Genomic DNA, 144,179 nt, shown 5'->3' with positions numbered 1-144,179 from the left:
AAATATTTAATTTTCAGTATAATGCAAGTTCCAAAATAAATTTTAAAAGTAATATTTTTCTCTTTTTATTTTAACGCAATAACTATAATGAACTAAAGCGATATAATTTGAGATAAAACTCTTCTAAAACGTACATAGGTATGATAAGAACAACAAAATTGTATGCAAAATATATTATTTTTTTGAAAAATAAAATTTACTCACGTTATTTTTGAACTGAACAAGAGTTCTGAATGAAATTGCAACAACAGATAATTTCTTCGCTCGACCAGTTACGAAATAAGAGTGAATAAAGAAGACAATAAAAATAAAATAAGCTAAATTTATTTATCGATATACAAAGTTTATAATGCAAATAACATTTGGTTCTAAATATAACATCTATAAGCGGTACACCCGAAGAACTGACTGTATTGTGAACATGGTTAATCTCAGAAAAAACAATTCTGATTGAAAAGAAATTTAAGTTTTAAGTAGCATGAATTGTGTCAGTTTCATACAGCTATTAATATTATACTTTTTCTATCTGTTTTATTTTTATGATAGTGGGTTAAATCATCATACTGTAAATTATTACCGAAATTAAAACTAGAAAACAATTTTATAGATTTTTTTTTACAAAATTCTAATTACGAGATTACATTTTTCTTCTAAAAGTAGTCTTCTTCTGTTAATTTTAAAATAAATACTTATAGGTTTGATTACGATTAGTCATTTCTAAGTTAATAGAATAATATGCGTTTTCTTTTTAATATTTTAAAAGTTAATACAGCGACAAGTAATCATTGAAGTAAACTCAAATAATGAGAATCTACTACTGGTTTACTGATCTCCTTAACAAGGAGGCAACGTGTCTACCATTCATACGAAAATTTCGATAGCCATTTTTCACCCATTACAAAATAATTTCATTTTCATCGCTTTCGTAACAAACTACAGTGTTTTTATTTTGGCATGAACCTGTAACAAATAAAAGAATAAATTGCAAAATTGTAACTGTTTTTTCATTTCCTTTTTTAACGTATAAAATCAAAAATAAACAAAATTTTCAAATTAATATATATATATTATTAAAAACGAGACTATTATTTCATTTAAAGTTATACAGTAATTTATATTACTATTACATTTAATTTGACGTTTTTGTGTGATAAATTCAATTATGATTAATTATTAAAAAAATCTGATCTGGACACTACATGACTTCCTTGTACGTCTATTAAATTTCATATACACATTTTTTGCTGCACTATATTCGTACGTATATTAATAATTATTAATCTCTATAAAAATTTGTGAATTAAAATGGAACATATATAAAATTTTATTTTACTAATAACTTCCGATTTTTTTTTCATATTTTTTTGTTATTGTTATTAAATTATTAATTATTTACTGTTTTTTACAATCACAGGTTAATCAATCAATATATTTTAAAACAACAAAAAAAATTAAAAAAAGGGAATTGTATATGAAGTCGGATTTGAACCGATGTGCCTTCCCCTTGTATGATCCAAATATTTCATTAATTAAAATTTTATTTGGCTATGACTATGGAACCAATGAAAATAAGACCAAATATGATATGTAGTTGAAAAGTTCTCAATGAGGCTTATTACTGGATTTAAGGAAAAGCCCAAAATCAAACTTTTTTTGAATTTTGGGCTTTTTTGAACACTTTTGTTTTAGCCGATTGTAATAATAAAAGGAGGTGCCCAACTAGATGTTACAGCAGTCCTAAATCCAACATTTCAACATCCTATGGCTAATCGTTTTTGAGTTATGCGAGATTCATACATACGTACGTACAGACGTCACGCCGAGACTAGTCAAAATGGATTCAGAGATGGTCAGAATGGATATTTACGTTGAAATCTGGAAACCTAAATTTTTCGCGATCACAATACTTCCTTTACTTCGTACAAGGAAGTAAAAAGAATTGAAATATATTTTTATATGATTTCTAAACACTGCAGGGATATTATATGCCTTTAATAATAAAGGCATATAAAAATTCTATGTTTTTGTGATGTCATATTTATTTACAAAAATCAAAAAAGATCATGACGTGCACATATTAAATAAAGAAGCTATAAAAAATACGGAATATTATAAACTGATGAATGTTATCAATAGAAATAAGATTTACACTTATTAAAATATAAAATATTTAAAAATACATATAATTTAATAAAGACTTATTTTAAAATTACGTAATTTCATTCATTGTATATTTTTAACGCATAATTTTCTTTAAGAATACATATTTCGCTATTACCGTTTATATTTTTGAACGTTTTACAGAATCATTAGCACAATATTTATAAAAAAAACCGTTTGTTTGATATTTTATGATTATGTTCACGTTATAATTTTTCTGCTATGTCTAGTAAATGATGTATTGTTTTTCATATTTTAAAATATAAATTTACACACATACAGCCAACACACAGAGACATAAACACTCGAGCAATTTCATTTATTTTTATTTAATTAGTCTGCTGATGCAATTCGGAAATTGCGAAACGCGTAAATTAAAGAACTATGAATAACGTTTTATTATTTTTTAAATTGTTTATTATTATAATAGTTTAATGTGTATTTCAGACTTATAAACAAATTTTAAAATTAACAACAAAAAAAAATTGACCGGGGAAAACCCACAGATTTCAGTCGATACTGAATAAAGTAGGCTATATCAATTCACCTACTGAAAAAAATAAGTAAAATATTTATTATGAAAGAAGAACAAGAAGAAGAGAAGAAACATGATTTCAGATGGCAAGATTTTCTAGACTGGGAAAGGCTATGAACGCACTAGGAATATTAAATAATTTTTTTGAAGTCGTTCAAACTTTATTTTCATACCGTCATGTACCTAATATTATTCGCTGGATTGAGAAGCATTTGATACCTGATTCTTCAAAATTTAGTTTATATATATATATATATATATATATATATATATAAACTATATATATATATATATATATATATATATATATATATATATATATATATATATATATATATATATATAAATTTTATGTATTCCTTTTTTAAATCATACTCCTTTTCAAAAATTTCAATTTTTATTTAAATTTTAAATTAGGTTTATCATAAAGCATAACTAAATTTATTACTTTTTAAATGATCTTTAAGTTTAGTTTATTTGTAGTGTCATAAATTCACTCAAATAAAATTGTTTATTTTATAAGAGTTTTGCATGCTTAGAATTATTTTAGAAACCTTACAACATAGTTTACACGACCACCAAAAAAAAAAAAAACTTCATTGTAAAAGTGTTAGTAAATCTTCTTATCACAAAAACAGAATGATATTAAAAAAAAGTGGTGCTTAATACAAACCTACGAAAAAAATTTCATTTGAAGCTGTTCTATAAAATACTTTACTTCAAACTTAGAGGAAAAACATTTAATAAATTAAGTTGTGTGCAAAAATTTCAAAAAATATTTTAAAAATTCATTCACCACGGGGCTGTTTCGTAGAACAACAAATACCTGGTTTAGAAAAATCACGAAAAAACAAAGAAGCAACTCAATCGTCAAGAGCTAAATTTATTTAGAGTAACATTATTTTATAATTGAAAAAGCCCTGTGGCGAGTGCATTCTTGTAATATTTTTCAAGTTTATGCTCGACTTAATTTATTAATATTTTTTCTATGCGTTTGAAGCAAAGAATTGTGTTTTAGAGAAGTTTGAGAGTAGTAAATGGTATTAATTTTTTTTTGTATATCAATCGTTTTAGGATTTAGGAGGAAAAATTGTTTTTTAAGGAAAACTTCACACTGTAAGTGTTTTTCGGGAGAAATATATTCACCATTTTCTTTTTACATCATTCTGTTTTTGTGATAAGGGGATTCACTAACTCTTTTACAATGAAATTGTTTTTTTTTTTTTTGGTGGTTGTGACATCAATTTCTTTTGTTATATCATGTTATTCATGTTGTAAGTTGATTTTCTTTTTTTCTTTAAGAAAAATATTTAGGTATCTCTTGAATTTTTTGGACTTTTTTTTTATGAATGCTTAAATCGTCTACCCGAATCTAATTAATATTAAATTCAGTTCATATTCTATTATATTTGTATGTATAATCTATTAAACAGTTATTTCATAATAACCTTTTGATTCATATCCAAGTATTTCTGAACCTTGATAGCTATCATCATCTGACAAAGTATAGACGAATCGTATGCCTACTTGCCGTCTGAGAAGAATAAAAATGGCGGTTTCATTTAAATTATTATTTTTTTTTTTTTTTTTTTTTGTCTTCAGTCATTTGACTGGTTTGATGCAGCTCTCCAAGATTCCCTATCTAGTGCTAGTCGTTTCATTTCAGTATACCTTCTACATCCTACATCCCCAACAATTTGTTTTACATACTCCAAACGTGGCCTGCCTACACAATTTTTCCCTTCTACCTGTCCTTCCAATATTAAAGCGACTATTCCAGGATGCCTTAGTATGTGGCCTATAAGTCTGTCTCTTCTTTTAACTATATTTTTCCAAATGCTTCTTTCTTCATCTATTTGCCGCAATACCTCTTCATTTGTCACTTTATCCACCCATCTGATTTTTAACATTCTCCTATAGCACCACATTTCAAAAGCTTCTAATCTTTTCTTCTCAGATACTCCGATTGTCCAAGTTTCACTTCCATATAAAGCGACACTCCAAACATACACTTTCAAAAATCTTTTCCTGACATTTAAATTAATTTTTGATGTAAACAAATTATATTTCTTACTGAAGGCTCGTTTAGCTTGTGCTATTCGGAATTTTATATCGCTCCTGCTTCGTCCATCTTTAGTAATTTTACTTCCCAAATAACAAAATTCTTCTACCTCCATAATCGTTTCTCCTCCTATTTTCACATTCAGCGGTCCATCTTTGTTATTTCTACTACATTTCATTACTTTTGTTTTGTTCTTGTTTATTTTCATGCGATAGTTCTTGCGTAGGACTTCATCTATGCCGTTCATTGTTTCTTCTAAATCCTTTTTACTCTCGGCTAGAATTACTATATCATCAGCAAATCGTAGCATCTTTATCTTTTCACCTTGTACTGTTACTCCGAATCTAAATTGTTCTTTAACATCATTAACTGCTAGTTCCATGTAAAGATTAATTAAATTATTTAACATTATTATTATTATTATATTATTATTTAACATTTAAATTATTTAAAAGAAATTTTAAAAACTGTTTATCAACACTGTACAGTGTAAATAGTGTTTACAGTGTTTATTAGTAATATTTGTATTCTAATGTTATTTATTTAATTTTGTATTTTTTTTTAGAGTAACTTTTATCTTTATTATTACTAGTTGTGCAATAGGTTTTCGCAAATTACAGAATTCATTCTCGTAAATCCATTATTATTAATTTTGAAAAATATTTGTTATTTGTCTGCTCTGCTGTAAATTATTAATTACTAGTTTTAATTTTTTTAACTCTTGTTTTATTTTAATAACTTTAGTTTTAATTTTCCATTAACTTAATTACTAATTTTTAAGTGTCATGGTAACCTTGACACAGGCAATGCCTAAATAAGGTACCTAGTTCTTTTAAACTATTTAAAGTTAATTTTAATTTTTTTAATGTACATATTTAATTTTAATTTTTGCTGTTTTACTGTTTTTATTTTTTTATATATTAAGTGCCTAATAAAGTTTACTGTTTGTTTAAAAATGTTATGTACTGTACATTGTAACGGGTGAAAGAATAAAAATGATTTGATTTAATTTTGCATTATGAAAAAAGAGTAAAAATGTGAAAAAGTGTGTCAATTAATGAATATTTAATGATAAAAATAGCTTTTATATAAAGAACAGTGCATAACAAAGCAGTATTACCGGTTATCATGTTAGAGTATGTTTCTTTAATGAACAAAAATTCGCGACCTTTCAAATGAAGCTTAACCATTTCTGTAAATACTTCCCGTTTGTCGTTTTCTTGTGTTTTTTCTCACTTGTGTTTGAATTTTTTAACGGAGGTTCACTAGATTCCCAAACGGACAGGAGTCTTGATAATATTAAATTTTTGTTTATCGCAATTTATATATTTGAATTTTATTTGTAATGTATTTATTTGTGTGCGGTAATATTTTATTATTGAAATCTATCACTTTCGGAAATACATATAGTTCTAAAAGCAGAATTTGTCAGCAACGTAATAATAATAATATTTAGTAAATAATACTTTATTAATTATTGTATAGTTTAAAAAAAAGAAAAACAAATTTTATTTAGATCTTCTAATAACAAGAGAAACATAAGCGGTAGCATATATTAAGAACTACATACATTAACGAGTAACAAGAGTAATGACGCATGTACTATTTATTATTTTAGAGATTAATCTAGTAATTACGTGCGGATATAAGGTATTGAAATGAATTTTGTTAATAAATATAATAGACTCAAAATGAAGGTTTATAACGAATTTATTATATATATATATACACACGAGTATATATGAAGTATTACAATTTAAATAAGCTTGCGTTAGCTGTTAAGGTGGAGGTCTATGTGATGAAGACACTTTATCGTTGTTAGGGAGACGTTATTACAACACTCTAGCCTCAGACAAATCCCATTTTGATGTAACCCTTTATTAATTGCATATTACTTGAGTTCCCTGCTTCAGAATTCCTTTGAGAATTCATCTGAAAAAGATTCCATAATGGTCGTTAAAATTTCTAAAGAATTTTCATCTATTTTCTTTTATGAATATTAACTTTATTGTATGTTAGAGATTAATTTCTTATCGTTTAAAAGTGCGTTATTGAACAATATTTTTTTAATATATGTATATATATATATATATATATATATATATATATATGTGTGTGTGTGTGTGTCTATGTAAATAATTTAATTTAATTTTTTTATATAAAATTCTATTTTATATATATATATATATATATATATATATATATATATATATATATATATATATATATATGACTATGATGTTACTACTTTATATATTTGAAAATTATTATTTAAATAATAATCTATATAATAAAATACAATACTAACTTTGTCTTAAAATTATAATTCATAATCTGATTTTGTCAATAATTAGTTTAAAAGATCAATGATTTTTATTTATGTTAAACATTTTTATCAAACAGTTTTTTTTTAATCAAAGATTTTAGCTATTTAGACTTATAACTTTGATTTTATAAAACGTCATTTGAATCAGTGAGATGAAGCTAAAAGATAAAATTAAATGTGATCTGTAATTATTATTAAAGGAATTCCCATTCTATAATAATAAAAACAGCAATGCAGTTGAAAAGTGGGTAGTAATACAGTAATTATAAATTGAAACATTTTTTTCCTATTTTGTAAGTTTATTTCTCCTTTTTCTTTATTTTTAAATTTAGAAGAACCTATACGAAGAAAATTTATATTAGATTTATATAATAAGCTAAATCCTAAAAAATTGGGAAGAGCATGACATATAGTCGTATATAGAAAAAAATAAAAATAAAAATAGTTTTACGTACACATTTGTTTACCGGTTCTTATTTAAAGAATACATTTAATATACTATTATTAAAATTATTTAAGAAAGATTAATTAAGAAAAAACAGATAAATTAATAAAACATTTAAGTTATTATATTACTTGCATCTTCCTAGGAAAAGCTGGTACCACTTAAAATTGTATTCTAGGATTAAATCAAATTTTAATCAGGTATCCATAATAAATGTAACAAATAAAATAATTATTATTTATTTATTAATTTGAGCTTTTTTTATTTAATAGTTTATGTTTTTAGTTATAAAATTTGCTAACCTACACAGTTAATAGTTTTCAATTATCCATGTTTCGTTGAATTACTTAGCAGATGTAAACTTTCTAGCAGAAAACAATTTATTTAATCTACTATAGAAGTATTGATGTGAACTCTTTCTATTCCTTGGATGAAAATTTTTTAAAACTAATCTAGCTATAATCTATCTTAAAATAAAGTTTTTGATCGAGTTATGAAAGAGTTTTAATGTTAAAAATATAATTTAATAAAAATGTATGATTCATTTCTTATTACTTATTGATAGGATGCGGAAAGCACTGAATAACTGCAATTTTTATAAGTGAAATTTGGTTGTTTATATACGAATGGGAAATATAGAATAGATTTCTATAAAAATGTAAAGTTATTATAGTAGAATGAAAGCAGTCGAAGTGCAGTTACCAATCGATACATGATAATATCCTCTACTCTTTTTTTATAGTTTACATGCGTAATCCTATTCTCTAACAATACATTCAGGAAATTTAAAGAAAATGATGGGGTTAGGATTTAATACACTTCTAGTTTAAATAACTGACGTGAATTAAAAACGTTTGAACTGGATGAAAATGATACAGTACAATGAAGAGTATAATGAAAGATATTTATGAGCATTACAATTACGAAGGATTAATAATATTAATGCATTAATGAGATTTTTTTGACGTAAACAAATTAGTTTTAATGTAATTACAGTAACTTTTAAGAGGTTGTATCTTTAGCATCGGTTAATTAATTTTTTGGCTGCAAATTACCTTTTTGTTGAGAATGAAGCTACGTTCTATGGTAATATGACACCTTTGAGGTATAATATATAGAATACGTATCCAACAGACAACTAAAAGGGATAGGACTGAGCTAACTTTTACGATTAGGGGTGAACAGAGTTTAAGGGTTCTGCTGGATCAACGCCAGATAAGAGAGGAAATAAAGAGCATACTGACTGAACAGTAAGATGGCCATCGAACTTTCCAAATAATGCAATGCATCGAATTTTCCATTATTATGGACACACTTCAGCGAGGTCTCATATTCAGTCCTTCGTTGATAGGAAAAAAAAGAAAGTAAAATATTTATGTGTGTAAACAAATTTGCATTACATAGATTTTTTTCTTTTTTAGACGAATAAACAAGTTTTTGCATTAATAATGAAAATAAATATGTTTGTTCAAATGAATTATTATGTTTGCAATCAACTTTGAAAATCATTAATTATAAATAACTTCAAGTAATTTCTCAAAATGTATACTGTAATGTAGTTACACAATGTGATTCCTCATATTTTAATTTATTTTATTTACTAGTATTCATTTATTTTTTTCTTGGACTTATCAGATAATAACAGACTGACTGGTTTGATGCTATTCTCTATTTCTTTTTGTTCTGTGCTAGTTTTTTAAACTCAACATATGTACAATAATTATCTTACTGCCTCCAATAATCTGTTTCATACACTCCATCAAATTATTAAACTTTAATGTCATTAGATGAAACTAATTTGTCTCTTTACAAGATTACCAGAAATTTCTCTCTTCTCATATTCGTCTTAAGACATCATTTCATATTTCAAATTTAACCCCATAATTGATATTGAAATATTATATGTTTGAACGTCATCTGGTCTACTTTCAGTGACATACGAGAAAGCTTCTTTTTTACAGTTTTTTTTCTGCAGGTTTTATCTTTGTGATACAATTTGTAATCTTTCGATAAACTAGACGACGTTTCCGTCTAATTTATAGGAGATAACGTTTTCATATTATAATAAAAAATAAATAAAAAAACCTACAGAGACATTTTGTAAGATGTGATGTATAAATAAACCATTATCCGTCAACCAATTAGACTTTGTAAGTAACATAGCGGATTATAATCTCAAAAAAAAAAAAAATATTGTCTTGAGGATAGGGATTAATTAGTCTGGGTTGCCTCCTGTACTAAAAGGAAGTAGGTTCCATCCCAGTTAGGGTCTGGAAAATCTAAAACTAGTAATTCCTAAGAACTCCTAAATATTTTCTAATCTAATCATATTAGCAGTTAGACTTAAAAATAACAAATAAAAAATTTATATATGTATATATTAAATGAAGGAACAAATGTCTAAAAAAAAAACACGAATAATTCAATAAGGGTTTTAATTTATATTTAAAAATAATAATAAAAAATACGCTTCTAATAAAAATTTATTAAAGTTTTAATTTTATTACATAAATTTTTAAGAACTTTTCGCATACTTTCATTTGTAATATTTTAAGTATTTTAAAGTCTAATTATCAGTTTTTGTTTGTTGGTTCTAAACTTAAATATTTTTTCCAGTAAGGTGATATACATTGGAGAATAATTATTAACATGTTTCTGGGTGAGGTTAGAATTGTATTTGACGATACAGTTTACATTGGCTGAAAACTGAATATATAAAGCTGAAGAATTAAAATAATACAACACTAAAGAAATAAAAAAACCTTCATATTCTTTTTGTGACAATAATTGATTTAAACTACAAATTATAAATGAATTTCATTTAGATTTTTACAAAAAAAAAAATTCCAGTGTAAATTTATTGCTTTTAAAAACTTAAAATAGATTATTTTGAGTAGATTATATTTTCATTTTCACTAAATATAAGTAAGTAAATATTATTAGATAATACATTAAAACATGTCGATTGTTATTTCTAAAGGTTTATTTTTTTGTGATAACGAAAACAATTGTCACGAGAAGCAATCAAAATCACTACAGAAACATATATGATAGATTATTAACAGTTTCTTGTCATAATGCCTGTTTTAATCTTCATTGCATTTCATTGTCAGCTTTGTTATAACTTGCCTGAAATTCTGAGATAAGAGTAAAGCAAACTGTCGCAGTTCCTCTGTTAACAGCTAATGAAACTTACGTTTGCAAACTAACTATGTTGTTGCACTCTGTTAATTTTTTTTCTTTCTCTCATTAGAATTATTATAATAGACTAAGGTGACACTTAACCAAAATTTCACAAACATAAACTAGTTTATATATAATTATGTTTATGTAATGAATTAATCATCTGCTTTAACTTACAGATACGCTAGCACATTTCATTTTGAATATATTCATATTTTTTTCATATTTCTAGGAATATAGTATATAATAATATTATATAATTTCATAATTTATAAAATGTAATCCGTAATTACTAAGTATTTATGGAATAAAATACTCGTAATGGTTTATGTACTATTACAGATTTATTTTTTTCGGCGACTACCGCCTGATACCTAATCAAACCGTTTTTTTTCTGTATAAAGATTAATAAATATATGCAAATTAAGGTTTCCTTTTAAATATTATTTTGTTTATGAACGTTTTCTTAAAATAAATTTTTTAGCAAGAAATTTTTTAAACTTATAATCAAACTTAAAGAAAAATCTTAAATAAGTTTTGTAGGTTGTAGTAATTTTCTAATTACAAAAATAACTTATTTAAATAAAACTGAACAGAATACACCAATAGATTTTCTTAAGGAAAAGTAGAAAAAATTTGAAATAAAACTTATGAGAGTAAAAGTAGTGAAAATTTTGTAAGTGAATTTTAATAAAACAGAAAAATATTATGGCTACCAGTATCGAATTTTTGGTATGCTTATATTTTAACAAATACGTAAGTTAAAAGTCGTTAAATTATAAGCCACATCTGCCATATTTCATCTTTATTTTAGAAAATAATGACAAAAAGATGATTTTTTTATTTACCTAAAAAATAAGCCGCTGAAAGTATAGGATGTTAACTTTTTATTCCTAAACACGTTTTTCTTTTACTTTTTAAAATAATATTGAAAAAAAACAAAAAAAGGGTTATCAAAATTGTATACCCTTTACTTATTAAGATGCTTTTATTTTTTCTATCTAATTCTAGTAAATATAAAGTCTACATTGAATTTACTGACTTCGCAAATTGTAAGTTCTATTCTTTGGATAAGGGCCTAAAACTTACCAAAGCTGACAATGAAATTTTTTTGTACGTGAAGTTTTTTGATATCACCAATCATTGGCCCAGGGATTGGAAAAAATGGTTTTGAAAGACAAAAAAATTATACCTCTCTTAATAGGCAAGTATCGAATCGATTTGAAGAGGTCGTTAGTCTTCTAAACATTACCTAAAAATTTGGCTGAAACAATTTTTGATTCGACATACTCTGCGGCAAGAGATGACTAAAATGTTGCTGGAATTGTAAGAAGATGAAGCTTCTATGCTAAACATGTGAAACGTTTTTCGCATGCAACCATTGTCGTATTGAGTAAATTTGAGGTTTTTCTTAACTTTAAGGTGAAAATCTCTTTTGTCCCCTACTTGGCACCGGTGAAATCTACCACTGCCTTCCGGCGTGCGGAAAGGGATTTTTTAATTATTCTTTAGAAACAAAAAAAAAAAAAACAAATAAAAAAGGTTATTTTATGATTTAAAAATGGTGGTTTTGTACTTGATATTATGACAACGATTTCTTGTTAGAAACAAGAAATATCTGGATTAAATTTCCTTTTTTCTCCCAACATTTTACATTTTTAAAAAAAGATCAGAAAAGAAGTATTTATCTTTCTATAAGTAGAGCTTAAGTAGTAAACGTAGTACACAGAAGCTGCTTATTTTAGATTAGGTTAATCTAAGATCAGGATGGCTTCTTGTTTCAAGACATTTTATTGTTAATGAAAAGGCTTTGGAAAAATTTGCGTAAAACATTTATATAATAATAGAAAAATAGTTATACTATGAGTTGGTAATGGAAGCGCTAGTCTGACTTAATTTATTTCCCAAATGTAAACTGTTAAGTTATAAAGGTTTAATATTCATACAGTAACTATAGGATCCCGCCGTATTATAGGCTATTGTTTACTATTCTTTTAAATATTTCATTATTAATGAGAAATAAGTAATAAAGGGTATGAAAAATTCCCAGCCTGACTGGGATTTGATCCCAGAACTTTTCGAATAAAAGACGAAACTATTACTATCATCACGGAGTTCCACTTTTTAATAAAAGTTAAATAGAATATTAGTCTATTAACTATTAATATCCTGTTCAGCATAAGTCTACCGGAATAATTAACTGCTTGACTGAGAACACTGATAATTATATATTATATATTTTAAAATATTATATAGATAAAAATATATATATAAATATAATATATATATATATATATATATATATATATATATATATATATATATATATATAAATATATAGATAAAAATATTACATATTTTTTATATAATATGTAATATATAAAAATATATATGTTACCGTGAAAGACCGATATCTGGCAAATATCGATATTCTCCGGTGAATGTCGATACATACCAAATACGTCGGTGAAAGACCGAAATATTTGCTTATTCGGACCTTTGCCGGTATATGTCAGCAAACACAGATAAGCTCTGGTGGGTGTCGAAACGATAACTAGAAATTAAAAAACAAATCATCCAATACCAATCTCTACGGTAAATAAATTATGAGAAACCGTCATAAAAAAAAAAAGGAAGTTTAAATTTAATTCAATCATAACCTACGCTTGCTTCTCTCGCTAACCTCATCTAATTAACGTTAAATAAATATAGGCCCAATAGGATATACATAATATGTTAACTGCATGGATGAACGGTAACAACATAAATAAATTGTCAGATGGTTTGCCTTTTATTCAATTTTTTATAAAAATATTTTTATTCATCTTTCACCATCAGTGTATGCTTAATGCGGAGAAATTGATCAATCATCTCCAACGTTGGAAAATATAATATATAATTTATATATTTAACGTTAATTAGACGAGGTTAGCGATCATAGGTTATGTTTGGCTTAAATTTAAACTTTCTTTTTTTTACGAGAAACTCTCCTAATCTTTTATCCTAGAGATTGGTGTCGGGTGAATTTTTAAATTTCTAGTTATTGTTTCAACCCCCCACCAGAGCTTATCTACGTTTGTCGACACATACCGGCGAAGGTCCGAATAAGCAAATATTTCAGGTTTCACCGACGTATTTGGTATGTGTGTATGTGTTATTCACCGGATAATATTGACATTGTCTAATTTTGGTCTTTTGTGGTAACAAATACATTTAATGGATTAAAAAACTAAATATATCAGTAAATTAAATTTTTAAAATTCTGTTTTATAAATGAGATAGATTTGTAAATGACATAGTTTTTTTACTGTAATTAATTAAAGTTAAAGTTATTACTATAAGTTATTAGTTTACTGTAACGTAATTTCTTATAAAACTTCTTTATATTAAATTTAAATATAACTCCAACAACGATATCGCTATACTAAACATCTTTTGATAATGTTACTCGACTACTTAACGTAATGAGATGGCTATAAATAGACATTGTTGAGCTTTAGTCGAAGTGGATGAAAATTACACATCACATCAAAGACTTCTGGTCTTTCAGAAACACTGATTAAACATTGTCTGTGCTGAAATACTATTAATCTGCTTTGGCTTGAATTGTTTTGATCTTTATTGTGATATTTGAACTTGATACTACTTTATTCTTACATTCAATTTATTTTTTCGCAAGTATTAAAATAAAATTCAATACAGCATTTCAGCATCTGTAGGTGACGAAGTAAGAATAACAAATTTTATTAGTTTAGTTCAATCAGAATTATTATTTATTAAATTTAAAAAGAACTATCTAACATTTGAATGGTCTCTTTTAACTCCCTTAGAAGGCTGTTTTCAAGCTACTTGAAAACATTTGATAAGTTTAAATTTTAAATGGCACGCTTCTGTACTGTTTTTTTTTTTTTTTTTTTTTTTTTTGCTCTTTTGAGTTCTTCTGGGCTGTCCTTAAGTTGCTCAGTCACATCCATAATGCGGACTATTAATTCCTCACGAGAAAGTAGTTTTTGTTTTGTATACAATATTTTTCATCCATCTTCAGACGGAAAAATCTAAAGGTGTTAGATCAGGCGATCTTGGTGACCATCGCGGACCTCCACGACTCACCCATTTCTCAGGGAAATGATGATATAAATGAGTGGAAACGGCACAAGAGAAGTGGGGAGCGCGCCATCGCGGTAGAAGTATACTTTGTGTCTCAGCGCTAGATGAACATTTTCAAGCAGCTGCGGCAATTTTCTTGAAGAAAGTGCAAGTAAACCGAACAATTAAGCGGCCTGGTAATATGAACAGTCTAAATAGTTGACTTTGAAGAAGGACGCATCATACATTGACGCTAAATCGGTGTGGAAAATTACGTTCCACCGTTTAATGAGGATTTACTTCTGTTCATGTAATTGCGTAAGTAAGTGACACCAACTCGAGTGAAATTTGCCTTGTCGATAAACAAAACATACTTGTAAACTTGTCGATTTGTATTCCACCAGTAGCAGAACTCCAAGCGAAGCGGACCGTCTTCTAGTTGCAGATGTTGAACTGTCTATGATAAGGATAAAACTTGTTTTGTTTAACTGTCCTCCAAACCATAAAATGCGAAACTCCGATCCGCTTAGAAAGACGTCGTGTATTGACGCCTGAACTATGCTTAACGCATCGTTAGTAATTTCATCAATAACAGCGTCGTGTTGGACAGACCGTTAGTAGCAAGTGCGAATACTAGGTAGTGAACCTGTTTCCCAAAAGTTACGAAAATTCTGCCCCTTAATTAACTTCCTAAAAATTTCAATACGACATCATTTCACCAGGATAGCTGAAATCCGATCGAAATCTTTTACTAGCCGAAACTCGCAATGAAGTATTTTACTACATGTATTTGTATTACATTTTTCCATTATTTTCACGAGTAGAATAGTTTATGAAAGTTACGAGAGAACTTCGCGATACACTCTGCACACACACACACACACGCGCGCTCACACACATACATATATATATATATATATATATATACATATTAAGATACGTTTTACTTCACCATATTAAATAAAAATAGACTATTAGTAATTATCAAAGTTCAAAAAGGTTTGGTTTTATTACTTACTTATTTGCTTCAGTGGTATATGTTATTAAATAGAAACAAGAGTGCGAATCTTTGTCACCATTATTTTTGTGAACCATTGGACGTATTATTTTTTCCTATTATTTTTACTAAAAATTATGTTTATCTTTATTTAATTCTGCAGTAATATTATTGTTATATAGAAAAATATCTATGTATCATATATAATTTACTTCATCTGTGTATTAGATTATGTCTTTTTCGGCATAATTTAACACATATATATATATATATATATAATTTATTATTAAATAAATAAACTGCAATCTGCATTCATAATCCTTAAATATGTAGGAAAAATAATTTTAACAAAATTGATTAATAAATTACAAAATAATTTCTTTTTATCATAATGCTGATTATTTTTGACTAGAAAATAGTGGTATGTTATAAGAAGTTTTTATATACTAGAATATACCAATAAAACTATGGAAATAGTAAAATTCTGTTGAAAAATTAATTAACTAGAAGTTATCTCTCAAAAAAATAACAATTCCAGATAATATAATTTCATTAGAATCCTGAACATTTTGCAATAATGATTCAACCCAAATAACGATATACATATATTTTTTTCGCGCTTGAGCTATATTTACAATCGTTTCCTACACATTTAGAAACCATAAGTAAATCGACAAATTATAACACGCATGAAGATTATTCAATAATACTTCTTGTCGAATACAAACATTAATAATATAGTTACTTCGCTAGAACAAAACACAGTGATAGATATCAGAACAAACAAAATAACAAATAAAAATAATAAATTACTAAAATTAAAAAAGTAAGAAAAGATTTAAACAAGTGAGACAATAAGTAAGATAAGAATAGCAGAAATAAGTGAGATAATAGAATAAAACTTAACAACTGACATCAAAATGATCAATAGTTAAACAATGTTAATAATTAGTACGACTGTACACAGGTAATACTCCTTAATATAAACATTCGAATTGAATAATTTCAAATGATAATTGAATTCTCACCTTATTTAGCGTAACATAAATGTAATATAATCAAGTGAAACATAAAAATCTGAGACAGTAGATATATTACATAGAAACCAGTCCATCAAGAATAATTAACGTCATAGTTGTCATCCCAGTCTAAGGATTTGACATTCTGCCGTCATATTTCATCTTTGTACAACATATGGAGCTTATTTAGTCGTCTAACGTCCCCATTCGTTATCCTCTAGTTGGTTCGCAAGTGTATTTTATCTAGATATGTAATTTGTGCTACCCTCTGGATTTCCTTATGAATATATGGAATCCTTAGATAGTTGTGGTCCTCATTGCCCCTTACAAACCAAGGCGCCTCTGTTAAGATCCTAAGTAATTTTTTTGGGACCGCTGGATGACCTCAATGTTGCTGTTACAAGTTTTTCCGCGTAATTGTTTACCCTAGTTTCGTTTCAGTTTCAGAAATACCTTTTATATGAATAATTTATTCGAAAGAGATAAATGAGATTTCCTATCCAGCAAACAGTACATCTGCATAACAAACGCATCTTAGCGTTTAATTGCTTCCTCTTTTTTTACATGATCTTTCTTGGTCATTCGGTGAACTAGATGCAAACTCTGAGACTATATAATGTTCATATCAGGGTTACAAATATTATCCATGTGTAATCAAAGGCAATCAACTCACCTCATCGTAAATGTCACGTGATTTGACTTAGCAGAATTGACTCTTATCTTCTATTTTCGTAGCAAAGCGTTGATAAGATCCAATAACGATTGCAGTTTACCTAAGGCTAGAGCCGTTTTGTCATCAATCGCCAATAATTGTTGTGTTATCTACAAAGAATGCAACTGTGTCATAGTCTGGACTGGGAAAATCTGCAGTGAAGATAAAATATAAAATTTGACCCAAAACTGACCCTTGCGGAACCCCTGACTGTGTCGATATAGTTAGATAATTCCTGATTATACCCAGCTTTTAAAAAACGACCATTTAGGTCGTTTTAAAATGACCATTTAGGTCACTAAATAAAAAGGTTGAAAGTGGTCTGATTTTAACTTTAAAAGAAGACTAGGTAGCCAAACTTTGTTAAAGGGTTGCTGCATTTCTTAGAAAGCCGCCGAACAATATTCCTTTCTTTCCAGACATCCGAAGATAACACTAACAATTCTATGAGTTTGCTCAATGGTTGAATGACCGCTTCTAAAGTAAAACTAATGATTTGAGTTAATGTTATTGTTTATTAAAATTGGCCATAGCCTCCTCAGTCTGTGGGCAACTGTTAAGAGCCGCTCTTTCATCGGGACTCCTGAAGTATTGCCACCTCCTCCGAATTCTTCTTTTAGTTTCAATAAATTCCATCACCTTCCAAGAGTAATCTCTGCCTTCTTTCCCCTCATATATCTCCGCAGGCGTTGAGCGCCATGCTGCCTCCCACACGGCTGAGGTCAAACGTTGGGTTGTGTCATCAATATCATGTGCATACTTCAAAGTTACTACTCCAGGTAGCCTTTCTTCATTCAGATCCGGTAGGAGTCCCACTCAATCCTACTGTTGTGAATAATCGTGGGATTCTTATTTTTTTATGGCCATTGTGCTAACAGTCAAGATCACAGGAGAGTGATCATTCGTAGAATCAAGATTATTCCTCACCTTAATGTAAAAAGAGCCAACTCCCAAAGTAACGAAGAAGTCTAATAGATCAGAACCTTTAGACACGTCCGTAGGCCAATAAGCTGGGCTTAAACTAGAGATAGCACTGAATCACAGCCTGTAATATACATTTTTATGGATTTCCACAGTTATTAATCTAGAACGCCAGAACATTTTTGGCATTCCAGTTACCCCTTGTATTAAAGCGGCAACCTAGAGAGAGTTGAAGTACTCAGAATACATGTCATCCGCGATCAGGTAAAGAGGAGGACAGTAAGATCGTTAAAATTCTTTGAAAGCTGATTATGCCTCATTCAATTTTTGATCAGAAGCGTAGCATCCCCACGAGCCCTATCGTTTGGATGGTTAATTGCGTACACGAATAGCCTCGAATACTCAGTTAGTTGCGGTCAGTAAAATGCATTTTGGAAATAAGGACAACAATAAGTAGTTCGGTTAGGATCAATGACTCCAGTTCTTCTAGTCGGTTCATTATTCCATTTATGATCCACGTCATGATTCTCAAATTCTTCGCCATCAGCAGAGGTTAGCGATCATTTTTATCAGTAGACCAATTAAGTTCCCGATCTGTTTTATTAAACTCAATGTTCAATCCCAACTACTGCAATTTATCCTCAGAAGAAGACTTATCAACGTCAGAAAAAGCCTCAGAAAATGATCGAGAAAAATCAAATGATCGGGCATGAACATTTAAATAGTTACCAGGATGAGCATTCACATTCCCAGCTGATCCATGATTCAGCGAGTTGAGGTTGTTATTATTCAGGTCAAAGAACTTTTCTGTATACTTTGAGAGGTTCTAGGAGAAGTGATTTGGTTCATAATGCGTTCTCATTCTCTCCTTCCTTTCTAGAATATCCTTATGTACTCTACATTCTTTGTAGTTTGCGAGATGGCCTAAATACCACAATGCACAGGTAGCAGGAATATTTCTGTCTTTCTTCTGACAATCTGCTGTTCTGTGCGTGCCCGCGCATTTCACGCAGTGGTAGGATATCATACAATTATTTTTACTATGTCTATATTGTTGGCATTGCATACATTGGACAATCCCAGGGGACCTCACTTTCTTTCTTTTCCTGTTTAGCCTCCGGTAACTACCGTTCAGATAATACTTCAGAGGATGAATGAGGATGATATGTATATATGTATGAGTGTAAATGAAGTGTAGTCTTGTACATTCTCAGTTCGACCATTTCTGAGATGTGTGGTTAATTGAAACCCAACCACCAAAGAACACCGGTATCCACGATCTAGTATTCAAGTCTGTGTAAAAATAACTGGCTTTACTAGGACTTGAACGCTGGAACTCTCGACTTCCAAATCAGCTGATTTGAGAAGACGCGTTCACCACTAGACCAATCCGGTGGGTTGACAGGAGACCTCTTAGTAGGTTCCTCAAACTTAACAATGTCTTGTGGCTTTATGTCAATAAACAAAATCGGTATTGGTTCCTTTGTAATCCAATAATGGATGAAATCCGATGACAATGCTTCGAACCCTCTGTCTTTGACGATACTAAATAACGATATTAAAAAAAAATATGTCAATAAAATCTCGTTTAAAAAATGTTTCATTTAGAGTACTAGAGTTATGCAAAAAGGAGTCCAACCAGATATTAATCATTGTGTTTTTGAAAACCTCGTCTGTTTTGTTTTACAGAAATGATTCGCCTGCCTGACTGCTTTTAACAAAAGAGTAATAGTGTAGATTGTATATTTAAAAAAGAAAAACAAGCAATAAATTGAATGAGAATATTGTGTCTATTATTAATATTATTTTCTTTATAATTTGTGTATTTTTTTTCTTGTTTTTTAACCTCCGGGATCACCGTTAGGTATTGCTTCAGAGGATGTAATGAATTATTTGTAGAGTGTGAAAATGCCATGCCTGACCGGCTTCGAACTCGGGACTTCCAGATGAAAGACCGTGACGCTACCACACGCGTCACGAAGGCCGGCTTCTTTACAATTTAAAAAAAAAATCTTTATAATTTAAAAAAAAAAGATAATTTTAGGAGTAATTTTTAAAAATATTGTTTTTTATGTTTTTACAAAAAAAATATTTTCCAAAAATATTTTGTTTTTCGCTAATGATTTGTACCTATGAATTTTTTTAATTCAATTTTTTCAATTTTACGATGATAATATTAATTTATGAAAATGTTTAACTCTTGATTTATTCTTAATTTCCATTAACATACGAGTAGGAAAAGTAGTTATAAACAGTAATGGCTATTTTCTCGTAAAGTATTCCTACATAAAGCATTCCTACACTGATGATGGTTAACTTGTTATTACATACCTAGAACCATTTAAATCACATCAAATTCCTTTAACTTCACTCCGGATTTCAAACACAGTTCTGGACACTTTCAATAGTCATGCAATCGGACAAACATATTTGGTTTTTAACATGTTTAGGGATTATAAGTTTTCGGACATATTGATAACTTTATCCTAAAAAGGAGTTTATGCTTCACGTTTCCACCTTATCTTTTTTACTTATTTACCATACAAGAGATGGATAACTAAACTACAAGCTTACATTTCCCTATTCCCGATTCTTTGTGGTAAAGTAGTACTCCTATCTAAATTTGATAAATTTTACATTAACATTAAATTTAACATTTCTCAAATAATAAAATATTCTGGATTGTTTTTTTCTTTTCACGCACTTTTAATCACTTCTTTTGTGCTTCTAAAATCGAATTGTATATTCTATTTATCGCTAATTATTGTATCGAGATATTAGAATTTTCTTATTACTGGTTTATAGACACGACAATTAAAATAGTTATTTTCACAATATAAAAAAACCGACATTACCCCAAGATAATGTTTATTTAAGTTCTAAGTTCAATAAAAGAAATATAAAGTGAAAAATTATATCTACATTTTAAAAGACAAAATCTGTAACAGTGTACTCGTATAGTTTTTATAACCAGCAGAGTTAAAAACTAGTTAAAACTAATAAAAAATTAACAAATTTATTGTGAGATTTGCTATCTTTAATTTAAAAAAACTTCTCAATCAATAAAAAAAAAAATACAGCCAACGTAAAGAACTAAATCTTTCACTAATTCTTTAACTAGGAACAGTTAAACTAGAAATTTAACAAAATATATTCATTATAAAACTATATCATAATTTTTTTAACCAAAAGCAACTTTTATTCTCGTTGATTCTGTTCACTTTTTTTTTTATTCAAAAATGCTAATGCAGAAAGAACTAGCGAGATGGCACGTAACTTACCTTCTTCCCTTGAGCGCTACCACTGAAGTTATAAAGGTTGAGTCAATCCCCTTAAGCCAAAAGGCAAATTACGAAAACTTTCAAACTGCCCTCTTTTAAAATCCCTCACTGATCTTACAAACTTTAACTTCATTGAGCAACCAATTCATACATAAACCAGAATATAACAACGTGTTTAAGTAGTTCATAAATACATGAGTTTTTATTTTAAATCTATTTATCTCTCTTACATAGCAGTCAACAATTTAAAAAAGAAGGAAATTATAAATTTTTCCGTACTAAGAAGTTGATTGAAATTTAGGTCTATCTGACAATCAAAATGGAAATTACTTTTCTTACGACTTCACATGAGGAATAAAATCGAAAGTCAATTTAGAATCAACGAGGAGAAGAGATTGCCTAATGCTTTGTGTTTGAACCTAACCTAAGTAGGCTATTTTCAATAGAAATAAAGCGTAAAAACATTAAAGGCGTCCCATTTTTCTTTTTTAACTAAACCTGCTTTTTTATATTCGAGAATAAACCCTTTTTCTCTACCCATAAAAACAATTATCTGGTGAAATAACTACGAGAAGGTTTATGGTTACATTGATAAAGGAGTACGTTAATGATAAACAATTCGGGCTGGAAATACCTTGGCTGGAAATACCTTCTTGCATAAAATGGATTATCAAGAGATCTAAAAAAAATATATTTAAAATTTAGAATAAAAAGACTGGATAGTTATAGAAATATTCCAGATATCTAATGAAATATTCAGATATTTTAATATTTAATTAAATATCTAATATTTTATTATTTAATTTTAGTGGCATAAACTACACACTGTTTTTTACTCATAATGAAAGCCCACAGCATGAGGAAAAATTAAATCTAAAGATATTTCGATAACTTCGGCGGTCTACGGGAGCATTGGCTTCGGTTATTTACATTTTGTCCTAGCTTTATAATCTTCATTTTACAGGATAATTTTTCATAAAGCTTTCTGATTAAGACAATACGTATTTATGTGTTGATCACTATTATATAAAGAATAATCTTTTGTTGCCGACAAAAGCGAAAACTATGAACCAATCATTACGAAATTTTTAACTGTAGCTTATTTATGACCCCCGAAATGTTTATCACTGTTCAAAACTCACCAGTCTCACTACTATGTAAATAAAAAATAAAGAAAACGTACAGATAAATAACCTAGAACTTTTTTTACTAAATCTAATGTCACTGTCTACGTCAATATCGACTTCTTCAGACAGTTAATTTCCTTTACGAAATTTAATGTCATTGTCTAGTTTGGCGACTACCCGCGAAAACTGATCCTTACGCGAGATAAATAGCAAATGAAGATTTTTATATTCTGAACTAAGAAATTCCTTCAGGGTAAATCGTACACATAATCGGCATAGATTCGACTTTCGATTTGGTACTGATATTTTCGTAATGCCTAGATCAGTGAGGTCACAGTTAGGAAGAAGAACTTCTAGGGTTATCAGAATTTTATGTATATAAGAATCGAATTTAACTTTTAAGAAATATGTTATAACCTGTTTAAGTTGTGAACTTTAAATTTTAAATAACTACAACTGAGAGCATGAGCCCACACTTATTACAAAAAAATTTTAGAATTTTTAAGTTGTACGCATATGAGCGTGCTAGAATATATATACAATATATATATATATATATATACAATATCGTGCAAATTATTCCAAACATAGTTGTTATTTAAGAAAAAGAGTAGTATCTTTATTTAGAAAAACATATCATACCTCTCTAATTTATGAATATATAGTATTTAATATGCCTTCCTTTAGTCTTAATCACTTCATGTACATGATTGCATTGTTTCAACAAGTGAACTACACATTTTTTGATTTCTTAATCATGAAACCATATCATTACTATTTCTTTAACAAGGTCATTTTTTGTGGTTTAACTCACTTTTGAGAAATTTTTTTTAACTAGTGCCCAAAGATTTTCAATTCGGTTTAAGTCTGACGAGTTGCCTAGCCACGAGAGCACTTTAATATTCGTTCTTAGAAAAAATATTTATACTTTTTTGGTTGTACGGCACGTGCCAATTCTTGTTGGAACATTCCGTTGCCTTGTGGAAATTTGTTTTGAAATTGTGTCACAACACTTTCCTTGAGAATCTTGATGTATCCATCATTTTTCAACATACTATCTATTGGAATTAATGAACCTTCAAATGTGAAACAACACCAAATACGTTTTTCTAGGATTGTTTAACTGATTGTTAGAAATGAACCAGTGATGTATTTTTATCTGATGCTTTTCTGACGTATGGAACCCTTTCCCCCTGAACATAAAATTGTGACTCGTCGGAAAACATAAGATTTATTCACTCATTTTTGATCCAGTTACATGTGTTTTGGCCCACAAGAGACTTTTTTTGCACATTGCTGGTGTTAAAATTTGCTTTTTAGCTGCCTGACGAGCTTTCCATCCAGCTGCAAGAAGTCGGCGTCTAACAGTAGGCACATGCAGATTTGTTCTACTGGCTGCTAATTCCCTATATAAGTCCACAGAATATAATTTTGGGTCAAGTTTACTTTTTTCATTAATAACGGATCCTGTGTTGGAGTAGTTTTTCTTTTACGGCCGTATTTTCTTTTCCTTTGAGGTGAAAAGGAACCAGTTTCTTTTAATTATTTTAAAATAGCATTCATTGTCTCTAGTGCAATATCACACTCAGAAGCTCTTTGTCATTGTGTCATACTGCTATGTTCAGAAAGAAAAACAATTTTCGAACGTTTTTTCGGAGTTATGTCCATTATTACACATTAACGACAAAAAAAAAAACGAAAATATGCACGCTGTACTGTATTATATATTTTATATATATATATAATCAATTAAAATTTTCAATTCGATTGTAAGAATGTTCGATTTCAGAAGTCAACTTTAAAAAAATTAATTTAGGTGAGGAACATTTTTATTCACAGAATTTAATACTCGTTTCTTTAATAAATTTTCTGTCTAACGTTATGATTATTTTTTATATCATTTTATCTTAGTCCATTTATTTTAAACTTTTATTGCAGTCACTCATGTTATAAAACTGATCTGTAATTATTTTATTATCTGAATGCTAAACATAATAACAACAGTATCGTAGTTGGTATTTTTCACATTAAATAAAAATAAAATAAATAGTTACAAGTATAACTCAAATTTTAGCACAATATATAACCCGCATCAAAGATTGTTTTCATCTATTTTTAATAAATCTATCTATCCATTTTTAATTTGGAAATGTAAACAAAGGAAAACCAATCAGATCAATGCAAGATGGCCACTGTCAAACACAACGACCAAATTTCTTTGAATTATATTTAACAGCTAAAACATCTGTATTTTATTTTTAAAAAAACACGATAAAAAAAATTTTAACACGATATATAACCCGCATCAAAGATTGTTTTCATCTATTTTTAATAAATCTATCTATCTATTTTTAATTTGTACAGTTTATTAATAAATAAGAGGCTAATAAATCAGATGGAAATGTAAACAAAGGAAAACCAATCACATCAATGCAAGATGGCCGCTGTCAAACACAACGACCAATCACAAAGAGCCCGTATGGCCGTTGCCAATGTAAACAAAATCACAACTGATTAAGTAACAAATTTCTTTGAATTATATTTAACAGCTAAAATATCTGTATTTTATTAAAAAAAAAAAAAAAAAACACCAAAACAAAAAGAAAAGCCACCAAGAAGGTGGATTTACAGTAAATAAATTAAAACAACCAACTTTCTTATAGCCCAGATAGACTTAAGACTATGCAAACAAAAAAAGTCGAAATAACCAAATACACAGAAAATAATATCCCTACATAATGACCAAAAAATCCATTGTTAGGTTAAATATTCACTTTTGTCTGAATTTACAGAAGGCATTTATAACGAAGCATTGATAAGTATTGAATACAAGTGCTTAGCTAATGCAAATAAAGTTCTTAGTCAATCGGGAATGCCAGCACCCACCCGAGCTGCGATTGCTTCATTTGATGTGGATTTACGCCGTAAACAGAGTTACAACATTGGTGATCTTCAGTCATATGTCCTATCAAACATTCCCAAATTAACGCGTGAACAGAAAGGCATTTGTGATCGCATAATGCAAATGATAAATGACGGAGTTGGGGGACCTTCTTCTTGGATGCGCCAGGAGGAACTGGGAAAACATTCCTCATTAGATTGATTCTAGCAACGGTTCGATCAAAAAATGACATAGCCTTAGCTCTTGCTTCGTCTGGAATAGCTGCGACATTGTTACCAGGTGTAAGGACTGCGCATTCAGCTCTGAAGTTGCCATTAAACATGCAAATCATCGAGACTCCCACGTGCAATATTTCCAAAGCATCCTGTATGGGAAAAGTATTACAAAAATGTAAACTCATTGTTTGGGATGAATGCACGATGGCACATAAAAAATCGCATAAAGTTCTTGATCGATCGTTACGAGATTTGCGTGGAAACGTTCAACCATTTGGGAATGCTTTGATATTGTTCGTAGGAGATTTTAGGCAAATATTGCCTGTAATTTCTCGATCGACACCAGCAGACGAAATAAATGCTTGCCTGAAATATTCAACACTGTGGCGACACGTACGTACATTGCAGTTGACTACGAATATGCGTGTCCAGTTGCAGAATGATCCATCAGCTGAGGTATTCTCACGACAGTTATTGGACATTGGAAACGGACAGCTGCCAGTCGATGAGACGTGCAGACAAATATAATTTCCTGATAATTTTTGTAATTTAGTAACATCGAAAGAAGAACTGATCATTGAATTTCATTGAATATCAGCAAAAGTATTTCCTGATATTCAAATTCATCATAGAAATCACGATTGGCTCAGTGAACGAGCTATCCTTGCCGCAAAGAATAAAGAATCAACTTAATAATGTTATTCAATCCAGCATTCAAAGTGAGGAAATTACATATAAGTCGATAGACACCGTTGTGGAAGTAGATGAAGTAGTTAATTATCCAACGGAATTTTTAAACTCACTTGATCTGCCAGGGATGCCACCACACATATTAAAATTGAAAATAGGTGCGCCAATTATCCTGTTGCGGAATATTAATCAGCCAAAACTCTGCAACGGCACGCGACTTGCAGTTAAGAAATTGATGATTAACGTAGTGGAAGCAACGATTTTAACGGGGCCTTTCAAAGGTGAAGATGTCCTCATTCCTCGAATACCCATGATCCTGACCGATACACCATTTCAATTAAAAAGATTGCAATTCCCAATTCGATTGACATTTGCAATCACAATCAATAAAGCTCAAGGTCAATCTTTATAATTGTGTGGTTTAGATTTAGATGCGGATTACTTCTCACATGGACAACTGTATGTGCGTGTTCCCGAGTCGGCAAACCAGATAGCCTTTATACGCAGACAGTGGAAAAACAAAAAAAATATTGTATATCCACAAGTATTGCAAAATCAAACTTCTATGAAACGTATGCTTTGTTTTGTTTCCCATTTCTCATCCATGCAACCACAATGTGCCACAGCGAAGCGTGGCGGGTACAGCTAGTATATTTATATATATATATATATATATATATATATATATCGGGTGATATTTAAGTATGGAAACAGCTTTATACTGCATATATGAGAGTTATCTGGAGGCAAGAAGAAATGAGGTTTTACGTAGTTAAAAAAAATCTGCATTATGGTGGGTTTTTAATTTTTGTCCGCCATCTTGGATCCACCATATTGAATGAAACTTAATTATTTAAATAGGAAAGTATAATATAATACATAAGTCATATAATACATGATATGGATTTAAAATTTTACTTGAAAAATATTGGTGAAACCCATTTTTTTGTTAATGCCTTTCTTATCGAGTTATTCAAATTTGCGATGACGGAAAAAACGTGTTAACAATAAAACGAGGTAAAATGCGCGGCATGAACAATTTTATTGCATGTTACATTCATAATGTGTAGAATAATGAACTCTAGACGATGCTTAACTATTTATAATAATAAAAAATAACTAATAATTAACAATACAAAAACAAAAACAGGTTTTATTGTTATTTTAAATAGTTATTTTATTTAAAATCTAATAAAGTGTATTTTCCGACAAAACGTTTTCGTATTTTACCCAATTTCTCTTAAAACCTAAGTAAGATAGAGGTTTGAAACTACTTTTCAATTTCTATTATTCTACCCCAAGAATTTTAGTACGGTTTGGTTAACTTCACACAGGGAGGCGAAAGCAGAGCAAAATGTTTCGCGAGTGGAAACTCACTAACGTACCGTTTTCTGACCTATGTTTATGTGAACATTTTTTTCTTATTTTTGGTTACAGAATCAATTCCCGAGAGATTGTCGTGAAATTTGGAATCGCTTTGTATATATTTTTTTTTAATTTTACTAAAACCAAATATGTAATTTTAATTATCGTCTTAGCATACATTTTTCATACGAACTTCCGGTGATAGAATTTACCCTAAAAAGGTAAATTTTAAATATACATAAATAATATAATATATATTTGAATGGAAAGATATTTTATTATATTGTAGTTGGTAGTAGGAAAGTGGGGCTCTTGCATCAGAAGCCAACAGGGGCCAGCATTTTTTCATGTGACCTAAGCCTCGCCCGCTGGCCCTGAACAAAGTTATCTGCTTGGACCTTGATATTTTCGTTGCTGTCCACTGCATAGTAGTGCGAGTTCGTATATTGAACTCCCACTTCAAATACAGAGAAAAAAGTAATCATCAATATTAAAAATCCTCATGATAAAAAATGTTTTCTATGGTCGTTTTTGGCCTATCTATATGACCAAGCAGGAAGAAATTACCCCGTGCTTCCGCTTATTAAGGAATGTGATTACGAAACATCGAATAATAAATTTTGTATCCAAGGAGAGTCTGTAATGTGGTTCTGAATAATGATAAAACTTTTATGATAGATTGCTTAACGTGGATGAACTGCAATTTTAGAATAAAAATATATAAAAAATTGATATGCCTAATCACAAGTCCAAGGGGTAAATAAAGAAATTGGAAATCATATTATAGACTTTATCAAATGTTCAGTTACACGTCTAAGAGAAAATTTTGTCTTCTTTGGCTAAAGAAAATGGAATTACAAGACTGGTAGCGACAATACGCAATTACATAATGGACAGTGCGTTTGACCGTATAGATAGATCGTATAGACCGAGACCCGCTCTCCGGGGAGGGGCTCGGGAACGACATAATCGGGTCCGGTACACCTTTTCCGAGATTAGAGGCAGGCGATAAAAAAGATCCACTGGTGGGAGGGGGCTGAACTGCCATGTCGGACGTACCTCCGGTAGGTGGGGAGGCCCTCTTAGGGTTGAAGAACGCTCTTCTGGACTGAGCTTTACTTGATTTTATGTCCGGTTCAGGGGAGTAAGGGATAATTAAAAAAAAAAATTTACTTAGTTCTCCCACTGACATGTGACGTCACATCATAGCAGACGTACACATAAGCTGTACGTCAGTGCTACCAACTTCTGAAATATTATATAAATTGAATAATTAATACTTAAATTGTGCAAAATATTCACGTTGGCAAATCTGTAGTTATGACCGTTACTTTGTGATTAAGATAGCTTTCAAATAAGCAAGAACCGACGCAATCTTTTGATCGTTTGGCAAGGGGGTGGGACTTAGGTCACGCGACAAAATCCTGGCCTCTGATTCTCTCCTGACGCAGAAGCCTCACTTTCCTACTACATTAGTTAATAATTGTTTCAATTTTATTATTGTTATTATTATTTTTTTCTAAATACCGGAGGAAATATTTTGCTGTGATTATTTTACTTTTATTATTTAAATAAATAGCTATTACTTACTATTACTTATTACTGTTACTAGTAATAATATACTATATAATATTACTAATATTACTTATATGCTTTATAATAGTAATAAATACTATATATTATTACTATTACCTATTTGAATTATTTTACTTTTCAATAAAAAAATACTTGCTTTCTTTGTAATTGTTTATTTATTTTTTATATCGTTGATTTTTTTTTTCTTTATATGTGTATTCTTATTCTGAATACATACATTTTTCTCTTTGGAAGAATTTATAAAATAGTTTTTACGATAGCGAGAAAATTTTATTCAAATTAATGTACAAATAAATGTAAATTAAGTAAGAAGTGCAAAATGAATGGCGAAAGAATATTGTTGAGTAATCTAATTTTAAATTCGTTGATTTAATCCTTTAATTCCATTACACTTGCACGAATTATTGAGACGACCACTCTTTTAACTAATGTCATTACTTTTTTTGGTCAGATAAAAATTGATAAAATTTGTTGAATATTTTTTCAGTTTTAATATAAAAATGTTAGATCAGCATTGAGAATATTGATGGTTTCGTTCTCTCTTTGGTATTTTTATTTGCACTAGTATTTTAGATGTCATTTGACTTTGATATGAATACTCACTCGTACATATATATTGGATACGAATACATACGCAAGCACAGACATAAATATATGTATGTAAAATATAATTTTCCATAATATTAATTATAATTATAAATTGTTTATTATAATATGAATGTATTGTAATTTATAATATAAATAATTATTATATTACTTATATATATATATAACGAACACACACGCCCGCTTGTGATATATGCAGTGTCCCACGAAGAGGTATATGCTTTTGATTTAGTATCACTCGCCCATTCTTAGGACCCATTCTATTGAAACGTTACAGACCTTTTAATAAAGGTTCTAAAAATGTTTTGTGTAGATTTCAACCTTTTAGGATTTATACAAATAAAACTGTCTGCTTTCAAATAAAAAAACATCAATTTCGGATAAACCACATTTTTATTCATTACAGAATAGAGCTGGTTAAGATGATTAAAAATCGATATTATTAAACAGCTGTTAAGTAATTGATAAAACAAGTTAATACGCTGATAGACAAAAAATCTTTTTTTAATGTTTCTCTAAGTGTGATACCATTTTTTGAATTGCTTCTTTGAGTACATTACAGATCTGTAAATACAATTTTTCTATCACCCTTAATTTTAAATAAATTACGCTTCAAAAAAATTAAAGGAAAATTATAGTTAAAATCTGCAAAATTTATAATATTGCTTTATACCTGTGATAGAATGATTTCGCTGTTGTTTTTCTTTTATAAATAGCCTCAGGCACACCCGAATTAATGTCCACCAGTAATCGGCTAGCATGTTAGTATTCCATTTCCCTTTATCCATCACCGAAACGTCTTGGTGGAAACGTTCACCGTGTTCATCACTTACGTCTCCAAGGTTGTCCGGGAAAAAATCCAGATGTGAGTGGAGGAAATGTATTTTCAAAAACATATTATATTCCATAGCTCTGTCTGAAGTAAGAAGATGATTAACAATGTTAAATCTTTGCCAAGAAAATTTTTGCAAACGTCTTTAAATGAAGCCCAAGCTGCACTATCTACAATATTAAAAGTTGAGTTAAATTCATCATCTTTGACCAACTCTTATTTGAAGACCAACAAATATTCCTTCTTTAATTTTTCCTTCACTTTCGTTCGGAAAATTCTGCCTGATGTACAAAAATCCGGAACTATCCTTCTTCATTGCTTTTTTTACAAACATTTTTCATTAGTCCTAGCTTGAAATGAAGGGGGGAGGGTAAAAATATTTTTTTGGGTTCAACTAAGGGCTCATGAATAATATTTTTCCCATTTGGAGTTAAGTTGTCTCGTTTCTTTCACTCTTTGGTAAATAATGCTTATCCGTAGTTGGGATGTCCCATTCGCAAAGAAAAAAAATGTACTTAGCATAGCCTAACTGCATGCCTAACAAAAGAACTATAACTTTCAAATCACCACATATGTTCCAGCTATGTGTTTTATAATTTATTTTTTCAAGAAAATCTTTCATCACATCGTACGTCTCTTTCAAATTAATACCATAAGCGATTGGTATCAAAGGATATTTGTTACTGTTGTGCAGTAGAACCACTTTTAAAAGATACTTGGACGAATCTATGAAAAGGCGCCAGTCCTTAGGTTTATGAACTTGTCTTAAGTGCAACATAAACAATATTTGTGCAATAAACCAAATTATTTTCATCAATAAAGTACTGAGAAAGTTCATTTTGTCGGCTTCAAAAGCTCGAAATTTTTGTATTTGTTGAAGTAAATTCCAACCTTACAGTCTTGATCCTAACAGTTCAGCTTGATTTTTTGATAAATTTAAATCCCTAAGCAAGTCATTTAATTCACTTTTTGATATAATATGTGGCTAATTGGAAGATAATTCAAAATAAAAATCATTGCTTTCTTCTTCAGTACTGCCTGATTCTTCATCGCTGCTTTCGAAACATACATTCACAGGTAGCTCAGGAACTGGAATAATTTCACTGTGAGGTACAGGCCTATTACAGATTGCAATGAAGGATATTTTACAGTATGTTTAGATTTTTTATAAATCAGACATGTTAAACAAAAGTAACAATCAATTATACGATCCTTTGGTTCACGCCAAACCATAGATACACCAAATGGCAAAGCTTTCCGTGTACCTTTGAGCCATGCTCTTAAATATACAGAAAAATTAGTGCCTACTATATGGGGAGCCCACGTCTTATCCTGATCACTAATTTTACACTGAAAGTACAAATGATATACTTTTTTAATTAAAGGATAATGTTTTTCCCATTTGATTTTACGGTAAACTCACCACATACATAACAAAAGGCATCCACATCATTTACACAATTTTGACGCGTTATGACACTGCACTGTTAACAAACTTAAGACAGCAAATAGAATGAACAAAATTAATTTATTCCTAAATTCAGTGCTTAATAGAAACAACACAGCTGTATTTTCAGCTACACTTTTGACCTGCACAGCATGATTAATTAATCTTGTCCAAGAAGGCTCACTCTTCATTATAAGATATGATGTTATAATATGTAAATATGATATAATTTAATTCATTGTCAAGTATTGTTTATTTATAGCTTACAAATTATGTTAACAAAGTTAAACATTAAAAAATGAGCTAAAAAAATACAATACAGGAGCTTAAAATGCTAACATTTTTACCAGCTATTTTGTAATGAATAAAAATGCGGTTTATCTGAAATTTATGTTTTTGTTTGAAAGCCGCCAGTTTGTTTCTATAGATCCTAGAAAGTTGAAATTTTCACAGAATATTTTTAAAACCTTTGTTAAAAGGTCTGTAAAGTTTCAATAGAATCGGTGCCGGAATGGGCGAGTGATACTAAATCAAAACGTATATCTATTCGTGGGACACAATATATATATATATATATATATATATATATATATATATATATATATGTTGATATATTGGTATGAATATATATCAGTGTATTTATTCCTATTCTGTAAGTATATTTTCATTTCAATATATCAGTATGTTCCTTATACTTATGGTATTATTTGTTTTATATAAAATTTTTTTTATATTTTTGTTTATATTTTTGTGCTACTCATTTTTCTTCGATAAAATTAATAAATTTTGCCTTAGTACTTTAATCATTAGGGTCATTTTAACAAGATTACTCAAAAAGGGGTTTCTCCCTTACTCATCTTATTAAAGTTTATTAACTAAACTTTAATAAATTAAGTATTAACTAAACAAATCACTGTAAGTTTAAAAACGTACAGTTTTTAATATTATTTTGTTATAACATATTTCAAAACTCTTTATTCTTTTTTATTTTATTTTGTTAAAGGTAATAGCTTTTTTATTTTCCTAATTTTTTTTTTAGATACTAATCATGTCTAATAATATTGCTGTAACACTGGTATCGAGTTTAGAGGAAGTTATCCCGGAAATAGAACATTAAACTGGTAAAAGTTATTAATCTGATCGTTCATAAAAGAAAAATTTCTGACTGCTCATAAAAAAGTAATGATCATTTGGAAATTTAATTAAGAAGAAAGATATATTTATAGGAAATATAGATTTATTACTCTATTCGCAAAAGTTAAAGACGGAATCCGCTTAAGTGTTCAAAATATTTATTTCAACAGAATAAAAGGGTCATTCAAAAGTAACTATACGGTAGATTAGTTGCAATTAGGGCGCTGAATAGAAGGGATCAAATTGATAGATACGTGTAGAGTAGAACAAAAAGAGCACACTAACCATAATTAACTAAAGCGTACCTATTGGCAGATATACTTTAACCTACCTTCTTTAAAACCTTTATTGGTTCTTTATTAAGTTTCTTTTTTCTTCTTTCTTTTTCATCACATTTTTGCTGCATCTGCTGTCCTAAATCTAATCATTAATGGCGATAGTAATAATTACGTGGTTTTTATATTTTTATCTTTAATTTAGGCGAGCTGGTGTTTTCAATTTTTTTATACGCTCGCCTTATTTGAATGAAAATTACACGCGAATTTATAACTATCTTTTTTATACAAGTAACTTCCTAGACTATATTCAATTGTAATGGATCTATAAGTATAATATTCATTTATTATTTATAAAACACTAAACAACTTAAAAAGTAACTAAGTTTAGAAAACGGTAAATAGATATTTTTTCATTCAGCATTAAATTCTATTGATACAGAATGTTTGTAATTCTACTGATATAGAATTCATTGTTGTAGAAGATCAAGTAAATGATTTATCAAATAATTTTGGGTAAAAGGGTACAGAATTGAAAATTGAAAATTAAATATTCAACTTAGAAATTAATATGTAACTTTGTTATTTATTAACAGAAAAAGCCGTAACATTTTGTTTTATATCTTCCCGAACATTCGAAAAACTTATATTACGTTGGATTCTTACAGTAAAAAATTCAGTTTCGGAGAAAGAATTCTTAATACAGACTATACAACTATTATAGTTCGTTATAAAGTATGGATCATATAAATTAGTTTCCTTACCTAATTGTATTTTTTATAGTTTATCAAATACTGATCAGTAAATTTAAATCTATTTATTTAAGAAAATACTTGGACAATATTTACAACTTTTTTTTAAAAATTACCTCAGCTCAACTAAAGTTAGGTATAGTTTTAATTTCAGGCAGTAAAAAAAAGGTTAAGTGATTCTCTTGTCAATTTTTAATGTTGTTGAGAACTGTAGATAAACTAAAGGGTAACTAACGTATGTACTTAATAAAATTTCTAGAAATATTACGTAAAATTCTCTACCGTCACAAAATAAATTAATCCTTTCTTTAAGGGCTACTTTGATATACTTAAAGCAAGTTCTCACGGGAGAAGCTCGTACTTATCTGGAATTTTTACCACCAGAATAATGAATTAGCCACGCCTACCACCCGTCATGGTTTTCTAATGATTTTTGGGCTCTAATTTTCTAATAATATCAGTTTTTGATACTAGGATGTCATAAACATTAATGAAACTATAGGTTCACTCTCAGAAATAAAAATAAAATTTATAACTTTCCAATATTTTACCAGACTTTTCTCAGAAAAGTTTTACCTCATTTATCATTACTCTGTAGCTATCTTTGCTTTTCAGTTTATTGCCAGTACTTTTTCTTAGGCCTGCAAATTGTTTCAATATTGATAAATTTAATGTAGACCAAATAGAGTTTAATTACACTTATTATACATCCCCCAATCTTCTGAAACTAAACAATTGTTTTACTAGGCATATTTTTTTTACCACTCAAATGCTAAATTAAATTCTTCCTTTATGATTTATATTTTCAGTCCAACACTATTTATTTATAAGGAAAACATATTCTACGAGAAGTAAGATTTCCTTGTGATCAGTGTCTCACCATACGTATTTAGTGAATAACTGTTTTTTTCTTTTTATGTGATTGTGTTGATTTAGGAGGAGAAAAAATTATGCAGTTTTTATTACAATAAACATTATCTATTCAAATAAACAAGAGTTATAAGTAATTATAATGAAATATAATAACTAAAGAATAATACGTTTAATGCCTTACATCTCACTTCATAAAATACGGTACGTTGTATTTTTCTCAGAAGAATTTTCCTTAAATCGATTAAATTTTAACACAATATATGTATAAAATTTTGATAAAACAATATCAGTATTATCTTGAGAATTACAGTTAAATAACTAGGTTGTTAATCAGCTTTTTTTTTTTTTTTAGTTATATTCGCTTAATTTTGCGATTTTATCTTATTTATTTTGTCTTTGCAAATTTTTCATAATGATAAATTAAACTTTTACTAATATACCAAATTATATTCAGGAAACCAACGAATATATTTATTTAACGAATTATATTTGATTAAAAGCTTTCCGGAATTTTAATATTTTTTCGGAATAATCCATATCAGAATACGTTACGATAAAAAAAAGGACAGAGAAAAAGATTTCTTGTAATATTGAAATACGTTTGAACAGTGAATTATGAAACAGATAAATTTTTTATTTAGTAATTCAATATTTTTCCAAATATGGAATAATTTTTTTCATAAATAACTCTAAATGATTAAGAGAACTTAAAATATTTATCTTTCTGAACCATAAAAATTATTAAAAAATATAAGACGAAATTAAATAAACAGTCTTTTAAATCACATTAATATATATATATATATATATAAAGACGTTATTAAATCACATTAATATATATATATATATATATATATATATATATATAAAGACGTTATAAATACATATAAAATTACTCAACCACAACTATTAAAAAATTGCCACTTATACTTCTGACAGTTCACTGCTAAAATTACATAGAGAGAAGGTAACAGTACTAGGAGTTTTGTTACAGTTACCGCTTGAAATTTCTCTTGGGAGTCTGAGACAATGTTTCGCTTCAAAGGGTTAAAGAAAAAATGTGACAAGAGGGCTAACACATTTTCTTCAAAGTTTTATTAAGATCTCATTGTTTTACAACTTCTAAATTTTTAGATTTTTTTTGTTGATCATATCTATTTTAATTCAGCGTCCAAAATAATTTCGTATTATTGAATTTAGAAATTTTTTGTTTAATTTTTTGTTTGCGTGTGAGAAAATTAATGTATTAAAAACTTTTCTACGTTGATTATTGAGATAAATATGATTAAACATAAATTTATTAATTTTTATGAATAGACTATAATAATAAGTTTAAGTTAAAATACTTTACTTTTCCTGTATAATTTTTATGGTATTTTTTATGTATATAATTCAACATGTAAAAAAAAATTAAATCCATTATTATAATAAAGTGGTAGAATTGTTTGTTTAATTCTATAAACAATATATTTTTTGCTCCAATATTATATATCTTTAACTATTTTCTAAGACTTTCAATTTAATTTATTCAAAGAAATTTATTTAAGGTATATTATTTAAGGCTAAAATATGATAGTATATTATTATAATAAAAAGGAGAAATAAGGATGACCTTAATTTTATTACCCCAATAGTAATCATTTAATAATTCATAATAGAATATGTACATAATTTACTTAGCAGAAAATAATTTTATGAAAGAATTAATTTATTTTTATTTCCTCAACAATTATATCGTTTTAAATATCACTGCTTTAGCGGGTCAAATGTTATACTTTATTTGCATACTTTTAATTACTATTTTCCATCAGTTTCAAGGTAGTATTCCACTATGTTAACAACATATTAATTGAGTTTTATCATCCGGCTGAACATCTTTCGTTTTCAATTATTACTTTATAATGAATATTCATGTATTTTTTTATAATGCGTGTACATTTTTTAATTTAATCATTATTTTAGCAGTTTTTTATTCTACATGCAAGAATTGCTCATATTTTTATACAACTAAATTTTAGTATGGATTAGCATGCTCTGTATATATCTAGCTTAGAAATATTTATTTGATAAAATGATGCATCATTAAATAAGATAAAAAAAAAAATGTTATAGTCATTCCTAGAACACATAAAAATATTTTTTTCTTTTTATTGATGTGAGTTGTGGAATAAGTAGTATAATTTCCAAGAATTCTTAAAAGTCTTTCCAATGAAAAAGATAAATTATTATTTACGTAAAACTCTTCACTCTTTTATTTTACGAGTATATTTATGAAACTTAAGATTTGTAGATCTTCAGCTATATTTGACATAGCTTAATAATAAAACATCTATAGAAATCGAAAAACCATAAAAAATTCCATTTAATGGAAAAATGCAAGAATTAAATCGGTAAATTAAAAGAATGAATTTATTAGAATTCGTAATCTGATTAAATTTGCAATGTGGTTTTAATTCACTGTTGGAATAGATGTTTATTTTCAGAAATTTTGTTTTGTTAAATGAAATACAGTACTAAATATTCACCTCTTTTTGCCGGTTACCTTGAATCCTCTTAGAATAATTTATAAAAATTAAATAATCTGACAATTAATTAAAATAACAAACATTGTAGAAAATAAATTGGGATGTTCCTTTACCCAATGTGGAAGCAGTATAGGTGATAAGTGGTAGTATGTGCATAACCCTTTTTGTAGTGATAACCCTTTTTTGTGTACTGTGTCAAACTAAAAGAATAGGGTGGCATTTCATTCCACAGTTATAATTTAAAAATTGGAAAAAAAGATAAATTGAAAATTTAATCCGGACAATTTTTTTTATAACAAAGCTTTTAACAGAAACAGCTCATATTTGTTAAAATGAAAACTTAAGCTTAAATTCAATGAAACTTATTTTCTTCTATAGTTGTGGTAAAATTGTGTTGGTTAAAATTTTTTTAGATGTTATTTAAAATAAACCACTTTCTTTTAATGAAAAAAATTTATTTCGCAATACAATTTTTAAAAAAAACTTCTTATAAAAAATCGAATAAAATTTAAAACTGCTTCTCTTAGTATTACAGTAACTGAAATGCAGTATACTGTATAAGATTTTCAACTAAAGTCATTTATGTGGAGGGGGAAGGTGTAGGAGCCGTCATGTCGCCAGCAGCCCGCTCTTTATGTCTCATGGATCGATCGGGCGACTAACAAAATCTCAGTCGCATTGCATTCATATCATCTCTGCCACAACCAACTGAACCGCAGCAGGAGTGTAATTAGTACCTCTTTAGTCACTTTCAGACAAACAGAAATTCATCTTCTCACAAATTAATACTGAAGAAACTGAGATTTATATCTTTAATTTAAAATTGTTTTGGTTAATGTTTGTCTACTCAACTTAATACAGTTTGACATAAAATTTATCAGCTAATAAACTTAAGAAATAAAAAAACTAATAATTTGAAAGGAAACCACCATCAATAACATAATCGTCTTAAATTTAACAAACCAAAAAAAAAGTTATTCTATATCATTATATTTAAAATTCGATTTTTTCTTTTTAATAAAATATTTTCATTCTACTATGCTACACATGAATTTCTCCCAACATTTCTAAATTTTTCATTAAACATCAATCAGTTTATAAACTTTCATTAAATTATCCATTTTTTGGTTTACTATTTGGAAATATTTCAAATTTTAACAGAATGTCTTAATAAGAACTACTCATATGACTTACTTCAAGAACATGTGTATTCGTGTATTTGATAATCGATTATAAAACTAGTTTGACTTAACCGTTCCAATTACCAGCTAAAATACAAAATCTTAGATAGAACTAAAGAGATATCTTGACCTGCACTGAGCAATAACAAATTATTTTAATAAGCCTCCGTTCTGATCCAGTGTATTTCCTGCACATATAAAGAAACTATAATTTTAAATATACTGTTATAGACCATTAGAGGTCGATTAAAAACAAGTATCGTGAGTTATTTATATATTATCTCAATAATCATTAGCTATTCCCCAAACTTGTAACTTGTGATGTACTATTATAATCATATTGTTTTAATGTGATTTCTAAGGACACGGCTATTTTTCACTGAAACCTATATAAATTTGAGAGTTAACTTCTTAATTTAGAGTATTCAAGAAGGAAGATAAGAATTACCAATATCATTGGTAATTATATCATTCTATTATCATCTATTATCATCTATTAATTGGTAATTATATCATTCTATTGGCAATATCATTCTATTATAAAATTTAGAAATTAAAATTACTGCGGTTTTTTTATGCATTAAACGTAATTTATTCTCCAATAAAAACTTAGGAATTGCGACTGCGCTATCTTTGCCGACAAAGCTGAAATTATAAACTCGTTTCATAACAACTATGTAGTAAAAAGGAAATTTTATCTTATAACTAAAAGTTGTCCTAAAGAAGCAAATGAAATTATCCGTTTTTAATATTTTTCTATTAATTAGACTCTCTCATCATTCTTTTCTATAGTAGAAGATGTTAGAATAACCTTTTTCCAATTATCGACCACTTGTTAAGTAGTAGAAGTTTAGTATGGAATGATTATATTTTATTAAATCGTGGGTGTAAGGAAAAAATAATAATCTTGAGTAAGAAAATATATGTAAAATTAATAGAAATCATTATTACTTCCTTAATAAGGTGAATAAAATTGCGAAAGTATAATTTTCAAAAAAATGAGCTCTTGTCTTATGGACGGCAGTCTAAGATAGTATACGAGTATATATATTTAATATTAGTCGATACCCTACTCTTTTCTCCGTTGGTTAATTCAAAAGTTATTTTTATCAAATATTACCCTGCGGGCTGGTTTATTGGTTAAATCGTCGCAAATCATTTTTTAACAGCAGATTTTTGATACCGAAATTTCTGGGGGTAAAATCCTAGTAAAATGTAGTTGATTTTATACGGATTTGAATAATTGACAATGGATACCGGTGTACTTTGATAGTCGGGGTTCAATTAACTACACGTCTCAGGAAATTCGGCCTGAGGTTGTTCAAGACTATATCTCATTTACGTGCCATATATTTCATCCTCATCTTATTTTGCCATGGTAAGTGAGGTTGCTTATTGTTCCCTAGTTGAACAGATTCCATACACATTCGGAAAAAAATTATTTCATTCTTTAATAAAGATTAATTTTAATTATTACTCGTAATCACAATCCTATAGTGTGGTTTTAAATTCTGTTCAGATTATTAAAACGAGCACATAAATATTTTTTAAACAAAACCATTACGAAATGAAAAATTTCACAGACATGATAAGTTGAGTTACGTTAAAACGTAATATAAAATTCAGTAATGTCTTTAAATTACATAGCAGGGAAATAAAATATGATGACCTTGGAGTTTTACCCTAACAAGAAGTAAGGTATTACGCTTCGAATTCATCAGCCAACTTGTAATTTAACTAGTATAAGTTATCAATTACTTTTGCTTTTAGGAGAATCTATACTGATATAATGATGAACTGAAAAGCTATATAAATGAAAACAGTTGAGTAATTATTGTAAGAAAGTATGGCGTTATAGGTTTAGTTTGATAAATTACATTTTATTAGTAATTTTTTATTAAGTTATTGTTATTTTTGTCTTACTTTTTGATAATTGCCTTTCTTTATTTTCTTTTTAAGAACTAATTATTATTTCTGTATTTATTATTATATGTATAACTACTACGAATTTACTTTTTGTATCTAATATTATTTTTGTGAAATGCGAACATATTTTATTTTTTTATTTATTATATTTTACCAGTTAGTATATTTTGATAACTATTGCTTTTGTGTTTACTATTTCTAACCAGTTAGATGTTATTGTTTTATAGAATTTGTTATTTTTTTGCTTGATATTTATGAACGACCTGTTAGTTTTATAATTATTATTACATTTTTTACTAAGTATGAACTTATACATCTCATTATTTGTTGTTAATTACGAAATGTTTCAGTTCTACAACTCTGATAATCATGAATCGAGTAGTTTGTCTTCATGTATATATATATTTTTTTGTGAGTTATCTGAAAATATTACGTAAATAAAGACAATTATTATAATTTTTTCTTGAATTTTTACGCTCATCGACTACTAAGGTCATTAGCCCTCGTCAAGTTCTTAGAAAGAAATTAGTATCACCATCAGGATCGTCATATGTAAGGGTGTAAAGGGCCCTTACATTTTATTTAAATGCACAAATTACACGAAACATTAAGACACAAAAGACAAGGACAAACACAATACTTACGGTCCAGGTTATTGTGACCGATATCCGGTTATTGTGACCGATATTAAAATTTGAGATAAGGTTCTCAAAAGACCATGAAATTAAAAATACAAGATATCAATACCATTTCCGTTTTTCTACGTGTCTCGTTTATAGTTTGTTTAAGCACCCTCGGGGCGACCAGAACCGCCGTTGAACAGTATATCAGTCGCGCCAGGGTGCCGTGGCAGTTGACTCCTCCTTATAAACAGGCTACAGGCATCCATTGCACTTACCCATAGCCTCGCGCCCTCAGTTTACCCTTGAGGGTCTCCCATGCCATCATTGGACACACCCCGACTCACTGCTCTTGAATGCAGAGGAGCCCCAGGATGGCCTAGGCAAGAGGGCTACCTCCCGTTACTATACGTGCCACGCTTCGAGACTCTCTTATATATAAATCTATATAAAACTACCGCTTAGAGATTCTTTTATCACAGCCTTATTTTCATTTTTATAGACTTTTAAGGAGTCCACTGGCGTGTAAAAATGCAACTATCTTTTCTTCATTTCCATTATCCAGATCAGTAGTAATATCTTTTCTAAGACGGAACCTCTTTCTGAGGTCCTCGTATATGGTACACTCTTCTATTAGATGCTTGACTGTCAGTGTTTTATTACAAACACCGTACATTGGTCTCTCTTCGCCGGTTAACAAATATGCATTTGTTAATCGCGTGTGACCGATTCTAAGTCTGGTCACAGCTACTTGTTCTCGGCGAGTCAACTTAAAGTCGCTTTTCCATTTATATGGAGAAGTTTTAACAGAGTTTAATTTTGTATTTAAACTCCTCCATTCAGTATTCCACTTGTTTTTAACTACGTTAGTTAGACAGTTTTTAAGATCTGCCACTCTTACAGGAAATGCATCCAAATCATCGCAGACTGTTGCCTTTCTGGCAGCTTCGTCTGCGCTCTTATTACCTGTAATACCAGCATGCCCTGGAGTCCATACAAATACGCATCGCTGTCCTCGTTGATTTAAAACGTATAAAATAGACAGGATGTTTGAAATTAGGACATCCTTAATGTTTTTGTTCCGAATTGCAACAAGTGCACTTAGGGAATCGGAACAAATTAGCACTCTCTCTTCGCAATAATGTTCTGTGAAGCGAAGAGCTTGCTGAATGGCAGTAAGTTCTGCCGTATAAACACTGGCCATATCTGGCAGTTTCCAAGAATGGGCTTCTCCATTTACATATATGGAGCATCCAACACCATGTTCGGTTTTAGAACCGTCAGTATAAATTCTAATATGTTCTTCGTAACTACTGACGGTTGCCAAAAATTCCTGTTGGATGATCACTTCTGGCTTCTTTTTTATTTCTTCCTGAGAGAGGTACGTCGTGGTAAACTCGAGTCTTCCATCTGTCGCATATATAACGTACATACCACACAAGTAGTAAACAGCATACTACAGGTTTTTTTGGGATTAGTATAGTCTAAAACGCTTAAATTATCACTTAAATTTATAATTAACATCAGTAAAGTTAATCTCTTGACTCTTTTCATGAGTGCGCAAATAAGTAAGTACCAAATCTGTATGATTTATTTACTCGGTAAGCCTCCCGAGGAATGTTAGCTAGACTCAATGAACTACTCGTATTAGGCTAAGCATCGATAGTGAGCATTGAGCTTGTTTACTGGTTATAGAATATAAACTTATACTCTAAAACATTTCAAAGTACTCTCGAATGCATCGCGTGATCAACGCTGCAGTGACGCTGGTACCTTGTTTACTTCTTTATATCTAATGATTGAAATTAGCTGTTCAGTTGAAGCAGTTTGTTGCGTTAAGTTGTGGTGATGGAGAATTTCTCAAAATTAAAGAAGAAAATTAATACGAATCTGTTAATACGCATGACTGAAAAGAAATCCGTGGTTTGGGAGATGACTTGCAGAACTTAATCAAATAAATTTATAAAAAGAAGTGTTATATTTTACTGCATTTGCATCACCTGTAATTTTCTCCTTGATGAGCTCCGAAAGACATCAAACGATTTAATTGACATCCTGAAGTAATTAAATCATCTAGGTTCATAATGTCATTAAATTTTAATAAAAAGTGACGTAATGATTATTTAAAATTTATTTCTTAAGGCTTGATGAACCCAGTACTTATTGCGTCTCTCCCAATAGCCGCTTCATTTTTCGATTAAAATCATCTCCATACCTATCTTCGTTGAGTGATAGGGGTTGAATGGATTTCAGTAACCCGTGCTTTCATATAAGGAAATCAGTAATCGTAATTAGTATAGCAAGAATATGAACGTTCGTCATCTCTATTAAGCTGAATACAATCGTACTAGGCGTAATTTCATCACCCTACTACTGTCACTAGCGAAGTAAAATTCTCACAACTCTCAGTTGTAAAACAACAAACAGCTGTGAAACGAACAGTAAGCAGTACAGCAGTTATAAAACAAACAGTTCTAACATCATCCAGTCAACCTGTAATATATGCTTGATCTCTTAATTATGATACATTACAAATCCTAAAATAATAATAATAATAATAAAGCAATTAATATTTTAAAAAATGATGATTTCGACATTTAGTGAGGTTAGTGAAATTTTGTCGTTTTACAATTTTTTATAGTATGAATATGTTAAAAATAAAATTATTTTAATTTATGGGAAATAAATAATTGTACAGTACGAATGATTTAGATCGCCCAGTGGATGAAAATGGGCAAAAAACATGCTTTTTAGATTGGAAGACAATTCTCTGCATTGATGTTAATTAAAAAAAAAAAACAAAAAGAAATCGGCCATCAAATAAGACAAAATAACATCGATTAAACAGCAAGTGAGATATAAACGATTGTATTTAATTCGGTCTGATTGTGGTGAGAACCAAAGTTACGGCTGAACTTGTCGGCAGTTTATAACAGTGTCACTGCTGTACGATTTAAATTATTTCAACTATGTTTGTAAATATCTTGCCTAACTTGCGGCAATTTTCGATTGCTTTCTAATCATTACCGATATATTGAAGACATTATTTACAAAAATATTTAAGACATTTAATGTTTTTGTATTCAGTTGCTTTTTTTTGTTAAGAATTCATTTTAACATTTTGTTCAATCATTTCATTGGTAATCTAATCGCAAAGTAATTATAAAATACTTTCTCCTCTTTTCTGGATTTGGTATGAAACCTCTTCATTATAATGTACATATCAGCACGTTTTTAAGCATCTGTAGTCTTTTTTAGTCTAAATACTTTATTACATGTTTTGTAATTATAAATTTTCATTAACTATAAAAATAACACTTAATAAAATTATTTTTATGGAAGTTTCTTTTTACTTCCTAAATAAATATTTATAAACAATAACTTTAAATTGTTAATTCTCAGTGATTGTGTAAACAAACAATTATGTAAGTAATCAATAGTATCTTGGCTGATATTTAATACTGGTTGTTATTTTTTATGTTTATATTATTGATCAGGGTTATTTGTTCTTATATTAACGTGAAAAAGCATTTATTACTCAAAGCTCTTAGCTTAACAAAATAAATATTATTAAAATATATGCTTAGAGTGAAAAACGGATGTGTACTGAGTTTTTTGTGTTGCAAAATATTATGATATTTATAATTACTGTTCACATCAAATCACATTTTCATGGATAAATATATATATATGATCTTTGAATCAAAATTAAATCACTATAAACAAAATAGTAACAACGATATTTAATTATTTTTTAAATTATTAAATTGAGTATATTTACTTCTGCAACTTCGACGATGAAAATAGAAAACTAGTCATGCATTATTATGAAACAATTTTAATTAAAATTCTAACTTATTGAAAAGTATATTTTCTTTAATTTAAATAAATCATAAAAGGAAATTTTAGTAATGTAAAAAAAGTATGTAATTTTATTTAGTTAGGTACATTTTACGTGAAGAAAACACGAAAAACAAAGTACAGTTCTAATGGAAATATATGAAATAATATTACTAAATTTTTTGTGATACTCGATTGCAATAAAAATAACATTTTTATAGCTGAAAAGAACAATGATTTATATTTTTATTTTTTATATTTCGCTTTTTGACAGTTAATGAATTAAAATTTATTTTTAATGTAGTAAAATAAATGCAGAACAATTCATCATAAAACAGTAGTTAAAGTCAGTTTAGTCAACTTTTATGTGCATTAAAAAATGAACTCCTGCTTTAACAATGTTTTATTATTTTTTTTTTATCAAAATAAAACAGTATTATTTTAATATAATAAAAATGATTAATGTTGGAAACATTTTTTATATTTTTTAATTTATTTTATTTCAAGAAAAAAGTTTATTATTATATTGGCGTGTAAGTGACAGGTTGCAGATAAGCTAGCAAGCTGAATCTAGGTTCACTCAACAAGTGAGAATCACTGTTAGGGGATCCCTTCTCTCACATTAATTGCTCATTAGGCTTTGCAACCCGGATTAGTGTTCAACAATTCACAGCTCCCAGCCAATTTAATGAATATTACAAGAAATAATAAAAAAAATTGAATACATTTTTTTAAATTGATTTTATGTATTTCAAATAATTTTATTGTTATTGCTATTACATGTAATATTAATTAACATAACTTTGGAGAATTAAAACCAAACATATTTTATTAATAGAATTAGATTTAAACAACTATAGTTTCTAATGACATGGTAATCAAAATTAAATGTTAAATAATACAATTTTTTTGTCTCACAAATCGTGTATATTTACAATCGGTTCCGATTGAGACCACAAGTATATTACATTAAAAAAAGCTCTTGAAGAGGGATTTCCAGCGAACCCTCAGTAAAGCGTACATATATAAATAAACTTTATATACATAAAATTCTATATAAACAAATACATTTACATTATTTGGGATCACAATGATTCATGACATCCTGTCAGTAATTCAAGACATTGCCATCGTGTCAGTAATTCTTCTGGAAATCAGGTCTATTTTTAAATTAAACAGCACAATAATGTTCCATATTAAAATTGAATTTGAATTTTAATTTTCCATATCTTATTTTAAAATTTGCTATTCTTCCAGAAATTAAAGAGGCAAACTTCTTTTTCTTCTTTAAGAAAATAGAATCTGTCTACCTTCTTAAAGGGATAGCGTTCCATTAAAGTAATTGTGTGTGTGTGTGTGTGTGTGTGTGTGTGTGTGTATGTGTGTGTGTGTGTGTGTGTGTGTGTGTGTGTGTGTGTGTGTTTGTGTGTGTGTGTGTGTGTGTGAGTTCAAATAAATTACATATCGTCCAAACACTGGAATGAATGATTATTTTTGTTTAGTTTTCAATATAGTTGTATAAATTAATAGCAGAGATTAAATAAATTACTTTCTCCAATCTCTCCAGCAATTAATATCCGACTCAAATTACAATTACTAGTGTTTTTCCTTTTTACTTCCTTGTAGGAAGTAAAGGAAGTATTGTGATCCCGAAAATTTTTTATTTTCAGATTTAAACGGAAATATCCATTTTATTAAATATCCAACCCTAAATTCATTTTGACTAGTTTCGGCGGACGTCTGTATGTACGTTCGTATGTATCTTGCCTTACTCAAAAACGATTAGCCGTAGGATGTTGAAATATTGGATTTTGGACTTCTGTAACATCTAGTTGTGAACCTCCTCTTTTGATTGCGATCGACTGGATCAAAAAAGTCCAAAATACAAAACATTTGGATATTTGACTTCATCTTAACTGCAGTAATAAGCCCTCATTGAGAGCTTTTAAAAGATATATCATTAGTGGTACTTATTTTCATTGGATTCAGAGTTATAGCCAAATAAAAATTTAATTAATGAAATATTTGGATCTTACAAGGAAAGGGACATCGGTTCGAATCAGACTTCATCCCCTTTTTTTTTAAAATTATTTTTTAACTTTTTTTAAAAATTTAAATATATTAATTTAATAATAATAAAAAATAATTGAAAAAATCAGAAGTTGTTAGTGAATAAAGTTTTATGTACTTTTAAAAATTTGAATATTTAATTTAATAGGCATTATTACATACGTGTATAAGTAATAGATTTGGTGAAACGTTTGATTTTATTTAATATTAATTGAAAACTATAATTTAAAATCGTATTATTTTCCGGTTTTCTTGTTTACTTTCTGTTTAATTATTCTGGAATTTCTGTTTAATTTTATCAACATTAAGTTAACAACAGAGTAACTTAAAAAAAGACCCTTACAAGAACAACGTATACACTGAGAAATATATGCCTGATCTTTAATAAATTGCAAAAAAATCTTATCTTTACATTATTCCTCTGATATTGTCGGGCAATATTCTCCCTAAGTCAGAGTTGATCATCATTTTGTTTATTTTATTTTATTTTTTTTGTAGCCAATCATTTAAACGCTCTTTGGTTTGATACAATTCTTCCGATCTTAATTTGTGTGCATGTTCTCTAGTTTTAAAATTTTCTCTCTTTATATTCATCATCCTCTCTTAATCTTTTTATTCTTTCCTTAGTCTTAACATTTTCTTCCTCTTTATATTTATCATCTTCTTTTAATCTTAAATTATTTCTGTGGTTTTAACATATTCTTCTTCTTTATATTTATCTGTCATCTCTTAATTTTTTTATTCTTCCCTTGTTCTTAACATTTTCTTCCTATTCATATTCATCTTCTAGTCGATTTTTTGAGATATATTTCTTCATGTTATCTTTCTTTTTCCTGTATGATTGTTTCTGTTTCATTTTTGAATATTTACCAAATAATCCAGTAATAAAAACTCAACATTTTACACCGTAAGGTCGAAATTAACATATGTAATCAGTGTACAGGAGTTCATCAAACGGAATAGTTTAATTATTAACTTTTATTTATACGACACATCAGAAATCTAAAACTTTTATTAATCAGCAACTCACGAAGATATTAATAATACCGATTTAGTAATACGAGTAATAATGGGACTTTTACTCTACCCTAATATTTCATATAAGATTATTGAATTAATAGTTGTATAAATATTTGATGTCAATAAAACTAATATTTTAGCAATTGTGTAATTGTCCACTTTATTAAAGAATTGGAGGATCGTATCTCACTTTCAAATGAAATAAGTTTAAATAAAGTGCAGCAAAAAATGTGTATATGTAATTTAGTAGGCGTACAGGAACTCAAATCAGCTGATTTGGAAGTCGAGACTTTTAGCGTTTAAGTCCTAGTAAAGTCAACTGACTTTACTAACTTTTAGTTTTAACAAGGATTTGAGTACTAGATCGGGGATACCGATGTTCTTTGGTGGTTGGGTTTCAATTAACCACACATATCAGGAATGTTTGAACTGAGACTGAACAAGACTACATTTCATTTACACTCATACATATCATCCTTATTCATCCTCTGAAGAATTATCTAAACGGTAGTTACCGGGGTCTAAACAGGAAAAAGAAAGAAAGAAAGGCGTACAAGGCCTCTGTGCAAGGTCATGTGATGTCTACATCAGGTTTTTTTTATAGGAATATTTAGAATGTCAGTATTTAAAAAAAAAAATGTTTTATTCTATAACTCTCACAATTTAATTTAATTTTCTTCAATAAAAAGAATGTGCTTTTAAACATATATATTTGCATTAAATATGTACGTCTAGAAGTATTATTAGTAGTACTTGAATTCTTTTAATATTTTGGACGAAAAATCTTTATTTAATTCAGTTAGATTCCATCATTACTTATAACAGATAAAAGAAAGCCGTTGAAAGTGTAACAAATTTCCTAGTTTGATAAATTTAAATACTTTTAAAAGTTTATAAACTAAAACTTGAACAGTAAAAAGGTCCAGTTAGATCCGATAATGGTAAAAGTTTTTGTATGAAAATATTTTAGATAAAATCAAAGATTTACAAGCAACCTTCCAGAAATTTGAAGTAAAAGTTCCTTGACTTTGAAATAACATAAATAATTTTTTTCAGCTCTAAATTTTCAGGGTTTAAAGACGATTTGAGATAAAGAAAGAAGTACGGAAAAAAGTTTTAGTTATTTTAATTAATTTTTCCTTTGTTTTTCAGATTTTTATCATATCTATGACTATTATATAACTTTTTAAATATATTGAGATTATAAACCAATATCAGTTTTTGCAAAGTATGGAACAATGTTCTATAAAATAAATAAATTCTAATAATTAAAAAAAAAAAAAAATTAAATGAATTGATCAATAAAATTAGTTATATGAAAAGTATAGACCGTTGCACATCAAAATAAAAACACGAATACATACATACCTTATGTTGTGTAGTAGCTCTTCAAGTATAATACTGAAAAATTACATGCATACAATAAAGATAAAATAAGTATAAACTCTTCCCAAAAATATGAGGAATATTTGACCTGTAAGATCTAAATTTTGCCTTGGAAATCTACGCGATAGAGAAATTAATCGAATTCACTATTTAATTTGTAAGTTATGACGATATAAATAAAATTATTTGCAAAACCCGTAAATATAATCGGTTCACAAAATCTTTTTGATAATTAAAGTTAGAAATAAAAAGGAATTTATGCATCATTTACTGGGAATAATACTGCTTAATAAAATGTTGCCTGCGTTTTGTAGTTTTAACAACGACAGATTTTAAATTTCGTTATTAGTTGTATAAGATATAAGTATGTGTGTATGAGACTTGCTCGCTTGCATGCGTGTGTGAGTTTGATATTAACAGTTGTATAGTTGAGCAAGAGAAACAGAAGTAACATAACATGACATTGGCAACGCAATTTAAATAAAGCATTCATCATTTTAATGGATAATAAATGAGACAAAATTGATAAATGCATAATGAAATAAAATTGTTGAAGTTTAACATGCAATAATATATTAAAAAGTCGGTATTTTATTGGCTTTTTCTGTTATTATTGTAGTTAATTTTAAAAACAGTATTATTGTTTGAAACACATTGTTATGTAAAAATACTATTTAAATTGTATAATACCAAACAATAAATCAAGCAGTTGTCCTCTCTTTAAAAATGAAATGTGTTGTTGCATAAAATGTAGGAGAAATAAATTTTGGAATAATGCCCATTGTTCCAAAGTAGTATTAAAAATTTCAAAGCAGAAAAGCATACACTGCAAGACATACGATTACATGCATTTATGGAAAAGATCTATGTCGTTCTAGAACACTGACTTCGTACATATTCATGTAGGTTTTACGGCATAATTTTTTTTCTGGAGAACTACCAATATTGTTTCTAAATTTTTCTATAAAATGTGTTTTATGTTCTTTAATAAGTTATTTTTTAACAAAATATGTTCTATTGTTTCTTAAAAGTTAACTATTATTTTAAATCTGATGCAATCATTTATAAATTATGTTAAATAACAACTATACGTTAATAAAAAAGTGAGACGGTATCGCTCTAATAAGAGTTTTCTTCAACTTTAAAATGAAACAGGAAGTTATAACTTATCGCAAAGATTGTTGTGGAATATATTCCCTAAAAATTTTCACAACTGAAATTCTCGTTTATCGAATGGTACGACGAAAACTAAATTACTTTCTGTACAAAAATATTTTGTTCCGTAAAAAGTGAACTTTTGAGTTGTATAATATTTCCTCCCAAAATTCTAATAATAAAATTTATATGAAGGATAAACGGAATTCTTTTGACCACTAAAAAAAATTACTCTGATCCCTCCTTTCTTCACAAGAAATAACGTCACACCGATTTTAAGTGTTAAATCTTGTCATTCACACTTTACCGTTTCTGGTAAGGAGTAAATAGATTATGAATTAATAAAAAAAGCCTTTTATATACTCAAAGATACTCAAAAGAAAATTTAAAGATTTAATGTACGGTTTGATTTTTCTTTATTCAATCCTAGGAAGTTCGAGGTATTGGAAGGTTTAAGATAAGCCTTAAAATAGGAACGGTCCTCTTTATTCACATAAAAGTAAACCTAAAATGGTATTTTTCAGGGGGAAAATTAGTACAATGGGGCAATATAAAACAAAAGATATAAAAATTATTTATAAAGAAACAAAAAAATGTAAGAAATATCAAAATAAATGTTAGTAAAACATTATTAATGTTAGTAACTCATATGATATAGCTGAATTATTTATTATAAAAATACACTCATTTATTCTGATTCATTACTTTGTTTTTCATTGGAATCAAATCATATATTTATCTTAACACTGCGCTTGCCACAAACGTACTTAAGATATTTTTAAAAGTGTTGGTTATTTTAGTAAGTTTTGACAGAATTTCCCTTTCATTAAAATTTTTATGCATGATATATTCTGCTGCCTGCTTTTCTTGCATGTTGTCGACTAGGAAATTCCAAAATTTCTCTTACGAGAACAGTTTCGATTGCATTCATTGCTTATTTTTTAAATATAAATACAGTTCTTCTTGAAGGCTCAGTTTAAGATGAAAAAAGAACAGGAAGGAAGAGGATGAAGTTAATAAATGACATAAAAGATAGCGGTGGTTATGATGAGACGAAAAGAACGGCATGGGGCAGAAACATATGGAGACAACAGTGATGCCAGGGACCTGCCAACAAGCAGAACACTATATGATGATGATATGATGAATTACTCTTTTTATCGTTTAACCACAGGTGTAACAAATTTATTACTCAACTTTGACAGAAATAATCACTTCTTTTTCGATTGGTTTTATTATTGCTTAATAATTTTGAATCGGTTCAAAAGTTCAATAAAATTGCTTTACATATGAGCTTAACATTAGATTTTTTAATTATATACTATGTCCTAAATAAGCCCAAGTTTATTTTATATCCACGACAATCGTGAATATTTGTTATGAATTTAATGGTTAATTTAACAGAAACTAATATTTTTGTTTATATACATTAGACAGAATTACTTTCTGACACCAAACCATATTTTTATGAACATTGGCAGTTTATAAAAAAAACTGAATTTTTAAAATCTTATGGATGTTTTTTTATCATTACGTTGGTTTTCTAGGATATCACTTCAAGATATTTTTGTTGTTTGGATTAACTTTGTTTAAATTTGTCCCAATAATGAAAACCGTACTTCAATTCCTTTATCAACAACACTACTATCTGATTTTTAGTGCTGTTTTATCTCCGGCTTTCTCTCATATTTTAATTTAATAATAGTTTTTATTATTAAACTTTTTTAACGACCTAGATTTGTATTGCCTTTACAGTCTATACGCAGCAGAAAGAGAGAGTTACGGTAGTAGGGTAAGATATATATTAAATTTGCTAAAAATAAAAATATAACTAAACATTTAATTCTCTTGCTCTAATTGTGAATAATATTAATTTTTCATTATAATCACAGTAAATTAAATTTATTTAAATAAATTTTAAATAGACATTAGTAATGACTGCTATATTAATTTTGTTTTGTTAAATGTTTATTGTAGTTGTGGTCGCATTAAAACTAATCGCAGGACTCTGTTATTCATTTAATTGTTTTATTTTATTTAAGAAATACGTTTAATGAAAGCTTTTGTTTTAATAAACGGAAAGAGTGAGGGTAATTATTTTTAACAATAACAAATGATGGCAAAATAAAAAGGAATTTTACCTTTACTACTATTGTTATGAAAAGTTTATTAAAAAGGATTTTACACGAACTGGTATAAATATGGTAATTTTAAAATCAAAATTAGATTATTTATAATATCTGCGTATTAAACTTGTCAGTTTATGTAAGTATTAATAAATATTATTCGACGAATATTATTTTCATTGATTTTATTGCAATTAAATTTTATTTATTTTTCATAGAAATTTACATTTCTCAGTTATACGTACAATTATTATTTCAGTCGACTATTAGTTTCACCTTATCTTGATAACCTCGTTTAAATTTGTAACTGTTATGCGTTATGGTTAGTATTATTATTACATTAATTATTCATCATGATAATTCATATTTACATTTGCCATAAATTCAATATTTCCTTTGCAGATGAAAATGATATTTAGTTAATAATTTGATATCCTTCGTGTTGTTTATAATTGGGTATTCTAAATTAGTTTTATATTGATGCGTTGCAGGATCAACTACTAGTAGGCTATGTTGTAGAACAGATTTTACAGCTGAATGTTTTTTTTTTTTTTGAATTCGAGCTATTTGATTATTCAAGCTGAATCAGCTTCCACACTGAAGCTATAAATAAGTTGCATGACAGACTATCACTTGAAATATAATCATCTAGTGATAATCCTCAACGAATGTAAAAACAATTAATATGAATAAATATAAGATAAATTCTATGAAAAAATACTAGCAACTATGAAATAACGTGATATTTGATAGTGTCTGAGAATATTGTTAAATAACTTCACACCATTAATCAAGTCGGGTTCGTGAGGAGAACACCAATAAATGAAATATTAACTTTAAGATAACCATAAATAAATAATAAATATAAGCATCCATAAATTTAATAACGGAAAATAAAACAAAAATAATTATAAGAAGTGTTATCTCCAACAAACCGGATGATTACAACGGTCCGTCAAGGCAGATCAAGCACATAGAGTCTTTTCAGCCTCCTAACGCCCTCACTGTTGTCTACTAAATTCAAAGCTGGGTGATTAACATGCTTCTCCAACCTGGACACATATCTCATACGTTCAACTTCTCGAACGTATGGAATGCCTCTATAATCGTGGATCACGATATTCCTCGCGAACCACGGCGTTGGGTTTTGTTCCGTAGTATTTTATTCTGGAACCGTTGAATGATCTCCACACTGCTGTTACTGGTTGTGTCCTAGAATTCAATACCGTAAGTCCATACCGGCTTCAAGAAGGTCTTGTAAACCAAAATCTTGTTGATATAGAAAGTTGAGATTTCTTACCCAGTATCCAGTACATCCTTTTAAACTTAATGTTCAGCGACCTCCTTTTCTACCTTATATGATCTCTCTAAGTTAAACGGCGATCAAGGTAAATGATACCTTACCTTATTGGCACGAGGTATTCTGACACCGTTTAAATGAACACCAGAGCAATCTTTTCTTCTCGCCGTGAAAGTTATGTGGCTGGACGTTGTCGGATTTACCTTTATTTTCCATTTACGTAGACAAACGCTGATGGTATCCAGTGCAGATTGTAATCTCTCCAAGGCTATACTCCGGCTTCTGCTAACCAAGATTGCCGTGTCATCTGCATATGACGCAACTGTAACACTGTCTAAATTTGGTAGGTCAGCAGTTTAGACCAGGAATACAACCGGTCCCGCTCTGTACCTCTAATGGATGATGAGTTTGTCCTAAGGATTGCATTAAAATTGTAAGTCGAAAAAAGGTAAATAATCTACCGGAATTTTATAAAACTGAAGAGCTGCAAAAAGTCAAGTTGTTACTATTTTACCATTTACCCGTACGCATTAGATAGTGTGACTGTTGCGCACGCACACAAACACACACATACATCCACACAGATATATACATATAAACATGTGTAAGTAAAACTTGACGAAAATACACACTAATAATTAATAAAGGGCATTTCAAACAAAAAAAATTAATGTAATTAAAAGTCACCATTTTACATCTAAAGAAATTATATTTTTACCTATACTGTATATAATTATATAATTTTTTTTTTGCATAACCCATTTAAAACCATATTACACAGAAAAATTGAATTCTAGTCAACTGTAGATAATCTCAATTTTAATCTTGTAATCTTATTTAATTTTACCTCAGTCGTTATTTTTATCTAACAGTATCGTGGCCCTCTCCTACAGTACAAAATTCTGCAACCCTAAAAGAAATATATGTCTTCTTGGATTTTGTACAACAAATGACTGTATCACATTAAATTGTTTTGGGTATGTTTAACTTTTCATTAAATCGTCCGCGACTTCCTCGGCAATCAAAAACAAGTTTTGGTGCTTAATTTATTTTTTATATCTTTTATAAAGATATTAATATTTAGAATCCATAATTGTTTTATTTCATCACAATTATTGATTTAATTATTTATTCTATATATTTATATAAATAACTTTATTTTCAACGATCTATCCAGTCGCAAAATATTTAGTTTATATTTTTTAACTTAGGAGAGTTACTAATGTTCAAAAAAAAAATATTGCTTGCTATGGTATTTACGGAAAGAAAAGAGCAGATCTCAGCAGTCTGTAGTAGCATTCAAATAGTACTACAGTAAAATTTTCAATGGGGTATTATTTAAAGATTCCCTTTGCTTGAAAAAATTCCGTACAGAATTTTGATATCCTTTTATAATGTGGAATCTTTACTTATTTTCAACATTATTATCTACAACAAAATTTCACGGAAAAATATTTAATACAGATGTACAAAACTCATAAAATCGTTCTAATTTTATATCTAAGGATCTTTCCTTAACTAAGATTCTTTAAATAATGTTTTGAAAATAAGCGTAATAAAATTTACACACAAAATCTTAAATTCAGTAATAAAATTTAGCTGCTTTTATTCTGATAACAAATCATTAAACATGATATTTATTGTCATAACAAAAATTCCCTGAATTATTTTAAACAGGTACATAGTAAAGAAATAATGAATTAAGTTCCGGAGATGCGGTGTTCGTAACAGTAAATAATCATAGCCACATTTAAGCAGTTTTTATTATTATTTACTATTATTATAGTTTTTATTAATTGATGTTACTTCATAAGAGTCATCATAAATAGTATAATATAAATTGTAATATAGTTTCTCTTTATAATGTAGTTTCTTGATCATTAAAAATATTATTCATTGAACCTTCATTATTATTACCCGTTTTTACATTACCGCCTAACTTTACATAGCTCCGAATCATAATTCAAATCAATATCCAGTTCCAAATTTAAATTTCATGAAAATAGAAGTGCAAAACTTGTAACCAGAAATTTTCGTTAGTATTAATTATCATTTATACTGAGAACGAAGTTGTACGATATATTAATTTGACGGGATCAAAATAGATGAGATTAAATATTAAATATTATTTAGTTTTATGATTACCACCGTACGACCTTGAACTGAATCTGATTCGAAATATCAGGTCGCTAGTAAAACATCATCTCCATGCATTACGCAAAATAGATTTTAAAACCTGTGCAAAAATTTCTATTATAGAAGTTCAATTGCATGATTTCTTTAAACTGAATCCCATATGTTAACATATAAGAAAAAAAAAAGTGTAAACATTTTGCAGCATGAGGAATATGTAATCAATAATACTATTATAAATATTAATTACGATGAATCACATGTTGATGAACCGATTGATAAAACTTAACAGAAATTATTTCTATTGAATAAGAATTTAAAACGATTATCAAAACTGTATTTTCAACGGTTTTCTTCTGAATATTATGTAAGTAAAAAATATCGCTGTTACAAAAATAATACAGTTTAATATATAATTTAAATTATTAGTAATTTCATTAATCGTAATATAAATTAATTGAATTTTTGAACACATAAAACGGATTGCAGAATATATTCAATGCTCGAATGAATTCCCCGTATTGACAATCCTGACTGAGTCACCAAGCCCAGTAAATACTATTGTGCTACTAGTATTTGAATAGTGTTTTATGAACATTGATAATATCTGCTACAACTTAACCTAATGCTATTAATTCATATTACGGTAATGTGATAAATTAAATGCAATTTAATTCTTTTTTTAAAAAAACGAATTTTATTTACTTTAATAAAATTACAATTTCATAAATGTTTTATTGCAATAAAATGAGCGCTTTCAATTGAGAATTTACTAATAGAAACGGATCAATGCAATAATTTTAAAAAAATCTTTAAAATAAGCAGATTTTTTTTATAGACAATTTTTTTCATGCTTACTTTTTCATACTTAATTTAGACTTTTTCTGACCGGTTAAAAAACAATAAATTTATATTTTGACTGCAAAAAGTTTATATCTTTTAATGGAATATTTATTGAGTCATCTATATCAACTAGATGAGTTCAAATCTAACTTTATCATGATTACGGTAGTAAAAAATAAAAAAATAATTTAAAAAAATATAAATGCATGAACTATCAACACTGCAGCATAAAAAAAGGTAAATGATTTATATTATGTTAGATAGTGATAATCTGGAGCGTCTGGGATATGTGATAACGTAGGAAACTTCATTTATTATCTGTGAATGTTAAAGCGTTGTGTTCCATTACTGATTAATCTGGTAAGCAAGAATTGTTGATTAGAAGTCAGTAACAAATGGCGGCCGGGAGACAACACAACTAGACAATTCTAAAATAAATCCATAGATTTTCATATCTTGTAATAGCGGTTGTTATTCGATGTTTTCAATCGACCAATCAGGCTATCTGTATTGTTTGCATCCACCGATATGTCTTGATAAATTCGTAAAATATGTTAAAAATATGACGTAATTCTTTTAATTATAATTCGTGATTTTTGTACTCAAACAGTTCCGTCATCCAGGAAATCACACAAATTTTTCGGGAGTATGGAATGATTTTAATGACCAGAAATCCTCTACAGAATATTTTTATTGAAAACAACTAGTTTATAATTTTACGTATTCTAATTTAGGAATTTATGGATGTTGTTCTAAAATTTACGAGTTACTTACCGACGTTATGAGTTAGCGTACAGAGATGTCTTAATGATGGATAAAATCTAATGGAAGTATTTCCTTTAGTAGTAAAGAAAAGTGTTCACTTTCATGAATTGATTAATTCGTAAAAAAAAATCGGTTTAAAGTAATAAAGCCCTAACTTAATACTTTAAACAAATTTTTTGTTTATACGTTTATTTGCTATTTTCTGAAGAAAAGATAACTATATAATAAACTGAAATCAAAAATAGGTGTTAGAATTTCCAATGTTAAATTATTATGAAAGTAAAACCTGAAAGAAACCTCAATGAAATACACTTGTCGTTACTCGCTAAAAAAGAAGAATTAAACCTGGTTTCTGAGAATTACTCCCTTAGCAATATATCTTAACATTTTTCATTACATTTTTTCTGAAACATTGGGAAAATGGCTAGTTTGAGGTTATTCTTCGATCCTTTCTGCTCGAAGCTAATCTGTTTACTTCACCATATTTATAACATCTTAAATCTGAATTATCTGGTTTGTATACTCCAACATATTTTCTTCTACAGTTTTTACGTTTTACACGTTCCTTCATCTCCAAATTATTGTTATATTCTGGATATCTTAATACGTGACCCAAGAAACTAGTTCTTCTCTTTAGAAGATCTATCAGAAATATCCCTTCTTTGCTATTTGTATTAAGATATCTTCATTTCGAATATTGTAAACACATGTAGTTTTAAAAATTTTCCTGAACCACATTTCAAATGCTTCCTTTCTGTTTTATTCCTCTCCAAGTTTCTTTATCGTAAAACATTACACGCCACGTAAATGTTTTCAAACATCTGTTTTTTAATTCTTAAATCTACGTGTAACATTAACAGATTTCTTTTTTACATATAAGCTCTCCCTGGACCTGCTTATGTCATGTCTACATTATTTCAACCATCCTTGAAATTTTATTCACTGAATTAAAAAATTCTGTAAATTTTGGTGAATTATGTTTACCTATCGTAATATTTAATTGTTCACTGTCTTCCTTTCTATCACATTTTAATAACCTTCTATGTTAGTTTAAAACTGGATTTCTCTCTATAGACAATAAATCTATGCTTCACAGCATTTCTTCTTATTTATCTTTGGTTATTTACCATACTAACAACGTCAGCAACAGATCGGAACACGGTAATTTTTTCTACTTGAATAGTTATCTACTCTCAATATATTTTAGATTCTGCTTAACTTCTTCTATATATACGTTGAAAAATATGTAGACAGGATAAATTCTCGTCACTTCTTTTTAAAACAGAGCCATTTTTTAATTTTCTACTCATACCACTGATACTTGATTTTTATACAGATTTTAGATAAATCTGCATTTCTTGTATTTTAGTCGAAGCTTTTTTAAAATTTAAACACTTTGTTCAAATTTATCGGAGATACAATGTTGATTTAAGTCAAATCAATAAGCAAAAGGACCGTTTTAGTTGCGGGCCGAAGATGGATTTACTGTTTTTCCTCTTGACAGTGTCACAGGCAAAAATGGCGACTCCTGAACAGAAAGCCTTCTGCGTTTTGCAGTTTTTTAAATGTGAATCTTTAGTTACAGTTCAACATGTGTTTCATAGAAAATTTATTAGTGATTCTCCAGATGACACTAATATTTGTCGATGCCATAATCGGTTTGAAACGACGGATATGTGTAAAGGGAAGATTGGTTATATGACCTGTAGAGACAAGGGTCTCTGAAGAAAATTTTGATCGTGTCAAGGAGTCTTTTCATGGATAGTTCTAAAAAATTTATTAAGGAGGCCGACTGCAAACTAGCAACACCGATGATGATAGCGTGGAATGTTTTAAGAAAAGCTACATATACGTCCATAAGAGTTTTACCAGTTACAGGCTTTGTAGGCTGTCGACTACGCTGTGCGTGCTGATTTCGGAATCAAAATGTTGCAGGACGAAAATGATGATTCTCCTGATCGTATTGTGTTTAGTGAGTCAAAATTTCATATTACTGAAAAAGTTTACTCACATAATTTTCGTACCTTAGGGTCAGAAAATCCCTTTGAACTCAAAACCAAACTTACATGTTTAATGTGCAATACCCTGAATGAAAATTTACGGGCCGTTCTTTTTCGCTTAAACAAGCGTAACGGGAGAGTTGCTTATTCAGATATGCTGCGTACATGGCTCTTTCCCCAACTGCAAGGTGGACCAGAGGATTCTATTTGGCAACAAAATGGTTCGTCTCCTCATTGGCATAACTCTGTTTAGGATCAGTTGAATGACGTTTTCCACAACCAGTAGCTCGGTAGGCAATCAACTCTATGACAGAGCTTGTTTCCAAGTTCACCTAATCTGACCCCATGTGATTTTTTCCTTTAGGTTTTTAAATGATCTTGTGCATGTGCCTCCAGTATCTACTCTCTAACGTATTTGATGCAGCTTTGGCTTCCATTTCTCCAGGCATGGTTGTTAAAGTATGGGAGGAACTCTCATATTAGTTGAATGTGTGCTGCATGACGAAAGGTGCTAACATTGAACACTTGTAGGGAAAGGCTATATCTTTAATTTTATTCGCAATTCATTACTATTGGTGAAATTTAAGAGATATTAAATTAACTTTAAAACCTTGATTTTGTTTTACGCCTGTACATTAACAAATGCCTTCTTAAATTTTCAAATGTCATGTATAGATAGGTTTTTTCTCTTTAATCCTATCTTAATCTAAAAAGAAAGAGTGAATCTTATACCCATGCTTTTTCTGAAACTGGTCTTCATCTTACACTACTTTTACCATACTATTCTCTTCGGATGTAAATTACTCTAGTAAGTATTTTATGGGACTTTAAACTGATGAGGCTTTAGTTCTTGCTTTCTTTGGCATGGTAACAGTTACATTATTTTAAAAATCTGAGAGTATCTCTTCAATCTCATGAATTTTGCAATCAAATGTATAAACTTATTTAGTCTTACTTCTTCTGTAGAGCATAAAAACTCAGTTGATGTATCATAAATATTCTGGTTCATTCATGTTTAAATCTTAATCTGTAATTCATCTTATCAATTATAGATCAAAGTAGAGTCTTCTTCGAATTCAGCATAACGTTTTTGATTTTCCTCTGATACCTTATCCTGTAATCTTTCATCTCTCTATAGTCTTTTTATGTATTTCTGTCCCCTGATAGCTCTTTTTAATCTCTCTATAAGAAAGGTTTTCCACTCGCACATCTGAAAAATAATAGTTTTTTTGTTATAAGTAAAGTTTATTTAATATATTTATCTGTTGAACGCCTGTGTAAATTGATATTTTGTTTATTTTATGGTATAAAATATTCTTTAAAAATTATTCTCATGTTATATTTTAACATATTATTTAACATGTTATATTTTAAACATATAAGGTTTAAACACATAAGTTTCGTCAGGAGAAACCGATTATAAATCTTTGTGCTACAGCAAAAAACAAATAAAGATATTTTAGGAATAATGAGTTGATACTACATTTTATTCTTATTGAGGTGAATTTTTATGTAAAATAAGATTAACTGTATAGATAATCATTGTAAATACTTTGTTACTTTATTTGATTATATCTAAGAATACACATGAAAATCCTTTTTAAATAAAATAAATGTTCAGAAAAGTACAAAAGCTTCGTATCTCTTATTGTTGTAATAAATGCATATGTTGTATATGAACAAAGAAATGATATGAGTGTATGTGTGTGCGTGTGCGCTTGCACGAGTATATATATATACACATATATTTATATATTAAAGGAAAAATAAAGAAAGCTTTTTATGTTAAAAATACGCTTATTATTTTAAACAAAACATCTTTCTTACATTTCGTGAAATTTATTTAAACTAATTGTCTAAATCACTTCTATCTGGATAAAGTAAACAGTTTTCGTAGCAAATAATAACTAAAATATACTGTCAATATGAATTGAAAAAGAGATACCGTTCGTACTTTCTTATTATACCACAATTCTTCAACCAAAATTCCTTTGCGCAAGCTTTTATGCTTCTTTGATGAATCAGTTTATGAAAAAAGATAAATAAATAATAAATAAACGTAATACTCAAGAATTTATAATTATTGTTTTATTAATTAAAGGAAAAAATTGATTACCTATATAAAAGGACGACCTTATAATTAACGCTTGCCTTTCCATGCGGAACACAATACTAGTCATGACCGGATCAGTCTCTAAAGCTGCTTGACGATATTGCCTTTCGATTACAATTTTTGATTTTAATTACAAACACATTTTTGGTTTGGTGATGTTGGATTATAAGAAGCTGCACGAAAAAGGGACTTAGCAGCCAACAGGCTCCGATGTAACAAAGCTACATTACATAGATTTCCAGATATCAATCAACGTGCGTCAGTACTGATAATCCTAAAATTAACGTCTTATTTTAAATACTCTCATTTTTTGAATTCCCGTATATGTTTTCATCTGATATAACTCCGTATTAGCTAAGTAGAAAAGTTCCTTTTTACCTTTGGTTCTTTAGGCAGTTAATTGCCCGTTAGACAAAGTTCGTTCTACAGTAGGGGAATCGGCTAATAACATAAAGTTACATACTAGGCACCTAAGGTTTTCATCAATTTTTACTTCCTTGAACGAAGTAAAGGAAGTACTGTGATCGCGAAAAATTTCAGTTTTCGGATTTCAATGGAAATATCCATTTTGACCAATCTTGAATTCATTTTGACTAGTTTCGGTGTGACGTCTGTACGTATGTATCTCTAGCGTAACTCAAAAACGATTAGCCGTAGGATATTGAAATTTTGGATTTAGGACTGTTGTTACATCTAGTTGTTCACCTGCTCTTTTGATTGCAATTGATTGAACCAAAAGTGTCCAAAAAAGCACAGAAACCAAAAACATTTGCTTTTGAATTTTTTCTTAACTAAAGTTAAACTTGTTCGTACAAAATTTCCAACACATAGTGTGATTGTTACCTCTTTTTCTGCCGCGATATTTTTTATTGTCTCCCCTAACCTGGATTTGATAGTTAAAACCGTCCAATAGCTTCATTTATTATTTCATGTTGTGTATTATTATTTTTGATGACCTTCAGACCACTTGTTTCTTAATTCATCCATAGCATTATGAAAGGAAGGATGGATACAGTTGAATGATAAATTTCAAATTGACTGTCCACTATCACCCGCACGCAGAAAAGTTCGCCGAGAGGAAGTGGTCCTCTGCCGATTGCGGATGGGACATACCAAAGCTATTCACGGATACCTGAAGTCAGAAAAAATCACACCAATATGCGTACGATGCGACTTCCGCTTAACTGTGCGCCACATCCTTGTGGGTTGCATATGTTATGCAGCCTTACGTGACAAATTTAAACTTCTGAGATACATTCGCCGTATCCTAGGCAAAGATAAGAAATTTTTAGATCAGGCGCTGTTATTTCTACGGAGTATAATGTGTTTCATAAAATGTAATATTTACCATGTTCTTGTATTTGTGTTGTATTTTTTTATTCTTGAGCAAAAGTTTCTTATTATTTTATTTTAATCATTATAGTTTAAACCGTAGAATTTTTATTTTTATTATTCGCGAAGGGGTCCTTTACAAAGTCCTCTCGGACTTTGTTAAATTTTATTTATCTTTATTTAAATTATATATATATATAATTTCTGTGTTTCTTTTTAAATTAATAAATTATCTTATTGTTAAGATTCAGACTGTGATATTAATTGTAAGTTTTTAGTGATATTTTATCTGTGTTATTAGTTTTAAATTTTAGTTTTTTGAATATTTTAGTTTTAATCTAGTTTTAGTTTCTTCTTTTTTGTTATATATAATCTGTTTGTTCCGGGCGATAATAACACAAAATCGTTTTTCGCCCTCAAAAAAAAAAAAAATCACTCGCCATGCAAAGGAAATATAATTTGCGATGGCTTAACGAGTTAGAAAAGGCATTTGATGATACACCTTATTAAAAGTGTAATTTTTGTTTTTATAATAAATAATAAAATAAGTTAGTTAAAGTTACCTTTGAAAAATTGGAAAGAGACATCTAATTTTCCTAAGGTTAGTGCTAAACGAGACAATGACTAAATAAAGTAATGTTCGTATAAAAATTACTACGCAATGAACAGAATCTCACTGAATGGGTAAATTGTTCTTTATGTAAAAACTGAATAACAGTTACTTTTTAATGTTTTTTTCTAATGTTACAAACTAGTAGTTACCTCTATCCGATATTAGTCGGTGAAAGATGCTAGCTAAAATTTCTTCACAGTTACGTTTTTTTATTGCCATTCTGAATCCTTTTACTCACACTCGGCAGCCAGCTTATTTTTGGTTGAATTCTATTACCCACGAGTACCATTCATTTCTGTTTTAACAACTTAAATATTTTGCATTCGCTCTGAAATTAAATCGTTTTAGAATTATATTTGTAATGATTAGATCTAAATCAGTCACAGTACCATCGTTCTTATATGTATTTAAATGTGTACCTCAACTTTTTCAAATAGCTATTTATTTTAGACATACATACAATAAGTCTCAATATTCTTTATTACATTAATTATTCTGTTTTCAAAAATGAGTAATTGTGTATGCATGTGTGAGTGAGTGCGTGAGAGATAGATAGATAGATAGAGAGAGAGAGAAAGTGTGTGTGTGTGTGTGTGTGTGTGTGTGTGTGTGTGTGTGTGTGTGTGTGTGTGTGTGTGTGTGTTGACATTTGCTATATGTAGGATTTGAGGAATGTGTTTTAGAGCAATAATATTGTGTAAGATTACCATAAGAAGCGCTCTAATTTACATACGATTTCAAACGCACACAAAGCCTCTTAGAAAACTCCCTTTGTTACTAATCCAGAATTATACCGTGAGAACTAATTTAAACATCGAACTCCAGTTGCAACGTATCGTTACATTAACATTTGATACGTTAGTTATAGAAACAACGAGTATCGAATATTATTTAAGATAAATCAATTAATAAAATAATCAATTTTTAAAATATATTACAAATTTTAATTAATATTTTTTTTTAAGCTTTTTTAAAATATTTAATTAAACATATGAAATTTATTAGCGTAAACACCATTTTTTATTATATGAATGTCATATACTTTATATTACTTTTTTTAAATAAAGTTCTTAATTCAAATTAAATTAAATGTTAATTACCGTAAAACGTTTTATTTTAATAAATAATATTTTTTTAAAGAATTAATGGAATAAATATTTCCTGAAGGAAATTACAGCTTATTAATAGCCAGTACAAGAACAGATAAAATAAAATAGTGCCGTAATGGAGAAATTAAGTACATTATTTTATAACAGTGTATTTTAATTGTTAGCAAGTGAGATTAATTAAAAAAGTTGTTTTTTATTCGTATTATTGTTACATTTTTTATTTACAACGCAATCGCATAGTTGATGCTAAAAATATTTCTGAAAAATAGAAATATTTCATTCTGCAATTTATTACAGTTATTATTGAAAACGATTAATTTTTAAGTTTCACAAAGGATTTTCATCGATTATCGGATATGTCAATACTTACTGCTAATAGAAAATGAAAGATATTAAATTAATACGTCACACATGGACCAGGAAATCGGAAAAAGTTTTTTCAGTCATTTTATGAATCATGATAAACGTCGCAAAACTTAACCAAGCTGAAACTAATCTTGACATGTTTAAGGTTAACCAAATTACTTTATTTTCCGTTCAAGAAGTCAATATTTAGAGACGGCTGTCAAAAAAAGAGACCACAGTAGGATAGAGTACTATATGGGGTTTTTCTTGTGTATGACGAATTGTGCCACTTTCAACCGAATAAAGAAGAAAAACATTTTGCAAATTCCGTAATTTTCCCAAAAAATTAGTCTATAAATATAAATAGGCAAAAATGTAAAAACATCAAAGATAATAAGAATAGAAGTACAGTTTGATAATAAATAAAAGACATGACATAATAATAAACAATAACACAGTTAATATTAGGTCAATCTGTTGGAATATCGAATAGAAAAAGCTCTTTGTTCATAATAAAATTATCTATCTATTGTTTATGATTTTATACAATATCAGCTTAAAAGTTGAACTGATTCTCAACAGCGCTAATATCAGCAATTACATAAAATTTAGATACCACTGAATAGTTTGCTTAGTAGTTGTAGTAAATCGTGGTAGACGATCAGCCCTTTAATACCTAAACCTATTATTTGATGCATGACAAAATTGAACAAAACAAAAAGTTATCTATCATGTGGGAGTAGAGGTTCTAAATTATCTAACAAAGATAACGGAATTTAGATTATGATTAATACTGAAATTTACAGATTTATTTTTGGTCTAAGCTTATAAAAAAATTATCTCTATGTATTAGGAAAAACAGGATCAAGAATTATTAATATACACAAAGTTGTGAAATTATCTTCTTACGCGATTAAAACCGATTAATATCAGTTTTTGATAAGTTGCTGAAGTTTAAATCAACTTTAGATTTAAACTACTTTAGCTTTAAGCACCGCTGCTCTGACACTACAAATAAAAATTAAATTTGAAAATAGTAATTTAATTTTTCAGCTAATCAAAGAATTTTAAAAATATTCATATGCGTAATTTTAAATATAAAGACATTAATTTCGTAAAATTTGTTATTTAAGATAAATAAACAATTTTTTTACATGTGTGTCAAATCTTAAGATAAAAGTCGTTTTAAGTTGATATAAAATTGCAAAGATGATATTATAAGGAAGATTTTCTTTTAAATTTCATTGATAACCTCACTCAATTTGATTTGACGGTCATTGTGTCTATTTTATAGAAAATGCTGTTAAGATCCGTAACATAACATAAATTTCTTAGAACGCATGTAAATGTATTTTAACTAAAGAATAATGTATGCAAATGAAATGGATATCAAGAGAAATACCAATTTTAAATCAAACGCCCAATTCCTTTTAGTATTATATTACATTACTATATTACTTTAAAAAAAGAATCAAAATATTTCTTAATGAAACGATTGCATGTTTTTACGCCAGTTATTTTCGGTGACGTTATTATTCAAATTTTGATATAAAAACGACCAAGTAGAAATAATTTTTTGTTGCTTGACTTCCTTATTCTTCAATATTAGTAGATTATGATTCAATATACATTGTAGGTTAGGCAATCTTTTTATTACAACTGTACTATGAAATTAATAGTCGTTCCTTCAGTTAAATTTTAACTTGTAAGTACACTACTTAAAATACTGTATACTAATTAAATACTAAGAAATAAAAACACAAAACCATTATTTTATTTTTAAAACACTTTTTTTAATTATCTAAATTACCTACCATTTTTACTTCCTTGTACGAAGTAAAGGAAGTATTGTGATCGCGAAAAATGTCAGTTTGCAGATTTCAACGGAAATATCCATTTTGACTAGTTTCGGACTGACGTCTATACGTACGTACGTGTGTATCTCACATAACTCAAAATCGATTAGCCGTAGGATGTTGAAATTTTGGATTTAGGACTGCTATAACATCTAGTTGTGCACCTTCACTTTTTATTGCAATCGACTAGACCAAAAGTGTCCAATAAAGCCCAAATTCAAAAAATTTTGATTTTGTACTTTTTCTTAACTGCAGTAATAAGCTCTGATTAAGAGCTTTTCAACGATATGTCATAAGTGGTTCTTAATTTCATTCATTCCAAAGTTATAGCCAAATAAAATTTTAATTAATGAAATATTTGAATTTTACAAGGGGAAAGCACATCGGTTCGAATTCGACTTCATTTACTTTTTTTAATTTAAATATATTGATTTATTAATAATTAAAAAAGTTATACAATAAATAATAATTCAATAACAATAAAAAAATATATATATAAAAAAATTCAGAAGTTATTAGTGAAATAAAATTTTATGTACTTTAAAAAATGTGTATATGTAATTTAATAGGCGTACAAGGTAGTCATGTGGTGTCCACATCAGATTTTTTAAATGTGTTTTTCAAGTTTTATATGCTTTAATATTGTCTCTCATTTTTTAACCCCCCCCGCAGAAAAATTGTATTTGTTTTATTTTGTAGGATTTTCTTTATCAGTAAAACATTTAAGTTATTTTTGTACTCATACGTTCCTTAACAAGTTTTTCAACATTACCACTTTTATATTATTTTAGATTACATATTTGTATAAATGTTATCATTAACTATTGAACTCTGATTGACTATTCAATTTTTCCTCTTTCTATACATAGAAAAACTGACATTTTTTTTCAGTTCACTTATTTGTTCAAAAAATCAAAACACTACCAATGAATGTTTATTATAGAGAGCGTTATTCATTTTAATCCCCCCAGGCGATTTTCTCGAAAAACTACGCACAGTACAAAAATATGACATAAATAAAAGTTACTCAGATTGTAGTGGGGACACCTCATGATGACATTTGATTTGACTTTGAACTTGATCTGACCTTATTTAAGGTTAACACGATTTTTTCAAATGGAATGAATGACCTATTTTTGACCCCACCAGTGAAAAGAGTAGAAAATATTTTATTGGAATATGGGGTCACATATATATGACCTCAGAACTTTATTGAAGGTCATAGGCTAACCTTCAGAAATAGTTATATGATTCATAGTGTTACACGGAGATTGTGTTTGTTATACGAGTTACACGGTTTTGAAGGTCATTCAATATTCCTGAAATATTTATATTCCAGGCCATTTATCTCTTAAAATATGGCAATGAAAATAAAAATGACTTCACAGGAGTTATATGGCTAGGAGGGTGATATCAGACGGAGATCTTGACCATGACCTTGAGGTCCCCTTTGAAGGTCGTCCCAAGGTCATTGAATTTTTTTCAAATGGAATTACTTTTTTCGATAGTACCAATGTAAAGGGTGAAAAATATCACTGAATGAGTCATAACGTTTTGTGATTGTTTCATTTTTTCAGCTTCTTGAAGTTCATGGTTTCGGAGTTAATTACGTACGGTATCCGATTAACACAATTTGTTGATTCAAATCAGTATCAGATAGCAATCCTCTTCTCAAAACTTAGAAACCAGTGACTGTAAATATCTGCGAAAAAATCCAGCACCTTTATGGCACTATCTCTGATGGTTAGCTGTATGACCTTCAAAAAATGTCCAAGGTCATATGTGTGACCACATATTCAAATGTAAAATTTTCTACTCTTTTCATTGTCGGGGTAAAAATAGGTCATTCCATTTGAAAAAATCATGTTAACTTTGAGATAAGATCAAGATCAAATTCAAGGTCACCACGTGGTGTCCCTCTCCAAGGCGTATGACATTTGTCAGAAGGTCCGTTGAGTAACACGTGCTGGTCTGGATAGATCGATTACGGTACAATCATTATAGGGTTATTTTGGACAGAATGCAGAGGTTGATTTTGATTGAGGTGGATTATTGGTTGTACGCACGGTTTCTAGCGGTGCGTTGCAGGTGATATCGACTGTGAAGCCGATAGATTTGGTGGTAAAAGAGAGATATGAGAAGTATCAATTACGGAAGGCCGGTGACTATACTCGGTTCGTGCATTAGCCATTGTCAAGGAAGGATACGGTGAGTTACAAAGGCGCTGGGATGCGTCGACTTCCGGCAGGTACACGTATCGCATTTTCTCAGACGTGTACCATCGTTGTAAGATTGAGAACCTCAAGGCGGATTTCAAGCATTATCTGGTCACGGTGATTTTCGGGCTAAGTTGCATGGTTTTGGCCTTGTGGATGATCGGTGTGAGATTTACATAGTGCCGGAGACGGCTCAGCATGTAGTATATGATTGTGCCGCTTATTAACTGGAGCTAGGTAGGCTAGTTCAGGACCTTGGGCAGTACGGGATGCAGTTGGATATTGGAAGTTTTTTGACTACTGACCGTGGCTATCGTTTGTTGGTTGCCTTTGTAAAGCAGATTTTTCGATGAAAGGTTTAGTCACTGACAGCGCAGCCGGCCAGAGGTGTGGGGTTCTTCGGGGTCGTGCTTCTTGATATAACGTCGGTCGGAACTCTATGTAGGGTCGAACAGCCCGTAATTGAAGATGTGAGAATGTTATATTGTGTACGGAGCATACAGTTGGTGGTTTTGTAGGATGGGGTAGGACACGCAGGATGGCAATAGCGCTGAGAGAAGCGACCGAGTCTGCATTTGCGTGTCGGCTTGAGGGGCGCCCTTGAAGAGGCCGGAGGCTTCGGTCGAGGATGAGACATCTGAGCCTGGTGAGTGCCTCTGGCACGTTAGCGACCGAGGGTATTTTGAGGACTGCAGGTAAAGGCTTTGGTCTGGGTACTGCGAGGGTGATGGGCTACCTGAATAGCCCTTGGTGGGTACCTCTTAAACAAAATAAAGATTATTTTTTGTATTGTTTAGATTATTTTTTTGTATTGTGCATAGTTTACGATAAAATTGCCTGGGGAGATTAAAATGAAACACCCATTTATATATATATATTAGATGTAGTGACCAAAAAGATTTGTAAGTGACCTGACAAGAAACACAAGTCACTCCCAAAATCCCATTATTGAGAAAATAAGTATATCATACCAGGATTATTGACTTATAAATATGATCAAGAAAATCTTCAACTCATACTGCGGTCAAAAACATCCTAAAAGTCCTTGTTCTTGAATTTTGAAATAAAAACTTTTATTAGATGCGATATCGTAATCAAATACTGTCTGATGAATGTGATGAAACTGATAAATCTGAATATTGTTTTATAAAATGAAAAGCAAGGAAGTCAATTTCATCACACAAAACCATTATAATTATGAATTTTTTGGAAGCCAGTGTTACAGTTCAGACAGGAAAATTATTTACATCTACGAATTGAAAGAGATCGATTAATTTTCACTTATATAAATAATTGGTCATGATCGATTAAAAAAAAAGTTAATTAGAAAAATTGATTGTTAGGAAGAAAGTTAAGGAAAGAAAACGTTTATTTTCAGTAGTTTTTCCTTAACATATTAACTAAATTGTTAAATGTTAAACTTAAGGATCCTTGAGCTTATTAAAAAAATATTAATTTTTTTTGAAACACAAAATTCAATTTATATTCTGCTTTGATGAAAATTCTATTAAAACATTGATCATATATTTTGTTTACCTTATATAAGATAGAATAATAAGAGTGAAATTTATTTCTTAATTTATTGAATTAATTTATTTCTTATTTTCATGAAAAAAAAAAGAATTATTATATCAGAGATTACTCAGTAAGACTATTACAAACAATAAGTAATCTTTATAGATTAAATAAAGGCGAACCGTTCTTTTTCCAAACTCACAGTAATTGGAGGAATTTATCTCGACATGTTAAGTGAATGGCTATTTCCCCAACTTGAGGAAAATACTGATAATTTCATTCTCCTACAAAATGGAGTTTCCTCTCACTGGTATATAGAAATAAAACTTCCAATAGGTTCGATTGACCGCGCAATTGACGAAAAATGAAGTTGATACGTTGGTCATCATAAAGTTCAGACTTATGACTATTTTTGGACGATTTTTAGTTTTTATAAAAGTTTCTGTCCCTTTCCTTCCTGTTGATAAAGATAACTTAAAACAAGATAACATAAACGATGTTGCTAGTGTTGATGATGCTTTAATGTTTTTTGGGATGAATTGGACAAAAGGTAGATACAAGTTTTAAAACATTTACATTAAAACCTTCCTTCAAATATGTAATATTTTAATACTTTCTTTAAATATTTAGATTACAATATTCATATTTGAAAAATACAGATTTACAAACCATCTTAATTTATACAAATTAAATGCATAAAAAATTTAATTGATTTGAGCACCATTCTTGATTTGGAATTGAATATTCTAATAATTTGGGTTTAATTAATGATACGTTCAAAGAGTTTATTAATCTGAAATTAGACTAGATATACCACCTAATTTTAGTCGGGATGAACAATGTTGTGATTTTACAAAACATTTGTAGTATGTTAATTGAAAGAAAAAAAAATACCCATCTAGTGTTAACCCTCGTCTAGTGTTAAACTCGTCGTCGTAAATCAGCTGATTTCGAAGTCGAAGTTCTAAGGTTCAAACCCAAATAAAGGAAGTTTCTTTTATTCGGATTTGAATATTAAATCGTGGATACCGGTGTTCTTTGGTGGTTCGGTTTCAACTAATCACACGTCTCAGGAGTAGTCGACCTAAGTTTATTCAAGACTACAAATTTACCGGTACAGTTACATTACACTAAGTCGCTAACGACTTTAATTGTCGTTGCGACTATAAATAAAAGTATTAAAAAAAAAGAAAGTTTAATAATAAAATTCATTGAACGATCACAAATGAAAAAAAAAACACTTTCTCTACTCAGATAAAATAGATTTATTCTATTTATTCTAATCGCCTACAAGTGATCACAATTAATTTTAATTTATTTACCTTTTATTATTATTATATTTTTTTAATAGTAAAGTAGTGAGTGAATACTGGTCGGATTTGTTTCTGACTCTATGTTAGTTAAAAAATATTAACATTCTTGTCTATTAATTTTATGATTAATAAATACAATTTTTATTCTTTTTTTTTTCGATTTATTGAAATTTTAATTAACTAATTGCATGTAACATGAATGAGAAAAATAATTACGTGAGGTTATCTTCCGATTCTTTAAGTCAATAAAAAATTCAATATTTTATGTCGGGTTACATAAAAACAATATAAAGAACATAATTTTTATTTCATTAATAAAATTTCAAAATCTCTCAGGAGTGAAATTGTACGTTATGATTTCTTTTAGTATAGCCTACTGTTAATAGTTTATGGTAATTTTATTTGGAATTTTACGTTTTTGTTTAAAATTTTAAATAAGAAAAGTATACGAGAAAATTAGGGGAAAATAAAGGTAATGGTCTTATTTCAAGACTATGAGTTCCCCTCTCATCGTTTAGCTTTTAGAATAAAATTACGTATATAATGGTAGCCCCTTAAGGCTGAAATCTAAATGCATAAGTAGTAGACCAAGAATGTGCTACTTCCACTCAGTAACTGACGTTCAGTTCTGCAAACAAAGGTTCGAGGAGTGCTGCTCTGAATTTTAACATGATTGTTTTTTACATAATGAAAACTTCGTGTACCATGAACTTCGTTTCTTATTATTTTTTATTTTATGAAAAAGAAATTCGAATTATCCTAATTCGTCTTATAAAAATACTTCCTATTTTATTACGGCTTATATTCCATTATATCATTTCGTTTTCCCCCTGAAACATACACACACACACACACACACACACACACACACACACATACACATACACACGCACACGCACACACGCACACACACGCACACGCACACACACACACACACACACACACACACACACACACACACACACACACACACACACTCATTCATATATATATATATATATATGTGTATTCTCATACACATACATACACAAAAAAACCTTCAGACGTATTAATAAAATAATATTATGACTTTATTACATAAAATTATGTATGTTAGTAAATATCAATTATTAGAACATAAAATAAACTTTTCTTCAGAAATATCTTTGGTTTATGATACAAAATAAATTTTTCAATCGTTTCAACCTCAAGGTGATTTATATGCTTTATCTTTAAACTGTGAATTAAAATATTTTAAATATTTCTTTGGAAATATTGTTTACTCATATCTGCTTTTATCGGAATTTTATTTGTTTGTTAGAAGGATTTTCGTACCGCCAGTTCTTTTTAATGATTTTTTTTATTAAAATGGAGATTTAGGGATATTAAAAATTCCATGAAAGTTGTTCTCTTGTTTCGGATGTTTTTGATATTATATTTATGTACATTCTGAAATCGTTCATAACATTTACCTATTTCGGTAATAATTTCACCACCTTAAAATAGAGTTCTATTCTAAGGAATTTTGCAAAATATCTGGTTTGTATGAGAAGTAACGTAACACGAATTTTAGTAAATGGAATAATAAAAGTAATATTTGGTAGTCAATAAACATCTTTATAAAAATCAATACGATATACGTGGACATGTATTTCAGTTATAGATTAACTTTCACCAACTGTTGAGTTGCGGATGAAATGTAGTGTAGCGCCCCAGTGTATTTCTATAAACGTGTGGGAAGTTCAATAAAGTTAATATGGTACAATTCTCCCTAACTTCCAAAACATGCTCTCTTCTCTCCTCTTCACCAAAAGCCAGTTTCACAGCGGTCAATTCCAGGAAACGAACCCGTATCCCCGCTTACGGTACCATGCTGTCTGACCCCTATTTTTATCATCTCGTGTGGAAATAAAAGTTTTGTGAGAGAATTAAATAGTTAAAATCCACAATAAAATGTCAGAAATGGTTACGTTTTAAATTTACGTTTGTAAAAAGGGAAAAAACTGAACTGCCCATTAGATAGAGGAGTTCCTATTTTTACTGGTATTTATAAAAACAGCATGTTTTTTCGTATTTATAAACTGTTTCTACAGCTTTTAGATTAACCAACCGTTAAAAATATTTGGTTATCCTTTCCGAGATGAACGTATTTGTATTAAAAAATGGAAATTATTTAACATAAATTGTGTGTTTTTTCTTTCATAAAAAATAAAAACATTATTATAATAATTAAAATTTTAATTATTGTTAAAAGGCGTTTGTAAGAAAACCGTAACGGGAAATCCGTGATCATTTTTTTATTGGCAATCAACTGATAGATGATTTTATAACCAAAAATAAAGAAAAAAGTTTATCTAAACATAGGTCAGAAAAAGGTTTGTTAGCAAGTTTCGACTCGCAGGACATTTAGCTCTTCCCCTTCTGTTCCTTCTGTGAAATTAAACCATACTAAAATGGATTCACCGAGCTGAAGTATGCATTGAACAAAATGGCCGTCTCACCGAGCAACTGCTATGAAGAAATGTTTGTAGCTTTATCAAGTAACCATTGTGATATTTAATAATTTTTATAAAAAAAAATCAAGTATATAATTTTTTTTAAGTCAATTTTTTATTAATTTTTTCTTTTATTGATAAGATTTCTATTTGTTTTCATTTGCATTATGTTGTTATTGATGAAAATTGTTCTATTTAAAATCGTATCTCTTTTCCGTTTTCTTAAAACGTAAGTGAGATAGAGGTCTGGGATTACGTTTATTCAATTTCTTAGATAAAAAACCATAATGAATCACTATATTTACCCTTCGATTTATAACCAAATAATTTTAGAACGGTTTAACTTTCACAGAAGGAGTAGAAAAGAGGGCTAGATGTTTCACGAGCCGAAACTCGCTAACGAATAGTTTTCTGACCTATGCTTATACGAACTTTTTTTATTTTTGGTTATAGAAACATCTCCCGAGAGATTGAAGTTTGGAATCACATGTATATCCAGATTCATTCAGGAGGAATAGGAAATAATTTTGGAACTAATTCTAGAGCTTGAAATAAAAAAAAAAACCTTTATACAAACAAATGTCCGAAAACGCTTTGTTATTGAGTTACGGATAGCGAAAAACTTCGTCCGGATTTCAGTTCCCCCGATGAAATGAGGTTATACTAAAATATTTAAGACGTTATTTAAGGGGTAAAATTGATGGTTTTTTTTGTGTCCTGAAAAATTGAATAAAATCGTAGAACTGTACCTTCTGTAGTTTTCATGATATCCAACGTAAAAAACAAAAACAAAAATTCGGTGACAAAGACACATTTTTTTTTAGGTATAAGTAAAATAACTTTGTTAAATGACTAATAAATGGGTAAAATTTATTATCAAATTATGTAGAGAATTTAGTTCTGAGAAAATTTATGAAGTAAAGTCTATGAAAAAAAATCAACTTTTGTTATTAAAAGTAAAAAAGAACAAAACTTAATAGAACCGCTTCAGCTGCGGTGGAAGAATACTGATGTATATATTCTGGAAGAGAAATTTTGATATTTTTGTGATATTGGTACGTTTACTAGCCAACCGGTAACGTCAACCGGTACATGAAAGGGAAAATATCTTCAAATTCCGCGAAGAATTTCTACACGACTCAACATTTCACGAAGTACAGTATGGAGGAAGTTACATGCTCACGGACTGCTACCTTATCATGTTCAGAAAGTTCACACTTCCAGCTTGGTGACCATGCCACATGACTGCAGTTTTATCAATGAATTAAAAACTATTTAATTGTTTGTTAATTTATTGACTTAATTCCATTAACACATTTTCAAACGAAGCTACTTTTACCTGTAATGGCATAATCAACACATGGAATTCAGATCGGAGGTTTGAAGGAAACCCATGTACTTTAGTTGAATCCAATTTTCGGTGAATGTTTAGTGGAGCCAATTAATAGATAACTTTCATACTAGAAAAACGTGTCACGTGGGGAAATTAAGTGAAATTTTTAAACAGTGCTTTTAAACAACTTACAATGCTTGAAATTTCTTATCAGCGATATGAATTCAAATGTACTATCAACTTGATGGAGCATCAACACATTTCACGATTAAAGTAGTACAATTCTTAAATAAAAGATTTACTAGTAAATTAATTAATCGGGCTGGTTTAGTGGTTAACTGGTCGTCGTAAATCACTTGTTTAACAGCTGATTTTCGAGATTGAAAGTACTGAGGTTCAAATCCTTGTAAAAGTTAGTTGCTTTTAAACGGATTTGTAAACTAGATAGTGGATACCGGCGTACTTTGGATGGGTTCAATTAACCTCACGTCTCACAAATGGTCGGCCTGAGTTTGTACAAGTTTACATCTCATTCAAGTGTCATACATACCATCCTCATCTCATTGGGCCGTAGGGGGAGTTACTTATTGTTCACTAGTTGAGCACATTGCAACATATACATTAGGAAAAAATGGATTGGACATAGAGGGCCGAAAAATCGGCCACCTAAATCACCGGACTTTACTCCTTTAGATCACTCTTTATAGAGGTGGATGAAACGTGAGGTATACCAGAACAAAGTAGACATACCTAAACAACTAATCGCTCACCCTCAATGTTACTGCCCTCATCAAGGAACCCTAAGATATCTTTAGGATGGCGACAGAAAATGTAAGGAAACTAGTTGGAAAGTCCATCTATGTCAACGGTGGATTTTTCAAACATGTATTGTAAATTAATACGGTATAAACCACGGTGAAATTTTTTTACAAAGTAAATTAATAGTATTTTAATTTTTCAAAGGCCTACATTTATTGTACTAAAAACAAAAACTTTCAAATTAAAAATAAAACATTTCCAGGTTTCTCTAAAGTATGAACATCTTGTTATTTATTAGTGTTATTCCCATCTAAAAGCCCACTTTTAGATGGGAGTGACGAGAAAAATGAGCTCTGCTGTTTTGGATTCGGCCTCGTGAACTCTAGAGGCCGCGGGTATCCCCTGGGTCGGCTCCGGGACTTACATTGGTCGACGTGGGCCCCGTCCGGCTTGTTATTATATATAATAATTATACTAGAATTATTAATAATTCTTTAAATATGTAATTTATCTGAGTGAAAAAAATAAATTGTTTATTAAATGTAACTTGCAATTTTGTAAGTAATCGGATGAAAATTTAAACATAAAAAAAGAGAGTGGCTTGACAGTGAAATGATATTTCGTTTCTGGAGAATTATTTTTTGAATGGGTGCAGCGAGATTTATCTCTGCATTTCAAAGTTTAAAATAAGACTTAGTCATACAACATTGCTTGTGATTTACCTATGCCATTAAATTTAACTATGGTTCAGTCAGTTATCAGTGTATGGATTATTGAAATTAAGCTTTAGCAAAGAATTATAAATGAGTTCAATTATTATGATTTCCTGTGTAGTATCAACTATATCATTTTTTAATAAAATGTTAACTTCTATCTAAAACATACCTTCATATTTGACTTATTGTGCACTTTTCTTTATGTAATGTACCTCAATAATCAATACGTTTTCATTCCAGTTAAGTTTGTATTATAATAAGATAAATAATGTCTAAAAGCAAATTATGTATAACCTTCCCTTGTGGAATAAGAAAACATTATATTCGTAGTAAGTAGAAAATAATTCGGATATAAAAGTAAAAGAAGCTGTATTTAGAATATCAGATCTTCATAGGGCATGTATACCCGTACAATTAAAAAAAAAAAAAACGTTTCTATGATTATAATTTGTTACATAAACGTTCTGTAATTTTGTTACAAAAATTTCACGAATTGTTAATTGTCTAATATTTCCTCGATTTCAAAAAAAAAAATTATCTCTCCTGAAAATTTTATGAGTGACCAAAGATTTATTGGTAAAAAATCAATCTTCTATTTTGATTAGATGGAATCCATCCATCATCTGATTGCCTAAAGTGTTTGTTTTGTGCTTGGTCAAAATTGTTATTATACTTATTGCTCAGTGTTTTATATCTGTGCTGTTAGACAAATAGTCATAATTGATCCAGCGAATTTTTTATTGATTTCATATTCGAATAAGGTTAGGTTTGTTTTTTTTTTTTAATTTATTAGGTATGTATTTCAGATAAATGATATCCATCGTATATTATTTTATATTCCGTATTAAAAAAAGATTTCTTTAAATTTCTAAATATCTTTTGTGAATTTTTTTTAAAGGGAGGATAGTAAGGTAAGACATTTTCAATACTCCGGTCTTTTTTTTTAGATCACAATCAATTATAAAAAAAAAACTTAAAAAACATAGTTATTTTTTTCTGAAATCATCAGTCATTTAACTTGTTTGATGTTATTTTCAATTCCTTTCTCTTCAGTTATAATTTTTTAACCACAAAACCTTTTACTACATACACCCTACATCCACAAAATCTCCTTCATATATTCCGATTTTTGTTTCATATCACCGCAGATTTTACCTTCTACACTTCTCTCTACTACCAGATTAACCAAACCTGATTGTTTTAATACACAACCCAAGCACCTAGTTCAGTTTTTTAAATTTTTCATAAAAAATTTCTCGTCTTTTACTTTTCTTAAGATATCTTCATTTTAAAATTTATTAACACATCTAATTTTCAACATCCTTCTGCAACACATTTAAAATTTACACAAAGATTTTTGTTTTGTGGATAATCAAAATTTGCATTATTTTGATTGCTCAGATCTGTGGTATATATATATATATATATATATATATATATATCTGTGATACTAGACAAATCGCCATTATTGATTTAACATTATTGATTTATTGATTTTTATTGATTTAATATTTGAATATGATTGGTTCTTGCCTTAATTGCTGATTGATTGTATATTTGAAGTTAGTCTCACAGACAATGAAATTGGTCGAATAATGTTGTGTGTTATTTCAATTATAATTATTGTTGTTGTAATTATTATTGGAATACCTACGAGCAATAAATGTTTGAATATATCATTCCTGTTTACTCGGTGTTTATTTATTCGATTATTATTATTATTTTTTGTTCGATTATTATTTCTTTTATGTTTCATTATCATAAAGCGCTACATTTTGAATAAATATCTTCAAAAATTCTTTTCTGATTCTTAAATGTGTGATATATTAAGTGATTTTTTATTTTTATTTCTTTTTTGGTTTGATTTATTTTTATTCTTTGTTTGTGCCGCATTTTCCTTTGAAATCTGCATTATTTCGTCATCCTTTATAATATTATTCACAATTAGCAAAATTCTGTAACTTTTATTATATTATATTCACCTTCCATGATATTTAATTGTTCGATGTCTTCGTTTCTTTCATATTTTATTATCTCTGTCTGAGTCATACTTATTGTTAAATAAAATTTTTCTTTCTGTAAGCAATAAATATGTCATTGACTATTTCTTTTATATCATTCTAGTTATCTATTTTTCACTCGACACTAAAAATCTAAGTGATCTAATTTTGAAATTATTGACATTGTACAGAGTGTTCAAAAGAAGAATTTTTCCTTCTTTTGTTGCATGTTTAACTGAGGAAAACTGGGTTACACAAAGCAACCCACCGGGTTGGTCTAGTGGTGAACGCGTCCAAGTTGCAGCGTTCAAGTCCTAGTAAAGCCAGCAATTTTTACACGGATTTGAATACTAGATCGTGGATACCGGTGTTCTTTGGTGGTTGGGTTTCAATTAACCGCAGATCTCAGGAATGGTCGAACTGAGAATGTACAAAACTACACTTCATTTACACTCATAAATATCATCCTCATTCATCCTCTGAAGTATTACCTGAACGGTAGTTACCGGAGGCTAAACAGGAAAAGAAAGGGTTACACAATGCAGTAGAGAGTATTCATTGCCTTCCAGTACATTAGATTTACTAGTTACCCCCAGACCCAGAATGACTTCATACGGTGTGGTAAAACCAAAATAGTCCTCCATCAAGCGGCTGTGCGAGAAGTTCCAAGAGACAGGGAATGTGGCAGATGAAGCCAAAAGTGGTCGATCGAAATTGATTACACCAAAAAAGTTGATCAACGTGCAAGCTCCATATTCTGTTAGTCCCAAGAAGTCTGTACGACGCCTACCTAGCCGGTCTGTTCTCTCCATTAGTAATGCTCACACGGCATTGCGCAAGTGTATAAAGATGCATCCGCGCGGAATTCGTGTTGTTAACGAATTGTTACCTGCAGATATTGGAAAACATAAACCTTTCTGTCAGTGGTTCATGTCATCTGTAACGTCAGATGGGGAAGGAAGTACTCGATGACTGGTTTTGCTCTGACGAGGCATGGATCCACCTTGATGGACACGTAAATGCACAGAATCCACGTGTTTAGTCTATGGAAAATCCCCATCAGCAAGTAGATGTTTGGTGTGAAATATCACGTAGGCGAATCTTCATGGCATTGTTTCAAGGCGGAGTGAACAGTGAGCGCTACACACAGATGGTGCAACAAATTTGTTAACATTATACCTACAGATCGGCTAGAGTACATCTGGTTTCAGCAGGACAATGCTACGGCTCATACACCCAACAACACATCTTGATCTTCTTGCATCAGTGTTTTCATGGATAAGTAATTTCGAAGGCTTTGTGATCCCTTCTGTCTCCTGATTTATCCCCTTCTGACTTTTTCTTGTGGAGATACCTAAAGGATGCTGCTTACAAAATTCGTCTTCACACCATTCCCGAACTGCAGAGGGAAATTGAACAATGTATCACTACAATTCCTCATCAAACTTTACAACATATGTTTAAGAGCATGCAACGTCGTAAAAAATATATATGAATTGCAGAATTGAGGCCACTTTCAACTACTATTGTAACTTATTCATTTTCCCGTAAGGTTACGCCACTTTTTGAACACTCAGAATAAGACTTACTTATATGTTAAAGAGTGTAATTATCTCTTCACTGCTGTTTAATTCCGGTTTTTTAACTTAGACATATCTCTTATTTAATCATGTTTTATATTCAAAAGATTTTAAATAATAAGATAGAATGTTAAAATTAAAAAGAATATACGTGTGGGGAAAATTTCCTACATTATTGCCAATCTCAGTTAAGTTGAACAAAAAATTGCTTCTTTTAAATCCCTATTTATTCAACGTCATTAGAAGGATCAAAATGAAGAAACTTTACTTATACAAATCTGAGGTGTTTGAAAAATGTATACTTTTTTAAACGTTCGTTTATAAATATACGTATTTATTACAAGTTTGAAAAAAAAAATTTCCCGCGGTGGGAAAATAATATTTTCCAAGGTTATTTACTAATTATAATAGTTTACGAATTACAATCATAATAGATTGAAATTAAAATCCTTATCTGGTGAATTATGAAAACGTGATGTAAACATCAGAATTGGAGCATCTTATTTTTAATAAAAATCATATGTCTAAGTTTAACAAGAATTAAATATTATCCACGCGAGTTTTGAAAGGCCTGTTTTTTTTTCAGTAACAGCATGTAAAATAGTTATTGATTTTAAGAAATAACTGTATTTTAATAGTAATGCATCAATACTTTCTTTTTAACAGTCAAAGGGGTTGAAGGTGTTTTATGTAACACTTACTGTACACCCAACACCTTCATTTTATAATCTATAAAAGAGAATTTTTGATGCAAAAACTTTTTTTCCTTCCCGTTTGTTAGTCTATAACAAAGTGAGTGTGTTGATATCGGTTCAAATGTAACACAATGCGGATTTTGTGTTTGAAAAAATTTAGGAATTGGATTAAGAAAATCCGAAAAATCATGCTTAAAATATTTTACGTACATCATATATATATATATATATTGGGTGATTGTATGTGTGTAGAAATCTATGTTGAATTTTGTAATCTATATCTTTGGAAGGTTCACTTACAATCTTGAAATTTAATGTAGTTACTAGTGTTTTGAGATTGATTTTGTTAACTTTTTTTGACTGAAATGGATGTTGAGGAAGCAATGGAAGGACTTGAACTTAAAACTTTTGTTTTAAGTCTAATCAAATTTAATATTTTATTCCTAATGGCTCTAATTACTCTATTTAAATGTTGTAAATAATATTTTGTAACTTAAATCAGCGAATTCTAAACCTAGCAAGATAAAAACAAGTAATAGTAACATAAATAAATAATCTTAGTTGCCCTTTAGTTCTTCAGAATAATAAACCATAGATGCTCATTATCATTAAAATCCAAATTTGTTACTGATTAAAAATTTACTGTATCAACGAAAGAAAACAGTTCGTTATTGAATTCATTACGTATGTGTGTGAATAATTTTGTCTCGGATATTGAATTTTATTTTGATTTCGGATTAAACATCATTAGAGGATTACAAAAATACAAGAATTGCCGCGATCCGCCATCGGGTTCACCTTAAAATGGCCACCAAAATTAATATTTTGTAATGATCAGTACTCAATAACGGTCTAAGCTATCAAGTTGATTCAAACGCACTAATGTAAGGTTTACTAAAATTTATAAAATAAATAATTTTTTAAATAAAACTTAACACCCCAAAGTAGCGGAAAATCTTACTTTTAAATAATTGAAAAAAAGTCATAAAACTATTAAAACACGAGTTAAATAAATAATAATATTAACTTAGAGCATGTACGATTCCAATAAAAATTTATTAAAACCACAACAAACTCATAGCGTCATCTGCAGACCTAAAAACAATTTTTAAAAAATCTAAAATTTAAAAATGTGTAAATCTTTAATTGTTACAGATAATGAAAAGGAATTCACGTCGTATAAGGCTATAAGTTATGATTAACACAATGAGCTAGTATTGATTTGATCGGCCACCAAATTATGATTACGTGATCTAAGTGAACCTGAGAATACCTATTGTTGTATATTAAGGTACAATAATAATATACAATAATAACATTATTCAACTAATTAATTATAAAATCTATAAATAGCAATTGCATTAAATCAAAACATAATACTGAAAAACTAACTATTATAATTTATTATCTATTAACTAAATATATTAAGTGCTAGCAGACCCGGCAATGCTTCGCTGTTGCTAGATGTTAGTATATATATAGATTAAATGAACGCAATTAAAAGTTTGATAAAACATTAACAAAATGAACATTACGGAACTTTACAAAATTTAACCTTCCCCTTTTTCCCTCTTACCCTTCCCCCTTCCCAATTTTTCTTTTCCCATTTTAATTGGGAAGTAATTTTATATATAAAAAATGAGAAATTATATATTTTTATTTTTGTAATTATATTTTTATTATTATTATTATATATATTATTATTATTTATATAACAATATTTCATATTATTTATATCGTAATACTGAGATAAATTTGAGATATATAGTGACTCTTAAAATAATATTTCGAAAAAAATGTATATATTACATTAACAATTCGTTTTAAGCTAAGCAGATAAAAATCCAAAGCTCGTAGTGTTATATAAAAATAAATCAAAACTATATTTCCATAGTTTAAAAATATATTATTATTACGATAGCGTGTAATATAGTAATTATGGGTACTGTATTATTATTCATAATTTTATTGATTTTATCGCATATATAAATCTCATTCCATTTTTTCCAAGTATGAGTTTTATAATAGATATTTCTGAAATTCTATAAATGAAGAAAATTCGAGACTGTTTTTGGTTAGGATCTATTCATTTTAAACCACATTAGGACCGTGTATGCATAATTTAATTCTTTGTGAAGACAGTGCGAGTAAAATTATTTAGATTTATTATGCTTTTAGGAATGTTGTTTGTCCCTTACATTAATATTTATAAAATTTAATTTCTATTTGAAATATTACTTATGAAAGAGAACAAAGTTTTGTTTTTTTTTGAAAATCGTAGGGTTTTTATCATTAAAAATAAATAAATATTCCTAACAATAACTGATTAAACTAACCTAGATAAAATGAATTTAAGATACTGTAGGTCACTGTCTCGTTTGACATACTTTTCATATTTTTTCAATTCTACGCTAATTTTTTTATCTCTGCACGTATTTTAAATGTTCAACTTCCTTCCCCAATTCCACTTCATTTATAATAATGATTAAAATTTATATCAATGATGAACTGTACAAGACTTTTTTCTTGTACAGTTCTTACCTGGTCCTTCTTCTTTGGTAATTCCATTTTATTTGATAGTAGTTAAATAAGTGTTGTTAACATTACTCTGCGCGTTTGCATTTCTATGGTAGTTGAGTTAATGGTCAATCTTAAACTCTGTACGTAATATTATCAGAATGTTTGAAATATATTTTACTAGTTGACCTGCAATGCTTCGCTTTTAATAGATTTGAGTGTATGTATAGATTAAATGAATGCAATTGAAAATTTGATATAAATGATCAAAACAACAGCAATACCTATCGGATTTAATTCAAACTACTCTCTAAACGTAGTAGTCCGTTCAAAATACCCTTGCTTTCTTTCTACTGGTTAGATCGAGCATTTAAATAGCTTTAAACCTTCTCCGGACAACGCGGGCCATTTTGCAAAATACCGCGCGTACTATCGGTCCGGTAGTTTTCTAGTCTGTAGCGGACAAAAAATACGAACATTGCCTGAATTACTACAACTTCATACCAAATACGCGTACATTGAATTTTGTAAAAAAAATTTTCTTTCAAATTCTACTCGTTTCTAGCATGTATTATAGTATTTATCGTCTTCTTGGATTTCTGTTTTACCACTGAAATCATACGGTTTAATATTTCTCTCGGTGGCACCATAAGAATGGAAGAATGGAAGAATTATAAGAATTAAAGCTACGGTTTAGGAAGGAGTGAGATAAGGGTATAACTTATCCCTATTGTTTTTAACATAAACATATAACAAAAAACATTGTAACTGGAATTGAGAAACAATTTGAGCAATTGTTTAATACAGTAGTTCCCGAAGAAAGAAAATAAAAATATTAAAATTCATTAATGATATTGATCTTTTGACAAAATAAAAAAATAAGTTTGAAGAAACACTGAATTGTATGGATTTATTTTCTACAAAGATAAAATCAATTTGAAAATAATTAATAAGAAGATAATAAAACGAAAAAAGACAATGCAAAATTAAATATTTGCAAGGGGAACATGATGTAACCTAAGAAGTGGCATAATTTAACTATTTAGGTATAAAAATGACAAAGGATGGACGAAATAATGCAGACATCAAAAGCAGACTGGCACAAGCAAGAACTTTTATGAAAACAAGTAGTCAGCTAATACTAAAAACATATATCTGATAACTAGAAAGAAATTCTTGAAAAAAGTATAATAAATATATATAACAAAAATATTAAAAAAATATATATATACGAATTGTTTTGGGGCGTATTCACCAAATTTCAGGACACAAAAATGTGCAAAAACGTTCATATCGCCATAAGTCTTATTTTGCTTTGTTTTCCTTCTGAACGCCATTTTGTGATTTTTAATAAAAACGTTATTTCTCAGGAACGAGTAAAATTACTTTAATTAAACTTGGCAAATCTAAGACTAGTATCTTATTCTACAAAATAAAAAAATTTGAAAACGTCACCTTCAAAAATGTCAAAATGTTGGCCATCTTAATTTTTCATCTTCAGTATCTTTGTAATTATTTATTTGATCAAATTTTTACTAATCACTAAATTTATTAAGCGCTTTATTTTGTTTAAATTAAACACATTTTATTTATTTTTTTAATTTTTATTAAATTTGTTTCAGTAATTAAAAAAAAGCCTGGGGCCTTTTGCGAATCGTTCTCCTTCCAGATTACTTTCAGAACCTTTGATGACGAAAATGGCTTACCAGGAACACCAGAGGAATCGGGCAGCTCGAGAATTTAAGAATTTCCTCCTCACCAGCTCCTCGTATGTCAAATGGCCTAAAGGCCTTTCTCAGGAAAGTAGCAAATTGGTGGTCTTTCCGTCGCTCTAATCCCATTACCCATCCAACTTCATGAAAGGAGGAAATAAGGATGGTGGCTATTGAAGATTCTTAGTAGGGAGTAGCTGTCTCTTAGCAAAGTAGAAGATTCTCGAGGTAATTTTTAAATGTTTCGTTTTTAATAGATCTCAGTCGTTGTTTCAATCTACGAGCAGCCTTGTTGAAAGATGTCCTATCTGCTGGTCTCTTGAAATATTGCCATCTCCCTTAAGTCTCTCTAGATGTGATTTAATATGTCATCATATTTGCTTATGGTTTCTGTAATAGCGTAACCGATTGTAAATTTTATTTGAGATAAAAAAATTATTTTTAAATACAGCCAATAGGTGGCATTCCATAATCCATGGAATGCAAAGGTATTTGTTATTTTTCCTTATTATTCCAATTTTTTTATATTTCTATAATACTCTTCTATCGCTTCGTTTTTAAAAGTTCCAATGTGAAATTCGGCTCACTATCATGGGTGAACTATAATAATGCGCTCACTCACCAGATCAGATTTTGTTTTTCTATTAAAATGTGAAATTTTTTAGACTAATTAATACTAGAAACTATTCAAATTGTTATTCTGAGTAATCAACGCAATGAAGGTAGATCAGATTGTGTTCATCCGAGGTTATTTATCCTTGAATCACTTCTTTTTATTCTGGTGAATGCTTTTCCTGAACTTTTATGTTAAATGAGTTTGATCATATATATATATTTTTTTTTTAATAGACTAATTTTTGTCATTAGTTAACCTTGACCTCAGACTTTTTATTATAATTAATCTGGAAATAACCCTCTATCAGTTATAATACTACTCAAATTTACAAACTAAAACTAAATTAAAAAGAAGTAGTTTTTATTTATTTTAACAGAATAGGTAGATATAAAATGAAAACATTTTTTGGGGTGGAATTATTTCTTCTATGAAAAATTTATGTTTAGTTGAACGGGATTCATTGTAAAAAACATATTTAATAATCTTTTCTTTATGTATTATTCATATTATTAATTTTATAAAACGTAATTTATTATTCATCTTGTATTTAGTTGTTTTCTTTCCTTTCAAAATATAATTAACTAAATCAAACCGTGTATTGTATATTTCGTGATAAATATTTATTGAATATCTATTTATAAAATATAAAAATACCCTTTACTATTTTATTAGTTTATATATTCCTATTTTAGAAACTTCGAATACTTTTTAAGATTTTTTTTTTTACCTCACTTTTATTCTTTTGAGTGTGAGTAATATTACGACTCCAAACCTTCTTCGTGCACGACCTTGACTTATTAACTTTTATGAAAAATCGTTTTTTTACAATATAATGAACAGATTATACGAATATGGTATTTATTATTTATCAACACAATTTTAATTTAATAAAAGAAAAATTTAATATTTTTTATTCAATGAAATAAAATAGCTAATAATCAACTACAGATAAATTAAACTGCAGCGACTCTTTCGATTATTTTGTAGAGAAAATACTTACATTATGGTCTTAAATTCATTCAGTTTTTATTAAAAGGTTGATTTACAATGAATGTAACAACAGACTTTCATGACATGTTATACTAGTGAAAATAAAGGAGAAAGTTCACATAAATAGCTTTGGAGATGCTTCGTTAGCTTGTAAGCTGGCAAAAAATTTCTCCTAATTTATGCGGCTTCGGTAAAAGTAAGCCAGACTGTAATTTTTGAGACCCAAATTATCAGATAAATTTAATGATTTTATATGAAATCTCATATAAAAAATTGAATAAAATAGGTCGCAGAACTGTATTTTAGTAGTTTTCAAGAAATCTGTGGTAAAAGACCCCAGATAAGATCCAACCGCCGGGCTGACCTGTCATGCCGGACATAATACCAGTAGGCGTTACGCCGTTAGAACTTCAAGGACACTCCCCCGCGCTGAGTTATTCTTGAGTATAGGTCCGGCCCAGGGAAGTAGGGATAAACAAAAAAATACAAACGCAAAGTTCATAGAAACTAAAGGAGATATTCATTGCGATGGAATGTAGCAGGAAAACGGCTGTTGAAGCGATGTTCAGAGCTTGGAATAACAGATGGGAGAGCCAGCTACCGGACGAAGGACACAAGGGCTCAACCGCGATGTGAGGAGTTGGGTGGAGAGGAAGCATGGGAACATCAGTCATGAGTTCTTCCAGTTCCTCTCAGGATATGGATACTTTCGAGACTATTTATATAGAATGAACAGGAACAATACAGGACCTACCATGACTGTGGTGAGCGGGACACCGCTGATCATGTAATATTCTCGAGTATAAGATGGAGGAGGGGTTTAGGGCCGATTTACTGGAGCAAGGTCCAGTAAATGCAGATAACATCATCAGCACAATGTTAAAAGACAGGGTTTCCTGGAGTAGAGAAGCGACTGCGGTAACTGTCATAGTTAGATCTAAGGCAGCAGAAGAACGAAGAAGGCAAGCCTTCTTCGTTCTTTTAGGAGGTAGTCAATCCGAGGCAGAATAGCCGTTCCCGGACGGCTGTAGTCGTCCTACCGCGGGGGTGGGGCTCTCCGGGGTCGTCGTCCGTCAAAGACCCCTCAGGGCCGCTGCCTGGGCTATCTGAAGGCGGCAATAAAAGCGCCCGGGTGATCACGCAGGGATTGTATGCATACCATACAGATTATGTCCCACCCCTTGCATTATTAGAGGGAGAGATTTTTTTAGCGGGTGAGAGCCCCGCACTTGCAGTCAAATCGGGCCTGGCGGCGGCTGGCGGAGCTTTATCCTCGTCCTACGGGCGAAAAAAAACAAACGTAAGAATTTTAAAGTTAATTAAAAAAAGAAAAAAATGTTAAAATGTGGCTGATTTTAACTAGGTATTAAACAAAACAGAATTTTCAGTATTATAAAACAAAAAAAAATAAATATTCTAGATAATAAATTGTCAAAATTTAAAAAAACAATTAAAATAATATAAAATACACATCAATAAAACAATGTATTATACATCTTTAGAGCTAATTAAAACTTAATCTAGATAAAATTATCTAGATTTTTCAAAAACTAATAAAAATACAATTATGATCTAGTATATTTTTTCAGTATTTTAAGTCAGATTTTCTGTAGAATCGCTAAATTTACCACTTAATTTGGTCCCCAAAAATTACAGTCTGGCTTAATTTTACCGAAGATGCAGAAAACACAGCAAATTATTTCACCATCCGACACTCGCTGACGAAGGGATTAGGATTCTATGCTTAGAATAACTTCCTTCTTTATTTTCACCAGGAGAATATGTTCTGAAGATTTGTTACATTCTTCGTGAGTCACCTAAATATGTTAAGCAAACTGACTGTATTATTCAAGAACTTTTAATCAACTCTAGTTGTATATTATTAGTATTATTTTTATAAAATATTACTTTATTGTTTTTTTGCTTCCCGTTATTTTAGAGTTAAAAAAGGGAATCGTAAAAGAATGTTCAGTTTAAAAATAAAGAAGGTAAGCACATAAAAAAATAAAATTAAAATTATAAAATCTAATTATAATTTAAAAGATTTCAATAGACCAAACTTAAATTTAAAAATTTCATTATTATTCATCTCAAGAACAGCTAAACCAATTTTTAATGAAATTTTTAGAATCATCCATCTTAATCCTGATTGAATTTGAGAATATACTTTAAATTCAGTTAAAAGTATATATATTTTTTTTGTACTGCACGCCAAAGATACTTTTTATGGATGAGTTTAATAGAAATATAATTTAAATTCATAATACTTGTTGAAACTTTCGTCGTAATATTTTATTTTTAATTTTAGAGGAGTTTCAAGTCATTTTTAGTGAAAAGAGTTTTTTTTGTATTTTAATCACAGAGAAAGTATAAAAACAATCAAGCAAACGATCTAATCGGAACGAAATAAACGAGAGTAAAATTTTAAACGGTTAAAATTTTTAAAGATTACAGAAAAATATTTTTTATTTATTTATTCGTTAGAAGATACAAATTAGTAAATGATTTTAGTGAATAATAAGTAAACCAAATCAAATTTAATTTGAACTAATATTCATATAAAACTATTTTCTGAATTTCTTTCGGATAGCAAGTAAAATCTGGTATCTAGAGGAATGTGAAATAATGAACTAATAATTAACAATGTGCATTACATTAGTAATGCATTATTAGTGTGCATCGTATCCGATTAAATAATATTATATATAGTCGAATTTAAGTATAAATACTTCAGAAGTGGACTGTCAGATTTTATAAAGTGTAAGTAAGAATCTACTCTGATAAAATTTGCGAATGTTGATTGTTTTAAAAAATTTTCCACATTTTATTAAAATGGTTTTCTAGGTGAACCTTCAAGGACAGTTTTTTAGAGCTATAATATCAACGGCTTTATTTATTTCATTTTATGTTTTTTGTCTCGCAATTTATTTAAACTCGGTTCCGAGTAAGGAACCGCAAGTAAATCGTATTATAAAAGCAGATGAGAAGGGGTTTCCAATGAACACCTTCAATAGAATGTACGTATACGTAAAGATATAAAGTATATACATACATTTATAAAATTCATATATATATACATTCAAACACACTCATACTGAATAAGACCACGTGAGTACAAGAGTTCACAAGGTCTAATAAAATACAAAAAAAAAAATTATAACATTATTTAATAATAGACAAAGAAAAAGCATATTTATACATAAATAACAAAGTACATAACAAGCTCATAGAGATAAATGGAAAAAGGCTAGGCTCCTCATCCTGGCATAGAGAGTTGCTAATCATATATCTGATATTATATCTGATATTGAACCAGCTTAAGATTCACTCAGATTCCCCCAAGTCCATTAGATGTAATCGTTTAAATCGCCGGTCATCCTCGCTGTTGCCTAGGATATTAACTGTTAGCAAGTTCAAATGATTATCTAACCGCTGCCTATAATTTGTACCGAACCGTTTGACCTCTTTGCGAATATAAGGTAATTCTCGGTAGTCGTGAATATCTTTGTTCTAGAATCAGGTGCCTCTGCGATGGATCTCGCCAACTTATTGTGGATACGTTGAATAATCTCAACGTTACTCTTGCTCGTTTTACCCTACAGCTGTATATCATACGTCCAAATCGGTAATAGAATCACCTACTTGTTTATTAAACGTTTATTGGACGCAATAAGTGTGAATTCCTGCCTAATAACCATTAAAGTTTCTTCTACTTCCTGTTTAATTGTTCCCTTTTTTTTGTGCCGTGGTACTTCTATGTCAAACAACGATCAATCTAAAGCTCAAGGTACTGTACACGTCAGAGTGTGGGTACTGTACGCATCTAGGTGAACCATCCCAAACCCGTAGGGGAAAGACACCCGCCTTGTGACGCTTCCGGTCGCCACACCCCTCCCTGTTCCAAGCCCTGATGGGCTTTAACGGGAGTCGTCTTTCGCCCTCTAACTTTTTACATCTCATAGTCTAGGTGGACCAGGAGACAGTCATCTCTTCTCTTCGCAAATGTAATAAAACTTTACTTATTCTGATTCAACTTTATTCTCCATTTTGTTAACCATACGCTGATCAAATTTAATATCGATTGCAGCTTTGCTGAGGCTAATTTTGAGCCTTCGTCAACAGCCAGGATTGCTGTATAATCAGCGATCGAGCGTCGGTGTCATAGTACAGAGCCGGAAGTTCCGCAGGAAAACTGAGTATAGGACTGGTCCTAAGACGGAGCCTGTGGAACTTCTGATCTAATGTAAAAGAATCCAGATAACTCAAAATTGAATTTGACCTGGGAAAAATGCCCATTGAGGTAGTTCCGCAAAACCAAGTAGAAGATTTGAGGAAGGATACATTTCAGCTTATGGAGCAAACCCGGCAGCCAGACCTTGTAAAAGGCCTGCTGAATATCCAAGAAGGCCGCCGAACAGAACCTCTTCTCTTCTAAGCCCTCCATGATTATACTGGCAGCCCGTGCGTTTGTTCAATGGTAGAATAACCATTTCTGAATCCAAATTAATGATCTGAAATAACTTATTCCCGCTTCAGTGTTGACCACAGTCTTCGAAGAAACATTATCTCAACTTTGATAGAATCAGTAAAAACACTTATTGTCTGTACGAAGACGCGTTTGTGTAGTAGGTTTACCTGATTTCGTAATCATCACTATTCGAGACAACTTCCACACTGATGGGAAGGACGATGTTCGAAGAATGACATTGAGAAGGTGTGTATTGGACTTGATGGACTTGAACGGCAGCACAACTAGCATTTTTTCAGTCATCAAGTCAAAACCTGGAATTTTCTTTGATTTTTTCCCTTTTTTGACTACCCGTATTACCATGAAATGGACCCAAACGGAAGGCGTAAAGACATTTTAGGATTTCCTTATATACTTTACAATCTTTGTAGTTGACTGGATGATCTGATTGACAGAGAGTACATTTATCTGGAGTGCTTCTGTCCTTTCTCAGACAGTCCGCGGTCCTATGGCCTTCCGCACACTTCACACTGCGGAAGGGTCGGATGCAATTGTTTTTAGTATAGCCATATTGCTGGCAAGGCATGAATTGTTCCAGACTGGGAGGCTTCCTGTGTGTTTTTTTAAAACGTAAAACTGCAATTAGCGATGTATTTCAAATTAAAAATATCTCTATTATTTTCTTGAGATTCGTGGTCTACAAACAGAACGTTATTCCTGAGTTCTTGGTTATCGTTTGACGGGTATTCCACATGCTTCGGACTTTATACCCTTGCTCCTCAATTTTCTCAATGATTATCTCCACCGGAATTGAATAGGATAGGATCCTAACCACTAGTCGAAAAGCCCTTTTGTTCTTTCTTCCCGTGAACGTAAACCCAATCAGTTTCTGCTCACGAACCAAGTCCATAATTATTTTGTACACCGCAATATCCTTTGAGATAATTTAAAGTTGTTTAGCACCGACTAGCCGTACATTTTAGTCGCCTCTAGAGATGGTTTCAGCTACGATATAGTACGATTGGCGGAGGTCTTACAGTGTTCATCTGGCTTACACTTACGCTGGTATCCTCCATTAGAAGGTTGTCGACAAAGACAAATTATCACAGACATTGTTGGGGATCTGCTGTACTCTAGAGTTTTGAGGTAAAGATACAGTTTGCCATGGAAAGGAATCTGGTTGAGACTTCATAATTTCACTTTCATTATCACTTTCCAAAGATGGAAATTGGTGAAAATATTATCTCTAATCAACTCCTACAAGATTTTTTCTTGGGTCTCTACATTAGGACGCCAGTGACCCACGTTTTCGAGGGGTTAGTAAACAACTCCCCCAAAACGATGTCTCACCATCTTCATGAGTAATGTTTACATTCCTCTGTGTCCTGTAGGTTAACCGGACAAAAGAGTTAAAAAGAGAAACTAAGCTGACCTGCACCTGAAATATACCTTACAAAAAGGTTTTGTTTTCTCTCCCAAATCTGCAACAAGGTCCTCAGTAATCTCGTACAGATACTTATTTCACAATTTTTTTTATTTTGACCATTTTCAACCACACAGGGGCAACCGGTAATCGCCTAGAAGACGCTGCCTCGTTCGGCCCTGAGTGACGTGGCTGTAGAATAACCCACCCAAGTGCATACAACTAAAATCGCTGCCCTGCCTATCGGGGTCCCTCCTGGTTCATTGAGACGTCATGACAATTGTATCCAATTGCACTGATGCCTCTCTATAGAAAGGCGGCTCGTTCCTATATCCTAATCAGAGTCCGGGTATGCACCCCACCATACCCCCTCCAAATCGCGCGCCCACCTCGCATACCTTGTGAACGTTTATAAATCGCGAAATCCATAACCATAATTTTTTCAAATTTTGAAGTATTATTCTTCATAGAGAAAGAGTGTCCTTAATCCGTCATCGGAGCGCCCCAATCCAACCACTCTTGTATGTGGATGGACTAGAAACGCCCTCAGCAATGAGGCTACCTCCTTGTCCCTACACGTGTCCACGATTCGACCCCTGGCAACCTTTTTTTTTCGCCAGTCCTTTTTTTTGAAATTATCATACACGCCCATCCACACATCCAGATAATTACACCCTGGGTATCACAGTTTAAAGTTAAGATCAATCACGGTGGAGTTAAGACCCCATAGGATAGCGACAGGAAAAAACATGAACAAATGCAAAGGAAAATAGAAAAACCAACATCTAGACATAATAAAATGACAAGGATCTCATGAGTCCCGTATAGACTGTCTACCCGACTAAAGTTCACGCCCAACAAGTAGGCAGAAATAGGACTAAAAAAGCCTAGGAAAAAAAATTTATTTCGCAATTATAAAATAACCATACCACAAAATAACACACGACTTATTGTGAACGTTTATAAATCGCGAAATCCATAACCATAATTTTTTCAAATTTTGAAGTATTATTCTTCATGTTTTAAATGAATCTTCGACATCTCAAACTGTTTAAGTTTACATTATTTTAGCTTTTTTGTGAAAACGTGATATTTTAGAATTACAACTGGTAGAGAATTATCAATATTGCTTCGTTATAAATTCATTGTAAAATTAATTAAATGAAACACCACGATTAAAATTTGATACTATTGTAGATTAATAATGGAAGTGCATTGTTTTCTAATGTAAATTTTTTTCCTTTTATTATTACTACAAACTTAAAAAAACAGAATTCTAATATCTATAAAAAGGTTATACACAATTCAAAACTTTTAAACTTAATTTCGTTTATTAATTTTTTGAATCGGTAAAAAAAATACATACCGTAGGGAATTTTTGCTTCTCACAATAGAAAATAGTAAGAGGGTCAAAGGTTAGCAGTACTAAAAGAAGGGGATTTAGTCGGCGGTTGCTGAGGTATTCTTCTTTGAAAGGTATATCTGCAACAATAGTACAGAAGTAGTGTGGCCGTTACTGTATGGCCCGACTCGTGTACGGTCCATTGCTTTCTTGTTGACCGTACTTGTCCCTACATCCCCTCCTTCTTTGCTACAATAATGTTATTCTCTTCTACTCCTAACTTGTCCTTAGCTACCGCAATTTTTATTTACCGAAGCTCGACAAACTACCTATTTTAAACCAACGTTCTCCTATATAAAAGGTATATTAAATGTGTATGCAATATAACATTTCAACACTATATTTATTTTAAGAATAGCAAACAAAATTTCAAGCTATAAATATAATAAAAATCTACAACAACCTTTTTGTTTATTAAGATTTCATTTTTAAAATTGAATCTTTTTTATTTTTGGATAAAAATTAAAAGGAGAGGTTAATTAAATAATTGATTAAAATTAGGGTAGTCCATAAATAAAAATAAAATATTTAAAAATTATTATTCTTAATACTTTCATAATTTTAAAAAAGAAGTACATCCTAGCAATAAATGAAAACCAATTAGACTATGCAACAGCTGTAATATTTCTAAAGAAAACTGATGTAGGAATCGAATTTTAGTATAAGTTTCAGTTATCAAAACAGAAAATTATTTAAAAATCAATTTCATTTAACATGTCGTAAGTAACATCCATCGTAGGAATAAATTTGTGTTTTTGATAACCAATTCGTACGGAACCACATGTTCCAGCAAATGTTAAACCGGTACTCCAGTCTTTTTATATGGAAATTCATTTTAAACTATGTCTTCATTACATGATTCGTAATTATTTTTTTCGATAATGATATGAATCCTTATGCTTAAGAAGAGTAAATTGACATCTGAATATCATTATAACATTAAGATCTAATTATAGTATTTTGATTATAAAAAAATAGAAAAAAGTTTTGTTTGTGTTTTATTTATTTAATGCCGTAACCGTAACGTTTGTAGGCAACGTGTCACAACTTACTCTCGAAAATGGCATTCCATTCAATAGAAATTATAGCATGTCTTGTTAGAAAAGTGTGGGTGGAAGTGATAGTGGTGCCTTCCTCTCGAGACGATAAACTGTTTTAAGATCTCAGCCAAAATACAAGTGATATTCAGCAATAAGTGACGTTTGCATTCCGTTTACTATAAGGACTGACATTTAGCGAACATCTATATTCTAAAAGAAAATAAATTAGATTGTTATCTCTTCTATCTCAAGTGCTTTACATGGTTCACTGTTGTGAGAAACAGCTGTCAAACTGCAACAAAGTTCTACAGCAATGAAGCAACAATTTAGTGTACTTCTATAGTAAAACTATGTAATATGAACAGTGGCTTAACATAGGAGAAAAAAAATACTGAAAACGAGAAATGAAAAAGACTTAAATGAATTTCGATTATCTTTTTAAACTAAAATATATTTTTTTAAGATTAGATTACTAAAAGTTCTTAAATTGTTTTGATATGTTGATACTATCACTTTGATATTTCTTGTAATAAACTCATATTTTATGCCTATATTGTACTGATTTTTGAAGTTCCACTATGACACGTTCCATTTTCCGGTTAATAAATTGATATATTATAATTAAATCATTTATTCACAGAAAAAAGATTCTTATGACATTTTACATTTAAGCTCTTATATGCTTTATGTTATTATTAAGGAATAACAAAGGAACTGTTATCAGTTAAAATTTTAATTAACATTTTTATAATTTATATGTTTTTAGATTCCCTTAATCTGCACCGATCTACTTTGCAACAACTTCACCGCAGGTGCACGCTAATGTTACATTTGTAACATTAGTCTACACATGTACTTTATGTACGCATGTAATTTCACTAAATTTACATAAATTTCACTAAATTAACATTCAAAATTCAACATTCCAAACCAATAAAATAAATTTACAGTCAGTACACACTCATTACGTAGTATTTATTATCAAGCGTAAAAATAAAATGTTTTCATTTTCATATATATAATATTATATAAATAAAATAATTTTTTAGCTGTCATTGGAATACGGAGTGTCAGGTTTTATATATACTCGTATAATGTATTATAACTAATTGACGCACAATGTACCGGTAAGGTTTAAATTTTTATCAACTTAATTTATTTTTTCAACATCCGAGTTTGAACCTTAAAAATAATTTTCATCTTTTTCCCGTTTTTTATTCAACCTAAAGAAATACGATTGGATGTTTTAAAAGTACATACTTTTTATAAATATTTCATATTTTTTCACAAAAAAAAAAAACACAAATAAAATAGAACTGAATTCACTTTCTGTACTACTAAATCTGAAATTTTAAATAAATCTATCTTTACGCGTAAATACATTGTCTCTTCACAAATTTTTGTTAAATAAATTACTTATTTAAAAAATATTGTATATAGCCTTAATTAATATCAGTTTATTATTCAAAAAATTGTCACAGTCTTATTAAAAAAGGGATCCTACAAAGTAAAGATTAGTTTATCTGTATTCATTTATAAGGTGTGTCCTTTTTGTAACAAAAATTTTGGTCCGAACATTTGTATGTATGCATGTATATTGGTTTTTGTTTAACTGTATGTCGGAATAGAATTTTAATCTAAAATTTGAAATTCTCTAACCAATATTACGTACAAAGAGACTGCCTCGGTTACATTTTTTCGTTTACAAATTTTTTTATTTTATGCGTAAATAATATTATCAGAGTAGCATTGAATGTTTTTTTCTTAATCAGATATCTTATTTTAATATTTATGTAAAAGAGCTACAAGTAGTTCTGTGAACGTTAGAAAAATTTTATTTTATATTAAATTTAAGAAATCGAGCTCTACAGTATACAATTTATTTTATTTGTAAACTAAAGAGCAAAACGGAAATATCGATCGTAATTGATGTCGAAGTTTAGCCAGTGCCAGAAATAATCGTACCGCATTAACATACATTACCATGGATAACGGATATCACTGGCAGTTAACTATTATGAAGGTACTTCCATTAGATTTTTTATTTTTTTTAATTTAATTCAGTATGTTCAAAAAATATGCAGATGAATAGATATCTACAAGTGGTATGTCCAAAGAGCAACCGGCAGGTTGCATCCAACTACTTGGTTACATAATTATGTTTACCTTTAGCTACTTTCTGCCAAATCTGGCTAAATAACAGAGATATGGCTAAGAACAGACTATTAAAGATGACATTTAAGTCGTTAAAAAAATTCATTCTACATTGGGTTTAAGATTTGATTTAATCCTTTTTATTAAACCGTTATCTTTAAAATCTTAAGAACTTACAGAAATTTACTACGATTTTGAAACGAAGAATTATATGAAAAAAAATTATAATACATCGTTCCGCAAAATATAAACACACTTTAACGCGAAATTTCATAATAATCTCAAAACGTGGTTGACCGTAATTTGTTCAGTTACAACCGAATAAATAATTAAAAGTCGCTTTAAAATCAGAACTTCGTTTTGTTCCGTCAGTTACGTAGCGTTAAGAGTTTTTTCAACTAATCGGATAATTAGGGAATAATAATTACCCTCCTAAAACTGGGGGCTGAATAAATTTATTTTTGTGTTTACACTATGCACGATCAGGAGGAATATTATTTTCAATCTTTATCGCAAATTTGAAGCTTAAATAGGAAGTAGGAAAAATAGTATGAGGTAATTTTAAGTATTTTTATTAAACTTAACATAAATTATGTTAGTGCAGGATTAATTTTTTTGTGCCTTGCTGAGCAAGAGGTCACATTTTTCACTATTTAACAAACAATTATTATACAGGACGATTCTGAAACCGATTTTGACGTATGGATCCAGTTTTGGGACACAGCAACGTCGAGATTATTCCAAAATAAATTACTGAGGAGGATCACAAATGCGTCTTTGTTCGTAAAAAACAGTGAAAATTACGAATATCTTGATTTACCATATGTTTGAAAAGAAATACAGCGATTCGATACAATATATAATTGTCCTATTAAGCTAATTACTTTCTAGACATTAGTGAAGACGTTAGGAGGCTAAAATGACTTCTTTTGTCGCACCTTGGTGATTTTATATAATTTGTCGTGGAACTGCTTCAAATTAGTGTTAACCATCATTCCTTACTTCACTCCGTTCGATTTTAATTATTATTACTTTGTTGTTAATTATAATTTTATTTTCATTTTTCTCTTGTTTATGAATTTGTTTTGTGCTGTTCCACCAATGGCACTGCTCGCTGACCTAACTTTAATGTACTTCCAATGTTCTATATAGGAATATTAGTATGCAAATCTTGGGAAGCTTCGTTATAAGCGCCTCTCTACATGTGATTGTATGTGATAATACTTACTTATGGTTTCTGTAAACTGTAACCGATTTGTAAATTTTATTTTGAGACAAAAAATATTTAAATACCTTTTTATTATTTTACAAATTTTTCTAGAATTTTTTTTTTCCACGGTTTATTTATAGTCCCGTCAACGATAATAGTCGTTAACGACTTAAATGTAACGCAATGATAATAAATAATTAAACAATAAATACCAAACACAATAAACACAAACTAGAACAAGAATAATAAATGAGTAATAAATATTGAAACATCTGGTTCGAATCACGGTCAGGTATGGCATTTTTCACACCCGCTACAAATCATTCCTCTCATCCTCTGAAGCAATACCTAACAGTGGACCCGCTGGCTAAAAAAAAAAAAATACTGGAACATCATCATTAGTCTATTTTCACTGCGCAAACAGTATTCCTAAGGGATCTTACGTAAGAAAATCCGCTAAATTAACTTTTTCATCCCACTATCAAAGAGAAACCGCAACAGTTTTTTGATGTATTTCTTCTGGTAGAGTAAAAACGTCACATCTGAACCTAGGTTTAATTGTTATCAAATAGACCCGAACATTGGGCACTCTATGAGTAAGTGGTTTCCGGACCATTTTACATTGCACGCCTCACAGTTTTTCTGAGAAGAGCTAAATAGATGGGCGTGGGTTAGCTTTTTGTGTCCAATCATCAGCCGAGTAAGGATGACTCGGTCTCTTTTGTTGTTTCGGATAAAACATTTCTCGAAGACGTTCTCCGGGTTGCCATGTAAGGCTGCAGGGGATATAGCAGCCAGAACTTATTCCACTGAGTACGTAGTTTGACACAAACTGACTACATGAAGTTTCTTTCACATGTTATTCTAATCAGAGGCATTTTTTTGCCGCTCTCTTCATCAGCACGTTCGTTCCTGAGGATGTCACAATGGCCCGGAACCCATACAAATACCATTGCCTTGTCTATTCTTGAGAGATTATTTGAATGATTGGTTCAAATTGTCTGCAGCTGAAGCTCTCAATTACACTCATAGAGTCAGTTACTACCAGGAAGCTTTCGTCACTACAGGTCTCAATAACGTTCAAGGGTGAGTAAATTGCATAGCTTTCTCAAAAGAACACAGAGGAATAGCCACTAAGCTTGTATATTATTTCGTTGTCAGGGAGTATAACTGAACACCCACTTCCATCTGCCGAGGCAGAGCCGTCTGTATAGATGTGTGTGCACCCACTGTACTTCTTAGTCATCTCGCTAAATTGGTCCCTAGCAGATCGGTAACGTTCTATATCTTCCAGATGGAAAATAATCAATCTTTAGAGATGCGCGCAACCAAGGAGCGCTCTATCCTATTTCCTTCCCGAGAATCCTCGGAACAGATAGGCCTAATTCCTGGGGTTAGCGAAATAATCTGAGATTAAAAGGCTACAGTAAGGGCTTCTTGCCCTTGAATTGTAGAGTGCGAAAGGCCTGGTCATCTGCCTTGAGCAGTTAGAGAGACGAAACCTGCTGATCGCGTATTTAATTGCCTGGTATTTCCTCCTGTAATGTAATGAAAGTTCATAGGATTCCGTTAGTAAACCTGGTATAGGGGTAATGGCAATGCCCCTATTGATATTCGAACGAAAGTATTGTGCAAGGAGTCTAGTAAGTCCTTACTTTTTTCTCAGAGTCATACAGGGTATACCAGTATTCCATCTTGGAAGAAACAATACTTCTATATGTGTTCAGAATGATGTGTTCGTCAGCACCCTAGTTTCATGATGGTTATATTCTAAAGTGGTAATTATGCATTTGAAGTTAATAGCAAAAAGCATATTGCTGGAATAACAGTTCAGCTTTAGGAAAGAAAACTTTTGTATAGTAATCTTATTTTGGAAAAAATAAATTATAGTTACGAAAAAAAAAAGAGTATAATTGTGCCAAATATTTATTGCCTGTTGACTATGTAAAAGCTTTTGATGGAGTGAATAGGAATAAGTTATGAAAAAACTTTTAGGACTAATAAAAAAATATTAGATGTAAAATATCACATTAAATATATATATATATATATATATATATATATATATATATATATATATATGTGTGTGTGTGTGTGTGTGTGTGTGTGTGTGTGTGTGTGTATTTTAATACATATATATATATATATGTATTTTATACACTTGTACAATAGATATATTAAAATACATTTATGATAGAATAGAAATTTGTACTGCTATAGAAACTGTGGATAATTAATCAGAGATGATAAAATTTAGTGTTCAGCTTTGATGCAGATTATTTGTCCTGTAGTTTTTAATATATGCATTGAAAATTTCGTATCAGAATTGAACAATCAGCTGCTTGTGTTACGAATAAATGATAACCTATGGAAACAAAATTTTGTTTTAACATTGATATATAGTAAAGACTAGATAATCATAACCTTTGCAACGGGCAGTACATGTATACAAAAGATTTTACTAAAGTGTAATTTTGAGCTGTCAGTATCTAAAGCAATTGAATTTTAATGGCTTAAATCTAATTCCTTGTAAATTAGTCTTAAATAATATACCAATCTGACGTGTAAATAGATTAAATATTTTTGGGTAATGAGGCATCAATGATTCAGAAGTAGATATAAATGCGCAATTGTAGAAATTCAGTAGGATTTGTGGAATCATAAAACGAACTCTCAGAATGATTTGAAGAAGGACAGATAAAACTTTACAAGGTTCTGACTATTTCTGCCGGATTTTGTGAAAGCGGATTTTGTGAAACTTGAAAAACAAAAATTGTGTTCAAATGCTAAAATGAGGTTTATAAGATCAGTGATTTACTATAAGAAATTGTGACATAAGGAAACGGCTGTATAATTACAACAATAAGACAAAAGTGTTTGAGAACAGAAGGACTTATTTACAATATAATTTGCAGATAAAATTTTTAATTTTACGCCAAACGGGAAATGAAGTATTGTTCGGCCAAAGAAGCGATGGTTTGATTAGTAATTAGAGTGCGTAAAGAATCGAAATAATGTTTGAAGAATAATGTATAATAATATGGACTTTATTAGAGGTGGAAGTGATGAAATTATCTGTTCCATAAAATTCTTCAATAACATTGCTGACAGTATGTTTACTGTCCTGATGGTGTGTGCTTTAAATATAATATACATAAATAATATAAAATATTTGAAGATTAACACAGATAATGAGAAACGGATTAGTTAATCTTTGTGACTGTGTTGATATAATATGACAGTAATATAATTTATGAAGTCTTAGGTAATTTGTAAACCTAATGTTTACAATATAATGATAAAACTAATTGGATTGTGAATGTGTAACATGTATTAGTGATTTTTCTTTTGTCGGAGTTTTTTTCGTTTAGTATTAAAAGGTGATGGAAAGAAATAGATATTGTTAAAGAAACGAAATATAGTGGACGTGAGTTGGGTAGGTGTCTGCAATAAAAGTTGGCCCACACTGACAAGCAACTTTCTATTAGGTTCATAGCCCGCAAGGCACAAACATTATAGTTCAGATACGATATTTTATCATAAATCATTGAGTTTTTTTTTTATACATTGGTGATTATCTCAATTATATTTATTGACAAAAGGGATAATATTGTGTGGAAATTAATAAAAATTTTCTTGTAATCTTATACTTCCTGTTTTTTTTTTTTTAATCGATTAACTCACTGATAATATGATCATATTTTATTTAAATTAAATTAGAAAAACTTCAAATATTCTTTACAGCCATGTAATTGTAATCTTCTCTTTAAAATTATATATTAAACAGTATGGCAGAACCTACTCTGATTTTAATTGATTCAACCATAACAATGTAAACGCGGATTTAACTACAGATTGGTGACTCGCGTCTGCACAATTGGCATTATATTTAGAGCGCATTATATTAAGTGCATTTCAGAAAAAAATGTGTACTTTAATTAATTTATATAGTTAGCAGGGGTTTTTTAACTAGTAACAGTAACATTAAAAAATTTACAGGTATGATGTAGACTGAAATTCTTTCGTTAACTTTTATAAAATGAAAAAAGTGCGAATTTTAGCTGTAAATCTCTACAGTAAATTACAGTCTCGAGATGAAACTTATAAAGAGACAAAGAAAAAAGTAGTTAAGAATTTGAATTATATAATCTGATTATTTACAATTTTACTGGATAATTTCTTTAAAAATTAACTTAATATAAAAAATAAAATTATCACATTTTACTTTTTTTTAAATATATGTTCTTACTTTATACTTATGCATGGTAATTAAGAATTAAAATGATTGTTTTCCATTATTAAATAAGATATTTAAATGTAATCATTTAAATAAAATTTACATTTTTTTTATCCTGTTTCTAATCATCATTAAGTTAGTGAGTGAGTAATGTATAGATACGGCTAACTTTTTTCTGTGTACCACCTCTTCTGTCTGTGTTATACGCATTATGTAAATTCTTATCAGAGGTAGAGAAGTCAAAAGTTAGCGCAGTTTTTATTACAATTAATCATTTCTTTAATTATTATTGGTTTTTTTAACTAGTTTCCAACAATTCTGATGCGCTGAATTAGTATTTATCTAGACTTCTACCTTCCTTATCATTAGAATTTCTTTTTATACGACGGACCAAAAAATGTTTGTTTTATAATAATGGGTTTCTTGAGAGGGCTTCGTGTGAGGCTAGAGTGGTGAGGTGAGGCGAGCACCTCGCGTATAAGGCTAGACCAATCATCACCATCACCTGGTAACAAACGGGTGTCCCTGAGGCGCTGTTTTGGGATGTATAATGAGGTGCTCTTATTATACATCAACAAACAATCTTCTGATTTTCAAAATTCAAACGGGGTATTTACTAATATAATATAAAATCACGATGGAACCAAACCAGAACAACAATTAACTGATATACTCAGAAAAATCGAATGGCCTGCGATTCACCAAGACCAGTTTGAGTCCGGCGAGCTCCCACAAATGGTCTTTAGAGAGTTTAATGACAGTTAGAGGTAATGCTGTAGGCATCGGATTGAAGTCGAGCCTATTATTGTCGAATTTGATGCTTTAGGGGTGACAGGGCAAAGTGGAACGGCGTATGCTGCACTAATATTGTGCTGGGCTGTGATGGTGTATTAACTACAACAGACCACCGTAGATAAAGCTGTCGTAGATCTGAGCACTCACATCTTTGCCAAGGGGCCCAGGCCTACGTAGTACTGAGTCGCGTGAGACAATTGGAGAGTTTAACCATTAGTTGTTTGGATCCCAGAAAATTTCTGTATGAACCGTACGATAAAAGATCCCTCGAGGAAGTCAATCGTTTGAGAAATCTGTAAGATTAGTTTAGATTGATATACGCCAATTAAGTAATAAATAAATTGAAATGTTTACAGTTTCCTCGTTTGTATCTGAACGTTAAATACCTTATATCATAAATTTTCGAATAGTCAAATTTTCTCATCACTAAAAAGTATGAAATATTAAAAAAAAATTATAAAAATTAAAAAAAACACGACTGCAAAAATAAATAAATAAATCGAATTAAAAAAAACAAATTATGGAAATAAAGGACTAAACATTGATATGCCGTATTAAATACTCACATCGATATGCCGTATTAATTAAATAAAATAATGGTTGATTAATCACCTTTCAAACAGTTTTTATTTTTTCAAATATATTTTTCATGTTGTAGAAATAGCAGGCATTTCACATTGTCTAAAGATTAAGTTTTCACCAGGTCTTGCATCGATAAGAAAATCTTGACCTTCAACAAAAATGTTTAAATGCAGTCTAGGGGCTCTGAACAGTAATTGTCCTATATTAAAGAGCTCTGAATAATAATTCTATAAAACAGCCCCCCTTGACTGCATTTAAATATTTTTGTTGAAGGTCAAAATTTTCTTATCCATGTAAAACCTGGTGACTTAATCATTAGACAATGTGAAATGCCTGTTATTTCTACAACATCGAAAAATATATTTAAACAAATTAAAACTCTCTGAAATTTGATTGGTCCCCGAATATTATATTTAATTAAATACAGCATAACGATGTTTAGTCCTTTATTTCCATACGTTCTTGTCTTTTTCTTAGTTCAATTTATTTACGTTTTTTATTTTTTGGTAATTAATGTTTTTTTTAAATTTTTATAATTATTTTTATTATTTTCAACAATAAAATTACAGGCTGTTCGTAATTCTATTCTTTTAAAAAATATCATATCCATATTTATGAAAAATGCTTATTTACGTTAAGGTTTTGAATGCTTGAATATATGCCCTTTCTAGTCGGTGTAGTATTATTATTTTGTGCTTTGATTGTGATTTAATTAATGTATAGGGTAGTTAGTTATGCCTATCGGAATTAACAAGAGTGCTATAGTATTTCATATAAATACTAGTTTAGAAGGGTTTAATATAAAAAAACGTTTTTTTTATTTTTCGACACCTAACTACAGCAAAAAAAATGATAAAATAAAAAATAAATTCATAAAAACCGTGTTTAAATAAAGGATAATTTGTTATCATATATGATAAATTTTTCAAAGGTTTCCAGAAAACTGGTATCATTATTATAATACAAAAATAAGCATATAAAAATTAATTAAAACGAGAAAATACGCAAAATATCCTAGGAAGGGATTTTAAAATTATTTGAGAGGTTAGATCGTTATGTATTTAATATTATACAAATACTATTATATTTATTTATTAACTGGATAAAATATAATATCAGTAAAAAAAAAGTACTGCAAGTAATAGCTTTTCTGTAGACGAATCATTTATATTTTTCTAATATGTCTCTAGCATATATTTCTTACATAATTTCATCCGATTTATGGGGTAATGTAATGAGATTTGTGTGAACTGAATCCAGGCCAATGACTTGCAGAATGCACTTTGGGTTATTTTTTATTTCATTAATACGTAGTACATTCTTTTTTTATTTTACATCCTAATTTGTCAGATTTTAATTTTGCGTATAAAATAAATAAATGTGTATTTTCATTTTACGTATGAACAATACATGAAAATAAAAAACATATTAGTTGTTATGTTTACAATGTATAAATTCTTACGTTAATGGATTCTTTATGAATTTACAAATTACAATGTTTTACGTACAAAATAAAAGATATTTCACAAGCATGAAGTTTAACATTTAAAAAATATTTGGTTTAAATATGCATCCTAATTAAACATTTTTTATTTCAATATTTTAACATTAAACGAGTTATTATAATCGTTTATATTAATCTATATTTTATGTATCTATACCTATAAAACAAAATGTCCGGTCTGATTCATAATCAACGCCCAGCATAAACTACTAAAGATAAATTGATCAAAATTTGTATACACCTCCTTCTTATGGCGAAAAATAAGAAAGAATTTTTTGAAATTCCAAGTTTAGAGGGTTAAATTGGGATAAGATTAAATTTGACTCTTTTTTTAATTTCTCGGTAACAAATGAAGATATCGACTTGATTTTTAATGTGTGAAATCTTCATGCAAATCTCTAAAAACGTGCTTATAGTATTTTGAAATCCGACCTTGAAGTAGCGAAGAAGGTAAATATTCTGAAGAATGATTTTAAATTTTCCGAATTCTGACTAACTAAACGAAATATTCACTCGATTTGAACTTACAAATACTTTTCAGATAAATATCTAAAAATCATTTTCGAGTTTTTTTGAATTCCGATTTTTTAAGGGTGGTACGGTAAACGTCGCAATGGCTCAAATAACAGAGCCACTGCTACTGTTACTACATGTGCAATATGACTGGCTGTACCTGCCTCTGGCTACTTGACTAAAAAACGTAAAATTAAAAATGGTCACCTCCTAATGGTGTTGTCGGGTAACCTTTAAAACCGAGTAAAATACATTTTTACTCGTACGAAGGACGGGTAACCAGCTGCAACTACTATTTTTTAAATGGAGGCCGACTACTATGAAACCCGCATTCTTCAGATCACTCAAAGGCCCCTGTATGACCAAACTGTTGCTGTGACGAAATTACACTACATTCGTATTTTTTATAAAGTGAACAAACTTTAATTTTTATTTATCATTATTATTCTAACTAGCATGCGTTTAATGATCACCGGGAGAGTCAAGGAGAGCAGATCCTCTAGTTAGGCGGGAAGGGCTCGCTTCGTTCGCTCTGATCTGTTCAAATCTTAATATGTACCTTAACACGTAATAAGTTCTGAACGCTAAATCCTGAAAGTGCAACCACTTCAATTTATACATTCAAGTCAATTATATCTCTCAACACATACTGTCCACAAGAACTAGGATAACTTTGTTACGAATATTTTCTATGATTTCTATAGAGCTTTGTGAAGTGGAGATCGTAGACTATCTTATTTTTTAAATAGTATCTGGAGAAAAATTCGCATGTTGTGAAATCCGGCGATTTCGGGAGCAAGGGATATTGCCTTGACTGGAGGTAGCGTGATCTTGAAACAATGGATTAACTCCGTTTATTGATTGCCTAGCTGTGTGTCTGGACACACACCTGGCCTTTAACGGGACCTCCCGTTAAAGCCCAACAGGGCTATGAATGGGAGGGGGGGAGTGGCGACCGGAACGTCACTAGGTGGGTGCCTTTCCCTACGGGGTTGGGATATGTGTCTGGACGCTCCCTCTTAATAAAGCCACAGGACTGGTTCGATATCGGATCTCTACACTACCTGAGGAGGCAAGTTTCCTTCAATTATGATGGACATATCACATCATTATGTGATAATAACAGTATTCCCATCATTGTCCTCTAAGAAATAGACGGATTATTCTAGAGGATGCTATTTCACAACATCCTGACTGTAGTACTGGTTGGTGGTCTTGATTCATTTCATTAGGATAGTTTGTTACCCAATGCAAGAAGACTTGTTTATTCACATATCCCCGTAACTGGAAATGATTCATCATTCTTTAGCATATTATGAATAATGACTTTATTAATGTTCATAAAATTCAAAGGTTGGCGGTAAAAATTCATCGAATTAATTCAATCAGGTCATATAATGCCTGAATTACTTTGATTTTAATAAGCATGCATGTGTAAAATCATCGAACAATCCTTTCAACTCTGGTGTTCGAAAGCCGTGAAACTGAATGGTGATCGACATACTGTTTGGGCTTTGTAATACTACAGCTCTTACTTTTCAATTTTTCTAGGTGTACGTACATTCTTTGACTATCAGGAGGCCTCTTGTTCAAAGATAAACAACATTCTTCAAATTTTTCATCCAAACTTTAAAGAGATGATGATAACGCAACATTCCGATAAATTCTGAAATTGCTTCAAAACAACCAAATATTATAGCATTTTTGATAAATTTTTAAATCGTAAATTCTCGATCACCAGTAAAACACTCTATCGTAATAAAATATTGCAAAAATAAGAATCTGTTAGTACTAAACATCCTGAAATATTACTAGAAAAAAGATTCTTTTAATCGTCCGTTTCATTATTTCATCCGTTATTCCACAAGCTTTTGGAGCGCATTTTCATCAATTTTTAAGGTATTCTCAGAAATTATTTATTATTAAACTTAAAATAAAACTGATTTAGTTGAATTATCAACCAGATCATCCATAATTAATTATAAATTTTAATATAAATGGTCATGTATAGGAAGAGAATCTTGGTAACTTTACTTACGTAGTATTTCGATATTTCGATGCTAGCGTCAAATGATACTAAATAATTCAATGATTTCTCTGTGTGTGAGTACACACACACACAGATCACGCACGCACATACGGGCACACACACACACACACACACACACACACACATAAACACGTACACGCACGCGCTTGGTCGCAAGTTATTTCAAACATTTTTCCTAGTTTATTTATTATTGATTTTGAGATTATATATTCAATCAAGCCAACGAAATTTACATCCAAATCTATAGAAAAAAGATTAAAATTTTAAATAAAATAGTAGTATTTCTATGATTTTATTAATGGACATTTTAAACATAAATATTATTATCATCTTTTACTTTTTTGTATTGTTAATATATAACATTATTTTACGTAAATATACAACTGAATATGCATAAATATATATCTGTAAATAAATATCATAAATATTCATCTGTATATGTTTTTTGTAATTTATAAAAATGCAGGTTATGAATTAAATTTTTGTTCTGCTAAACGATTACCAAGTATATTAACTAACAAAAGTTTCCCGAGGAGTATGTTAACGAAGTAATTAGAAATAGTCTTATTTATATATTTTAGATGCAATAACTTATATATATAAGAAATCTGAATAAAAGAAAAATCCTTATCGAAAAGGCATAAAATCAACATCTAACAAATCAACTGTCCGATTTTTTCAATTTTATTAAACTTATCCAAAATAAAATATAAATTGATAAATCTAAGCATAAAAAGTTACGATGTACTAAATAATTTAACATATTAAACGCGTAATTATTTTATGTATAAGATGATAAAAATATTTTTCTTTTATTTCTCCATTCAATGGCATAATTTCAACAAAAAAAAAAATTTCTTTTTTTTTTCTTTTTTTAGTTAGTAAGTGAATTGTTACTACACGTCAAAGTATCTCTTGATATAAATTTGATGTTTACTTAAGGAGCTATAAATTTAGTATATTTTAATGAATTCTTTTTGCTTTAATTCAGAACATGGAACTCCTGTCAATATAGTGATCAATGATTGATATTTAAATTATTCTGAAAAAAATGAACTGAACTAATACGTAACATATAATTAATATTTTGTGATCTTTTTCTTCTAGCGGTATTTACGTTTTAAAAAGTATTTATTGATATGATAATAAAAACGCTTTTGTAAAAATAGGATACACTTTAAACTGAAATGTGACGTAAATACGTCCAGTTTATCTTTTTCAAAAAAGTATAATAAATCAAAAGGACAGTGATTAAAGCGATAAAAGAAACAAAAGATTGGCCAGAAGTTAGATTATGCGGGAACGCCATCCAGTTCATATTTTCATCCTCTCTTTTAACCGAAATGTAAAAATTCCTTGAAATAACAACAGTGATAAATCTTTCCATATTGTATTCTATGTTTTTGTAAGTACAGAATGTTTTCTTTGAAAACAGTAGGCTCTATCATTCTTTCTATTTCATAACATTATCTTTGTCACAAATATCATCACTCGTCTACCCCATTACCACTTAGTTGTCTGTATTCTTTTATTGAGAGCCCTCGCATATAATTTAGACCATATGTGTTAAACTGACGTCTTGTATTTATTTGCGATTTTATTGAATTCTTTTACCTGGATCTTACAGGTTTGAATTAAATATAAATATTTATTTTAACATAAGCAGAAAGTTATTAATCAACTTTTGAAAAGTCAGTTTTATTAAAAATAAAACTATGAAAAAGAAAAAAACCGCAATTTTCTATTTTAGTGGTGTACAAAAACTGATTATCACATGTAGGATAAATTTTGTATGTTCTAGTTTATAATAATCGACGACGATAATAATTTCAGATTTAAACTTCTAAGAACGACACACTAAACCAGACTATATAACAAAACCTTTATGAACAAACTTTCTTCAACGTTTTCAGTCTACTTTGCGTGTACTGTCAGTGACTGGTGCTGTATTTTAAAATGATGTCAGCTTATGTTAATGGTAGCGTTTTACTTTCCCGTCTAGCGGTATAGCAGAGCTATAGTTGTAGAAGGGAAAGTATTGTAATCGGTAAAATTTGGACATATGCGGTTTTCACCGAATCTTGACGTTTAACACCTAAGGAACCCAAATAAACGGATGGAAATTTTCCAAATGTCAGAATACGCGTACGCACGCGTGTGTATTTGTGTGTTCGGTAGTAGTATAGAATCCGTGTCCAGGACAAACCGCTCTTATTTCAATTTAAGAAGACATTTTCAATTTAAGCAAGCACATTACCTTATTTCGGATAGGTAAAAAATATCCTTACCATCTGCGAATTATATCTCTTAGGAAAACAAATAGAAATCTCAAAATTTTCCATCTACCAGGAGATTTAACAGAAAATTTTATCTACCATCTCGTTATAAGGGAATAAGAACCTCTTTTTTCTTAGCCTTCTTATATTAAAATAAGCGATCTCAAGGATTTTAATCCAGGATTCTTCCATCGTTAATTCCAATTAAACGCGAAAATATGAATTGAACACTGATTTATTAAAAGATTGCGTAAATACAAATATACAGTAAGGATGAACATCGTAATTTCCAACGAAGAATTAGAAAGTTACAAAAAATTAGGTTTATTAGACATAAACCCTACAAGTGCAAAATTATTAACCCAGATTTAACGAAAGATTGCAAAGAAAAAATATATAAAAAAATATGTAAAGAAGTACGGAAATTTTACCGAAGAAGAAAACACGGATGCGGTTGCACAGAAAAAAAAACGCCTTCGATTAGTTTTCGAAGTAGATAAAGAATTTTAGGATTTATCCCCCGAAGATTTGGATCTGTATCTCGAGCTGGATGATCTCTATAACTGGGAGCAGTTAGTTCTTAACTGCAAGTATAAAAATTAATTAAACCGTGACATTTTTAAGACAATTTGCCTTTAAAATAACCTTGTATGTTTTTACTGCGAAGTAAAAACTAACCTTTCCATTACTTTGTTTCTTGATGTCTTTAGCCTCTCTAATTTAATTTTAAACCTAAATTTTAAATCCAGGGTAGTTTTCTATTGGATTTCTTTCTCCATAAAATAATTGGAAATGAAATAATCGCCCGTACCCTCCAGTGTAAATAAAACCCGTTTTTTTCCTCTAAACATTCTTTCTTCCAGGCAATTTACGATATAGATTGATTCTTCCAGTGTTTCCAATTTCCTGCAGTAACTTGTGTTAACACATTTAGTAAATTCTCCCATTAGTACGTCTATTAATAATTTCTCTGCGTTATCTACAGCGGGTGATTCCGCGGCGTCTCAAATTCTTTAAATGTGCTTGCTAAGGAAATTTTCGGATTTTTGGCCCTTTGTAATGCGTTAACCCGCCTATTTTTAATTTTAAGAACGGTTCTGGTTTCGGTTAAAAGTACATTACCAAATTTGTGTTCGAAAAAGAAATGGGGAAAAATCGCTCTGTATTTATTAAGTTGGATTTAGAGAAATTCATTAATTTACATTTTAGAGGGTCTTTTACGTAGCATATTTTAAAACAATCTTTGTCGGATAATGTGGCACAAGATATTAACTTTCCGTAAACAGCTACTATCGGATAATTTCTTGTGGAATTTATCGTAAATCCGTAAACGTCGAATTCGGAATGCAAAGGCATTTCCGTCCAGATTATCTGGAATTTTTTCTTTAGCTTTTCCACTTATTTTTGTGCTGGATTTTTATAGACAATGCGTACCTGGCATCTTCCAGATTTAGCAATTTATCTGAATCCTCGAATTCTTTCTTAATTTTTAGGATGGAATTTTCCTCCTGCAATTGCTCTAATTTTTTAAAACATTAAAACACTTATTAAAACACTTATTTTCTGATCTTATTTCTTGTACATCGTAATGTACTAAATTGCTGTTAATATTCTTTCGTTTTGTAAGAAAATAAGGCTTGCAATGTTGTGTATCTATTAGGCCTCTGATTTATGTGGTCGGGAATAGAGGATAATAGTATCTTGTGTATGGTAAGATGGTAGATTAATTTTCTGTTAAATCTCCTGGTAGTTGGATAATTTTCAGATTTCTGTTTGTTTTCCTGGGAGATATAATTCGCAGATGATAAGGATATTTTTTACCTACCTGAGAAATATGGAGATAAGTTGAAATTATTCTATACTGATACTGATTCTCTAATGTATCTGATAAATACTGAAAATATTTATGAAGATATGAAAGGAATGATTGATCATATTGATAAATCAGATTACCCCGAAAATAATGTATACGGACTACGGAGAGTAAATAAGAATGTATTAGGAAAAATGAATTGAATGGAGAACTTATGAGAGAATTTATTGGTCTTCGATCATAAATGTATGTTACTGCTGTTGAAGGTGGTGAGAAATTGGCTGTGAAAAAATCAAAAGTTGTTAAGAAAACTGTAGTTGAGAATATTTCATTTGAAGATTTCAAAGAGTGTTTGTTAAAGAGGCGAGAGACTATGAGAAAAATGAATTTTAATCACAAGTTATCATCATGATGTGCTTATTGTTAATGTAAATAAGAAAGCTCTCCCACCATTTCATGATAAAAAATTTATTTTGGAAGATGGTATAGCAACCTTACCTTGGGGGCATTATGAAATAGTTTAGGAGTGTGTTGTGATTGACTGATTTCAACAGGCTTCGGCTTATTGAAATAAGCCGTGATTTCTTAAATCAAGGTCATGTGATTTCTTAAATTGAAAGAAGGTAATGTGCTTGCTTAAATTGAAAATGTTCTTCTTAAATTCATAATTCATAATCACTATCTAGAAGAGAAAGTAAAAATAATCAAAATATATATACTCTAAGTAACCAGAATATTAGTGTACAAAATATTTTATTATGTTTTTGAGTATTTATATCAATCTAATAATTTCAAATTTTATCATTTCAAAAATTTTAAAAATAGATAAAACAGTAGTATTGTTTTTATTGTTCTTTTTTATTTTTTATTTTTATTATTTATTATTAATGTTTGGTTTCTGTGGACTATAAGGTGTTAAGAGATAAATATTTTTACGATTTAAGATTCGGGCGGCTCGATGTCCTTCATGCAACGTGCATGTGCTCACACCCAAGGAGAAGGACTGCACAGCTTCTCGTTCACAGTGAAGATGTGGTGCCTGTGATGGACAGCCCTATCCGGGAGGGATGGGATGGGATGCTCCGGCGTCCCACTATCGATGAACGAAGAGGGACTCCACTGCATTGGCACTGGGGGAATGTAAGACCGTAGTTCCGATGGGAGATCCCTTTTGGGGTTCCTTATTAGAGGCGTGGCATTCAAAGACCGGAGTTCCGGTGAGGGAACCCCTTTGGGATCCTCTCGATAGATGGCATTCTAAGATCGAGTCCCAGATGCTTGAGTGGTGCCTAGGAACAGCGTTAGCCGGGCCCAAGGTAACTGCCGAGGTAGTTTGAGGCAATGGTACTCCCGTAATTGTGTTATTGCTTAGTTGCGTCCGTCTACGGGGGGATGGGGTAATCAAAGACGAGGGAAGAAAAAGATTTAAGACTGGACTTGAAATTTCATACTGGACTTAAATAACTTGTAACTATTTTTGTGAATTACTTATTCTGAGAGTTCCTTAGGAATCCTTGTAACGTGCTTTTTGTCAAGAGACTTACTTATGGCTCCAGTTGGGGAGCCAATTGCAATTATACTAGTTGAACAAAAAAAAAAAAAAAATTATCAGAGAAGCCGTTTCGTAAGCGATCCTCATTTTTTATTACTTGTTGAGAAATAAACTAATATAATAATAATCTATATTTATATAATTAAAATAAATAAATAATTTTTAAGCCATAAAATATAAATATTATTGTATATTAATTATATATTATTATTAACTTTAACATACGAGACAATACTTTATTAAACGGTATTTAACAATATGCTGTCTATGATAAAATGTTAAATATTTTTAATTGCTACGGCTTTGAGGAATATAATAGTTTTAAAGACGTAAGGTTTTACTTTCATTTTATAGATTTTGTACACACACACACACACACACACACACACAGATATATATTTCTTGGAAAAAGTTTTAATTCTATTTTTGTATCGTTATTTTGTTTACAACAAAATATACTTAGTGTAGTAGATGTAGAGATGTGAAGTCAACACGTTTTTTGGTGTTTTATGGTGGTGTTTCTCAGTGAACTTTATGACGGTAAGAGATAGTATTATTTGGGTGACTGAACTCCTCTTTTGTTTACGTCGCGGTGTCTAGCCTTTCTAAAGACTTGAACTTTTTTCAAACTTTTAGGGGTTACTGATGGTCTATTACACTGGTAGATTAAGTTCAAACTCTTCTCCTTTTTTACTTTTTTCTTTCTTATTGTTATTAATAATAAAATTCTTTAAAAAAAAAAACGTTTTATCTATCAATCATTATTTTAATAAAAATAGAAGACTTCATTGAATAATAAATTGAATGATTCGATTTGCTATAAAAATCGAACTTAATTTTATAAATTTGTATAGATATTCTCGTAAAAAGGAAGAAAATAATATTGCGTCCCTTTTTAATAAACAAAAAAAATTAAAATGTGGGCACTGTGTAGTAGAATATGGTTCATCGTTTAATTTGACATTTAGAAGGTAGCCTAAACAATTTTTAACCGGTTTTATATCACTTTACATCCTCATACTTTTTCCTGCCTAACATTTTGTTGTTAAGTTTTTTTTAGCCACACATTACAGCTGGCGAATATGTAGTACTGTTTCACGTCATTGAGAAGATATAACTTTCATTAAATAAATAAATTGTAGATATGTCTAAGCCTTCTGTATTATTATATGAATTAACAAGTGAAAAATGTATTAAATGTTTACAAAAAATAACGTGATAAGATTCAAACTTAAAACTTCATAAGTTATAAGTTATGATTTATAATTTGAGTTATAATTTGAAGACGCGCATAACTTCAAATGCGCGTCTTCCCAAGTCAGCTGATTTGGAAGTAGAGTTCCAGCGTTCAAGTGCTAGTAAAAGCAGTTACTTTATACGGATTTGAATACTAGATCGTGGATTACAGTGCTCTTTGGTGGTTGGGTTTCAATTAACCATACATCTCAAGAATGGTCGAACTGAAATTAAGCAAGACTGCACTTCATTTACACTCATACATATCATCCTCTGAAGTAATACCTGAACGGTAATTCCCAGAGGCTAAACAGGAAAAAGAAAGAAAGAAAGTAACTTGATATGATCAATTTTACCACAGAAGTGAAATACAAAAATAAATTGAAAAATAAGAACTATAAGAAAATAAAATAATGTACTTCCATCTGCCTTCAACAACATCTATATTGACAACAATACCAAGTTATATAAACATCAATTTCATAAAAATAGATGAATCATGAATATAAATAAAATGCGATCCCAATGTATGCAAACAAGTTTTTTTTTTAAAATGTAGTAAGTAATATTGTCAAATTTGTCCTTGAACTTAGTGTATGAAAATGTTACAAAAACAATTAGTTAAAATAATTTTTAATACAATTAAAAATTACTTTATTATTTTTAATAATCCTCATGGCTGTTAATAATTATGAGTAATTTTCTGAAGAAATATAATTTTTTTTAGATTTATCGGATGTTGTATAGCGAGGAAAATATAAATAGCAGCAAAATGTCTTCATTCCCTAAAACTTCCTTTAAATTTCATTGCCAGATTTAATAATCTTAATAAATAATTATTACTAGCTTCATATCATGTTCTAACTATTTAAAAACTTCAAATTGTTTTGCTACATGTTAATTTAGTCTTATAGATGATACGTCAATAAACCATCCAGTAAAAAAATTATGACAACTTTTTTTGAAAATTATAGGTTATTTTTATATTGCATTTATTATTATTTTATCTGTATGTACGCGAACCTGTATGTGTCTTCGTGAATATACTTCAATTCTCTGGACTTATGTGAGCTCTCGAACTCAAAAAATCAAAACGAATAATCCAATTTCATTTTATAAATCATGAACAAAACTAAGATGAAAAGATGCCAGTCACAGTATTCGGAATAAAAATTCTATTAAATAATTTAGTAACTCCATGAAATGAAATAAAGAAATGATTTTAAAAGGGAATAAAAAAGGAACGTCATAAACCCCCCTTTTCTCTAGGTTATTTTTCTTCTCTACGTATCATTCAAGTGTAAGATTTTATAAATATTTAAAAAAGTTATTATTAAATCTTAATCGACATTTTAGCCCAAACTTGGTTTTAAATCACGTTTAAAGAAGTGCTTTTTCTTTAATTTTCTTTAACTCCTTATTTTGATTTAATCATGAAAATACTCTGGGAAAAATAAACTCAGTACAAGAATTGGAATCCAATTTCTACTTTATCAGATTAATCTTTGGATTAATTTTCCGTAATTAATTGAATTTCTTGAAAAGATCGAAAATATATTCTGGGTCGTTTTGTTTATGTTAGCGTCCGAATGTTGGTTGGATTCCCTCAATGCTACTATAATTTCATATTAAAGTATGTCACTACTCTTGAGGTTGGTTATAACTAGATTTTCTGGTAACGGTAGTCATTAAGTTTTCTCTTTACATCCTTAATAAAAGTGCAAACGGTAAGTTTGCATGAGTAAGTTTTCAAAAAATATCCTGGGAAAGGCCGTTATTTTCTCGCTGAGAAATGGTTTTATTTTTTTCTTTAGTTTTAATGTTATTTTATTTGAAAATGAATCATTACAGCAAATTCAGCGTCGATAAATTTTCAAAAAATTTCGTCTAAAATGTTTTTTCTTAATATTTTGATATTTCCTTTTCTAATTATTTTATCCTACTTATGGTAGTGAGAATAAAAAAAAATTACTGCCTTTATAAAGGTTTTGAAGTAAGTATTACCATTTTATGTTTTGGTCATTAATTTGTTTTAATTGTGATAGAGTATACCGTAAGCTAACCAATCAGTTCAAAATCATGTAAACAGTAATGGGATACTATCAACGATAGGAAAATATTTATATAAATATCCATATTCAGGATTTCGATAAGTTTATTCATATTGATACAGGTTAAATTACATTATTCTTTTAAAACAAACTGGTAATTCGGATGAAACCAGGAATACGTCTATATAAATATACCTAAATATTATAACTAATCGATTAGTATGATATTCAGGAGATTTCCAGATGCACATGAAATTTTTTTATTCGGCCGATTAAAAGAATTTCAAGATACATCTGGAACCACTGTTTGAAGCAACTGTTTTACGTATAATAAGTATACATCTGCTTATTGTTGTTGATGTAACGATATCCATGGATGCTATTCCATTTAAAAATTAAAAATGGATGCCATTTAACGATATGTTTACTGTTTCAAAAGATAATTTGAGAGCTCGCTTCGCTCACCAGACCTACCCCAGCACCGCAAAGCTCGTTTCACTCGCCATTACTGTCTCATCAGTGGGCTCCGTCGCTGGACCTCCGCAGTGTTTGTTATTCTCTGGTTTGAAAGAAGAAAAATGATAAATAAATAAATAATAAAGTATAATCAGGCTTTATAGAAACTTGAAAAAGAAAGTTAATTACAAAAAACAGAATAGTAGTAACTATGTTAATTAAAGTGCACACAACTTTGACGACAAAAATTCATAAATTTTCCTGTTACCATGGTGACAGAAATATAATAATAAAGTAAAAGGATTAATTTTTTTTTCTTTAATGAATATCTCTAATTTACAACTTCATCCACGAGAGGGCTAGGGCCTGAGTCTGTGGCTTAAAACCTTCCCTAGGATAACAGGAATATATCCTGCAAATTTGAAAGTAATCGGTAGGTTCGTTCTCGTGTGGTGCAAAAACAAAAAAACAGACAAACTTTCGGTCTTACATAAATAAAATTTATTGTTTAATGGGTTTAATAAACATAAAGAAAAAAAAATTAAATTGAATCAAAAAAATGTATATATAATCAACAATTTGTGCTGAATAAAATTAGAAAAAGTAATCTTAATGAGAAAGTTTTGAAGAAGGCCCCGTTGTCTCTTCACCGCAACTCTTCACCTCAGCCATGTGAATGAATTATTTTATATTAAAATTTTTACCGGCTTATCGTTATACTTTTTTGTCGGTGTACCTCTTATACTCATTACCATATTGAGGCTTGGCCCATTAAATTCTTAAAGGTGCACTGGAAACACTAACAGTTGGATTCCAAAGGGAATATAATGGATGTTTTGCAGTCCATTCTTAAAGATTTAGTAGACTAACATCGTATTTGTAGAGTAAGAGTAAACAATTAGAAATTATAAAAGGCAAGTTTGTTGTTACCTTCTTGGTAAATTCTCTTCTTTTTTTAACCTCCAGGACTACTGTTAGGTACTATTTCAGAGGATGAAATGAATGAAATTTTTTTAGCGTGGAAAATATGACCGAGATTCGAACCTGGGATCTCCGGATGAAAGGCCGAGGCACTACCACTCGCGCTACGGAGGCCGGCAAATTCTCATAACTATCCAAGGTGATTCTGCTCAAATGTGTAACACAATTTGGATGATGTTTGGGATCCAAACATTAGCTTCTGTATGTGAACCTAATCTTACAATAATGAAAAAGATTTCAATTAAAATCAATTTGGTTGATTCTATTTAATGTTATTTAAAAAATGATATTCTACTATTTAGATCTAAAAATACATATGTAGTGATTAAAGAATAAAATCTTTTAAACTAAAATATCAAAGGAGATGTAAGAAATCACCCGAAGTTTTTCATAAATCTTATAATAATGGAAGAAAATTGCCGGTTGAAATGGTTTTAAATTTTATAACTATTTTCTTTTAATATTGTTGTAAATTTTCATTCATAAGTGCTGTTATAAATAATGTCACTTATATTTAATGGTTTTATTGTTAATTCTATAATTAATCGATACCGGTGAGTGTTGTCTTCAAGATAATTTACAATAATCGATTTTTTGCGAGTTGTCATTAGGTAGTAATTCTTCTTATAACTTAAAAAGAAGGAAAAACTGATTTTTTACTCTACTGTTAAAAAAAAAATTAACGCTTCCTTAATATCATTTATTAAATACTAAACTCAGTATTATTAGTTAATACAAATTACCGTTAAGATGGTATGTGAAAACAAAATTCACAGGGTAATTATTAAAAAATATAATAATATTATATTTTATAAATAGTCTTTCTGAGTACATAAGTAAAATTACTTGTTTTACCAGAACACAAGTTGTTCATCATATACTATTAAAATATTTGAATTTTCAAAATACGGTCAGATTAAATATTATGTATAGTCGAATGTAAAGATAGATGACAGAAATGGACTCTCAGAATTGTTTTAAATTATAAATAAAAATTTAATTTGATTAGTTTTATGCATTTTGATTACCTTTCAATTTTTTTAAGCTTTTTTTTAGGTTAAGCCGGACAATATATACTTTTGTAAAACAGTAACAAAAAAAAAAAATAATAAAAGATAACAGAATATACCTTATAGACCTAAAATAATAGTCTTACATAGGTTTTAGTTTAACTTGATCAAATTTCAGGAAGCTCTATTCACATTTAAAAATGTTAACAATAGATTTTCAAGCACACTGATATATAGAAATAAGTTTCGGGTTCTACAAAAAAAAGCAAGTTGATGTTAAACAGTTTAAATGAGATGCCTCACTGTATTTTGAATAATATATAAGAGTACAGGTAGTACATGATGTTTGAAGGAAAGAATAAAAGTAGATCTGTTTAATGCTAAAAATATTTACCAAAATAAATTTTAAAAACAACCTGTTGAAAAACCGGTAGAACCAGAAGCGGAAAATCGCCATTACATTAATGTCTTTGGGGAGGGGATTATAAGAATATCAACAAAAAAAACTTTGGTGATGATTTATTTATCTTTTATTCTAATATCTTGACAGTTGAATCATAAGATTCGCAAAGAAAGATAAAGATAAAAATAAATTTCCAATGTCCTTTAATTACATGATTTAAACTTTGAGAGTTGCAACATCAACTTTGTTTTTATTTTTTGTGAAATTATCAGGAATATAATAGGTTTAAAAAAAAATAATTTTTTTCTTTTTAAGACAGTTGATTATTACGATTTGTTCATTACATTTCAGTTTTCTATTTTCTTAATTTAAAAACTTTTATTAGTAATAGGAATTTTCTGTAAAAGAATGTTGTCAGGAAATTTAATTAAAAAGTTTTAAACTTTCTTTTAAGAAATCAAAATTACTTCTGAAACAATGTTGAAAACGTATTCGTTTTTAAATTTTACGAAGCTAATACGTAGGAAATTATTATTATTGTATTAAACAAATAATTAAATAAATTATTTAGAAAAATATTGTATTTTCGTTTTTATTAATTATTCAATAAATGCTTTATTTATGTTATATTATTTTTTTTTTAAATAATTGGTTTTAAATAAATAAATATTACAGTTATTGAAAGGCGGAATTTTATGATTTGCCGACCCGTCTCCGTTAGATGATTAATTAGGGAAAGAGTACTGTATATAGAGGAGCCGGTGTAGTCTGATGACTAGGGTGTACGATGTTAGTAGTACGTGTTTAAAGCGCATGCGCGTAGGACTGTCGCTGCGCTGTCGGTAAGATGCATGCCTCACTTAGCCGCCAACCCTCGTGGTCCGTACGTCATCAGCAGGACACAATCGCGTCGTGTATTATAATAGTGCACAATGCTAGTAGCGAGGTTTGGATTTCATCTGTATCTTACTTTTTGACTTAATAACAAGGTGAGCCAAGTTTCCTTATCGGTCTTCTGGTATTAGTATATTTATTAATGTTCTATTAAAATGTAAATTTTCGGTTGTAAAATCGATCGCATGAATATTGATACGTAAAATTTAGATTGCAGAAGAATAATTATTACTTTAGAATATGTTATGCGTGTTTAGGTGCCGAAATAAATACTGTAGTAATCGTTACTGTAATTAGCATTACAACTAGGTAACAAAAAACACATTGTTTATTGTAATTTATTAACATTATTAGTAGAACAACAGCTCTGCAGTATTACAACTAAAAATAGTGTATTTCATTATATTTTAATCACGCTATCTAAATGAATATATTAATCTAGTTAAAATTTTATTGCTTGAAAACATGATGAGTATTTACCATCTCTACAAGGATAGCAGGTGTTGTTATATTGATTAAAATCAAAGAGTTCTAGAAGAGTTATTATATAATTTGTTGATATTTATGTGTTAAAACTGGAAGCATGAATAACTTGAACTACATTTGTTGTAGAAAAAATAATCTATCTCGTTAACAGTTTTTTTCTTTTCGAAGAAGTTATACATTAGTTAATTTGTTTACATTTATTTCAATGTCGGCAGAAAATACTCCTTAAAAAATTTATTTTATTGATTTATTTTTTGTTTGTTTTTTTGCCGTTTTAATAACGAATTAAGATTAAAAGTATTGGGTATTAAAAATTATGATGTAGTAATGGAATAAATTAGCAGCGAATTTAATTGTTTTAATTTCGAGACCGGGATTTAGTTAAATCATATAATTTTTGGTCCGTTTTTATAAACTTTATTAGAATATTCTAGCTATTCTAGCACATTCACCACGTCATAAAAAAAAGAAAAAAACGCAGAAATATCCGTTATTTTGGAAAATACAGTCGCGTAAAGGTATTTAACATTAATTTAATTACGTATTTCTCTATTATTTGGTTTAATTATAATAATTAGGTAATTATCAGGAGATTAATTAATAATTAATTTGAGTTTCTAAAATGATTAGGTAATTATTGATAATTAATAATAATTAATTTATTAATAATTCAGTTACGTTTCTAGAAAAGTGTTAAACGTTTGCTAACAAAAATTAGAATAATCTGTAAAGTTTTTTCCCTTTAATTAATCACTATTATGTATTAAATAATAATAATAAAAGTTCATTTTTCTATATGAAATATAAGTTCTTTAATTATAAAATATATAAATCACTGATTTGCTTTTAGAAATTTGCATTCTTAAATACAGTAAGAATATCGTGTGTTATTATAGATCTACCATTTTAGCGTTCTAATAAAAGAAGGCTTGTGTATTAAAAATAACAAAAACGGGCTAAAAAAAATAATTTACTTAATTTTTTTCGTGATCATAAAGCAAAACAGACTATTTATAATTAACGACATAAAAATCTGTACTTAAAAAAATATTTTTAAAATTTATATGATTAAAATTAGAATGAATTCAATAAAAATGCATTTATCAGCGTTCAATGATATAAGTACTTTTAACTTAGGTAGTTTGAAATAGTAATGTATTATAAGATACGTTGATATACGCTAGTGTGATTTTTATACACCTAAATGCGCGTAAAGAGCTGAGTAGTGTAAAAAAAATACAATCAGTACTTTTTTATGCATTAAATGTAATGAACAGCTATATTTTTTATTTTACATAAACTCGAAACGCTTCGTCAGTGAGCGTTCTTGAACACGCACAACCTCTTATATCGTACCAAGTGTTCTTCAATTCTTCTCTGCTGTTTGGTGCCGTAGTAAATTACTTTTTTCCTGTATAGTTAATATTATATGACAGATTTCATTTTTTTAAACTTTATCCGATTTTTTGTGTTTCTTTTCAGTGTTATTGGTATTGATAAAAAAACTGCTGTTGCAAATAGGAATATTCTGTTAGGTGAAGCTTACATTTGTTTAGCCGTTTACTTTTTCTAATATACAACAGGAAGATAAAGTCAGAAAAAAAACTGATTTAATTTTACGCGTGTGATCAATTGATGTGGAGCTAAAATATTGTTGTAATTATTTTAAAAACGTTATCATTTTTGTAATTATTTAAAAAATTAAGTTTTTAAATTATGAAATATTAATTTATATTTATTTGAATAATATTTTCGATATTCCAATAATACTGGCTATCGTGTTTTATATCAGTTGAGATTTGATTATAATTGTGCCTTTCTTTTGCCGAATTTTATGATCGATGTAACAAATAAAAATATAAAACGGAGCAAAGAATGTTCCTCGTAAAGTTTTTAGAACATGTACCTCGTTAAATACCACCTTGTTATATTAAGATAGTATTATTAATATATTATTTAACAACCTATAATTCTAAATGGAGTAATAATTGCATAAAATAATGTGCATGTTTAGTGTTTCATTATTCCTTTTTAAATAGGTAAACGTGAATTTGAACTACCTATTTGGAAAGTATTTGAAAAATGATTAGCGTAATTTTATTTTATTTTTTACTATCTCAAATTATATTTACAACCAGTTTCGTAGGTAGACGGATTCATAAATAAATTTCATCACAATAAGCAACCGTAGAGGAATCCTTGAAACATCTAATTAAATACATACTAAACTACATACATACTAAAATACATACTACTTCTACATCCGTAGAATATCAAAGATAGCGTATGCTATTATCTATAAAGTCTACACAACTAGATACCTGAATCCATAAAAAGTTCAATAATGGAATAAAAGACAAGGTAAAAAAAAGTAATATAAGAACAAATGACAGTAGTAACATAAACAGTTATATTTAATGAAATTAAAAAGATAGTAAATATTATTTAATTGTATTTTGTGTGAAATATTTAATGAAAATTACTTTTGACATAAAGTTTTCTTTCAATCTCTATGACCTTCTTATAAATTCGTTATTGTCGTTTATAGTTTATTTTTTTTTTATAGTCTAAAAGCACCGTGTTTAAATAAAGAATTTCTGTGCGTATTTGGGAGCTGTTAAATGTAGCTAGCTGGTAGCTGGCCAGTAAAATTGTAGCACTTATTTGCGTTTATATTGCTGATTAAATAACAAGAAAATCCCAGAAAACTAAACAAAATCTGTTATATGCCTTCTAAATTTGTCTGAAACTTTTATATTAACTTCAACACAGCAGGTTTTGTATAGATTTAAATAATATGTTTCAGACTTTTTTTTTTATTTTAGTGGTTTCCGTAAATGTTTTTTTATAAAAAAAAAGTAAAACAAAGTAATTATATCAGGTTATTACAATTTGAGGTACTACGTATTAACGCCACCGCAGCTACAGCTTTATTTAAAACAAAGTAGTCAATCGGATTTCGGTGGAAAATGGGCCGATATTGAGTTTAACATAGATTCAAAACAGTCTATTAATTTTAATAAATGGCTATTTATATTTATTTATTTTATAAATATAATTTATCCAAACTTAACTTACGCTCGCTTCGCTCGCTAACCTTGACTAATTAACAGGAGTGTTTTGATTATTTAAATAATAAATAATTGCAATAATAACTGAATTTATTAAATAAATACTCAAAAAATTACGGTGTTAATTAGTCTAGGTTAGCGAGCAAAGCGAGCGTAGGTTAAGTTTGGTTAAATGATATTTATAAAATAAATAAATATAAATAGCCATTTATTAAAATTATTAAAGAAACTGTTCATTTTCCGCCGAGATCCGATTGACTACTTTGCTTTTAAATAAAGCTGTAGCTGCGGTGCCATTAATACGTAAGTACCCAATTTAAATTATAATTTAATACAAAAAATTAAAATTACTAATATGAATTGTAGAAATACAAAGTTTTTAATTAATTATGACGCAGTTTACAATGTTTCTTTTTCAGAAAAGTACAAATAAATTATTCAATAATAATTTCAGTATCTTTGCAGGTTGTTTTAATTTTAATCAAAATAGAAATATATAACTTTTACTTAAAATTTTGCTATAAAGTATATGGGTATTTGTATAAATAAACTTCAGTATTCTGTTCTCTATTTTTTAATTTTCTTTGAACTTATTGAAAAAAATCGGTTTAATAAAGAAAAAAAAGAAAATTTTTTTAAACGATATTTGTTTTGTTAATAATCTGAGTAAGTTAAAATTTTGTATAAAATTTAAAATAAAATAAAAATATTATTCTTTTAAATGCCTCGGCATTTCATGCGGAAATCCCGGGTTCGAATATCGGTCAGGCTTTCTTTTCATATGCTACCTTTTCTCACCAGGCTAATGACCGTATCTGTTGATAACATAAAAAAAATTAAATTATTCTCTTATTTTTTTATTAGATTTTGATTTTTAAAAGTCAGCGTTGGTAGTCGGTAGAACTAAAAACTACTTCCTACTATTTGTTCGGCGATTAAAAAGTAAAAATTATTGAGGAACAAATAGTAAAGGGATATAGTTTATTTTTTTATATTTTTATTAATTCGTAATTTTTAATAGATTTTATTGTTTCTTTAGGTTTATTTTATTTCATATATATTTTTAGTTTTATTTTTGTTTAAAGTATGAGTTTGGCTAAAATACGTAGATGGTATAAAAAGCCATTTAAAAAAAACACGTGAAAGCAAAAATATATCTATATTTATATATATATTTTATTTTATTAAAGAATGAAAGTAGTTTCATATAAATTAGGAATCGAATGTAGAGAAATGAAGTTAAGAAATTATGCGTGCCAGCAAAGTTTCTCTTCAATGTATGAATCTGTTTTAATTTTTATTTTAAATTTTCCATCTAAATTTTTTTATCAATTACACATGTTAAAATTTTAAAGAAAATCTCGTAAATTCAGAAATTTTTGACCATTTCCTTTCAACGTGGGATTGAAATATTGCTAAATTATTTCATGCATGCTTTTTATTAAATTGTGTTTTTAATCTATAAAAACACCATTGATTAAAGTTCTGAAAAAATATTATATAAAATATTTATTTATTTTTATTAATTTTATTTATTTGTTGGTAAATAGCAATAAATATTTATTTATTCGTTGATCAATAACAACAATATTTATTTATTATTATTTTTAATTACTGTTTATTCCTTTTTTTGTTTTGTTTCCAATGAGTCTGAGGAACCCCATTTACGGGCGGAGTATCGGACTCCCGAACAGGTTCCCCTAGATGTTATTAAGAGAGCGTATGTGTGCTCGCGCCCTACCGACCAAACTTCATATCTCACCAAACCTCCCCTCCCGGGGTCGGGTTCACAATTAAGCGTTGCACGTCCCTGGGAGGTGCCTTTGGACCAGAGGGATTCTGAGTCTCCGTGCTTTATCACCGTCGCCCATCCAAGCAAGCGCAGACAAACGACGGCTCTACAGAGAGCTATCTTTCAACTTCCGACCCTCCGGTTCTTTTTGTTCTTCCACCTCAGTCTGAGGACTTCGTATTGTGGTACTCTCTAGAAGATCTACCTGTATGCATCCATCAATTTCTCTCTTTCCTGACTTTGGTTTGCAGGACCCCTGCCACGAATCCTGCAACTGTTTCAAAGTGGTACTTGCTTTTCAACGTGATTTTTATTTTATGTCTTTTACCATAATCTGCCCCGTGACTGCAGCGGCGACGTTCCTCCTCCTACCTCCAGCACTGAAAAATGACAAGTTCTTGGTAGTATGGCAGAGAGGATCTTCTCCTTCCATGCAGATAGGAGCGGAAGGCCTCGTTTCCGGTAAGGAATTGGGTAAGCCAGAAACCCAGCTCGCCAAAATCCCTCCCGACCACCGGTCTTTATTAATTATTGTATTATTCGTTTGAAGTTTATTTAATGCACATTTAAACAATCATTTTACATAAAACATTTTTAAATCGTACATTTTTCTCGACAAGATCCATTGAATGTCTATGCATAAACTTATTACAAAAGATATTTTTTAAGTAGCTGTATTTTTCAATATAAATTTTGTAATCATTAAATTTGGCAATAAATTCCATACTAATCTTGATATTAGGATTTGTAAAATCCCTCCAAATTCTAACAAAGTTTTTTACTAGTAAAAATTTCTTTTGAATATGTTGTACTTATTAATGACCAATATCCACTTATCTCTTAAATAAAATATAGTATACGAATGTGTAGATGATTTATCAAAATTGATTAATTTAAAAAAAAAATAAATAAATAAAAATTAAACTGTATGTTATGTATCAATAAATATATTTATATTTTTAAAAAATTGCTGTAAACCTTTGTGATTTTCATTCGCCTCAGAAATTTTGCGTAGTTGTAAACATGCCTATTTTAAAAATTATTTGCTGTTTAATTCGGCTTCAGTTGGTTATCTATAACTTCTATTTTTATATTAAGTTTTTAAAAATATACCTTTTTTTAAACATTCAATTGAAAGTCGAATAAGTTATCCGTAAATAAATAAAGTGGTTTTTATGTTTGTGTGTATTTATTTAATAATATTTTTTTCAAAAGTAGAAAATTCGTAATATCAATCTTTTAATGAAAATTATAAAAACAGATTTAGATTACCTTAGTACAATTGTAAAATAGGACGATAGATAAAAAGTTAATAAATTATAAATAACTGCAGGTATATCACTCAAACAGACTGTATTCAATGATATAATATAATTTGTGTTTTAAAAACAACTTTGTAGTGTTTAAATTGTATTAAGTTATAATTTTTCAACTAATATTTGGTATATATATATATTTTTTTTTTTATTGTTATTAAATTTATTATAATGATCTTGTTCGGTAAACGTGAACACAGTTCTATAAAATGCATGCTATACAAAGGAAAATCGATTAATTTTATTTATTTTGTTATGTAAATTTGAGGTATTATCTTACGCCAATATATTTGTATGTTTAATAATTTTATTTATTGGTCAGATGAAAAAGCGGTTTTTGTATGGGCATCACGTATCAAGTTGTGATGTTAATATAAATATTATTTTACAATTCATTCGAATAACAATTGGTTTAGAGTTTATACAATTTATTTACTTTATTATTTAATTTTTTTAAAAGCTATTTTTATTTTATTATTTTTTTCTTGTTGTCAGAGTCATTTGTAATTGTTATTCAATTAGCTTTAAATTCTTTTGGTTCTAATATTATTATTGTTATTATTATTATTGGTACAGTTATTATAAGGTATTGCATATAATATAAATATTTATTTTTCGGTTCCTGTTTTAATAATCTCTTAACAAAATTGCGATTATTAGAAAAGTATCTTAATCTTGTGTTGACTAAAAAATATTATAAATATGAATAGAATATATATCACAGGTCATTTATGTATTTATTAAATTTGCATAAATATGTCGTTTCAATTTATCGTTTAACAGTCTAATTAACTAATCTTGAGGTTTGATTAAAGTAAATTATACTGTGTTACGTTCATTGTGATTACCCTTGAATTATAATTTTTATTTATTCTTTCCCTGGTAACCGCAGGGCTACGCCCAATTACATCAACTCTACCCCTTTTTTATGAAAAGAAATTAATCTTCGTAGTATGTCAAAAAATTCCAAGCCTGATCGGAAAAATAATAAGAATAAAATGTTACAATAACTAATTAGTTATTTATGATTAATAATATTACCACCAACCATGGCGCACCAACATGGCGTAATGACGACGGATTCATAAACCAAACCGTGATTATAGGATTTCATTTTCATATCCAATAAGTATATTAATTGTTGATAAATGAGCCAAACTTTTAGACTGTTCTGTATTTACTATGTATTATTAATTTTTTAATAAGTTACTAGTATTATTAATAATTAAAATTATTTTTATTTCCTGTAATTTAAACCGGTTTTTTATTATTATTATTAATCATGCCTATTGTTTAAAAAAGAAAAACTAATAGATTAAAACAGCTGTAAAGTACGAATAATCGGGATACCTAACAAGAATACATTCAATGTACCTTACGAATATGTATGTTTTTGCTACGTACATTTAAAAAATAATGAACATTTTCACTCCTTACACGTTTTACAGAATGGAAAATCAAGTACGTACAAACTCATATATTGTATAAAAGTATATTAAGAATTACTCATAAATAGCAATAATTATAATTTGATATGTGTTAGGAAGCGCAATATAAAACTGGGAGCGTTTGAACTATATCTGTATATGCCTCAATGAAAATAATGATTATTATTTTAAACTACTGGCGCTAAAATAAAACAGAAACATTTTAAACATTCTCAAATAATATGGGAAAACAGTTTATATGATGAACATTATTTGTATTAGAAATTACACTTGCTTTATGATCTAAAACACGGTTTATTTGAAAAATGAATTAAAAATCGCGTTCTTTATTTATTTATTAACAATAATAAAGTTTTCAAATAGCTTGTATTATTAGGTGTACTGTTTGCAGATAAATTCAGGAAGACACAAACTTTAAAGCTTCGTGGTATAAAACCATGCTTTTTCTTCTTTGTTTGCGATGTTGATTATTAGGTATTTGTATGTGTTAATTTAATTAATTATTTTAAATTTGTTGTAGATGATCAAATTTTATTGATAATTTATTTAATTAGCTAGTGTTATTTTATTATTAAGATACTAGAAAACTCTAACGTGTATTTAATTACATATAAATTTTACATAAACAAGAATGTGAAGGAAAAGAATGATGGAGTTATTCGATGTTCTATATTAATACCCAGTAATACACATAAATATTTATATATATGTATATATTTGAATATGTATGTACTATTTAAATAGTAAGAGCCGGTAGTTTATATTGCATTATATTTTTAAACGTATAAATGTTAATAATATTTACACTTTTCTAGGCTTAAAATCGCTTAAAAATAATATTTGACTATATGAGAATACGTATTTTTATTTTTGTATATTTAATATAGAATCTACACAAAATTTTTAAATTTATTCATCTTCATATCGTGGATTAGTTTTTTAACATGTGAATTGCATTGACATTTCAAACTTTGAAACTGTTCTTAGCGAGTTGATGCAGTTTATAAAACATATTTTTCGCATTAAAAATAATACATTAATTGCTGCTGTATATTATCTGTCTCTATCCTTCTTACGGCTGTGGCGCTTATAAATAAATAAAGAACTCGATGTAGTTAGAGATACCAAATATATTTACTTTCTCTGAGAGGAATGATACTCATTATCCTTTTAATGAATAGAGGTGGTACTTGTACGACTAATATCACCTGCATTCTAGATGGCTTGGGATTATAATATGCAAATATTTGACTCGGTGTAGAATTTAACTGCAAGTCACAATTTTCTTTATAATTCTGGCATGGGATGTTTGTTATTTTTGAGAATTTTTTAAGCGTTTCATCACAGATCGTCCACAACCATCGAGTTTATGACACTGAACAAAAAACATTTTTAAAACGAAGTAGTACTGTGCTAATTTTGCAGATTCTTTTGCAGACGGCTTTGCAAATTTATGAGAACTGTTATAAAGACGATGAAATTACTATCTTTTAATTTGGTTTCGGAATAATAAATATTATATGTTGTTACATATATACTGTTGCTGAACGGCATTCCAAACCGGTCGAAATTTTCGAGATACTTAACTCTAAATGTGACAGCTTTTTTCTGTTCATCACAGGTTACGCTGTAAAGTGCATATCATTAATTTAAAAAAAAAAAACTTTGACTACGGCCTCTTGTACCTCTAAGCGGGTTTACATTATCAGAGTCATACAGATAATAAAAAATAAATCTTTGTAATTCCCTAAGTAGACAAAAGAAGCTACCCCTAACTTCAAGTGTCAATTTAATATAAAAATAATAATAAAAAGGTTCAAATGTAGTAAAATACCTTAAACCAAAAACTAAATAATGGCCATCAAGAAAGTGTGATTAATCATATTTCCATCACTTTTTTATGTGTATTTGTTAAAAATTAATTTTGTTAGTTATAATTTTTATCTTATTACCGGTTGCTGATTCCATCATTAGATGCTTTTTTAAATTTTCACAAAAATTTCCGTTAACATGAAACACGTAACGGTCATAAAATAAAATAAATTTCAATCTTGCATTTGCATTGCAATCTTGCAATTGCATTTGACGCGTCATAAAAATTTCCGAATTATAGTATATTGTTTTTATTACTGCAATTCAATTATTATAATTAAATTAGTAATTTAAACATAATATTGTCTTTGTTAGCTAAACTTTATTCTCTTTTATAATTATAAATAATATTTTTTTAATTGTGTACATGGTCATACAAGTTTATGTTTTCTCTTTATTTACTTGTTTTTTCCCTTATGGAAACGGGTTTTTTTATCTATTTTTATTTTAATATGGTCTATTTACTTTGTGTAATTTTAATTTCAATGGATATTTTTATTTATATACTTCAGGTCGTTGATTTTTATTTTAGTTTATTTCAATAACATTGAATTTCTTAAATACTTTTACGATCTTGTTTGCATTAAAATATTTACTATAGAGTTATCATTGTAATTTATCAACTTTTTTTTACTATTTTAAGATGCTTTTTAAATTTTATTCAACAATTTTCTCGATGTTTTTCGGCGAAAATACTTTTGAGTATCAAAATGATATTAATTTATAATGTGTTATAAATTCAATGCTTAGAATGATAAACAAATAAGTATTTTCAGATATTTCACAAGATAACAGAGCAACTTGCTTTACAGAATGAAAAAAAGATTATGGAAATATATTTGGTAAAAATTAAGGATTGACAAACATTACATACAAATCGAATCGAGAACTTCCTGTTTTGATTTCGCTTAATACAAATTTTTTAATTCGGTTACTTATAAAGTAAATTTTTTAGTTATCTAGAAATATGTTTGTGATTTTTATTAACCTGACTTAACAACTTACAATCGTGTACGTAATGATCACACCCACTACTGTTTACAGGTGTGTTACATTCAAACATATTCATTTTACTCTGTATAAACAACTATATGTTCAATCATTTAAGTAAATAATAATTTCGGTAATAGTGATTTATTCTCTGTTTAAATAATGAGTATTTGTCTAAATAACGATATAATTATTTTCCTTTAGTAGAACTGAATGAAATGTTATCTAATCTAAATAGAAGATATTATTTGACTGGCTTACCTAGTTTTATATTATAAATTTACTTTGATAGGCTTTTTTTCCCCCTACTTCCCTGAGCCGGACATCCACTCAAGTATACACGGCCCAGGGATGTGTCCTTGTGACTCTAACGGGGCCTCCTCACCCACCGGCTGTACGTCCGGCACGGCAGATCAGCCCCCCGGTTCCGGATCTTTTCTTATTGCTGCCCGCCTCTAATCCTCCGACGCAAGGGAAGGTCCGGCTATGCCCCCCCCCCCCACCAGCACACGCAGAGAACCGGGTCTCGGTCTTTACTATTTTATGTCTGCCTCAAACCGGCGGCGCCAGCCCCAGCAAGCACCGAAGCGCCCACAGGAACAAAACAAATTTAAGTTTGTAATTTTCACTAATTTTGGCAACATTCTTCTTATTATATCGAACATTCTTCTGTATGATAAATTTATATGTTAATGGAAGTTTTGTGTAATTTAATTTTCTTAAATATTTTTCTATTTTGAGAATTATTTCATAATAATTCTAATGTACGCTTTTAATAAGATAGAATATATATGTTCCATGGTGATAGATATTGAAATTAAATTGCCAGTTTTTGATATTTATGTCACAGGGAAATGATGGAGATTTGATCATATCCCTAAGGTAGATGATCAATTCACGGATGATGTTAAAATTAGAATTTTGTGGATGATTTCCCTAAAGTAAGAAAGAGATTTTTAACAAGCGGCATGATAAAGAACCTCGTTAATCAGAGGAGGTTAGCGAGTGAAGCGAGCGTAGGTTATGTTTGATTAGAATATGTTGATTCCGTGTAATGACGAATCGCGCACTATTTCAATGTAACCTTAGCAAACATAACATACGCTCGCTTCGCTCGCTAACTTCGTCTAATTAACGTTAAATATACAAATTATAAATATATTTTACCTACTTAGGTGGCCAGTAAGACAGTTTCATTGTATCCTGACTTGTATATAATTTTAACATCTGCCGTGAATTGATCATCTACCTTAGGGATTTGATCAAATCTCCATTTTTATCATCTCTCGAGAGAGATGATAAAAATTAGTAATTAGAGAAGAAATTATGTAGATGTCGAGACATCTACATAATTTCTTCTAATTCACGATTGCAATAATTGGGATGGAGAATTATTCTTCTATCCTTTTTGTGTATTTTTAACTTAATCACTTATTTTGATAAAATTTTACACTAACAGTTGGTAATATTTAAAATTACGTTTAACGTAATTTTAATCATGTAAGTTGGTTTAGAATTCTCAGACACTGTGTTCTGAACTAATTGTGATTCTATCTACTGTAAACTATATGTTTCGTACTAGTGTGTGTGTGTGTGTGTGTGTGTGTGTGTAAATTAAAAAAAATTCTGTCGTAATCTTTATGCGTAATGGTTACATTGGAATTTACGAAGGGAAATAGCCAAAACTAATACATAATATGATGTTTCTACTTATCTGATAATGATATTGTTGATTATGTAATTACCTAAGATTAGATCCTTCATATCTATTTGCTAATTCAATAATTACAAATAATTATCTACAATAATTCTTTTATTTACATCGAAATTCATCCTAAAAATATTCTTTTTAATCGTGTTCACAATAAGAGTTCTAAATTTTAAAGGTAGAAACAATTAATTAAAAATTGTTTGATAATTATAAAGTATTAACGATTGCTTTAGATTGATTATATAGTTTATGTTTTAATTACCACATGGATGCAAATTATTCATAGAATAAATAGTTCTAAATTTACTGCAAGATTTTCTTTTTATATCTCAGGTTTATTATTGTGATTTAATTTTAATTTTTTTTTTTTTTTTGCTTTACATGGGTATCGACTTCTATTGTCATTAGCTCTCACCATATTGTTTAAAAAAGATAATTAAATCACCCGTAGGATCGTCAGAGGCTAGTGATACTCAAATTCAAAGGAGAAAAAAGAAATATACTCCTCATAATAAATATGAAGTAGATAATTTCGACAGGTGTGTTATTAGAAGAGAATTTCTTAAATATTTTGAGTTCTATAAAAAAGTACCTACTGCACGAAAATTACACAATTTTTGTCTCAAGGAACTGAATTTTACCGCTAGTTTGTAAATACTAAGGAAAATTATAAAATATATGGGTTTTCAATTTACGAAGTGTAAAAAAAATAGACCGATTTTGTATGAACTAGATGATGTAATCACAAAACGTGCATTTTTTCTTAGGTATATGAGAAAAAATGCAACTCTGAACAAAAGAGACCGGTCGTATACTTAGACGAAACTTCGGTGCACACACATTATACAGTAAAAAAGTGCTGGCAAAATGACCGTGTACCAGGTGTTTTTGTTAATAGTAGTGCCGGTGACCGATTAATTGTGACTCGTGCGAGTGGGGACGTGGGACTCGTAGATGGTGCTTTTTTAATGTGCGATTTTAAGAGTGAAACAGAAGATTACCATAAAGAGATGAACAATGAAAATATTTTGAAGTATATTGATGTTATTATTTAAAGCAAGTTTTCCTAGGACTACCGACAAATTGTATTTTAGTCGTAGATAACGCACTTTACCATGATAAACAAAAATAATCCTCCGTCATCCAATTCATTGAAATAAATATTCTTGAAAGGTTCCAAAAAACTGAAATTAACTACGACCCAGATCTAACCTGAAGAAAACTAACCAGAAAAAGAACCTGTAGAAACTGTCCAACTACACCGCTCAGAATCATAATATGAATTAGACGAAATACTAAATAACAGAGGAGTTACAGTGCTTAGTTTGCCACCTTACCACCAAGATTTTAACCCAAACTAACAAATTCAGCCAAATATTAAGTATTTAAAATAATATTACTCGTATTTATCATGAAGAAAAACAAATTAGATAATCCATTTAGTAAATCGGTAAGCGAGATCAAAAGATCAAATTATTTAATCTAGCCTTCTCCCCTTCATTAATGTAAAAGTTGTCTTACCAAAATTCAGCCCCCTCACCTCTTAAAATTGAAGTCTTTTATCGTTTGCTCTACCTCTTTTTGATAGAAAAAATTCAAAAATTTTTAAATTATAGATCCGGGACGTAAAATGCAGAAAAATATTTTTGAAGATTTTCTTTTTCTTATTTTAGCCTATATTGAAGGGGTGTTAGGCTTAGAGAAAACTTTATTTTAAACATTTTTTAAGCTTAACCCATATATGAATATTTTTAGGAAAGTTTTCTTAAAATTTATTTCCCATCTTTAAAAAATATGTATATTCTGTTGTTTGATTTTTGGGCCCTAACTCTTTTTAATTTTTATTAAAATGCTTTTTTTTGTATTTTTCTTCATCACTTAAAGGGCTATTAAGATTTAAACAGCTTTGGCTGTTTTACCATACATTTCAGATCCAAAATGAGAAGCGATCTTTTTCGTAACTTTCAAAAACGTAATACTTTATTTTTTCAATATTTTTATACAATTTTCTTTTAAATTATTTTTTTTGTTATGGTTCACTTCTTTATAAATAATTTTTTCATAAATTTTCCCCACAGAATAAAGAAGTCTCTAAAATCAAAAATCTTTTATTTAAAATTTGGAAATTTAGATGCATATGTCTTATTTTAGTAATAATATCAATAAAAAAATTCCCTTGACACCTGAGCTCCAAATTTAAAACAATGCGGAATAAAGTTCCTAAAATTTTGAAAATTATGTAAATGAAATGTTTCTTTTTAAATACCTCTTTTTTAAAAAGAAAAGTTTTTAAATGTTAAAAAACGCCTAGCGAAATTTTGTTATAAAATAAATTAAAAAAACAATTCATAAATCTCATATTGTTAATGCAATACCTTAGTAACGTACTCGTATATTTTGTTTAAAAATTCAGTCCGTGATGAAGCGGGTTTGTGTGAGTTATAGATGGCGAGGGGCCCTATATAAAAAAATAAAAGAATGTTCACAGTAGAGAAATATAAGCTTAATTAAATCTAAATATTAATAAAAAAAAGAAAATTACAAACCCATAAATACAAATCATAACCTTTTCTACTACTACCTTTTTGGAAGGAGAAGGTCATGATCAATTCTAAAAATTATTTGCATTAATTTATTAAATTATGAATTTTTTCCATTTCTTTACAGCAACAAATTTTAGCTCTACAAAAGGAAAAATAGATAAGCAAACATCGATTACAGATGTTTAATTTCTGTGTGTAGTATTAAAAATTAATAATAAAATTAAGTATTTGTATCTGTAAACATCACTTTTAAATCGTCGTATATATTACATTTTTTTTCTATACTTCTAAAGGAGAAAGGAACTAACTGATCAATTCTCCACACTTCTTGACCGCAGACAATTTATCTAATGTTACTTGTTTATATAATAAATACCGGTAATAATAGGTACTGGTGGGGGAATTTATATCATTTGGATGTGGTATTTATAGATAACAATTCAAACAAAGAAAAGGAAATTAACTAGTTTCTATCAAAGTGTTAGAAATCTAGTATGGACTAGCTGCATTATTTTTGCCATAAAAGCGAATTTATTTGACACCGACACAATATTGAAAATTGCATCCTACTATCTGTTTGATTGTTAGCCAATGTAAATAGTCCATTGTTAATTCCTAGCAAGTCTTCATTAATTTACTCACCGTCTATTGAATATCTTCATTATCATCAACATTCATTGCGGTATCGTCATAAACTGTGTACACTGCTTATCTCTGTTAGTGACTAATATTTTTCCATCATTCTAACTAATTCACATATCAATTTTCAGTTTTAAAGGAGTCATGCTTTCAAACTTCTATCACAGAATTTGCACTCCATCATGATATTTCATTAGTGACCAGAACTTCAGTCATATTCAGTTCGGGATGGTAGGTGACAGTCTCAAGTCTGAATGAGTTTTAAGGTGCATTAAATTGTTTGCGAGAGTCTTTCAAAAATTATAAAATATTGTAGGCAAGTGACTACAAAAAATAATATTTATTCAGTGACAATGTAACTAACGCTACTGTTCAAAATAGTGGCTTCATTTAGGTACAATTTATCCAGACTTGTCCAGACTTTCTGTAAGCGTTCTTATTCCAGTAATAAAGAAATTGTTCTCCTTGATGTTTGATTCGTCCTTGATTTGCTCATTGATGTCACGTAAAAAAAAAAAAATTATATTGCGAGATCAGGATTGTAAACTGGATAGGGTCACCTTCTGAATAGTTTCCCTTGTCTTTTGAACCGAAGCTTTTATGGGGGCGGCCATTATCTCACCGAAGAATTCTCTTTTGAATGAGAATCAGGACATCCTTACTGCAAGTATCAACTTTTTTTCTAGCAATAGTCACATTAGTACTCACGTTCATCGATTTTTATTCTTCAAAATAGTAATAAATCGTTATTTTCGGTCCAATCATTTTCATTGACAATTCAATGAACTAGCGATTCTTAAAAAGTATAAAACTACTAGCACAGTAAATCTCCATTGTTGAGTTAATAAAATATTTTTTCAAGTAAACCATCAAATCACGGTAACCTTTCCGGTCTTGAAGTGAAGGCCGCGCTCAGTATTTTCGTTTTCATGTCCATTCTGCCAGAATGTTACATATGTAGACTATTACATATATTGTGTTACGTAACATAGGTATTGTAAACCTACCTTAAGAAGGAAAAATTTAATTTATTTTATGTAATTTTTTCAGCTTGTTGAATTTAATTATTTCATACAGCTACGATCCTCAATATGGGTTTAGTGAATGATTACTTTTTCTATAAAAAATTATGCGTTCAAGCTTTCATTGAACTGGAATTCGGAACTGGGATACGAATGAATTAATAACTAAAAATGGAGTGTTTTCAAGGATCTCAGCAATAAAACAGTGTGAAAAATATGGTAATTAAGATAGTAATAAAGATACAAAGAACATTGTTTTTATAATGAAGAAACAAACATACAGAAAACATGGCCTATTTTTATTGACTCATACAAGATAATTACAAAAATAGATAATAATTCTAGAGTAAGATTATTTATTAAATATTCAAACTCTTTGTTTGTCTAATGTATCTGTATTTTTATTTATACTTCAATTAAATTTGATCTGATGATAATGTAACAAAAACAATATCAAAAAAATTTAAAGTTAAAACACTGTTCGACAAGGCGAGGTGTATATTCCGAGAGTTTACGAAATCTGCTGTGTACAGTCACGTTCCGGGTACTAGTAAAGTAATTCGACTTCTGCCAAGAGATTAGATTGTTGCTTTAAACATTGTAGGTATCAACGCAGACGCATATCATGATAGTGTTACATAACATATTATATATTAGGATTTATTTATATTTTTTTTTTTTTTTTTTTTGTCTTCAGTCATTTGACTGGTTTGATGCAGCTCTCCAAGATTCCCTATCTAGTGCTAGTCGTTTCATTTCAGTATACCCTCTACATCCTACATCCCTAACAATTTGTTTTACATATTCCAAACGTGGCCTGCCTACACAATTTTTCCCTTCTACCTGTCCTTCCAAAATTAAAGCGACTATTCCAGGATGCCTTAGTATGTGGCCTATAAGTCTGTCTCTTCTTTTAACTATATATTTCCAAATGCTTCTTTCTTCATCTATTTGCCGCAATACCTCCTCATTTGTCACTTTATCCACCCATCTGATTTTTAACATTCTCCTATAGCACCACATTTCAAAAGCTTCTAACCTTTTCTTCTCAGATACTCCGATTGTCCAAGTTTCACTTCCATATAAAGCGACACTCCAAACATACACTTTCAAAAATCTTTTCCTGACATTTAAATTAATTTTTGATGTAAACAACTTATATTTCTTACTGAAGGCTCGTTTAGCTTGTGCTATTCGGCATTTTATATCGCTCCTGCTTCGTCCATCTTTAGTAATTCTACTTCCCAAATAAAAAAATTCTTCTACCTCCATAATCTTTTCTCCTCCTATTTTCACATTCAGTGGTCCATCTTTGTTATTTCGACTACATTTCATTACTTTTGTTTTGTTCTTGTTTATTTTCATGCGATAGTTCTTGCGTAGGACTTCATCTATGCCGTTCATTGTTTCTTCTAAATCCTTTTTATTCTCGGCTAGAATTACTATATCATCAGCAAATCGTAGCATCTTTATCTTTTCACCTTGTACTGTTACTCCGAATCTAAATTGTTCTTTAACATCATTAACTGCTAGTTCCATGTAAAGATTAAAAAGTAACGGAGATAGAGAACATCCTTGTCGGACTCCCTTTCTTATTATGGCTTCTTTCTTATGTTCTTCAATTGCTACTGTTGCTGTTTGGTTCCTGTACATGTTAGCAATTGTTCTTCTATCTCTGTATTTGAACCCTAATTTTTTTTAAGTGCTGAACATTTTATTCCAGTCTACGTTATCGAATGCCTTTTCTAGGTCTATAAACGCCACGTATGTTGGTTTGTTTTTCTTTAATCTTCCTTCTACTGTTAATCTGAGGCCTAAAATTGCTTCCCTTGTCCCTATACTTTTCCTGAAACCAAATTGGTCTTCTCCTAACACTTCCTCCACTCTCCTCTCAATTCTTCTGTATAGAATTCTAGTTAAGATTTTTGATGCATGACTAGTTAAACTAATTGTTCTGTATTCTTCACATTTATCTGCCCCTGATTTCTTTGGTATCATTACTATAACACTTTTTTTGAAGTCTGACGGAAATTCCCCTTTTTCATAAATATTACACACCAGTTTGTATAATCTATCAATCGCCTCCTCCCCTGCACTGCGCAGTAATTCTACAGGTATTCCGTCTATTCCAGGAGCCTTTCTGCCATTTAAATCTTTTAATGCTCTCTTAAATTCAGATCTCAGTATTGTTTCTCCCATTTCATCCTCCTCAACTTCCTCTTCTTCCTCTATAAAACCATTTTCTAATTCATTTCCTCCGTATAACTCTTCAATATATTCCACCCATCTATCGACTTTACCTTTCGTATTATATATAGGTGTACCATCTTTGTTTAACACATTATTAGATTTTAATTTATGTTCCCCAAAATTTTCCTTAACTTTCCTGTATGCTCCGTCTATTTTACCAATGTTCATTTCTCTTTCCACTTCTGAACACTTTTCTTTAATCCACTCTTCTTTCGCCAGTTTGCACTTCCTGTTTATAGCATTTCTTAATTGCCGATAGTTCCTTTTACTTTCTTCATCACTAGCATTCTTATATTTTCTACGTTCATCCATCAGCTGCAATATATCGTCTGAAACCCAAGGTTTTCTACCAGTTCTCTTTATTCCGCCTAAGTTTGCTTCTGCTGATTTAAGAATTTCCTTTTTAACATTCTCCCATTCTTCTTCTACATTTTCTATCTTATCTTTTTTACTCAGACCTCTTGCGATGTCCTCCTCAAAAATCTTCTTTACCTCCTCTTCCTCAAGCTTCTCTAAATTCCACCGATTCATCTGACACCTTTTCTTCAGGTTTTTAAACCCCAATCTACATTTCATTATCACCAAATTATGGTCGCTATCAATGTCTGCTCCAGGGTAAGTTTTGCAGTCCACGAGTTGATTTCTAAATCTTTGCTTAACCATGATATAATCTATCTGATACCTTGCAGTATCGCCTGGCTTTTTCCAAGTGTATATTCTTCTATTATGATTTTTAAATTGGGTGTTGGCAATTACTAAATTATACTTCGTGCAAAACTCTATAAGTCGGTCCCCTCTTTCATTCCTTTTGTCCAGCCCGTATTCACCCACTATATTTCCTTCCTTGCCTTCTCCAATGCTTGCATTCCAATCTCCAACTATTATTAAATTTTCATCTCCTTTTACGTGTTTAATTGCTTCATCAATCTCTTCGTATACACACTCTACCTCATCATCATCATGGGCGCTTGTAGGCATATAGACGTTAACAATCGTTGTCGGTTTAGGTTTTGATTTTATCCTTATTACAATGATTCTATCACTATGCGTTTTGAAATACTCCACTCTCCTCCCTATCTTCTTGTTCATCACGAAACCTACTCCTGCCTGCCCATTATTTGACGCTGAGTTAATTACTCTAAAATCACCTGACCAAAAGTCGCCTTCCTCTTCCCACCGAACCTCACTAATTCCTACTATATCCACATTTGTCCTACCCATTTCCCTTTTTAAATTTTCTAGCCTACCAACCTTTTTTAAGCTTCTAACATTCCACGCTCCGACTCGTAGAATGTTATTTTTTAATTTTCTGGTGACCCCTTCCTTAGTAGTCCCCACCCGGAGATCCGAACGGGGGACTATTTTACCTCCGGAATATTTTACCAAGGAAGGCGCCTCCATTATTGCTTTTGAAAATGCAGAGAGCCACATTTTCTTGGAAAAAAAAACAGCTGTAGTTTTCCATTGCTTTCAACTGCGCAGTACTCAGAGGACTGAGTGATGTTGATATGGCCGTTTAAGTCATTGTGACTCACGCCCCTAACAACTACTGAAAGAGCTGCTGCCCTCTTTCAGGAATCATTCCTTAGTCTGGCTCTCAACAGATACCTCTCCGATATGGTTGCACCTTCGGTCCAGCTACTCTGTATCCCTGAGCACTCAAGCCCCCTCACCAACGGCAAGGTCTCATGATTCATAGAGGAGGTTATTTATATATATTTTATTTATATATGAAATTTTAATTTCAATGTTTAATAAAAAAACATCAGTTTTTCTTCTGCTTAATTACGACTACTATAAATAATGAATTTAATTTTTCTCCTGTTATTTTATAATAAGAGCAATTTTTTTCTTGGTCACTGTACTTTAAAAAACAAGCATGATGAAAATACATCGTTCTAAAAAAAAGTATACACAAGTAAAAACGTTTTAATTTAAAATAAGTAAATAAATTTCAATTGGGTTAAACAATGATATTATGACGAACACAAACGCGTGAGTCATAGACTTATTGGTTAAAAATTTAAAAAGGCGTGCAGTTAAACGCGTGTAATTTTAGACGTGTTAATTCTAATAAAAACAAATATTCTCTGTTATTTGCATTGGGAATTGTAACAGTTGTTACTTAAAAGTAGTAGACATGTTAATATGTCAAATGAACGCGGAAAACCTCTTTGCAATCAAGCGCGTCGTCTCGCGTTTAATGTTATTAAGTTCATAGTAGACAAAGAAAAAGAATGGATTATTGGTGCCTCATGTGAAAGCGATAGAACGTGCTTGTAGAATGCTAAACTTAAGGTGGTCTACAGTAATTAACATCAGGAAAGTCGGATACGCAGCAGAGGCTAGCGGTTCTCAAATTCAAAGGACAAAGAAGAAATATTAGAAGAAAATTTCTTAAATATTTTGAATTATAAATTTAATTCTACTTTATTGTAAATATCATTTTAAATTTATTTTATTTATAAAACTCAATTGGAAATATTAATTTACATTACTGTAATCAGAAAGAAATTACAGATTCCAAAAAAACAAAGTAACCTATTTTAAACGGACAGCATTTCTTGTTTAGAACGGATTGACAAGCATGTCACTTTTAGTAAGACTAAGCCCAGATTTTACTGTTTGTTATATCTCCTTCTCTGTCAGTAACCAAAAAAAAACAACAGTACTTCGTTCGGTCTTCCACGAATATGAATTAGCCTTGTTGACTTGTACCGACTTTTGTCGAAGGCTTCAAATGAGTTAGAAATT

The sequence above is a fragment of the Lycorma delicatula genome, chromosome 3 (genome assembly GCF_047948215.1).
Source record: "Lycorma delicatula isolate Av1 chromosome 3, ASM4794821v1, whole genome shotgun sequence".
NCBI classification, from domain to species: domain Eukaryota; kingdom Metazoa; phylum Arthropoda; class Insecta; order Hemiptera; family Fulgoridae; genus Lycorma; species Lycorma delicatula.
Note: the sequence above shows the minus strand (reverse complement) of the source record.